The sequence below is a fragment of the Macaca mulatta genome, chromosome 17 (assembly GCF_049350105.2).
Source record: "Macaca mulatta isolate MMU2019108-1 chromosome 17, T2T-MMU8v2.0, whole genome shotgun sequence".
NCBI classification, from domain to species: domain Eukaryota; kingdom Metazoa; phylum Chordata; class Mammalia; order Primates; family Cercopithecidae; genus Macaca; species Macaca mulatta.
Genome location: NC_133422.1, coordinates 67,914,728 through 68,058,906, shown reverse-complemented (window position 1 = coordinate 68,058,906; position 144,179 = coordinate 67,914,728). Strand labels below are relative to the sequence as shown.

The 144,179-nt window shown below is 40.8% G+C and overlaps 1 long non-coding RNA gene and 2 other non-coding genes across 6 annotated transcripts; 1 reads left to right on the top strand and 2 right to left on the bottom strand.

Annotated features, from left to right (window-relative positions):
* Positions 1-40,269: 40,269 nt before the first annotated feature.
* Positions 40,270-106,386, bottom strand: LOC144336294 (uncharacterized). Of its 4 annotated transcripts, none has more exons than XR_013407924.1 (8): positions 106,300-106,386; positions 103,520-103,580; positions 81,837-81,941; positions 68,920-68,981; positions 60,162-60,268; positions 56,827-56,970; positions 45,464-56,710; positions 40,270-41,060 (listed from the first exon to the last, which is right to left on the bottom strand). It is a non-coding gene; the product is annotated as an uncharacterized LOC144336294 (long non-coding RNA). The 4 variants fall into 4 exon arrangements; XR_013407925.1 differs by lacking the exons at positions 103,520-103,580; positions 106,300-106,386 and adding an exon at positions 98,436-98,508 and having other exon boundaries at positions 45,464-54,448; positions 56,245-56,710; XR_013407923.1 differs by lacking the exons at positions 103,520-103,580; positions 106,300-106,386 and adding an exon at positions 98,436-98,508.
* On the bottom strand, positions 101,443-101,583 carry LOC114673648 (U4 spliceosomal RNA). Its single transcript, XR_003724410.2, has one exon. It is a non-coding gene; the product is annotated as a U4 spliceosomal RNA (small nuclear RNA).
* A 17,699-nt stretch (positions 106,387-124,085) lies between the features above and the next one.
* Positions 124,086-124,147, top strand: LOC114673605 (U7 small nuclear RNA). The gene has a single exon (XR_003724382.2). It is a non-coding gene; the product is annotated as a U7 small nuclear RNA (small nuclear RNA).
* The last annotated feature ends 20,032 nt before the right edge of the window (positions 124,148-144,179 follow it).

The window sequence follows — 144,179 nt, the reverse complement described above, 5'->3', positions numbered from 1 at the left end:
GCTTACACAATATTGAATTCAGTCTTCACGACAGCCCTCCATAGGTAAATACTACAACCTTATAGATATAGAAACTGAGACCCAATGCTTAAATCATTAACCCACAGTCACACAGCTTATAAATAGATCCAAGAGTTGAACTTGGTTACTTCTGCCTCAAAAGCCTTGGCTCAGCCTCCCTCCCTCACCACCACCACCACCTCCCCGTCTATCCTAGTTCTCCCACTTCTCCAGGGTCTTCCTGTCATGGGAGAAATAACAACAATTCATAGAACTTGTTAATGATTTAATGTGTTATCTGTCCAAGAATTGTACTGGAGAGAATAATATTTAAACTTGGGTCTCCAGTGGCAACATTTCAAAGCATCTGGAAAGGAAAGAATTTTTAAGACTGAGGTGAAACTTGGACACGCCTCTCAAGCCGCTGGGCCACTGTGTGGTACAACCTCAGGGTCAGGTGTATTGCAGTCTAAGAGAAGGGGGGCCTGTGTGATTATAGGGCACTGTGACATGGCTGTGTGGCCGTGGAAGACGAAACCTCAAGTAATCATCAATTGTTAACAATTAAAAAGGCCTTATCGATCATCTCAGTCCAGCGACTGTTTATTTCAAAGTAGAGAAAATTGAATCCGAAGAGGTTAAGTAACTGCCCTATTAATGACAGAGCTAGAATTGTAATTAACACCTTGGGTTGCAGAGAGATTAGAAATGGGGGAAACCAAGGCACACAGAGACAACTTTGTTGGACCTCCAAGTTTAGTCTAATAGTTGATGCTTTAAAAATAAAATAATCCCATTCCAACTAATTTGGCAACTCAGAAAGCTAAGGAATGACCTGATAAATCAAATGAAGTTTATCTCAAAGACGTGGAACAGAATCACAATCCAAGTACAAGCTTGTCTTCTCAGAAGAAGGTAACGGATATTTGAACACAAAACTTTCCAGCTCTAAAACCAGCCTTCCAAGCTTCGTGGGTCCAATTATTCCTCCAGAATAGGGAATGTTTGTAACTTTTAGAAGGAAAGTGAACCATTTGGGAAATTCTATTTAATCTCCTAATTGCTTTGCTGTAGTAGTTTTCAAACTGTGGTTGCTTCAGTTTCTGAGGAAGAGCTTCAGAAATTCTAGAAACCAATTGATTTACTGATTACCAGATTTCCCCATCTCAGGACAGAGAGAGTCCAGCTCCCAGGGGAGCTGCCAGGAGTGAAGGGAGGGGCTGCCTTTCCTACCTGCTTATCATCCATCAGCTTTTTGGGCTTCTCCACCCACACCATGAGCTAGTCCAGGGTTTTCCTTTAAACATATGGTTCCGGGGCTTGAGAAAGAAGTCCATTGAATATCAAGTTACACAAAGAGTTCCAGGGCCCTGAAAGCTACAGAAATCTCCCTGAAAGAAGTTTCCACACTGGGGATATTCATGATGAGCCGACTACTTAGGAAAGCAATCACAGTTATCATCACTCTGAATACCCAATCTAAAACTGCTGCGCAAAACATGGCCAACTGAGGCACAGATTTTCATCAAAACAATGTTATTTTGTTAAAAGAATGAAACAGATGCTAGTGTGAGCACTAATGCACGCTTAAGAGCTGAAGCTGAGGAACCTAGACTTATTAAGGATTTGAATTTTGTTTTTAAAGCATAATCACTTTTCTGGAAAGCCATTGGCTAAGATTCTTCCCTCTACAGCACAGAGTTGTTGAAAGTATACATTCCTCATCGGACTTTCGAACCACTTTTAATCCTCTTTGTTATGTTTCCTCTATAAAGGATGTCAACACCAACTGTCTTATTGAAAGAGAAAAGGCAAGAGTGAACAAGATTTTTTAAAACTATGACAGTGTTTTATCTCCAAATCTTAAAAGGTGGCATTTAGAAGCCGACGTGTTCTACTCGGGCATTTCTTAATAATGGGTCACAATTTCCTGGAGGTTGGAGGAAGGGTTCGGGAGTGTTTTTAAACTGAGGGGGTTTTCAGAAGCTGGTGCTGGGCACTGGCACTTCCTGGAGTAACAGTAAGAAGGGTGGGAAGACAGAGTGCCAGTGGGAAGTGTGTGCGCTTGACCAGGAAGAGGAAGTACAGGCGGGAGAAATGTCCCACCCTTCCACTCAGCTCCACACCTCATGCCACAAAACTACTGTGATCAGAAAAGACAGATGCCTGATTTCACCACAGCCTGACTTCAGCCTCGCCTTTTAGTCTGTCCTTATGGGGTGGACATAATGTTGACAGTAATCTGTGAAGTCAAAAATGTTTGTTTGGCCTGGAAAAAAATTTGAGGTAAACCTCATGAAACCTCCCTCTAGGACACTGTCCCAACACTAGAGATGAACAGGTATAGTTGTACTGAGGGCCACTCCACCCCAGACATTCCCACGAAATAAGACTCCATCTTAGAACATAGAAAGTGCCCATGTCATCTGTGACATCGCTCATCTCTTGAAAGAAGAAAATCTTCCAGAGGTGGTACAGCTTGTTGCTGAGTTGTTGGAAGATTTCAAATTCTTCACACAAGGCACACTGAGGACACCTGAAGCCCAACTTGAATGTAGTGCCCAGTGCTTATGCCATCTCTTCCTGTAACTTTGAAATTGAACTTATTCCACTTTTTACTTTTTACAGGAAAGATTTCTCTGGTTAATTTCTTTTTTTTCCATTCAACAGTCATTTATTGAGTTCCCATTGTGTGTCATGCAGAAGTGGTTCCTGCCATCTAAGGGAAACTAAAGTCGTAAACAAATACATGATAAAATGTGTGATAAGCACTATGAGAAAAGTAAACATAGGATGCTAGAGGTGAGGTGGGGACAGAACAACCGAGTAAATTTTTTAAACCAGTTTCCTAAGTAAAATTCCTCTCCTAAAAGAATTCTCTTTTAGCTGTTTGATACTGGTTACTAATGGAATTCCTGACTAGGATACTAATTTTTTACATAAGCCCCTTATTTAAACTTCCAGGTTTTAATTTAAGACTTCATTCAGTCATTCAACTGTTATTTTAGCACCTACCATGTGTACAAGTAACTCATCTTTTGCTTTTCTACATCATGAACCAATGATTTAATGAGCCTCAAGATACCCAGAAAATTTCAACCCCTGAGCAGAAATATCTGAGTCTTTTGCTTGTTATTCTTTGCTCAGCTCTCTGGAAAGAATTCTAAAAGAGTACGAGTGAGACATCTAAAATAAAAATAAAAACCACCTTACTGATCCAGGGAAATTTTACATCAGCATATCAAATTATATCCAAATAGCCAATATGAAAATTGCTATCCAGATTTCATAGCATAATCAAACAATAACAAGAAAAAAACAGTTCCTTCAAAATATGATTGAGGTAAGATAACCAACAATGTTTATCTTCCCCTGAGCTATTGTGATGATTAATAAGATAATGTTCACAAAAGACTTTGAAGGAGTAATGTAATGTACTTTGAAGCATTATCATTTTTTTATTAATGAGTTTTGATTCTGACAGCTGCCAATTGCGCTGCAGCCATGGTAAACCCTTAGTCGTCCCCACAGAAGAAGGGAAATAGGATACAAGGGAGCAGATAGTATGTAGTGGCAGATACACTTGCTCCAGGAGAAAGCCAGATCCTGCTAGGGACAGAAGCTATAAGTAAATCAACTAGAAAACAGTTGGGAGGGGCAGGTGTTATTAGGCTAGCCTGGGCTAGCATAGAAGGAAACACAGTCAAGATCCACAGAAAAAAATGTAAACAGAAACCCAGGGTTGGCTGGGCGTGGTGGCTCATGCCTGTAATCCCAGCACTTTGGGAGGCCAAGGCCAAGGCGGATCACCTGAGGTCAGGAGTTCGGGACCAGCCTGGTGAAACTCTGTCTCTACTAAAATTAGCTAGGCGTGGTGGCGGGCGCCTGTAATCCCCGCTACTTAGGAGGCTGAGGTAGGAGAATTGCTTGAACTTAGGAGATGGAGGTTGCAGTGAGCTGAGATCGTGCCACTGCACTCCAGCCTGGACGACAGAGCAAGACTCCATCTGAAAAAAAAAAAAAAAAAACAAAGAAAGAAAGAAACCCAGTGTTGCCTGAACCAACCCGAGTTCATTGTATTGCATTCATGCATTCACTCACGCACTCTTAGACTGATTATTAGGTGCCTCTCTGGACCAGGTAAAGTGCTAAATGTAAGGGTTATAAAAACAAACAAAACAGCGTCTGTGTTCCAGGGGATTACTTTTCAGTGAGGGGTAGGCAGGAAAAGGAGACAAAGAAACATGGAAACAAGCACTTAAGATTGGAGAGTTGGAAAGTAAGTAGATGAATGAAATAGGTAAAGGCAGAGAGTCCACGGAGAGGAAGAAGGGCTCCAATTTCAAGGAAGTAAAGTAGTTGGAGAAATTCAAGAAAAATTGCCTTTTAAAGGACAGGCAGGGAAGGAAATTTCAGGCAGAGAGAACATCTGTCACATAGACTGCCGGAGTGCATGGCGCCCCCTAGAGTTGTGCCAGTGACCACACCAGACACAGTAACCCTGGAGATGAGGAAAGGTTCAAATGGCCCACAGTGTAAGGTTAGGTTTGGTCAGACTTTAAGGACCAGTTCTAGAAATTAAGATTTGTCCTAAAGGCATTGAGACACCTCTTGATGTCTTTTTTTTTTTTTTTAAAGCCAGTAAGTAACACGATAGACTTCATGATTGAAGATTTTTCTTAGCATCTTCATGAAATTTGGATTGGGGCCGGGCGCGGTGGCTCAAGCCTGTAATCCCAGCACTTTGGGAGGCCGAGACGGGCGGATCACGAGGTCAGGAGATCGAGACCATCCTGGCTAACACGGTGAAACCCCGTCTCTACTAAAAAATACAAAAAAATTAGCCGGGCGTGGTGGTGGCGCCTGTAGTCCCAGCTACTCGGGAGGCTGAGGCAGGAGAATGGCGGGAACCCAGGAGGCGGAGCTTGCAGTGAGCCGAGATCGCGCCACTGCACTCCAGCCTGGGCGACAGAGCGAGACTCCGCCTCAAAAAAAAAAAAAAAAAAAAGGAAATTTGGATTGAAGAGAAGGTTGCTCTGGAAGGCCAGTGAAGATCCTGTTGTAATTGTCCTTGTGAATAACTCCAAGAGATAGAGAGGAAGGGACAAGAAAACACACGTGAAGCAGGTAACATCACACATCACATTTGGATACTGATGATACTGATGAGAGTGGGAATGGGGTCAACAGGGTGCTAGAAGCATCATGAAAGTGATTCTCAGGTTCATGATTTGGGTGGCAGGTAATTGCACAGCCAGTCACCAAGAGAGGCAAAGGGGAGATGGGAAAAAAGCCAGTGGGGCAGAAAATTCATGGTTTTCTTCTTATTTTGCTGACTGGCCTCACCATTCAACCTATCCCCAAGGAATCTGTGCACCTCCAACTACAGGAATGTGGTAGGAAGAAAAGAAATACCAGGCAGAGAAGCCAGGGCCCCAGAAATAATTCCCTCCCACTTCTCACTTGGGCCTATTGCTTGCTTATACTGTGCTAGAATATGCATTCAAAGGGTAAAGTTGTTTTAGAGACAAATTTCAAACAAAGCCTCTGTCATTACCCTTTCAGATACTTTATTAATAGTGTCTAAATGAAAATAAAGGTTCAAATTAAGTTCAGAAAACTTTAAAGCACTTTTTAATGGTGGAATTTTAACATTAAGTATTTATTTTTTACTTTCATTTGCTAAATCTTGAATTTTCTAAAACTTATAAGTTTTTAACAGGTAGTATTTATACTTGCCAATTAAAAACGTACCTACCGTAACAAATATCTCAAATATCTTCAAAATGATAAACATGTTTCCATGAGCATAGACTTTAGAATATGAATATACCAATAGTTCATAATTGTTTTTGTAATTATTTCGTAACTGTTAGTTAGCCTGCCATAATTATAAGAATATTCTTTTAAACAAATCAAATTTCCAAAAAATATTTAATTTTAAAATTAAAAATTTAGGGCATCTTTTTTTTTGAGGCAGAGTTTTTGTTTGTTTGTTTGTTTGTTTGTTTGAGGTGGAGTTTCGCTCTTGTTGCCCAGGCTGGAGTGCAATGGTGCGATCTTGGCTTACTGCAACCACTGTCTCCCGGGTTCAAACAATTCTCCTGTCTCAGCCTCCTGAGTAGCTGGGATTACAGGCATGCGCCACCACACCCTGCTAATTTTGTATTTTTAGTAGAGACAGGGTTTCTCCATGTTGGTCAGGCTGGTTCCAAACTCCTGACCTCAGGTGATCCGCCCGCCTTGGCCTCCCAAAGTGCTGGGATTACAGGCGTGAGCCACTGCGCCCGGCCCGGGGGCATCCTAACATAATGATTCATCATGCTTCTATTTTTTAAGAAATAGAATGTGTGGGGGAACTCATAATGTGATTTGTTAAAATTTGATTTCGTATTCTCTTAAGTAAAAAAGATGTGAGGAAATCATAGTAAGCTGTTAAAACTGCCAAGTTCTGTTGTGTTAAAATATGATTTAAAATGTTTAGGGAAATTTTTAATGTTCTGTAAGAAGTGAAGGCAAGTTGCAAAATGCTGAAAGAGGTTAGCCAGGAAACTCCAAATAAAATAAAGCACATAGCACAGATACCCTGTGAATACCCTGAATCCTTCATAAATGTAGATTTCTCACCTATACACAATGCACACATGTCCAGATGTTCAAATATGTTTACTAGTTAGGTGAAATAGGAGAGAGAAATCAAAGCCTTGTTGCCAAGGTAACCAAGAGTCTCAGGATAAGACCACCACTGACAACTAGAATGGCTGAAATTTCTCCTTAATTTTCCTTCAAGTACAGTTTTGCAATAAGAATAAAAGGACAACAAGGGTTTCAAGCCCATGAAAATAAAACTTTTCTCTCCTTGCAAACAGACACAGAAGAGACAGAGTTAAAGATATCCTCACTCAAGTAATACCAGGAGAGCTAAGGAAGCAATTAATGCCTTCTCTCTAATACACTCCATGCTGCTAATTAAAAATGCTTAACAATCAAAGCAAAAGCACAGTGCATTCCCTGAGCAAGAATAGTCTGACAACTTTCTGCTTTGGGAACAGGTTCAAGAAAATTGAAGAAAATTATCTACCTAGCCCAGGTAAGGAAGATGGCATTAAGTTATCATTGAAAATAGTACAGTACAGTGGCAAAGCTATCAATCCATACCAAACTTGGTATACTTGTATTTTGTATGCCCCCACATTTTTTGTTTGAGTTCCCCCACACATTCTATTTCTTAAAAAAATAGAAGCATGATGAATCATTATGTTAGGATGCCCCCGGGCCGGGCGCGGTGGCTTACACCTGTAATCCCAGCACTTTGGGACGCCAAGGCGGGCGGATCACCTGATGTCAGGAGTTTGGAACCAGCCTGACCAACATGGAGAAACCCTGTCTCTACTAAAAATACAAAATTAGCCCACCCAAATCTCATGTTGAAATGTAATCCCCAATGTTGGAGGTGGAGCCTGAGTGAGAGCAGGTGTTTGGGTCATGGAGGTGGATCCCTTATGGCTTGGTGCTGTTCTCAGGATAAGGAGTGAGTTCTTGTGAGATCTGGTTGTTGTAAAGTGTGGCACCTCCCCTCCCACTCTCTCTCTTGCTCCTGCTCCCCCCATGTGATGTGCCTGCTCCTGCTTCGTCTTGCATCATGAGTAAACGCTCCAAGGCCTCGCCAGAAGCCAAGCAGATGTTGGTGCCAAGCTCCCAGTAAAGCCTGCAGAGCCATGAGCCAATTAAACCTCTTTTCTTTATAAATTACCCAGTCTCGAGTATTTCTTTATAGTGATGCAAGAACGGTCTAATATAGTTTGTGTCTTATTGGTTTCATGAACAGTGTCAATTGTTAGGTGTATCTATGTAAAACCATTTTCCCCCTACTTTATTGAATGCTGGATTAGTTTCCCAGGGCATTGTTACAGCAGCCCTAGGAAAATGATACAGCATTTAATAAAGTAAGGTGGCTTAAAACAACAGAAATTTCTTCTCTTACACTTAAGGAGGCCAGAAGTTCAAAATCAAAGTATCTGCAGAGCTCCTTCTAAGACTATGGATAGAAACCTTCCTTGCCTCTTCCTAGCTTGTGGTGGTGACCATCAATCCTTGGCATTCCTTGGTTTTCAGTTCAATCACTCCAATCTCTGCCTCTGTCTTCACACACAGCATTCTCCCTGCATGTCTCTAGGTCCAACTTTTCCTCTTCTTACAAGGACCTCAGTCATAGTAGATTAGGGGTTGCCTTCATTCACTATGACTTCATTTTAACTTGATTGCATCTGCACAGACCTTATTTCCAAATCAACTAACATTCATAGTATTGGAGGCTGGGACTTCAATATACTGAGTAGCAGTTGCCTTCATGGTATCTCAGTCTAGTTCTACAGTTTTGCAGGCCCTCAGATTTATCAGTATAGTTCCGTTGAGGTTTTTATGACTCAGGTATAGCTGTTGTAACCATGTGTAATCCAAAGCTTGCATCTCTCACCCAGTCAGAGTCTATTCTGAAGTCTCCATGGTCTGTGGGTGAGGAGCATACTCCAGTTTGTCTCACACCCTCTCCTCTTCCCTGGAGCTTACCCTTCTGGTGTTGGGTTAAAATGCAGGAAGACGAAAATGCACATAGCTTCTTCATATGACTGCACACAATGAGACCACAGTGGTCTCCATAAATGGTCATGCCTGTGAATGGGCTTTTTCACAGGAGCAGACATAGACTCAAAGCGCATATGGAATGGCCATCCTCCTGGGCAGGGATGTCTCTTTTGAGATTCAGCTACATCTTCTGGGTCACTCTTGTCTGGCAGGAACACCCATGTTCCCTTAATGGCATGTATCCTTGCCTAGTGCTGTCACGGTCCTCAGCAAACCTGAAGTCCCACTCCCATTAGTCTTCTATAGCACCCCAGCTCTGGGGCAGCAAGCAAAGGAAAAATCCATTCTACATACATCTTGGAAATAAAGAACTTGAAGTGGATAAAGATTCTTCCCTCTGGCAGACAAGGTGACTTGTTTATGTTATACCTATTCCTCACTTCTTCGGTGCTAACAGAACCTCACTTTTCCTGTGATGTGACAATGTGGCCGGCTACATACTTTTCTCTCTAGCTTCTCCTGCAACTCAGGGTGGTTATTGGACATAGTTTTGGCCAGTGAGAAGAAGGCAGAAGGAGGTATGGAGATCACTTTTGATTTGCCGATAAAAGGAAGCACTTAGGGCTGGTGCTATCCTCTTCCGGTTTCCTGTCTCAGAAGCTATCAAGCTATCTGAAGTGTAGCCGCCATCTTGTGACCATGAAGTGTTGGCTTGAGGGAATGAGAAGCATCACAGAACTGCTAGCCCTGATGTCATCTATCCGTTGAATCATAGCCAGTAAGAGTTTACCTCCAGAAGTCTCATCTGTCATGTGAGAAAAGTAAACTTCTCTTTGCTTAGTCCACTATTAGTTGGGTTCTCTGTTACCAAAAGTTAAAGCATTCTTAACTTGATTCTACCAAGCCAAGTTTAGCAGATGTTTTTTCCCCACTGGAATAGCTCAGCCAGATCTGGAATTGCTGTGGCTAAGAACACATACAATAAGAAAATAAATTATCAGCCTTCCTCCTTGCAAGTTGAAAAGTTGTCACATATTTTAAACCAAGAACCTTTCTTGGTCCTGAATTTAATTGTTACATCCATAGACCTCGTCAGTCCATCTCTCAAAACCAACCTTCAACGTCCTGTCACCATATTAAGAAGGTTTATGACTGTTTTAGTTGGTTGTAGCTGTTTAATGATGATAATAATAATTCACGTCCCCTTACATCTTTATTATAGGGTCCTGATTCAGGGTCTTGATGAGTATCTCTTTGGCCTGTCTGAACAGGAAATGAGCTTGTATAGACAGTGTGATCACATCCATATAAACGCCAAAATTAAACAAGTAAACAAACAAAAAACCTTGGAAGAGTAATGTACCAAAACATTAAGTATAGTTATCTTTGGGAAATAGAAAGTTTTCTGTATTTCTTTAGCTACCTGTAGTAGTCATGCTTTTTTACAACAGATTTTTTAAAACACAAAATAAAATAGTATTTTAAATGATAATAATAAATCATTAAAATCTTAGGCAATTTCCTCACATCTCAACTGCAAAAATGAGTACAATTTGTACACTGGTGCCAGAAGTCTGGGAGAAACTGTTACACCCTGTGTCAGCAATTTGCCACCTAACAAAATGGGGCTCCTAGTGTTTCTGTGGGAGTGGGCTACAAAAGCTTCTACAAAATTCCCTCCTCTACCTACCAAAGGTATGTCTTTGGAGACTGCCCTAATAATGTTTCTTCCACCTCATTCCTAGCCACCTTAGCTTCTTCTGGAGATAAATCTTCCTACCCTCATCTTTCTTGCTAATATCAGAAGAAATCTCTCTACTTCAAACTTTGTGTTGAAAAACAGGGAAGGAAATCTTCCTATTTCCCATAATTTACTAAGCAGAAAGTGATGGTGCATCTTCTAAATTCTCACCACTCTTTTCAGTTTAGAAGTGGATTCCTTGAAAACCGTTCTTCAGATTTTGTTTCATAAAAACACTGTAGTGCTTCCATAAACATTTGATTTTAATTCACCTTTTGAAATACGTATTTATGAATATGAAGAAAATTCACAAAAATGTTTAAAAAAAAGTGTCTCTTCTGCCTCAGATCCCCCAACCCTCTTCCCACAAGGAAATTTTATCAATAGTTTGTTGTGAAATTTTTCGTACAGATGAACAATATTTTTATCCCTCACACAAGAAATAAGAATTTTATACACACAGTTTCCTACCTTGCTGTGTTCACCTCATAGAATGTGTTGAAAACCTTTCCAACTAGTGTATACAAACATATTCATTCTTTTAATCAGCTACGAACTGAAGTATATGCAGACTGCAAATTATTTAATTAATCCCATAGCTTTGGACACTTAGATGGCTTCTAATTCTTGTTAATATATACAGTGCTACAATAAAAAATCATTTTACAAATATACTTTTGTACATATGGGGAAAGTCCCATGACACATCACTGGTGGGAAAAAAGATATATGTATTTTAATTTTTTATGAAAACTGCCAAACGTTTCTACCAAATTTCTACGAATGTATGTTCCCATTAAAAAATACACGTTAATACTTACTTCCCCACATCCTTGCCAAACCTTGGATTATTTTTTCATTATCAACTTTTTTCATATTTGTCAATCTGAGAAGCTAGAAATGAGATTTCATTCTGAAATTGAATTTCTTTTAAATTTTTTCAAACTGTAATAAAAATCAATTCACTACTTTAAAATGCTAAATTTTGACACATTACATATCTCCAACCTGTTAACGTATCCTGCATAAGCTTGCAAAAAAGCTGTTCCTGACATTTTTCTAAATGTGTTTCAACTTGTACATGTATCATGGACTCCACTGTTCTTTTTTTACACTGCAGTCTTTCAGATTCCCATTAGTGTTGTGTTCCTGGATCAATCGTGCTAGACAGGTGTCACAGTTGTCACCCATCAGCCTCTGTGCTCATCTCTGTGTCATAGTGGTGCATAAACATCTTAATATAGAAAAGTTTAGCTTCTACGATTGAATGGTTTTAATTTATCTGACTTAGATTTATGATATGCTGACACACTACTTGCATTACCTGCTTTATGTGTAGGAGTTGTACATGGGATTTCTTTTTTATTGCATTTCTAGAGTTCATAATAGTAAAAATATGAAAACAATCAACATCCATTAAAAAGAACTAATTAAATTAATTTCATTTACCTACTAAGTGTATTATTTAGATGACATCAAAAATGATGAGATATATCCAAATATGAGATAAATATATCTCCAACACCTATTATTTAGTGAACAAACCGTATTATAGAACAGTTTTAGTGAATTTCCCCATTTGTGGTTTTTTTAAAAAGTTATATATCTCTGGAAGTATATAAAAGATTGTCAAAACAAAAATTAGTTCTGATGCAGAAGACATGAGGGCTGAGAAATAGAGATGAAATGGAGACTGACTTTTCACTGTATAGACTTTGTGTAGTTTTTTCCCCATATATCTATGATCTTATAGACCATGTAAAATTAAAGTGTGTTCTGCCTCCAAAAGAACATTTAAAGACCTCTATTAAAAAAAAAAAATGAAAACAAAAAGTAACATGTAAAAATCTCTTCTCTATAAAACAAAACAAAAACAAAAAGTAACAATAAAACTAAAACTCAAATTCAATCAGCTTAGAAATGGAAGAAGTAACCTTGCAAGATGCAGCTTCTACCACGGAGGAAGCGACATTACCGCCATCCAAACATGGTGGGCTTAACAACGTCCACTTAAAGTATGTATCTCAGGTAGCTCCAGCCCAGAAATGAAAGACTGAGGTGTCTGCGCAGTGACATGACCATTTTGAATTGGGAGTGTTATATTTGTTTAGGCCACATGTCAAGGTCTTCTTAAACAGGATGATGTGAATTTCCATGATTCAAAGCTAGTCCCCAGTTGTCTGACTACCTGGATGTCCTCCACTTTTCTAGAAAAGCGCAAAGGCTCAATAATATCCAGCTTAGTATGTCAAAGTCAAATATCTGGCAATCCCAATCCTCAGGAACATATTTCTGAAAAATAAGCAGAAAACTAGGCGTCTAAGATGCAAGCAGCTTTACACGAAGCCCATGGATATTCAGATGTTCACCCCAAACATTATTTATTAATTAAAACAGAGGATTAGAAAGTAGACTTACCTACAAGTTGGAGAAGTGGTTTACTAGATTAAAAAAAAAAAAAAAAACCACACGTACCTACAACATTCAGACATAAAAAGTAATAACTGACAGCACCAAAGAGAAACATAAATTATACATAAACACTAGAAGGTTGGTAAAAATATAATGGTTGGACTTTTTTAAAATTGTGACAAAAACGGTAACATAAATTTACCTTCATAAAAAATTTTAAGTGTACAGTACAGTATTGTTATAACTACATGCACATTGTTTTACAACAGATCTCTAGAACTTTTTCATCTTGCATTACTGAAACTCTACACTCATTGAACAACTTCCCATTTCCTGTTTTCCCTAACCCCTGACAATCACCATTCTACTTTCTATTCTTATGTGTTTGATTACTTTAGATACCTCATATAAGCAGAATCATGCAGTGTTTGTCTTTTTGCGATTTGTTTATTTCACTTACCGTAATATCCTCAAGAGTCAACTATGTTGTAGCATATGTCAGGATTTCCTTCTTCTTTAAGGATAAGTAATATTTCATTGTATGTATATGCCTATTTGCTTTATCCATTCATCTGTTGATGAATATTTAGGTTTCTTCCACATTTTTCCTATTGTGAATAATGCTGCAATAAACATGAGTGTGCAAATATCTCTTCAAGATACTGTTTTCAATTCTTTCAGATATATACCCAGAAGTATATATTGCTGGACCATGTGGTAGTCCTATTTTTAATTTTTTGAGGAACTGTCATACTGTTTTCTATAGAGGCTACACTGTTTTACAATCCTATCAGCAATGCGTAAGGATTCCAGTTTCTCCACGTCCTCACCAACATTTGTTATTTTCTGTTTCTTTGATAGTGGCTAGCCTAATAGGTGTGAAGTGATATCTCTTTGTAATTTTTATTTGCATTTCCCTGATAATTAGTTATGTTGAACATCTTTCCGTATGCTTATTGGCCATTTCTATACCTTCTTTGGAGAACGGTCTGTTCAAGTCCTTTGCCCATTTTTAATCAAGTATTATTTATCTGTTTTTGAATAGTGGTACTTTATAAATTCTACATATTGGATAACTAGAATTTATCCAATATGTGGCTTGCAAATGTTTTCTTCTGTTCCACAGATTGCCTTTTCACTCTGTTGATTGTTTCCTTTGTTGCACAGTTGATGTAGTTTCATTTGTCTATTTTTGCTTTTGTTGCCTGTGCATTTGGTGTTTTCTTCGAGGCATTATTGCCCATTCTAAAATCTTGAACATTTTCCCCTGTGTTTTCTTCTTAAGAGTTTTATAATTTCAGGTCTTATGTTTAGTTATTTAACCTATTTTGAGTTATTTTTTGCATATGATGTAAGATGAGGATCCATCTTTCTTCTTTTCTGTGCAGGTTTCCAGTTTCTTCGACACCATTTGTTGAAGAGAATATCATTTCTCCATTGAGTACATCTTGACATCTTTGTTGAAGATCATTTGGCCATATATGCAAGGATTTATTTCTAGGCTTTCTATTTTGTTCCATTGGTCTATATGCCTTTATGTCAGTACTGTACTATTTTGATTACTGTAGCTTGTGATATGTTTCAAAGTCAGGAAGTGTAAGACCTTCAGCTTAGTTCTTTCTGAAGATTGTTTTTGTGTTTGAAATCCTTGAGATTCCCTGTAAATTTTAGAATTTTTTTCTATTTCTGCAAAAAAAAAAAAAAAAAGTCATTGGGATTATGATAGGTGTTGCATTAAATCTGTATATTACTTTGGATAGTATGGATATTTTAATAATATTATGTCTTCCAGTCCATGAACATAGGATGTCTTTCCATTTATTTGGGTCTTTAATTTGTTGCACCAAAGTTTTGTAGTTTTCAATGTACAAATCTTTTGCCTCTATGTTAGTCCATTTTGCATTACTATAATGGAATTCCTTAAACTAATTTATGAATAAAAGAGGCTTATTTGGCACATGGTTCAGCAGGCTATAGAAACATGGCAACTGCATCTGCCTGGCTTCTGGAGACATTAGGAAGGTTTTACTCATGGTGGAAGGTGATGGGAGAACAGACGTGTTATATGGTGAGAGAGGGCACAAGGGGGTGGGGGAGGTGCCATACTCATTTAAATAACCAGACCTGGCATGAATTTGTTACCACTTATTACCAGGGGGAGGGCAACAAGCCATTCATGAGGGATCCACCCCCATGATCCAACACCTCCTACTAGGCCCCACCTCCAACACTGGGGGTCAACATGAGATTTGAAGGGGACAAACATCCAAACCATACTGGCCTCCTTGGTTAAGTTTATTACTAAGCACTTTGTTCTTTTTGATGCTGTTGTAAATTGGATTTTTTTTAATTTCCTTTTGCATTGTTCATTATTAGTATATAAAAACACATCTGACTTTGAGTGTTGATTTTGTATACTGCAACACTGCTAAATTTATTAGTTCTAATTTTTTGTGGAATCTTTAAGATTGTCTATATATAATATGATGTCATCTGTGAACAGAGACACTATTATTCCATCCTTTTGAATTGAGATGCCTTTTATTTCCCTTTCTTATCTAATCACCCTTGCTAGGACTCTAGTGGTATGTTTAGTACTAGTGGCAAGAGTGGGCATTCTTGTCTTGTTCCTGAGCTTAAAGGAAAAGCTTTCAGTTTTTCACCATTGAGTATAATGCTACCTGTGGACTTTTCCTATGTGACCTTTATTATGTTGAGGTAATTTCCTTCTATTCCTAATTTGTGGAGTGTTTTTATTATGATAGGGCATTGAGTTTTGTCAAATGCTTTTCTTCATCAACTTAGATGATCATGTGGTTTTTGTCCATTGTTCTGTTAATGTGGTGTATTCCATTGACAGATTTTGGTATGCTGAGCCATTCTTGCATCCCACGATAAATCCCAATTGGTTATGGTGTATAATCCTTTTAATGTGCTGTTGAATTCAGTTTCCTCATATTTTGCTTAGGATTTTTGCATCAATACTCATCAAAGATATTGTTTTATAGTTTTCTTTTCTTGTAGTATCTTTGTGTGGATCAGTTGAGTGATTTTTAATGTAAGAGAAAACACACTTTAGCCGTGGCAGTATCATGTTATAACAGTAACAAATTAAGTTTATAATGAGAACCCTGAATCTTCAAAGAGGTTAAACTATGTTTATTCTCCGCTTAAAGAAGGCAGGAAAATGCATTATTGCATCTAACAATAATGATTAACATTTTTAAGATTTAATATTAAAATAAATATCTGTCACCTACCTAAAAAAGTCCTCTTATTGTTAGATTAATAAGATATAACCACCTGGGCCTCTCAAGACCCTAGTGGTTCTTCCCTGAAACACAACTATTCTAGAAACCAAAAAATGCCACAGAAACCGGCTTTTAGCGGGTGGTTTTAAGCCTAATTCATGTAAGGTTAAGAAGCTGCAGATCATAACATATCATCTTTCACTGTAGAAACACTCACAGCTCTTAATACAGTGTAGAGTGGTGGCAAAACTGTCCAAGAAGGTCTACCTGTTTTGATCCCTGACCTTTTGGAGCTGAAAGTGATTTTTTGGTGCATGTGTTTATAAAGCATTAAATAGAAATCACCCATTAGTACTTCTGTCTAAAACTGCAAAATCAATTTTGAAACACAAAGAAAAGGAAATTGTTGGCTTCTGAAATGAATTCTTTTTTCTTGTCTTCATTTAATATTTGTTTTGCTAAATTCTTTTGTGTCTCTGTTGATGGTATTTGCTGTTCAGTTGCTAATGTAGTTTTTGGTTTTCAAAGCTTTTAACCTTTCATCTTCAGTAATTCAAGTGGGTTTAAGAAATCTCTTTCACTTTCTCTATGTCCAAAAATTGATCTTCCATCAAATTATCTTTCAAACAACTAAAACACTTTGTTACCTGTGATGTACTTAGAGTCAGAGAGGCCTTTCTGGGCCATCTGTTTAATAACCTTTTAAGAAGTGCTGGTTAGGGGGGATTTTTCTTCTTTTTCTTCTGGTTAGTGTTTTCTTTCCCTCCCTTCCTTCCTCAGTCCGTCCCTCCCTTCCTTCCTTCCTTCCTCCCTTCCTCCCTTCCTTCCTTTTCTCTCTTTTCCTTCTCCTTTTTGAGGGCATGTTAGGGTGATAGAGGAAGAGGAGGCTGTTGGATTTGGATGCCGAATTTGTTCATAGTCATAGAAGAACAGGTTCCAAGAAGTCATATTCCTCTTTTCCTTTCGTTGGTTTTTTGCTTTTTAACAAATTCCATAGTTCACATTTAATTTTGAAAGCTTGAGATGTCTGGTTTTTTCACATGGTTATTCACATGTCTGAATCACCAAAGTAATCTTTGCTACAAATTGTGGTGGATATTTTAACTGTGAAGTTATTTCCCTTCATGGCAAACAGCTTAATTGAGAGGCTCGATTATCCCGTCGGCCTTCAAAAAATTTCAGTGTACCAAGATTGAATCCAATTTAAATTCCTTTGTATGATAAATTCTTCAGTAATGTAATAATATAATCCTATTTCCAATGATATAGAAGTTATGGAAACATTTTTCTACCATGCCTTTCCTTTTTTTAAAAAAAAAAAATCGCTTTTCCAAAATTTCACAGCACATTTTCTCAAATATAGCATCCTTGGATGTTTCTTTTGGGTTTTAATTATATCAGTCTTTTTATAAAAGGATTTTGAGGTAGAGCCTAGCACATTCCATTCACGCACTGCAGTGATTAATTCCTATTGCTGCTCAGTCACTTGTTACTTTATTTTTAGGGGCAAATTTATAGCAACTCCTGGATCACATGTACACTGGTATTTGAAGTATCTGCAGCTGCTTACATAGCAGGAGTTCCAAGCTACATTCCTGTTGTGAATCATAGGTTTATAAGGACGGTACCACGAGTAGCAAGAAAAAGAATTAGTCTTATGGAAGTGTGCACGCACTTATACATACATGCAAAAATCTCCAGAAGATTCCAAATATACAAAATTGAGAACATCCTTTAAGTGTCTTATCAGGAAGATGTCACCTTAAAAGAATGCTGTTTATATCTAGTCAAGTATATTCTTGAATTAAGAATCTCTGATACTATTGAATACATATTTACATACACACATGCATGTATATCTACATGTCACATACATATACATATGTGTGTATGTATATATGTAATATAGATGGCCTAACAGATTCTCTCCAGTTTAAAAATTTTATGGTACATTATTGTCTATCGTATTTCATCATGACATTGCCATTGGGCAGTTTGTGTTGAAGTCATCCCACTGAGGTGCTGCTGCCTGTCATGTGGCAAAAGAGAATTTATCAAGGCCTTTCTAGTCCCATGATCAGAATCTGCTTTGCATTCATACGAACTCAACTCACACAGAAGTTCTGCACAAAACAGTGTTCATAATGAAAGTCAAGCCTCTAGATTCTGGAGTTAGATTGCTGGGCTTGAATCTTGGCTCTATTATTTCCTAACTGGGTGGCCTTGGGCAAGTGCCTTCATCTCTCTAAGCCTCAATTTTCCCTTCTGCCTACTTTACAGGACTGCTGTATGGATGAAATGAGATAATGCACATAAAAATGTTCAGGACATTTTGGGGCTCTTGATAAGCCCTTAGTATATACAAGCTATTTTTTGCTATTCAGAAGGAGCAGAGAAGGATAGTGCTTAGGCAGTGCTCTTGACTGAGTTGAGTGGAAAGGAAGGCCACCATAGGAACAGGTGCATTGTGGAAATGAACATGTGTCTTTTCAGTAGTATCCCACAGAACACTTAAAATTCCTTAGAGATGGTATGATCTTTGAGGATGAAGACCTCTTGAGCAAAGATGAACTCCATCTCAAGAAAAAAAGGATAATTGTCTCTGATGCAGGCTGGCTAAAATAGAGAAGAAAGAACTTACAGAGATTTACTAGGATTCAGTGCTTCCTGTATTCAGAAATTATGTAGGGAACAGTTTATGCTCCCAAACAAAAAAAAAATTATTATGTAGCGTAAAATACAAAGACACTTAAAATTACTATAAGATATTCTTATAACTTCACCTTAATAAATATTGCATAAATCAACTATAATATAAAACCTATGAAGGTAGGGAAATTTGTCAGTTTGTTCACAGGTATATTTCTAGGGTCTATTACATAGTATACACTCAATAAATTTTTGCTAAATGAACCAACTGTGTGTGAGCTCAGGACCTGCTAAGTTCAATCATGAGAGACATTCCATAGTGTCTGCTTTTTGAACCTTGGTGATGAGGATGAGGGTAATGTAAATGGAGATGTGGAAGAGACATTTTTCAGGAATAAGGAATAACACAAAATGAAAATGGATAACATTTCCCTTCATAAGAGGGATGAATTTTCTGTTGGGTTTGCACTATCCTATGTTAGTGCTATGAAAAGTTATCAGAGTAAACATTTTTTTGTTCTCACAAGGAAAGCAAGAAAGAAATCTAGACCCATAAACCAATTTATACTTTTTCTCTAAGTAGGCTTAGAATTCAATGAAAGTTTGACCCTTTTCTTCCTTTAAGAGATAACTTTAAAAATAAGCAATAAATTTTTTTTAGAAAGTTTCACCCTTGCTCATATAAAGGGACCAAAGGTGGCCTGGCACAGGTGGCTCATACGAGTAATCCCAGAGCTTTGGGAGGCTGAGACAGGAGGATTGCTTGAGGCCAGGAGTTTGAGACCAGTCTTGTCTATATAGTGCCTAAAGTCCTAACTACTCAGGAGGTTGAGGCAGGAGAATCACTTGGGCCCAGGAGTTCCAGGTTACAGTGAGTGAGCTATGATTGCACCACTGCACTCCAGCTTGGATGACAGAGTGAGATCCTGTCTCATATTTTTTTAAAAGGAAAACAAAAGAAAAAGACCAAAGTAATAGGAAAGGTGGGACTATCTAAAGCCTAAAGGAGGTATTTTGGGATGGCTTTCACTAGATAGGCTTGAGACAACAGAAAGTAATTGGGGCTCAGCAGAGCCCCCAAGTCAGCCAGCTAAGTCAATTCATGGCTGCATCTTAATTGTTATAATCACAAACCTCTACATAGGTACTTGATTAAACTTCATTATGCTTTGTGTGTGTTGGGTTTATTTATTTTCTTCTACTTTATTATTAAACACTCATTTGGAAACTCCCAAACTTATCACAGCTGAACTTAAAAAAAAAAAGGATGTGATATTTGAACCTCAGAATAGAAAATATGAGCATGCACACTAGTCCCTCTGGAAACCATAGGAGAGAATGGAGTCAAGATTTTAAATATGCAGATGACCCATTCAACAAAATAATGGATTTGCATGAAAACTTGTTTCTTTCAAGGCAAGAATTACCCAGTCCTGGACCATGGCACTGACTACAAATGTCACACCATTGTCAATGTGTTGACAGGTTTTTTTTCCCCAAAGGTATATTTACCCTTCACTTTTGCAGGCCTCTGTCAAGACCCTGGGAGGCACCCAGCAATGTGTTGACATGTTTTTGTGAAATTTCTGAATTATAAAATATAAAATATTTTTAATGCAATGAAGAAAGACTGCTGTCATCTTTCCACTGCAACTCTGCAATGTCATAGTGTCCTCTTGCTAAATCATGTTGGAGTGGCCACAGGCATTTTGAGGTATATGTCCAAGGTAGTGGTTCTCAATGGGGGGATAATTTCCCCCCAGGAGCCATGTGGCAATGTCTGGAGACCTTTTTCTTTGTCACCACCAAGGGCATGTTATTGACATCTAGGGATTAGAGACCAGGGATATTCTTAAACACCTTACTGTGCAGAAAACAGGCTCCCACTACAAAGAATTACCCGGTTCAAAATGTCAATAGTGTCACAGTTGAGACCCTGGACTCAGGGGAGGTTGAACAGAGGAGGATATATTTAGTTTGGATTTGGCAGGTACATTTACTTGGTTTGCAGCCATTACTCTCCTTATGTAGAAAGAATGCCCCTAACATCCACTGTGCTACTCATCATTCCATGTCATGCCACAAAGAGGCAAGACCAAAACTTGCTTTGCTCTACAGAGAATGTGTCCTAATCTGTTCCAACTTTGTGACTAGTGTGGAATAAGAAAGATTTTAAAAAGCTAAAACTAGTCTTTGAAATTTTTCTAGTGTTCAGACATGTGAAATTTTAAGTAGAGGATTTCATTCTAAACATCAAGTCAAGAGAGATGTCTTCTTTCAGGAATATGCTTTAATGAGAAACAAGTATAATAACCACTCACTATAGCTTTTTTTTTTCCTTATTGATAGGAATTGCACAAAAGAACTTACCAAACTTCCTGTATTTGTAAGTGTCATAGTCAGTTTAGGCTGCTATAACAGAACACCATAGATTGAGTGGCTTATAAACAATAGATTTTTATTTCTCATGATTCTGGAGGCTGGGAAGTCCCAAGATCAAGATGCTGGCAGATTTGGTGTCTGATATGGTCTGGTTCTGTGTCCCCACCCAAATCTCATCTTGAATTGTAATCCAAATTGTAATCCCCACTTGTTGGGGGAGGGACCTTGTGGGAGGTGATTAGATCATGGGGGAGGTCCCCCTGTGCTGTTCGCATGATAGTACATTCTCATGTGATCTGACGGTTTTATAAGGGGTTTTTCCCCCTTTCCTCTGTACTTCTCCTTCCTGCCACCGTGTGAAGAAGGACGTGTTTGCTTCCTCTTCCTCCATGATTGTAAGTTTCCTGAGGCCTCCCCAGCCATACAGAACTATGTGTCAATTAAACTTCTTTCCTTTATAAATTACCCAGTCTCAAGTACTTCTTCATAGCAGCATGAGGATGGACTAATACAGTGTCTGATAAGGGTCCTGAAACAACACAGGATTGGCCTTTGTCTTCAGCACCTGCCTTGGTATCTGCGCCAGAGCGCTGGTACATGGATGGCTGACTTCTCTCTGTGTCTTCACATGGCAGAAGGGACAAGACAGCTCTCTGGGACCTCTTTTATAAGGTCACTAATTCCATTCATGAGAGTTCCACTCCCATGACTTAATTGCTTTCCAAAAGCTCCATCTCCAAATACCGTCACACTGGGCATGAGGATTTAACATGTGAATTTGGGCAAGGGATGTAAATACTCAGTCTTAACAGTAAGGTATAACTCTGTAGCAGTAAGACTATGGTTTTTATGCATCCTATAAATAACAACAACAACAAAAAAATTTTGATTAACAATGCTAGAGGAAAGACTAAATTATCTTTTCAGTCTCTATATAGAAAATAATACTTTCAAATCTTGTTATAAAAAGTGATTTTCAAATGTGAAGCCAAAAAATGTCCTAAAAAGTGTTACGGAAGTATTTCAGGCAGTTAGTTAATAAAAATAATGTCATATTTTAAATCGTTATGGTGTTTGTGATATTTGCCAGGTTAAATGTTTTTCTCATTCATAATATTCATTTTTATAACAAATTTTATATTTTTAATTCATTTTTCTTATAAAGGGGTCCAAAATTGTGTAAGCTTTATAATCCCATAAAATCACTGTGGGCTTCATAGTTTGTGTTTCAAAGGAAGGAATTTCTGTTTGTAAGAAAATTGTGTGTGTGTGTGTGTGTGTGTGTGTGTGTGTTTATAAAATATATGAATCTAACCTTTTCTTTTCTTTTACACCAAGTTCATTCAGACTAGATCCTCCTCAACCCTTGGACTCTTATAGTCGCCTCTAGATTGGCCTTCCTGACCCCAGACACTGCTCCCATAAATTAGTCTCTCCTGCAATCTTGGCCCTTTGTAAAGTGCTACTGTGTACACATCACACACCCTTGAACAAAGAGGAAGAGCCCTGGACTAGCAAACAGGAATGCTCCCTTGGCAGCCTGCACATCCCTCCATACTGGCCTTATCACCACAGGGTCTTGTAATCGTCTTCCCTTCTATACCATACAGTCCTGAAACAACACAGGATTGCCCTTTGTCTTCAGCATCTGCCTTGGTACCTGTCCCAGAGCGCTGTCAATAATTTGGTGTAGCTACTTCATGGATTTTTGTAGACATGTAAAATCATAAATGCATACATACGTTTAAGCAATTGAATCTTGCTGTACAGTGTCCTGCAACTTCATAGCTGCAATTGAAGAGTCTGCTGCATTTCACAGTTGAGCCCATTATAGATACAGCTGGCTCAAGGTTGGTATCTGCTCAAAGAGAAAGGAAACACAGAGCCTCCTGATGGCTGGCCAGGCTGGCCATCTAGTCCATTGTTTCTCAGTCCCCAACAAGACATCCCTAAAGCAATTCTGTCCTCCCAAATAATGATGACTCCACCACTGCTCATCAGTAACAGCTGCTGGACCATTGGCTGTCATCCAGAGTCTGCCCTTGTGAAACCTGTAGAGCCATGCTAGGAAGAGAATGGCTCCTGTAGGGGCAGATGGGCAATGTAGGGAAATGTCTGGGTATTTAAGGTAGTATCAGGGAGAAGAGGAGGAAATGACTGAAAAGGAATAAGGAAAAAGGCTGTTCAAATATGGGTGGGAAATGATTGTGTCTATGCAAATATCCCATATAAAAGTAAAGCTGTTATAATTCTTTTTCAGAACTACTTAAATGGCTGAATTCCACATAGAAGACATATCTATACATGTTCACGTGCGCATGCACAGCTACATACACACACACACGCACACACACACGAATGTCTCTTTCTATTGCTAGGGGCCAAATTTGGTCTAACAGTCTAACAGTTGTAACACGAAAGGACAATTAGTATATTCATGATTTCTTATATTTATCTTTTCATTTCAGAGGCTGCTTATTTGTTTTGCTAATGGATTCAGGCCTTGATTACAGGTTATTGATGGGCATTAATAGATGTCTAGATTTACAGTTGTGTTTGAATTTCTCAAGTCTTGATTGTAGCTGAGGAAATTCAGGGCAGTCAACTTTCAAAGACAGATACTTCCAATAAAGGCCCAAGGCCTTACTTAACCAACAACAATTAGCAATAATAATTCAGAATAAATAAAAAGTGAATTCATTAATTCCTCAATTGTGCTAATCAACTACAGATATTAACTTTTCAAACATACTTCTAACAGATACCTTATTTTGCATGTTTGGAAATCATCAAACAAGGATCTGTGTGAATACTGAAAACCCAAGCACAGCATTTTTTTTCCAGAAAGAGCCAGCCCTTGACCTGACCAGTAAAATTGTCTTTTCAGTAATACATTTATTCCTAAGTTGATTGTCTTAAAATCTTCTTGAGTTTCTGAAACTTACAGCAATATGCATTTATTTTCCAGGATCAATGAGATCAATTAAAAAATTGCAATAGCTGGAGAGAATATGGTTTACTCTCTTTGAACTTTATTGTTGCTTTGTTGGACCCTCTTTCAATTTGACATTTTAACAACTTGAAGAAATATAGATTACAGAGGGTTGGCCAAAACAGCAAATGTTTTCTCAACTAATCCCCTGAGAATTAAGCTATTTAATTTTAGTGTATAGAAAAAATGATAAATTACTTGGGATTATACCTTAAAGGTGTAAACTCTGTGCAGATAGGTTGCAAAATGATTGTGAGAAAGTAAATCTGAACTGCAAAAATGAAAGATTCTTTGGGAATTGACCTCCCTTGTGGGTTAGGAAAGTCACTTATGCCTAAATGCTCATTTCAAACCTTTAGTTTGAGGTGGTGAATCAATTTGCTTCAAAGCAGCATGAAATCTGATTTTTTTAAAAATTAAATTATTCCAGTGATTTGGTCAAAGGTTACCAGTTAGATACGTTGAATAGCTATGTTAAATATTATTCATCTCATGACAGGGAACAACTTTAATCTCAGTTTATTATGTAGAAACTATTGTAGCCTAGGACCAAAGGTATAAAAATCCCAAGGCCAACAGCACTTTTAGTGAATGGGCAGGGTAAGCGATTTCTTTAATTGACTTGGTAGCCAAATATAATAAAATTCAAACATCCATTTGCACTCAGCTCACTTTATACAACTCTCAGGACCAGAAGGGACAGTCAATGGATAGAACAAATAACCAGTGTTTTGAAATCCTCGATGTAAAATGTACAGCATGCATTATTGCCTTTAGTAAATCCACTCCAAAGCCCAGGATTATATCACTTTATTACTTCAATATACAAACTTTAACAAAAGAAACTCACCCAATTTCAGCTGTGCTCAAGGCTGAGTTTGGATATAAGCTGCCTCTCCATGAGCTTCTACTTGTGGAAAGAGTTACGTCCCAAAGTCACATATCTTCTGTACTTCTCTAAGGCACATGTATTTCATCAACTCTGCTGTGATAGTGCCATACCATAACATTTGTTGTTTATTTCATATGTATGTATGTGTGTGTGTTTGTTTGTTTATTTATTTATTTATTTATTTAGAGATGGAGTCTCACTCTATTGCCCAGGCTAGACTGCAATGGTGTGATCTCAGCTCGCAGTAACCTCCACCTCCAGGTTCTAGCAATTCTCCTGCCTCAGCCTCCTAGGTAGCTGGGATTACAGGTGTGTGCCACCATGTCTGGATAATTTTTGTATTTTTAATAGAGAAGAGGTTTCACCATGTTGGCCAGACTGGTCTCGAATTCCTGACTTCCAGCAATTTGTCCACCTTGGCCTCCCAGAGTGATGGGATTACAGACGTGAGCCACCGTGTCCGGCTTGTTATTCTCATGAAATGTAAAATATAATTTACTTAAAGTTAATTATCTGCATAATCAAAATCATGTTGTAACTCTAAGGACACTAAGTCTCTGGTTTAAAAAATGCTGAGAAGTCTGATTGCAGGTTTAATGTTCACAGAAGGTAACATTAGGCTACAAACTCTCTTTTTTATCTTCCTCATAGTTCACAGTCTGATAAATTTTTGAATTCATTAAACTACTCTATTCCTTTCATTTTCCCACAATTAAGTTGTAAAATAATTGCCATAATCATTAAGCGTCCATATAATACTTTATACATTTGAAGTGTTTTGCAATCATCTATTTTACAAAGTACATTGTTCTGTAAATCCAGTTTTATCATGTCCTATGTTCGTCTAAGAACCATGTTCTTAGACTACATGATCAGATTCAGAGGTGGTATATCAAGCATAGAGGCAAAGGTTGATCTTTATTCAATATGCACACTCGTTATTTGACTTTATGCAGTCTAAAAATGTTGTCTTTATTTTATTAGGAGCCAGAAGAATCATGGAGTAGACTAAGAGAGATATATTTTCTTTTTTTTTTTTTTTTTTTTTTTTGAGACGGAGTCTCACTCTGTCGCCCGGGCTGGAGTACAGTGGCCGGATCTCAGCTCACTGCAAGCTCCGCCTCCCGGGTTTACGTCATTCTCCTGCCTCAGCCTCCCGAGTAGCTGGGACTATAGGCGCCCGCCACCTCGCCCGGCTAGTTTTTTGTATTTTTTTAGTAGAGACGGGGTTTCACTGTGTTAGCCAGGATGGTCTCGATCTCCTGGCCTCGTGATCCGCCCGTCTCGGCCTCCCAAAGTGCTGGGATTACAGGCTTGAGCCACCGCGCCCGGCCGAGAGATATATTTTCAAGATGCCATGCAGTCAGCTTTTGGAGCACCCTGAATAGGCTCTGAAATCTACTACCATTCAAGGTACTCAGTTTCAGTATTTGCCACCCTAGCACCTCTCTGCTAAAAACTGGCCAGTTATTATGAAAGCATGAAATAAATCCAAGTGACTATGGATGTGCAAGTGATCTACGGGGGAGATCCCGACATTTTCAGGTGACATATTTTGTATGTATGGAAAGGTCAAGGCCCCTTTTTTCAGTCCAGACGTAGAGCTTACTAACCCTTTCAGCAGAAAAGAGAGATTAATGAATTCACTCTTATTGTCTCTCATACCCAGAGTCTTTATAGTCATTGCTGCCACATAGGTCTCTCAATTTTCTGTTTAGAGCTGACACCCTTTTGCCATCAGATCCCCCAAAGAGAATAAAGCTCTCCCTTTTCCACACCTTGCTTCTCCAGGTAATGTTATAGCTACTGCAGTGTCAAGTCCATCTTGAAACTTTAGGATGCAGTGCGTGAGGAGCAAAAACAAGAATGCTGTCTAACATCATTATTTCTTATACCACAACAGAAGGCCCTATCTTTGCAACAAGAGTGCCCTCTAAAAATGTTCTCTTCCTCCTGGATGGTCTCTTTCCAGATTCCCTACCCCTACACCCAATTGTTTCTCATTCCTTAAGTCTCTGTCCTGAGCCCCCGACTCCAATCCTTCCCTTAGGAAATGCAACACTCTCCTTCTCCAACAGGAACAAAAGCTTCTGCACTGAAGTCCTTCCTGCATCTAGCAAAATCTAGCAGCACCTCCAGCCATGACTATAAAGTCAGATAGCTCTCTTTTGCTAAAGTAGGGAATTTGGGCCCTCAGATTGTGAGCAAGAATGAATGTGAAGACTCCAAATGTGGTTCAGTGTCCATACCAGAGATAGCTGCAACTGATTTCCTTTCTAGAAATGTCAACAAAGAAGAGATAAGCACACCTCAGCAATAGGAGCCATAATCTTGTTATCAGAAAAAGCTTGGTCTAAGATCACACTGAGGTAAGGATAACTCTCCTCTAAACCTGGCTTTTGTCTTACCCCTTTCAGTAAAATGAGGCTTCATTATTAAGCTAAGAAGTAGTAGGCACTTTCCTATCTCCCTCATCCCTCCCAAATAGTTTATTATGCCAGATAAATAAGCGGGTTAGTAAGTAGGTGGGCAGATAGTTAACAGATATATCTTCTTTTCTGCTTCTGTCTATGGGGAACCAGTCTTTCCCTTTCTTAATCCGTATGTTTTGTTGGATGGACCAAGTAGATTACCCATTTTGAACACAGTAATGGAGCCAATGGTTCTTGCTCTGTTTCAGTCTCTCCCCGTCTCTCTCTCTCTCTGTCTCTCCTCTACTAAGATTTTAGGCACAAGGGATCACGTAAGCCTGAACTGTCAGGGTCCATCTTTCCAGAATGAGCAGAAAGTCAATCTGGGAATGAAGCCAGAACAGATGAAAGCACAGATAAAAGGTGGAGAGAGAGAGAGAGTTGATCATTGTTCGACTTTCTAGATCCAGCCATTGGAAGCCACAAATTCTCTTTTCTGCTATGCCTAATCTGAGTTTGAGCCCTGACACTTGACAAACTTATTAGTGGAAAGGATTATATTCAAACGCTAACCATGCCAACTTTGAGGTCTGTGTTTTCTGCTTCATCTGTATTTTCTTTTTTTTTTTTTTTTACAATGATTATCTTTTACAGTCAAGTGCTGCATAATGATGATGCAATCACCAAGAAACACATATACGATGGTGTTTCCATAAGATTAAAATGGAGCTAAAAATGTTCTACCACCTAGTGATGTAGCCATCTTAACATCGCAATGCAACATGTTACTCACGTGTTTGTGATGATGCTGATGTGAACAAGCCTACTGTGCTGCCAGTCATATAAAAGAATAGCACAGGGGGGACGTGCCCAAGATGGCTGAATAGGAACAGCTCCAGCCTCCAGCTCCCAGCATGAGTGACACAGAAGATGGGTGATTTCTGCATTTTCAACTGAGGTACCGGGTTCATCTCACTGGGGAGTGCCGGACAATCAATACTGGTCAGCTGGTGCAGCCCGACCAGCGAGAGCTGAAGCAGGGTGAGGCATCACCTCCCCTGGGAAGCGCAAGGAGGAAGGGAATCCCTTTTCCTAGCCAAAGGAAACTGAGACACACAACACCTGGAAAATCAGGTAACTCCCACCCTAATACTGCACTTTACTAACGGTTTTAGCAAATGGCACACCAGGAGATTATATCCCACACCTGGCCTGGAGGGTCCCACACCCACGGAGCCTCCCTCATTGCTAGTACAGCAGTCTGAGATGTAACTGCAAGGTGGCAGTGAGGCTGGGGGAGAGGCATCTGCCATTGCTGAGGCTTAAGTGGGTAAACAAAGCCACTGGGAAGCTCGAATTGGGTGGAGTCCACCGCAGCTCAAGGAGGCCGGCCTGCCTCTGTAGACTCCTCCTCTGGGGACAGGGCATAGCTAAACAAAAAGCAGCAGAAACCTCGGCGAGGTAAATGCCCCTGTCTGATGGCTTTGAAGAGAGCAGTGGATCTCCCAGCACGGAGGTTGAGATCTGAGAACAGACAGACTGCTTGCTCAAGTGGGTCCCTGACCCCTGAGTAGCCTAACTGGAAGACATCCCCCACTAGGTTCAGACCGACACCTCACACCTCACACGGCAGGGTACACCCCTGAGACGAAGCTTCCAGAGCAAGAATCAGACAGCAACACTCGCTGTTCAGCAATATTCTATCTTCTGTAGCCTCCACTGCTGATACCCAGGCAAACAGGGTCTGGAGTTGACCTCAAGCAATCTCCAACAGACCTACAGCTAAGGGTCCTGACTGTTAGAAGGAAAACTAACAAACAGAAAGGACACCCACACCAAAACCCCATCATTTCATCACTGTCATCAAAGACCAAAGGCAGATAAAACCACAAAGATGGGGAAAAAGCAGGACCTAATAGACATCCACAGAACTCTCCACCCCAAATCAACAGAATATACATTCTTCTCAGCACCACATCACACTTATTCCAAAATTGACCACATAGCTGGAAGGAAAGCACTCCTCAGCAAATGTAAAAGAACAGAAATTATAACAAACTGTCTCTCAGACCACAGTGCAATCAAACTAGAACTCAGGACTAAGAAACTCAATCAAAACTGTTCAATTACATGGAAACTGAACAAGCTGCTCCTGAATGACTACTGGGTACATAACGAAATGAAGGCAGAAATAAAGATGTTCTTTGAAACAAATGAGAACAAAGATACAACATACCAGAATCTCTGGGACACATTTAAAGCAGTGTGTAGAGGGAAATTTATAGCACTAAATGCCCACAAGAGAAAGCAGGAGAGATCTAAAATTGACACCCTAACATCACAATTGAAAGAACTAGGGAAGCAAGAGCAAACACATTCAAAAGCTAGCAGAAGGCAAGAAATAACTAAGATCAGAGCAGAACTGAAGGAGATAGAGACACAAAAAACCCTCCAAAACATCAATGAATCCAGGAGTTGGTTTTTTGAAAGATCAACAAAATTTATAGACCTCTAGCAAGACTAATAAAGAAGAAAAGAGAGAAGAATCAAATAGATGCAATAAAAAATGATAAAGGGGATATCACCACCAACCCCATAGAAATACAACCTACCATCAGAGAATACTATAAACACCTCTACACAAATAAACTAGAAAACCTAGAAGAAATGGATAATTTCCTGGACACTTACACTATCCCAAGACTAAACCAGGAAGAAGTTGAATCCCTGAATAGACCAATAGCAGGCTCTGAAATTGAGGCAATAATTAATAGCCTACCAACCAAAAAAAGTCCAGGACCAGACGGATTCATAGCCAAATTCTACCAGAGGTACAAGGAGGAGTTGGTACCATTCCTTCTGAAACTATTCCAATCAATAGAAAAAGAGGGAATCCTCACTAACTCATTACACGAGGCCAACATCATCCTGATACCAAAGCCTGGCAGAGATACAACAAAAAAAGAGAATTTTAGACCAATATCCCTGATGAACATCGATGCAAAAATCCTCAATAAAATACTGGCAAACTGAATCCAGCAGCACATCAAGAAGCTTATCCACCATGATCAAGTGGGCTTCATCCCTGGGATGCAAGGCTGGTTCAACATACACAAATCAATAAACGTAATCCAGCATATAAACAGAACCAAAGACAAAAACCACATGATTATCTCAATAGATGCAGAGAAGGCCTTCGACAAAATTCAACAGCCCTTCATGCTAAAAACTCTCAATAAATTTGGTATTGATGGAATGTATCTCAAAATAATAAGAGCTATTTATGACAAACCCACAGCCAATATCATACTGAATGGGCAAAAACTGGAAACATTCCCTTTGAAAATTGGCACAAGACAGTGATGCCCTCTCTCACCACTCCTATTCAACATAGTGTTGGAAGTTCTGGCTAGGGCAATCAGGCAAGAGAAAGAAATCAGGGGTATTCAGTTAGGAAAAGAAGAAGTCAAATTGTCCCTGTTTGCAGATGACATGATTGTATATTTAGAAAATCCCATCATCTAAGAAATTCTAAGAAATGGAAGAAATTCTAAGAAATAGAAGTGAACTACTTCAGGCCAGCTATTGAAGCAGGCTTCATGAAACTGGTCATACCAGCTACTTCAGATCCCCTCTCTGAAGAGAAAGGAGGAGGGAAAAGAAGAAAACAGAAACAAAAGCTCCTGTTCAACATCTCAGAAGCCCACACCAAGTGACACTACTGGCCCAGGCTACCTTCTTTTCTTTTCTCCGTGTCCTTTTGTTTGGCTGCTGTAATTTTTAAGTATTTGAGTTTGAACAAATTAGCTCTGAAGGGAAGGGAGTTTCCACAGTGTGAAGGGGAAACAAGAAAATGTTAAATCCAGTGTGTTTTCCAGCTTCCCATCTTTACACCAAAATAAAGTACTGACACTCACGAAAAGTAATCATAATAAGCAAACTAGGAACCTCTGGAGCTCAAACAAAATGAGAAATCAAAAATAAAGATGCACTTTAAATAGTCCTAAACATCTCATTCCAAAACTATTTGAAAATTAGATTTCAAAAGCAAAGTTCCTTTTAAGTAAAGAAATACGATTTCATTGTCAAATGGGAGAATGTAATTCCCTTGTCAAAAATCCCTTTATTTTCACCAAGTGCCGTGGATTCAGAGAAGAAAAGGGGGAAAGCTTCCCCTTGGCCTCTGCATATGATGGATGGCTGGCAAAATCTCAGATGCCTTTAAAAACAAAAAAACAAAAAAACAAAAAACATTCATGCTAAGGTTAGAGTCCCTATTTGGAAGATTTCCAGAAAATTGCATATCCAAAAAACATTCACATTATGAACAGCCTCAGTTTTTTTTCAAGCCCTATGAGGGAGGCAGCCCTGCCATCTAATTTGCTCCTAAGTGCCCAGTCATCATAGCAGCAGAAACAGAGAGGCTGTGAGGCCACAGCCTCAGATAACGACTGGACCCTGTTCTGGTGAATAACCCCAAGCCCCGATCTGTCTTTCAGGTACTCAGAGACTCTCATGAAAGTACAAAATGCAAGAATCCTACTGTTCATTTATCACTGTCCATTGGATTCAAACATGGTTGACCGGGAAGTGGAGGAAGAGAAAGAATAAAAGAGAGAGAAGTCGAAGCTGATGTTTCTCATCATAGATGAGAGCTCTGGGCTCTGGACAGAATCCTGAGAGCTCAGCTGTTCACTTCCTCTGGCCACACGCAAGACCATATTTAAATCATTTCAAATTGATGAGGAGATTTTTTTAAGACCTCTAGAGGAGATAACATTCCCTCGGTAAATTATGCCCTGATTCAACAACCCTCAAGAAAATAGACCTTAATTCTACATGATTTATATGCCTGCCATTGCAGTTTCCAGTCCCTCTGTGCTTTCAACACACAGTCACTGCGTTCCTACTAAGTACAAGGCTTATCTTATGGGGACTCAAAGAAAAAAGAGGCAGGCTGCAGGCTCCAGATGATTATGGTTTAGTAGGGAACATTAATCCCGTGTACAAACAAGCACACTCTACGGTAGGAACTGCTAAGCGGAATAAGTTCATGGGCTTGGACAGTTCACAGGAGGAACCCTTTGTCCTCAGGGAGGCTGGAGAACAGCTGGCCTCCATCCCTTTGTTTGTCCTGGGTAATCTCTCTCTTCCTCACATTTTATTTGCTCTTTTCGTGGTTTCTTAAGGTTGTCAACATTTTGAGACATATGGAAGACAACGTGTGAGATGGGAACACATCCTATCTGATAGCAGAACATTCACAACCTCAGTGACTAAATGTCGCATTCACTGGGGATAAGTGTGGCTACTGAACACTGGCCAGCTGCCCCACCTGTTCCAGAACTTTCCTTTCTCACTGTTGCCAAATGTGTGTCCCATCTGCTATGTTAAAACTGAGATCAAAGATCAAAACAAGTATTAAACAGTGTATTTGGGGGCTCACTGCCTGAAAGTTAAATAACATCTCTCCTCTCCTTCTATCTTCTGTCATTCCATGACCTCATGGGAGTGCAACAGAGTGGTCATTGGTCACACAGGACACCAGCATTCTTACACTATTTGGTGTGCTTGACTTGCCTCCCTAGTCAGTGGGTAGTTGTTTATCGTTTTCTGTCTTCCTTGCTGACAAACTATGTGGCCCTTAGTAAAAACCTGTTTTGTCAGAAGAAATTAGAAATATGACTCTGAAAAATTAAGGGACTTATCCAAGTTCACACAACTTACGATGGAGTGGGAATTTGACCTCAGCTTTTCCGCTTCTTGGCTTCCTTCCACTGTGTGATGTTTCCTGTGTGCTCATCGGCTCTCCCCAACTATCTTGTGAGCTTCTAACTGTTCTGACATAAGTTCCTGGAGACGAGTCTTCACATTATTTTATTTACCCTACCATGTCTTTTGCAGAAAACAAAATCAACAGATATGGGAAGTGTTGGGGAGAAAAGCATAGAAAGGTAAATACAAGTGCCAGCTCAAGATACAAACCTAAAACTACTAGGTTTCCTAAACACATGAATGTCACTTCCTATTTCTCCTATAATCATCCAAGGGAAAACTAGAGTTTTGCTGTTTTACCAACAAACAGCACAGGTGATGGTGAATGTCAGCACACCAGCCACCTAGCGGAGGAGAAGCCCACTGGGTCTGCCTTCCACCCAGACCCGGACCAAGACCCTCTTGATCAGATGAGGCCTCCAGGCAAGGACGGACCACAGAAGTCAATAGAACACTTCCAAGACCTGTTCAAGTTTCAGACCCAGTGTCAACATTCATGAAGAGTAAGGAGGACCTGTCATCAGCCATAGTTTGTCATTTCTGAATCGAAGGCAGGGTTGGCCAACATAGAGGAAACTGGCTGCCCTGGCATGCATTTGTTGCCCAAGGCACACATAAAATTGAGGAGGTTTTTGTTTGTTTGTTTTGGGGTTTTTTTGGTTCTGTTTTGTTTTGTTTTTGATGGGGTCTCGCTCTGTCACCCAGGCTGGAATGCAGTGGCACTATCTCAGCTCACTGCAAGCTCCGGTTCCCTGCAAGCTCCGCCTCCCGGGTTCACGCCATTATCCTGCCTCAACCTCCTGAGTAACTGGGACTACAGGCACCCACCACCATGCCCAGCTAATTTTTTTGTATTTTTCATAGAGACGGGGTTTCACCATGTTAGCCAGGATGGTCTCGATCTCCTGGCCTCATGATCCACCCTCCTTGGCCTTCCAAAGTGCTGGGATTACAGGCATGAGACACAGACCTGGCCCTTGTTTTGCTTCTTAAATACAAAAATTCAAGAAAATAAAACGATACCCCCAAAAATAAAAGTAACGACCAATGGAGGTGGTAAACAATTGTTGACATTGAATTTATGAAACTTGATACACTTGTTTGAAAAGATGAGATGGCTTCTTGAAAGTGAAAGTTTATTATGGCCAGGTACAGTGGCTCACACCTGTAATCCCAGCATTTTGGGAGGCTGAGGTGGGCGGATCACCAGAGGTTGAGAGTTGGAGACCAGGCTGGCCAACATGGTGAAACGCCCTCTCTAAAAATACAGAAATTAGCCAGGCGTGATAGCACATGCCTGTAATCCCAGCTACTCGGGAGGCTGATGCACGAGAATCGCTTGAACCCAGGAGGGGGAGGTTACAGTGAGTCAAGAACGCGCCACTGAACTCCAGCCTGGGCAACAGAGAGACTGTTTCAATTAAAAAAAAAAAAGAAGAAGAAAAGAAAAAATGAAAGTGTGTTATGTAAAATAATACTAATCTGGAACTAAAATTTCAAATTGTTTCAACAATATCTGGAAATTGATGAGGATGTGTGTTAAATTTCTCATTTAGCTCAGGGAAAATTCATACTTTTTAATTCTTAATGTTGACTAAAAGCTAGGTTTACATATATATTTTAAGTTGACTGTAACTGTAAAAGATAGAAATGGAATGTATAACTTCAAATCACCAAAGGGGAAAAAAGGAACAAAGTCTGATGCAACAATGTGGCAAAACTTTTTGAAATAATACATGACAAACAATTTTTGTAAAAGCTGATCTGATATTTTGACTTTCATTTATATTCATTTGTATTATATTTGACAACATATATAGCTTTCATCATTTTTGTGGGATTTTTTTATGTAAGATAATACATAATATTAAAATATTTTCAAATGAAATGAGACAAGGCATTTAAAATAGTAAGACTATCAAAAGGTTTCTTCAAAGAGAGTATAGCTTCCTTGTGTTTAAATTCATGTAATTTGGAAGGAGAGATGAGAGGTGAGTTGACACAGAGGATTGACAACAGATGCTAGAGTTCTTCAAAGGAGGAAAAGGTGTCTTGATTGGGAATATACCTACATGAAACACTGGGTGTAAACTGAGGTCTTAAAATTATGCCTTGATGGAAGGCAGGACTTACCTAGAGAACTAAATTCTCAGCATAAGAAATAACAAGATTTGGCCAGGTGCAGTAGCTCACACCTGTAATCCCAGTACTTTGGGAAGCTGAGGCAGGTGGATCATTTGAGGTCAGGAGTTGGAGACCAGCCTGGCCAACCTGGTGAAACTCTGTCTCTACTAAAAAATTAGCTGGGCATTCTGGCACGCACGTGTAATCCTAGCTACTCAGTAGGTTGCATGAGAATCGCTTGAACCCAGAAGGCGGAGGTTGCAGTGAGCCAAGATCGCACCCCTGCACTCCACCCTGAGTAACAGAGCGAGACCCCCTTGAAGGGAAGAGAAGGGATTGGGACCAGAGAGAAAATGACAAAAAAAGGGGTGGGGATTGAGGAATGGAGAATAAAAGAGTATACAAACCAGGCAGCTTGCTGAAGAAAGTAGACAGTGAGAAAGAAGCTCTTAAGGACCAAAAATTTGTGAGAGCTACAATATTTTCTTCTTCTTCTTCTTCTTCTTCTTCTTCTTCTTCTTCTTCTTCTTCTTCTTCTTCTTCTTCTTCTTCTTCTTCTTCTTCCTCTTCCTCCTCCTCCTCCTCCTCCTCCTCCTCCTCCTCCTCTTCTTTTTTTTGAGACAGAGTCTCACTCTGCCACTCAGGCTGGAGTTCAGTGGCACTATCTCGGCTCACTGCAAGCTCCGCCTCCTGGGTTCAAGTGATTCTCATGCCTCAGCCTCCCGAGTAGTTGAGACTACAGGCGCCCCCCACCATATTACTACCAGGCTACTTTTTGTATTTTTAGTAGAGATGGGGTTTCTCCACATTGACCAGGCTGGTCTCAAACTCCCGACCTCAAGTGATCTGCCTGCCTCGGCCTCCCAAGGTGCTGGGACTACAGGTGTGAGCCACTGCACCTGGCCCAGCCATTATTTACTTTATTTTAATGATGCTATAATTTAAACTTCTTTTAGTTAAACAATTCCATTGCCGCAAACTTCCGTGAATATCTGCTATACACACAGCCTGCGAATGTGGCAGGAAGGACTTAGACGATGTTCTGTGCAGGGTGCACAGTGCATAAAAGAAACAGCACACAGATGTGAGTAAACCATGAACTGCACTAATCCACAGAAGCAGGACCCCAGGGCCAAAAGGAGCCAGGAGAAATGGAGGTGCCCTGTCCTCTCAATGACTTGAGACATTCAGAAAGACTGAGTCTCTCACTGCACATGGGACAAGGTATTTGAGCCAAATCTCAAAGGACCAGTTGGCCCTGAGTGACATTTTGGATACAGAATGTATATTCTCTCATCAAGACAACCGGAGGTCACACTTGGAAATCCAAAACTTGAATGTCAGAGGTATTCTATAACAATAGCAAAATTGACGTTACCAAATAAAATATAATGACTCAAAACACATAGTAAATGAAAAAAGAAATTAAAAAGTGTATATGAGTTTATATAACAAAATACATTCATAAAGAATAGTAAAGAATTATATATTTCTAAATAACTATAAAGTACCGAGTCCTCAACTCAGAAAAGCAAAAGGATATTAATGCTAAAAGGTTCAAGTTATGCTCAGGAATAAAAAGTCTTTCTAATTAAGAAATAAAATATCTCCTTTTCAAAATGGGCCTAAAACCAGCACTGTAAATCTAAAATACAGATGAGAACAACTTAAACATTAGACTAAAAGAAAAGAAAATCATGTACAGGTTATACTTGATAAAATAGTGGCTCATTTTAAATTTCCTGGTAAAGGAAATGAATGAGTCAAAAGAATAGAAATTTCTGGTTAATGAGAGATCAAAGCTGAATGTGATCCAACCAGCGAAAGAAGAAAAGAAAACATTGAGAAAGATCATGAATAATAGATTCTGAAATCAGAACAGGTCTTTTAGAAAGCCTTGAGCCACGATGTGATAAGGAGAAAACAGAAAAGGAAGAAGGAAGAGGGAATAATCCAGGGAATCCTTCCTGATGACTCAGGTAATGATCTGTAACCATCACAAGACTCCAAATCCTCATGAGCAGCAGGCTCTCTGGAATGGCTGAAGGGAGAAGATTTTCCCACGTCCACAAACCAAAAACTCTGGAGAATCTCCTTTTCCATGGGTGTGACAAATCCCTGATCATAGGCTCCACATGATGCCTGTATAACTCCATCTAGCCTGTGGGCCCCAGGAGGCTGGAGAGGAAAGCCATTCCTTTCTTGAGTGGCAAACTGTCACCCTCAGAGTGTGGTCATCCATGTTCTCCCTTGCTTCTAACACTGCTGACTGACTGTTTTATATGTGTCGAGTTTGTCTGTTGAGGAAATGTGTTCAAGTCCATGATTTTTCTATACCACTACATCAAATTCAGTATGAAACGTACCATGCATAGTCAATAAATACTAAGGGACAGCTTTTTAAAATGTTTGGAATATTTTTCCTAATTATTTCCTCCTACTTGGGATCAGAAAACTAAACAAAGTCATATGTTTTCTCTCGGTCATGTTTAGAGATGCCCACTCATCCCTCCACCTTTCTGGGCCTTCAGTCCTCACCTATATAATAAGGAAACTTGACTAGGGACCTCTAGTGTTATCCTCCAGTTCCAGCCTTCTGGGACTGCCTCAGCCTAAGCTTGCGATGGCATCTTTCCCAAGACATGTTCCTCCGACTCCCTCTTTCCATTCAGAAGCAAGAGAGGAGTGGGAGAGAGGCCTGGGTAGGTAAGACAGCAGAGAATTTGTACCTTGGAGAATCAGGAGTCAATAGAGTTCTGATCTTGGCCTCCCCTCCTTCTTTCTTTCCTCCTGCTTTGCTCACCTCTCTGATTTGGCATTTACACATTTGATCCTCTCTGGGTCCAGTTCCTTTTTATTTTTTGGTTCGTAGCTCCAATAGAGGCCCGCAATAAACCAAGGAAAGGCTTATTGAAAGAGAAACAGATTCCCTTAGATGTACCATGAGGGATGGCTACATTTGGGGCATTCCAACCCAACTAAATGACCCACTTGGAAAAGAAACACTTCCACACTTGACCCAGACACCCTCCCAAAATGTCTTTTTTTTTTTTTTTTTTTTTTTTTTTTTTAGGCAGACTTTTGCTCTTGTTGCCCAGACTGGAGCACAATGGCACGATCTCAGCTCACTGCAACCTCTGCCTCCCAGGTTCAGACTAGTCTCCTGCCTCAGCCTCCCAAGTATCTGGGAGTGCAGTCATGTGCCACCATGCCTGGCTAATTTTGTAGTTTTAGTAGAGATGGGGTTTCACCATGTTGGTCAGGCTGGTCTTGAACTCCTGATCTCAGGTGATCCACCTGCCTCGCCCTCCCAAAGTGCTGAGATGACAGGCGTGAGCCGCCGTGCCCAGTCCCAAAATGTCTTAAAGAGACAGTTCTGCCAGCTCACTGTTTACTGGTCAGTGTCCATGTGCATTTCCAACGGTCTGTCATTAAAGACACTGGATCAAAAATCCCTGTCCCCTACCACTGCCAGCTCAAGCCAGCCTACAATTACAATTTCCAGTAGCTGGCTGTGACTAAACTTCTGGTTAGAAGAAAGGCAAGATGTCACTTAAATGCAATTCTTGTGTTATCTGTGGAATCCGGTTTTTCACGCATACTCCTATCTTCCATCATCAAAGCATCCCTTAAAGGCCCGTTTGGTTCCAAATGGGTTCCAAGACCAACACTAAGATTTACCTAGAAAATTTTCAGGTTAGCTTTGAGACTCACACATTCAGAAGACCTGAGGCTTGAAAATGACAGGACTGTAGGTGATACTAGACATGAGACAGGTTTCAAGCCATTCAGGTCAATATCATACAATACTGTGGTGGTGACACCCTATTTAGTTGCAGTGAAGCCATTCCAAGAGGCCATTAATTGATCCCAATGGACACCGAATAGCCTCTTAAAATAGAAGACTGTACTTAAGTGGAGATAGGAACATGCTAATTACATAACTCTTTTATTCAAGGCAGTCTTTGGATTTGGCCTCTAATTCTGATTCCTTCCCTTCCATCTCCACTAGAAAGTTGTAAGAAGTGAATCTCCATTCCACATTATAAAGTGATTTTAGGTTGATACATGGGGACATTTTATCATTTATTTCAGGCATTGACATACATTTGGTGTTTTTGCTTTGTGAAGATGTAACAAAATAATTTCTAAAGACAAGAATGTCAGCACAATAGATAGGTTTGTTTCTAGGATATATCAGATGCTCTCTAAATGTGATCATTTCCTTTCAAAGTGAAGCACAATAATTGCCTCTAAGGAATGATAAAGCCAAATGTCATTTTTTCTTATGTCAGTCTGCTGCAATACCGCCCAGTCTAGTAACACTTGATCTCCAACGGGAGAGAATCTTAAGGTTGCTGTGACAGCTAAACAAAAAATCAAAACTACTGTGAGAACTCCAAAGAGCCTTCTTCAACAAAACTAATCAAACCACATTGTGTGCTTAATTATTTCTATTGTACCTTCAGACTAAAGAACTATAGGAGCATTTTGTTTTGTTTTCCCCAATTTGCATTAGGATTTTGATGTATGGTCTTCTGTTGCTTTTAATAAAATCATGCTACTCCATTTAAGAAATATTTGCCATGAAATAAGTGTTTCAGCATGTTTTTGTTTTTTCAAATCTGAAAGGTCTACTCCATGATTCCCATTGTTCATACTCCTGGAATAAATTACTACAATCAGACCACATAGGGAGAAAAGTTAGCTCCCGATTACAAAAGGCATCAGTCCAAGAGGTAAAGTATTAATCAAACCTACTTTCGAGCAATCCCATTCTCTCTGTTAGAATGTATGCTCCCATCAGGCCACGTTAAAACAGCATTTTCATCAGTCACTGGCTATTTTGTTTCTGCTGAAATCTGGGGTCCCCTACAGTTAAAGTGAGTGGCTAACCTTACTCCATTCTCCAGCGTCTCCCTGATAGCTTTATCTGGCTATTATAATTTGTCATTGTCAAACCATTTAGGCTTTTGGCTTTGGTCTTATTTTTCCTGCAGGTGTCAAAAATGCAAAACCACAATTTATAAAACACAAGATGACAGAATCCCATTTGCACTGGCTTCAAAATGCCAGAAGGTAACTTTATTTAAAATATCACAACCTCCTCTCCAAACTAGTTGCATGAGTTCCAGGGTGGTCTGAAGAGTTGATTCAAAAAATAAATGCCACTGCAGCAACTTACAATTCCTAAGGCCAAACATCCAGATGTGTCAATAATCTGTGTAAATTAGAAACAGATGTAAGCCCTTGTTGAAAAATAAATATAATAGAATTATTTCCTTTGCCTCCTTATGCTTTCACACACTTGAATTTATTTCTTTCACATTTTTTAGTTGGTTCAGTATTAAAAACAAAAATTATTTCTCTTTTCCACATAGGGTGTAGCTATGTATAAAGTTCTCCAGAAAAAGAAAAGCACAGTTAATTTTGTGCCTTATTTCATGCCCAGTGAAGCTAATCCAAGCACAGAGGCTTTCTGCAGTTAGTCGGTGATTACAATCCGACCAAATCTGGGTTATATTCTAGATCACTGTCGCCATGTAAAGTAATTCCATCATCAAACCCACTCTTTGTTCCCATAAGGTTGCCCCGGTTATAAGATAAAATAAACATTTCAAATATGGTAGAACTACATTTCTGACAACTTCTACTTACTTTCGTTTGATGTAACAATAGAGTTGTTGTTTAGAGTTAACAGGTTTTTTGGTTTGTTTTTTTAACGTCCTTTTTTAGAAGTGACCTTGTTTCTTAAATCCCATTTGTGTGTGATAGGTGGAGATGAGGGACATGTGCGTGTCACTGGAAGTTTTTGAGAAGAGATCAATGGTTGTCAGTAGACAAAGAGCTGCAAGATAGATATCAGAGGTTTACGTTTCCTTAAAGCATAAATACAACCACCAACTGCACAAAGTCATTTATTACCCATGGACATCAATTAGAAAAGTTCTAATGACTACAAGTTCTCAAATGCTGGGGCCCCTGGAGCCTTTTGTCCCTATCATAGTGGGATACAGGGAGGCAGACTCAGCTATTTAAGTGACCTCTGAAAAATTGCTGTAAAGAAAATAAGGCAGCTCCACATTCATCTCCTGACTCTCAAACACCAATCAAAATAGTAATAATGATAGTAACCTTCTTGCCAGAAGTATAGCCCTATAGAATTATGAGATCAGTCAGTATCAACATTTAATTCTTCAGTAATCTGAATTTTCTCTAATTGTTGCCTTGATAACCCAGCCATCCCTCAAAGCAGTGACATGTTGTAGTATTCATTATGTAGTGTCCAGAGCTAAATTATCTTAACAAAAAGGCAACATTTACATTTTGGCTTCTGAAAAATTTTGATCCTTGCAAAAATAATAAAATAAGCAAGTTTTGCCTTCAATACTGTTAATCTACTGCTTTCCTTCCTACTGCATTTATGATAAAGAGTTCTAAATCTTATCTGATTAGCATTACCCCTATTTCCTTACTAGCAGAACCACTGGGAGAGGGAGGCGGGTGCTCAGTCCAGAAAACTACCTTGCTTAGCCCTTCACAGACAGGCATGTGATGTGGTGGCATGTTAGGGGACGCTCTGTAAAGGAGACTGCCTTAATCAGCAGGTCTCCTTCGCTCATGCCCTTCTTCCTCTTTTTTCCTACTTGAGTCATGGTTGTGATTGCTGGAGCTGCAACAACCGTTTTGTAAGCCTGAGGATGAGAGCAGAGAGCCTGATTCCTGATGACATCAGGGAGCTGCCGTGTAACAGACCAGCTTGCCTACATCTGGTCTTAAATGAGATCAGTGTAAACCCTCATCTTGTGGAAGACACTATCTCACAGTCCCTATTAGCAGCTGCAGAATATAGCTTCGGATACATTCTCTGAGAAGTTTTTGCCCCAAGCCCTGCCTGAGCTCCCTGCTCCAGAACACTCACCTCTCAGTCCATCACCTACTTCTACCTCTCAGAAAATTACTATGTTTTCCCTCTGTGCCTCAGGCCTTCTCTCTGACAAACTCCACTCTAGTGAAAGAAAAATGTTTTCATCCTCTCAAAGATGGCTTTGGTACTTGAACTACTTGTATTTATCTTGTAATGTATTTATAGCCACCACCTTTTCAAAAAATTTACATAAGGCAGTTTATCATCTAGCTAATCTGATTGTTTAATATGCATTATTGGGGTAATAGAAGAGGTCGTGGTAGAAAATAAATGAGAAAGTAAAATATAGAGAAAGTTGTATTATACCCATGATAAAGAAATAGAAATGGAATTCTTTCCTACCCAAATACCCTTATGTAAACAAACAGGCAATCTTTTTAAGCTTTTAAAAAAAAACAGTTGGTGAAGATGATTTAACTAGAGTGAGATTAAATAACCACAGCAAATTAAAATATGGGTTATCATTAATTTTTTTTCAGGGGCCCAAATGCAGCAAATTAAACGAAGTTTAGAAACATTCTTCTCAAAAACATGGGCTTCTTCTTTCGAAAACTCATTCCTTGCTGAAGTGGCTACTTCATTTGTTCTGTTTATTGTCATTACACTATCAGCAAGTTGGACCAAAGGCACTTACAAACATGTGTGATTGTTTGGGTTAAACTGCAGCTGCTCGTGAGGCTGTTCGTACTGACCCCATCTGGAAGGCTGGCTACCGAAACAGCCCTCTCTCCCTGACTATTCTCCTTTCAAAGACTATTCTCCTTTCAAAGACAATGTACACTTACGTTTTGCACCTGAGCTTGCTGAGAAGGACATGGAGACGCTGCTTTTCTGCAACCTACCTCCTCGGAGCTGTTCCCACCTTATCCTTCTTGCCTGATTAAAGCTTAAAGCAAACTGAGAACTGGGCTCCAAATGTTGCTTTACTATTTCCCTTGCAACTCTGTAAACTGGGTTTCTGTCTTTAAAACCCGTAAGTTCCTCCCTTCTTCTGCCTCCACTAGGAACTGATAATCAGTAGGAAAAGGAGGAGAGACAGGAGTGAGGGACAAGATGGGGGAAACAAACTGTGCCTGAAAAACAAAGTTGTTACTCTTGAGTCAGAAGGATTGCATCCAAAAGCAGTGACTCACTGTGCTGAGGGACATTGTCTTGCCTAATAAGTAAAGGCATGTGGCCAAATACACACCTGCCCACAGGTTAGGAATTTAATTCTTCCCAGGACTGCAGATACCATGAGCTTTACATGCAAACATAGAGCTTTGCTTCTGCACATTTGCATGGCAGTGATTTCTAGATTTCCATTCCACTCCACCTCTCGGCTGTCATTTCACAAAACATGTGAGGAAATGGCCATGTGCTTAGGGAACTCAGAAGCTGATGGTTTAAGAAAATCAACTGCGCCACAGCCTCCTCTCTGGAAACTTACACTTTTTATTGGGAAATTCTGATCAACTTCGTTGATGTTGTATCTTTAGTTTCTCTTATAAAAAATAAAATGCCTGAAATATGTGTACTCTGATATTTTGAGGTGTTTTAATATATCAAAAGGGGCATTTGGTTATAGTTATCAAAGTTATTTCAGTTTTAATTTAAAGGACCTTATCACAACTTTATTAGTTATGTGCTATAAACACTATCTCCACCTCTGCCATTTAATGGAGAATGTTTGATTGACGACTCTCAGATCTCTATCTCCATCCCAGATCACTTTCCTGAGACTCATATGTTCCAACATGAGATGTGGTACAGTGATTAAATGAAAAATTTCGAGAGGCAGACTGCTTAGGAAGCCCAGCTCCTCCGTTTACTATGTGACTTTGAGTAAATTACTTAATCTCTCTGCCTCAGTTTCTACATCTATAAAATAGGAATAATATTATATTGTATTAATTCTAAGAGGAACATTGTAACATCTTTGAATCAAGATGTGTCTTACAATGGATGGTACCTCAGATTTGATGAAATAAACTAACAATAGCTGTTAGGGTGGTGTGGGGACTAAATTGATTAAAATATATACTTTATGACAATATTTGGTGTATACTGAGCTTTCAATAAATGTTAGCCAGTATTATTGCATTAATGGGCATATCATTTTCAATTTTCAGGCATCTCAAACTCATCTTTCCTTCAAAGATGATTCCCCTATATTCCTTATTTTGTCTAATGCTAGTCACACAAGTCAGAAACATAAAAACCATCCTTGGTCATTCCTCTCTTTAAGCCTCCACATTCAATCACTTAACAAGCTCTCTTAATTTTATAGTCTAAACATCTCCCATCTTTCCTTTTCTTGCCATGCCCACTGCCACTGTGGTCATCATCTCTGACCTGGAAAACGGCAGCCTGACGTCCAAACTCCACCTGGCCTTTAGAGTCATCTTCCTGACGTGGGAATCACATTCTAACTCTCCTTGTCTCCAGCTTTTCAGTGCCCCCAGCGCCACCAGGATGGAGTTCACTCCTTACTGGGGCACCAAAGTCTTGGGTTGTGAGGCTTCCAGACCTTGATTGACAAGCCTTCCTCACCTGATGCTCCATCCTCACATATCACTTGCCACTCCCTGAACACTCATGAGGGCTGATGTCTCTGGGCTCTTCCCTCTGCCTAGAGTGGTCATTACCCTTTGATCCACTTGTGTATATCCTTCAAGACTCAGAAGGCCATGATTATCTTTCTTCTTTCCCCTTCCTCTACTAGATAATTTTTTTTTTTTTTTTTTTTTTTTTTTTTTTTTTTTTTTTTTGAGACTGAGTCTCGCTCTGTCACTCCAGCTGGAATTCAGTAGCGTGATCTTGGCTCACTGCAACCTCTGCCTCCCAGGTTCAAGTGATTCTCCTGCCTCAGCCTCCCGAGTAGCTGGAACCACAGGCATGCACCACCATGCCTGGCTAATTAGTTGTATTTTTAGTAGAGACAGGGTTTCACCATGTTGGCCAGGGTGGTCTCAAACTCCTGACCTCAGGTGATCTGCCCGCTTCAGCCTCCCAAAGTGCTGGGATTACAGGCGTGAGCCACCATGCCTGGCTCCTCTCCTAGATACTTCTATAGGCCCTTCTAGGTGCTCCCATGTCACCTTGTTTTTATTTCCACTCCATTTTTCTAATTCCCAATCAATGTATATCCCTTACTTGACAGCAGATCCTTTAAGATCATATTTCTTTATCTTTAGCCGTTTCCTGTCACATAGCAACCAACACATGATTGTTAAATGAATGAAGGAATAAAAGTAACAATGCACATGGTATTGTATGACAATATATTGAGAAAAATATATTGAGAACAATCAAGAGAGAATAAGAAAAAAATACAATTAAACCTTTTTCGTTAGCTGCAGCAATCAGTTCTTTTTCTTGAAATATGCCTTCTTCTCATTGTCCTTTCCTAGAATGTGCCATCACTCTGGTAAACAATCCATGCTATAATGCCATCAGGCCAGGATACTGATGCTCTGTTTTTCAAATATTGACACCAACACACTATATGGGTACCTGGTACATGGTTATTGTTCTCAGTCGTACTGCAGGACAACATCCTTTAGTGCAAGGCCCTGTTTTTATTGAAAAGTTGACAAACTATCAAAATGCTGTTAGGAATAAAAATTGCACATGTGGTAATGATAGAACAATGGAAAATGTGGACAAACACTAAACCTCAAGCACATTCTCTGATGTAGATTGCTTCTTAAATGACTGTCACTGGGAAAGGCAATTGCATAAACACTCTTACAGACTTCAACAGCATGCCACCCCACCCCAACCCTGTAGATGCTCACAAGTTAAATCTGTAATAATGCAACAAAAACAGTGTGCTGGGAAAGTTCATTTATTAGTTACATGTAGAGATTATTTTGTGGTATGGAAGAAACACAAAGGGCACTAAGTATTTGACTCCTCATTACCCAGATGTCACAATGGTACATTTCAGTTAACAGATTGGCCCAAGGTTGTACCAACAACGTATTGGACCAAAGTCTCCTCACCAAGAACTTGCTTAGCACTTATTGGCCAAAGGCTGTTAGTGACATAACAGAAAGTGTCAACAGTTTCAAATTATTGACACTTTCCTTGCATAGACCCAGAGCCCATATGCAGTAGTAGAAAATCATGACAAGAAATCATATTCCGCATTTAAAAATCAACAACTATATAATATACTCTTTTTGATTTAAAGGGGAAAAAAGATTAGAGACTTAATGCACCTCATAGATGCGGTCTTATCAGACCTTCGCTTTGTGTGGACATTCTTTAGATTGAGCACAGGACAATGACAGATAGGGGGTGGAAGTGGTATCAAGATGGTTCTTAGGAAAAGAAAGGTAGATATTTCAGTCCCTGTAGTTCCTATCTAAAGTGCAACAATATTTGGCTGTAGTTGCCCTGATTACTTTTCAAACTGTGTATCTTAGCTCCCAGTCCCACACCAGGGGAGATAATTAAAGGAGAGCCTCCTTATGGTATCATCCTCTAGGTCCCTGCCTCAGAACTGCATTCTCAGCAAAGCAATATTGTAACCAAGTCCCTATGGCAATTCCAGCACTCAGCATCCCCACCCCCTGGAAAGAATCCAAGACAGAACCACCTCCTATAAGATCCCATTCTGCTGTAAGTACCATACTTTACAGCACTTTAAGTTGTACTAATCACATTAAAGATGTAAGATTCCATTTGTATTCAATGTAATTTTCATCAAGTTGGAGGAAAAGAAGTTTTGCCTGAAAAAAAAGATGTTGAACCGGTTCTTACAACCTCTATGTTACTTGCTAGAGCATTACAATGTTTCCTTGTTTTTTTTGTTGTTGTTGTTTTGTTTTGTTTTTTGAGACGGAATCTCGCTCTGTCACCAGACTAGAGTGCTGTGGCGTGATCTCGGCTGACTGCAACCTCTGACTCCCTGGTTCAAGCGATTCTCCTGCCCCAGCCCCTATTCTTTTACATATAGGAGAATGACTCTTCCCTACCTAGTGAAATTAAACATAGCTATTTGACTTGTGCTGGCCTATGAAGTGTGAAGTGAAAGTGACAGGTGTCATTTCTGAGCTGAGGCATCCAGAGTCCAGGTGAGGTTCTCTGTGCTGGTTCCCTTGCCACAGTGATGGTAAATCCAGATGCTGAGACACAGCTGCCCCAAGCTCACAGGGCCTGGAAGGTGGAGCCACCACATGGTGGGTCATCTAAATCTAAAATGGACTTGGACTGACATTTTGGGCCGATTAAAAAAAAAATACAAAAAAAAAATGGACGTGGTGTGACAAAGAAATTTTGTATTGTTACCATAGCATAAACTAATCTGTGAGGATAGTCCGGGAACTTTGGACCTTGGAAAATGGAATTTGCTTTCGTAGCCTCTATATTCGTCATCAATAAAATTCTAAAGGTTTCAAGGTTACATAACTCCCACAGAGAAGTTTATATCCTGTTTCACCGAATAAAAATCAGAACGTAGTATTTCCATTAAAATTGGGTTACTAGAATATAGCAAAATCCCTTGCCATAATTCATAATTTTCACTGTAATTAAAGTTCTATATGTTGTGACAAGAAAATTGAGCTGCTGCCTAGTGTGACTGCAATTATGAAGGAAGTTTAAAGTGATAATTAATTGAAATCACAGTGCTGACTTAAAATTACCAGTTTGGCCTCTGAATCATAAAAACCAAAATTGTAAGCATTTTATGAAAAAAATGCATTGGGCTAATTACTTAACAAATTATTTAATATCCATCATAATATCCCAAGAATATGGGGAAAATATTTTTGGTATACAAATACAAAAAGTGGTTATCTTAATAGCTATGTGCTTCCAGCCAGGCGTGGTGACTCACGCCTGTAATCCCAGCACTTTGGGAGGCCGAGGCGGGCGGATCATGAGGTCAGGAGATCAAGACCATCATGGCTAACATGGTCGGGTTTGGTAGTGGGCACCTGTAGTCCCAGCTACTTGGGAGGTTGAGGCAGGAGAATGGCGTGAACCCAGGAGGCGGAGTTTGCAGTGAGCAGAGATCATTGTGCCACTGCACTCCAGCCTGGGTGACAGAGCAAGATTCTGTCTCAAAATAAATAAATAAATAAATAAATAAACAAATAAAAACATAGTTGTGTGCTTCCACGGCCCTAAGCAAATTAAGTCATCTGAAAAAACATTGTAATCAATGTGGAAATTTTTTAGGCCTATGAAAATAAGTGATAAGGAGGTGATCCCCCATCCTTTGTGTAATCTAAAGGTTACATGAATAGAATCTTAAGGCGATTCATACGAAAAGTATTTATTGAGCACTTTCTGTGGTCTTCAGTTGTGCTTAACTCTGAAGACAGAATAATAAGAGATGTGGTCTCTGCCCGCCTCAGCCTTACAGTCTAGCAACCTCTGCTTCGGAATGTATGCACTGGTATTTCCTTCCCAGTTTTAAGTTGTGAAAATAGCATTATCAAATCTTAATCATAATACAGTAGAGCTTCATCTGTCTAGAAATCTCAGTTATCTGGAACACAGCTGAGAATCAGGAAGGCAGTAATAGGAATCTTTGAGAATTCAATCTTATTCCACACACACACGGCAAAAAGGTATGAGTATTTATTTTGTGTTATCATCCTGCTAAATACTTTATACTGAATACACTATCATCACAAAACCCTATGACAGAATATGAGGAGTGTCCCCATTTTACCGGTGAGGAAATTGAAGCTGAAAAAGGTATAACATCTGATGGATTCAGGATTTGAATCCAAATCTGTCTAACTCCAGAGCTCAATATCTTAACCACTACCCCACATAGCATTTTGCAAAGACTATAAACTAAAACTCTTGGTTTCTACTTCCAGAAGAATCCCTGGGGCCTTGTTCCAGTTACTGTCTAACCACTCTGGATTCTGCAGTTCAGGAATTTAGAAAGGGTGCTGCAGGGATATTTGTCACCATTCCATGATGTCTGTGGTCTCAGCTGGGAAGACTCAACAGCTGGAGGAGGGGTGTTCAGGACATGAAGGCTGGAATTATCTGGAGGTGTCTTCACGCATGTGCCTGGAGGTTGATGCCTGTCAGCCTGGTCCTCAGCTGGAGCTATTAACTGTACCATCTGCATGTGGCCTGGGCTTCCTCATAGCCCGGAAGTCTTAGTAGAGTCAGATGTCTTGCCTGATAGCTCAGAACTTCAAAAATAAGAGTGATAGAGGAGAACCTACATTGCCTCTTAACACCTAGAATTGGAAGACACATAGCATCCCTTCTGCCATAATTGTCACAAACCTACTTAGGCATAAGAGAATAGAATGTAGACTCCATCTCCCAGTGGGGGTCAAGGCCACAATTTAGAGGGTGATGTGGCCTGGAGGACTGTTGCAGCCATCTTTGGGAAGTGTCATGCCATAAGCCCTCCCCTAAAGTTTTGTTTTTTGTTTTTGTTCTTGTTTTTGTTTTTTTGAGACAGAGTCTCTCTCTGTCACCCAGGATGGAGTGGTATGGCACAATCTCGGCTCACTGCAGCCTCTGCCTACCAGGTTCAAGCGATTCTCCTGCCTCAGCCTCCCTAGTAGCTGGGATTACAGACTTGTGCCACCACACCTAGCTCATTTTAATTTTTTTGTTTTTTGTTTTTTGTTTTTTAGTAGAGACAGGGTTTCACCATGTTGGTAAGGCTGGTCTCAAACTCCTGACCTCAAGTTATCCATCCACCTCGGCCTCCCAAAGTGCTGGGATTAGAGGCGTGAGCCACCATGCCTGGCCACCTCCCCTAAAGTTAAATTGCTCCTCTCTCCTATCCAATCCACCTTGGGAATATTCAAACACATTCCAAGTAAAGAGAATAGGATAAAAAGCATTGTGTAAACATTGCCTATCTCCAGTAATGACCAACAATCTGTCAATTTAAACAATAAATGTCAAGAATGGCTAATAGGGCAGGAATTAAAAATAGGAATGTCGGTTTTACCATAAGACAGAAATAGAAAAATTATGGGCAGCAAATAAGAAAAACTCAATAACTATAGCCTGCAGGGCATTTAATCAGGGCCTACATCTCCACACAGCTCAATAACTCCATGGGCATCCTCTATTCTTGTATTGAAAAACACCAGTTTTCTAATAATGATTCTACCCATCCAGACAAGGTTAAATTCTATCTAGTGTACTCCATGAAAGAAGGCAGCAAAGTGTATGCTGTACTTTATAAAGATTTGCATTTGAAGGGGATGCTTTAGGGAGTAAGCACATTAATCTCACATGAACAACTCATCTCTCAGTGTTCAGTTCTGAATCATTACAGCTCAGGTAGAAAAGACACAGTCCTGTGATGCTTTTGTTCAGATGAGAAAAAAAGAAAATATTCTGCAGGTTGCATTTTCTAGAGCTAATGCCCAAATTCCACCCACAGTTATCAAGCTGGCACACACTGCACATTCAAGCAGCCATGTGCCAATGCATGCACACATTTGTAGACAAACACCTGCTATGGGTATTTAATTTTGATCCTTATCTCCTAAAACTATTTTTAAAGAGAAAAAGATTTCCTATGGCCTTGACTTCCAAAGTTAGCCAAAACTGATAGAATAATTGGAGACAGACCAATGTCCACAGACTATTCATCATAAGACCAGTAGTTATCCACATTGGATTTTCCCCCAGCAAATTTGCTTGCCTTATAAGAATTTGGTTTTGTTGTTGTTGTTGTTTGTTTGTTTGTTTGTTTGTTTGTTGGAGACAGAGTCTTACTCTATTGCCCAGGCTGGAAGGCAGTGGTGCTATCTCGGCTCACTGCAACCTCCACTTCCCGGGTTAAAGCGAGTCTCCTGCCTCAGTCTCCCAAGTAGCTGGGATTATAGGTGCGTGCCACCACACCAGGCTAAATTTTGTATTTTTAGTAGAGACAGGGTTTCATCATGTTGGTCAGACTGGTCTTGAACTCCTGACCTCAGGTGATCCCACCACTTTGGCCTCCCAAAGTGCTGGGATTACAGGCGTGAGCCGCTGTGCCTGACTAGAATCTGTTTAGATGTATATAAAATGTTAGTTTGCATTTCTTGAGCACACACTGGTCAACAGCTGAGAGGAGCCAACCAGAAGTAAAAAGTCTGAACAGATCATGTGAAGAACTGGAACCAGAGTTTATCAATAGAGGGCAATACCTTATTGTGGGATCGTTAATGGTAAAAGAGGTATTTGATAGTATTTTTAAGTTTCTACTGATCTTTGTTAACTTCTGAATACCATCAGGTATATGGAGAGTATCTAAAACGAAGTCTCTTCCTAGGGCTCCTGTGTACCCACAACTTCCATTTCAATTCTCACAGTGACTCCTAAAAAATGTTTCTCATTGAGCAACGGAAAATTGGAGTTATGTTGTAACATCACCCAACAGCTCTTGAATAAGTCACAGTGTAGAATTAGTTAGAACAGGGATACCTGATGGGATGTGAAAACCAGGTAAATATATGGGGAATCCAACAGCACAGGGAGACAGGGCAATACAAAAACAAACAAACAAAGCAAAACAAAACAAAAAAAGACAGTAATGATATTGGTCTCTCTGATTATTTAGGAAAGGTTCTGTGAACTTTAAAAATCTCACCCTCTCACCCTACACCTCCATACAAGTCTCTGAGCTTTATTTTTCTTTGTTTATTAAACATCTCTAATGTAAAAGCATAATTGTTTCTTTGTTTTAGTTGCTAGAGCCTGCGGGTTGTGAGTGGCTATAGACACCTGTGTTGCTACCTGCAAGAGGACCTGTAAGGCAGAAGTCAGGGAACGAAGAGAGGGCGCTCCATCTAGAATCTGTAGAAACCTGGAAGCCAGAAACACATCCAGACATGGTGGGAACGGTGCAAATAAGAAACAAATAAGAAAAGAGAGGAAACTTGTTATTAAATCCATTTGTGAGAAATAGTTATAGTGTTTTCATGACTTAACAAGCATATCGCAAGACAAAAACCATATAAAGGAAAGAGTTTAGGATTTCTTTCAGCCATCAGACAAATGATTTATATTTTGGCAGTGTCTGAAATTTGAAATCTACATACTTGTTGTTGTTGTTAAATTCACCACTGTGCCTTGGCTTCATGAACACAGTAGCATATTATACCTTATTAAAATATGAGGATCATGTCTTCTGAAATGAAAGAAAAATTTCCAATATTATTCCTAAAAGAACAGAAATAGAATGTGAAAAACAAGGCAAATTGTAAGAAACAAGTCAAAATACACTCCCAAATCACACTAAATACAAAAAATCTGAAATGTCCAATTGAAAGACAAAGGTTGTCTGATTTTTTGTTTCTTTTAAAGATATGCATTCTTAAGAAGAGACACATTTATAAAATATACATAAGAATGGCCAAAAGTAAAAACTATGTAGACAAATACTAACCAAAAGAAAAGAAAAGAGGGCTGGGCGCGGTGGCTCAAGCCTGTAATCTCAGCACTTTGGGAGGCCAAGACAGGCGGATCACGAGGTCAGGAGATCGAGACCATCCTGGCTAACACGGTGAAACCCCGTCTCTACTAAAAAAAAATACAAAAAACTAGCCGGGCGAGGTGGCGGGCGTCTGTTGTCCCAGCTACTCGGGAGGCTGAGGCAGGAGAATGGCGTAAACCTGGGAGGCAGAGCTTGCAGTGAGCTGAGATCCGGCCACTGCACGCCAGTTTGGGCGACAGAGCGAGACTCCGTCTCAAAAAAAAAAAAAAGAAAAAAAGAAAAGAAAAAGACCTAGGAGCATAAAATTAGCTTGACAAAATAGACTTTAAAGCAGAAAGCATTATTGAAGATAAAGAGTCTCTACTACATAATAATTTTTAAACATTCAACTTACCAGTATGATATAATAATTCTATATTTGTGCACATCTAATATAACTTGGAAATTTATAAAGCAAAAATTAACAAACTGCAAAAATTCACATATTCGTCATCATATAGTAAGAGCTTTCAACATACCTATCTCCTTGATTGAGAAATTAAGCAGAGAAAAATTTAAAAAATAGGTTTCGGCTGGGTGTGGTGGCTCATGCCTGTAATCCTAGCAGTTTAGGAGGCTGAGGAAGAGTTTGAGACCAGCCGGAGCAACATGGCAAACCCCGTAACTACAAAAAAACACAAAAATCAACCAGGCATGGTGGCCTGTGCCTGTAGTCCCAGCTACTCAGGAGGCTGAGGTGGGAAGATCCCCCTGTGCCAGGGAGGTTGGGCCTGCGGTGAGCCATGATCATGCGACTCCAGACTGGGCAACAAAGAAAGGCTCTGTCAAAAGAAAAAGAAAGAAAAGAAAAGAACAGAAAAGAAAAAAGAAAAGAAAAGAAAGAAGGAAGGAAGGAAGGAAGGAAGGAAGGAAGGAAGGAAGGAAGGAAGGAAGGAAGGAAATAGATATCAATGACAAAATCAATGAGCTTAAATAAATTGTCGACAAACATAGAACCCTGAACCAAATCATTAGAGAATAAATATTTTTCTGAAATACACATGAGAATTTTACAAAAATGAACCAAAAAACGATGTCCTAAACCCAGTTTTAACATATTTCAGGGAATCAGTACAGAGGGGCCATACTCTCAGATCACACTGTAATCAAGTTAGACATTAAACATAAAAATAAATAAGTTAAAAATCTAGGCCGGGTGTGGTGGCTCATGCCTGTAATCCCAGCACTTTGGGAGGCCAAGGCAGGCAGATGGCCTAAGCTCAGGAGTTCAAGACCACCCTGGGCAACACGGTGAAACCCCGTCTCTACTAAAATACAAAAAATTAGCCAGGCGTGGTGGTGGGCGCCTGTAGTCCCAGCTACTTGGGAGGCTGAGGCACAAGAATCGCTTGAGCCCCAGAGGCAGAGTTTGCAGTGAGCCAAGATTTTGCCACTGCACCCCGGCTTGGGCTACAGAGTGAGACTGTCTAAAAAAAAAAAAAAGAAAGAAAAGTCCGTACAATTGGAAATTCAGGAACATACTCCCAAATAACTCATGAGATGCAGAAAACCTATATGGAAATTTCTAAAACACTTAGAACTGAAGAAGAATAAAAACATTGTAATCAAAGCAAAAACTTAAGGAGATATACATATCCTTAAAATATTTTCAATATATAAGAAGAAAGGAAAAAATAAAAGAACTTTTCAAAGTTTTGTACCGATTTGATAGAACACCGACAGTTTTGTTCATGCCCCCAGCCTCCTTCCCCTGCCCTAGGCTTCCAGGAAGAACACTCCATCACCCAAGGAAACCCAGATCTAGCAACTGATGATGCACTACTATATCATTATGTGGCATCGAAACACTGCCTGGCCCCAAAGTCACACTCCAAAGGTTTCTTGGCTTGCACTCATTCTGGGAAAGAAGAGAGAAAAAAAGGAAAATTAGGAAGATTTGAAAAAAAAAACACACACACACACACAACAATATGAATGGATAGAGAACTGGGAAATGATTTTTCTTTGATCCTTAACTGAACCATCATCAATCTCTACCACAGTAAACCACGCATAACCACCCAGTTTCTAATTATGGAGCTGGTAAAAATGTGATGAATTGTATGCCACATCAGCCATAACTAGACTCCTCACATTGCCTGGATGACTGTGTCAGTTTAAGGTCCAGATTTGCTAAGCAGTGTGGCTTTAGAAAAATCTCTTAAATTATCTCAGTTTCCTCATTTAAATACCTCAGAAGTAAAATTACACTTCTCAAATATTTTATAGTGAGGATGAGATGATAAAAATAATATAGCACAGGGTCTTTTGGCTACTGCTGGCAGTTATTATTTCATATGTAGTATCTGCCTAAGAGAGGAACCTTATAAAGGAAGTTTTTAGAAAGCACTTGACCTCAGCCTGAATTGAAGGTATTTGGCATATCAGAAGGAGACATCAAATAAAACACTGGTCCGTCTTAAAGGGAAGAAAGAAGAATCATCAAGGCAAACATCAACAGTGCCCAGAGAGCACTGTCCAGGATTCATCCTGTCTGGTAGTAATAGCTACACCACTCTGTCATGGACTGGATGAAGCAGGCCAGCAAACCACAGGCCTCCGCATCTGGCTGGTATTTTTCATAGGCAATCAGAAGGTGCCACCCTCTCGTCTACATTTGCCACAGTGTGGGAAAATCTAACAACAACAATCACGACTTTCTACTGAGGCACCACGTCCAAGAAGACCCAGCTAAAATATAAATGCTATTTGTGAAATAAGTTCGAGGTAGATAGTTTTGTTGCTGCTAATCTGAAAGAATGGGAAATACCATCATTGAGTTTTAAGGTGAGACGTGAAGAATATCATACAGTGTATGAGTTTGGGCGTCAGACCTGGGTTCAAATTTCTACTTCTCATTCTAGTTGTGTGACCGTGGGCAAGTTACTTATGCATTTTGAGGCTATTATCTTATGTAAAAATTAGGAATAGGCTGGGCATGGTGGCTCACGCCTGTAATCCCAGCACTTTGGGAGGCAGAGGCGGGTGGATCACTTGAGGTCAGGAGTTCAAGACCAGCCTGGCCAACATGGTGAAACCCCGTCTCTGCAAAAAAAATACAAAAATTAGCTGGGCATGGTGGCATGCACCTGTACTTCCAGCTACTCGGGAGGTTGAAATGGGAGAATTGCTTGAACCCGGGAAGTGGAGGTTGCAATGAGCCAAGATTGTACCACTGCACTCCAGCCCATGTGGCAGAATGAGAGCCTGTCTCAAAAAAAATAAAAATTATGAACAGTGTGGAACCCACTATGCATTAGATGAATGGTAGTAATTATTAATGAAAAGAAAAACAATTGATCTGGAGCAGAACAGACTTGAATGAGGAGCCTCTGCAGGAGACATGGCATCCACTGAAAGCATCATAAGGGCTCAGGATATCTACTGAGGAGCAGATGAGAAAGCAGAGAATATGAAGAAAGGAGTGGGACACAGAGGATTTATTTCTCCTCCTTGCCAGTACAGTCTCAGACCAGCGGGGAGAGAATGTTCTCCATTCAGAGTGAAGGCAGTTCAGGCCCAAGAGGATCTAGCCATGTAGCATTGCTGGTTAAACCCTTGTTCAATGAGCCCAGGCCTGCCTTGAGTCTTGACTGCCAGTGAAAAGCAAATTACTTCCTATTACATCCCTCATATTTCCCAGACAGCACCTACCTACTGAACACTACACATAAATTCCGGATGAAAGCAGGGCATCGGTTTCCCAGCCATGTAACTTTCCCAAACACTGCACACAAAGATTTATAGTCATGTTGGGCAGCCATGCAAAAGGTTGCATTATGTTCAGTAGTATTGCTTCTCATTTCAGGAGGATTTTGGTGGGGGACCTTTGAAGTGGGAGCTTGAATCATGCATCTGTAAATTCCTCATTTTCCACAGTTATTAAAACACCCGCCAGTGCCAGGGTATCCCATTGTTCATTCACTCCTTTGGCACGCCAGCCTGGGGGTAGATGCCAACCACACAACAGCCACAGAGACACAGACAAATAGTAGGTGAGGCGGGCCGGCGTCGTGGAGATGAGCGATTGCCTGCCAAAGGGACGCATGCTTGTTACTGACCGAACTGTTGCTTCTTAGAAATCTTTTAACTCCTTGTATGTGTTGAAAACTCTTCAGAGCTATGCAAGAAAACAAAAACAAAAACAAAAACATGGAAAGGAGCCAAGTTTATCAAGGGATGGCTTTCTGAATCCCATAAAGTTTCCATTTTAAATAATAATAAAAGCACTCTTACATCCTAAGATTAGCAAACATTTTCTTATTGTTTCTCATGTACTCTCTTGGACCTGGCCACAATCCATGGGTCAGGAAGACGGTTTCTGGTAGGGTCTCCTCAGATCGTGGTGGGAAGACATATATATAGCTTAGGAGATCAAGCCTGGCCACAGAAATATAAGTTAGAACCAGAACAACGTGTTTGCTTTAGTTGCGTCTTTTCTTTGCAGTATAAAGCACCTTATATAAAGTACTTTGTTCCCATGTACCCCAGATATCCACTAATAATTATCATTGTAATGCTTTAATAGTCATTTTCCCACCCAGAGAATTCAAAACTTTTCACCTAAATGATGTCCTTTTTCTTTAAAATATCCTTATGAAATAGCGAGAGGAAAGTTATTACTATCTCATTCTAACACACAAATAAAATGAAGCCAAAACCTAGACATTTATAGAGGGCATAGCCAGAAACTAATAAAACTAATTTTTAGTTGTAGCTTGTGGAATCACTTTTATTAGGCCCATACCTGCTAACTCGCCCATTATCATCTTCTTTCAGTAACCTAACCAGGACAAACTGACCGCCCTGGCTTGAACTCGCCCATTATCATCTTCTTTCAGTAACCTAACCAGGACAAACTGACCTCCCTAGCTTGAACCACGGAAGTGACTACGCGGAGGCAGCATTCCTTCCAGGAAGGGTCAGCAGACATGTTATCTGTCACCAAAATGTAGTTCTTAACAGAAAGATGGAATCGTCTTTTAAAAAGCCAATCAAGACATGCCTGAATTGTCTGATACAGAGTTACCCAACATCAGCATTATTGACATTCTGGATGATTCTTTAGGGCGGTGACCATCCGGTGCACTTCAGGATGTTTAGCAGAATCCTTGGCTTCTACTCACCAGATAGGTGCCAGCAGCACCCTTCAGTAGGATGACAAAAAATGTCTCCAGACATTGCCAAACGTTCCCTGGAGAGGGAGGAGGAGGTGGGTAAAACCATCTCCTGTTGAGGACTACTGGCCTCATCAATCCAAACAAGTAACAGTTAAACACTATCCTCAGCCTGGTACTGGGACAGCCAGAGGCTAGAGGCTAATAAATAACATAGTGCTTGCCTTCATGAGACTGGAAGTGAAGGTGGAGTTTACATTCACAGAAAGAATTGGGAGGTTAGGAGTGAAGAGTCAAAATTTGCCTAGGAATTTCCGAGATGGGAAAATCACAGTGGATCAGAGCAGACCTCATGGAGGAGACGGGCTTTGAATTAGACCTTGAAAAACAGATAGACTTTGAAAACATTCAAATATGGGAAAATTTCTGAAGGGAAAACATGATGAACAAGGATCTGAATGGCAAAAGAAGAGCAGATGGTCTAAGCAGATGCTGGAGAGTGATCTCCTTCTGACGGATCAATGTCAACAGTTTGTTAGTTGCACTGTTAGAAGAGATAGAGGACAGGTTTTGGCCTGGCACGGTAGCTCACGCCTGTAATCTCAGGCACTTCGGGAGGCCAAGGCGAGCGGATTGCCTGAGCTCAGGAGTTCAAAACCAGCCTGGGCAATGTGGCAAAACCCTGTCTCTACTAAAAATACAAAATATTAGCCAGGCATGGTAGTGGGCGCCTGTAATCTCAGCCACTTGGGAGGCTGAGGCATGAGAATCGCTTGAACCCAGGAGGCAGAGGTTGCAGTGAGCTGAAATCGCACCATTGCACTCCAGCCTGGGCAACAGAACATGACTCTGTCTCAAAAAAAGAAGAAGATATAGAGAATGGGTTTTCATATTACTTGACGCAATGAAGCTAGCAGTAATAGTAAGTATGGTGGGTGGCAAAAATCAATCTCAAAAAAAATCTTAAGCACCTGGAGCAACGTATTGAATTTAATAAAATATTATTTCACTGAAACAAATGTTAAGGTCTGTGTTTGCATCCAAAAAACCCACCTGAAGAAACGGAGTACAGAGGTAACAAGGCATAGCAAAAGCAAATGTGAAAAAAAAAATTAGGGATTTCATCAATGGTATATTTAATGGAAGTATATAAGTATAAAATATACAGTTTTATATATAGTCCCTGACACCCTAAAATATGTGGAACTCTACATTCCATTAATAGAAATACAGTATCTAGACTGGCACAGTGGCTCACACGTGTAACCTCAGCACTTTAGGAGTCTGAAGCAGGAGGATCACTTGGGCTCAGGAGTTTGAGAGCAAGCAGGGCAACACAGCAAGACCCCATCTTTACAAAAAATTTGTTTAATTTGCCAGATGTGGTGGTGTGCACCTGTAGTCCTGTAGGTGGGAAGGCTAAGGCAGGAGGATGCTTGGACCAGGGAGTTTAAGGCTACAGTGAGCTATGATTGCACCACTGCACTTCTGCCTATATGACAGAGTGAGATTGTCAACTCTGTTGAAAGAAGGAAGGAAGGAAGGAAGGAAGGAAGGAAGGAAGGAAGGAAGGAAGGAAGGAAGGAAGGAAGAAAGGAAGGAAGGAAGGAAGGAGAGAGAGAAAAAAAGAAAGAGAGAGAGAAAGAAAAAAGAAAGAGGAAAGAGAGAGAGAGAGAGAAAGAAAGAAAGAAAGAAAGAAAGAAAGAAAGAAAGAAAGAAAGAAAGAAAGAAAGAAAGAAAGAAAGAAAGAAAGAAAAGAAAGAAAGAAAGAGAAAGAAAGAAAGAAAAAGAAAGAAGGAAAGAAAGAAAGAAAGAAAAAGAAAGAAAAAGAAAGAAGGAAAGAAAGAAAGAGAAAGAAAGAAAGAAAGAAAGAAAGAAAGAAAGAAAGAAAGAAAGAAAGAAAGAAAGAGAAAGAAAGAAGGAAAGAGGGAAAGGGGGAAGGGAGAGAGAGAGAAGGAGGGAGGGAAGGAAGGAAGGAAGGAAGGAAGGAAGGAAGGAAGGAAGGAAGGAAAAAAGAAAAGGAAGAAAGACATATAACATCTAGAGTGAGGGAAGTGACAGTCCTTCTAAACATTACAGTTAGTACCCACAAGTGGGTTACTGTATTCAGTTCTCTGTAGAGCTTACAGACAAACTGGAACATAACAAAAGAATGGCAACCCCAGTGAGGAAGAAGTTTGGAATCAGGCCATGTGAGGAACTTGAATTTTCAATCAAGAGACAAGGAAAACCTGTAAACATGATAACTATTTTTGCATATTTTAAGGACTTCAGTGGTAGGGATAGAATTAAGAACCAGTAACCAGGCTAGGTGTGGCAGCTCACACGTTTAACTCCATCATTTGGGGAGGCCCAGGCTCAAGGATTGCTTGAGCTCAGGGTTTCAAGACCAGCCTGGACAACATAAAGGGACTCCATCGTTACAAAAAGTTAAAAATTAGTGGTGGCACAGACCTGTAGTCCCAGCTACAGGCGGAAGGATTGCTTGAGCCTAGCAGGTCAAGGCTGCAGTGAGCAGAGATCGTGGCATTGTATTCCAGCCTGGGAAACAGAGTAAGACCCTGTCTCAAAAAAAAAAAAAATCAGTAAGCAGAAGGTATAGAAAATCAACTTTTGAATCATACATAAAAAATAACTTCCCTATGATTAAATTTGCCCCAAGATATTCCCCTCAAGAGGAAGTGGGTTACCACTAGAGAAGGTTCTTTAACATAAGCCAGATGGAGATGGCCACTGAACAAGAAACTTAATATCTCTGTAAGTGGGTATAGTGGTGTCTGCCTGTAGCTCCTGAGGCTCAGGAGGCTGAAGTGGGAGAAGTTTGAGACCAGACTGGTCAATATAGCAAGATCCCATCTCTAAAATAATTTTTTAAAATAAAATAAAAAGCAGCCGGGCACAGTGGCCCATGCCTGTAATCCCAGGACTTTGGGAGGCTGAGGTGTTTGGATCACTTGAGCCCAGGAACTCAATGCTGCAGTAAGCCCTGATTGCACCACTGAACTCCAGCTTGGACAACAGAGCAAGACCCTCTCTCAAAAAAAAAAAAATGCTTTAAATCTCTATATAAACTTCTATTTCTTCTATCTATAATTAAAAGTAAGAACAAAGAACTTTATGAGATAATGATGCATGGCAAGAGCTTAGCAACTAGAAGGTACCTCAGTAAATTGCATCTATTATTTTAATCTGTTTTCTATAACCTACTCCCTACCCCACTATCACAGAGCTGCAGATAGACCAACTGATGTCTGGAGTTTCCAGTAATCTTTCACTATTTTTGGAAGGAGAATCAGCATCTAGGACACATGGTGATGGGATAAGTCTAGAACTCCAACTTCATAGTTAGGGAGGTTAGGAAAGAGGTGTCATGACATTTACTGCTTTCATGATATTATAACCACACAGTATAACCCGCTTCCTGCTTTCCCAATTTACTTCTTTGAGTGAAGCCTTTTGCAACCACTCGTCTTCCGCTGACTTGTGAGAGCATGTGCATTGCAGGCCATACTAGGAGAATGAGGGGGACTTCCCACCATCCTCGTTTTGTGTGGCTTTTACAGCAGGTGTCAGCTATATTAACATCATAGCAAATGTCCTGAATCTTTCTTCACATCAAGATCTGATGTGGGTCTAATCATGAAAGACTAAAATACTACTCAGAATCTCAGAATAACCATGGCAAGAAAAAACATGGCAATTCATCTTTGATGTGTGGTCTATATGAAATTATCATGCTAGTTAACAGCAAAATCCTTCCTTTGGTGGGAAAATTGCCAAATTGCCATCTGGAACTGGCATAAGATGTTAGGCTTTCTTCTGGACATGTGTGGGAGCAGACTTCAGTATCTTTACTAGAAATTAGAAAAGACTGACATCCCAGCCTGGCTTGCCACCAGTCCCTTTAATATATCATGTATTCAAGTGCAGGACCAGGACTAGGGACAGGTTCAGTGAGGCATCTAGAGCATAATTCTGTGGAGGTGCTCATCCCAGGCTGGCAAGACCCTGGAACTGAGGATCTCAGGTACCCTGCACATCCCCTTTGCCTCGCCCTACTCCCAGCCCTGTCTAGTCAAATGGGTATAGACCTTGCATTTTTTTCAAATATTTGCCTTTAGTTGTCCTGGTTCTCCAATTTAAATGCCCTACTTCTCTCCTACTCATTCTTTAAAACTGAATTCAAATGCTACCTTCTTTTGAAAGCCCTCCATGGCTGTTGTAGCTGACTGCTACCTCACCCTCTGCAGAATTCCCACTTACACCTCCCTGGAGCTCCCTTGAGGCACATTAAACTCTTTACTTTGTTTCTTTTTATTTCATTTTCTTTTATTTATTTTATTTTATTTTATTATTTTTTGAGGCAGAGTCTCGCTCTGTTGCCCAGGCAGGAGTACAATGGCAGAAGTTGCAGTGAGCAACCCAAGTTCAAGCGATTCTCCTGCTTCAGCCTCCTGAGTAGCTGGGATTACAGGCACGTGCAACCACGCCCAGCTAATTTTTGTATTTTTAGTAAAGATGGGGTTTCACCATGTTGGCCAGGCTGGTCTCAAACTCCTGACCTCAAGTGATCTGCCCACTCAGCTTCCCAAAGCACTGGGATTATAGGCATGAGCCACCACGCTTGGCCTCTTTACCATGTTCCTTATTACTTACACATTTACCTGTGACAGGCTGTTAGTTTCCTGCTCTGCTGTATACCTTCCCTTTCACTTTGGTAACAAAACCTTGATAAATAGATGGATACATCTACTTAGCTAAAAGACTATATTTTAAGCCTCTCTTGAAGCTAGGAGTGGCCATATGATTAACTAAATCTTGGCCGTGCAGTTATAATGGAGTATAGATTTCCTCAAAAATCTCAGTGTAAGGTAAAGGGTATACCCTTCTCCTTCCCCTTTCTATTTCTTTGTGTATGGAAAGTGGATGTGATGGCTGGACTTCCAGCAGCCATCTTAAATCACAAGGTCAATGTCCTCACTAGGCAGGTGGAGAGGAAAGCTGGCAGATCCCGAAACACTGACGACACTGGGAGTCTTTACACAAGCTCTAGACTGCCTCCCTCCAAACTTCTTTTACAAGGAAGAAAAATAAACCAGCATCATTGAAACCACTGTTACTTTTTGCTTTCTGACACGTGCACCCAAACTTAATTCTAATTAATATAAAATTTGATACCAAAAGAGAGCTACTGCATTAGCTAAAATGTAGGATTCACTTAAAGGAGGTATCTGAGTGACATACAAAAGGTAAAACTATGATACTATGATTGAATCTGTAAATAATCACTACATTCTAGCCTGAGCAACATAGCAAGACATCATCTCTCGGAGGGGGAAAAAAAAAACTATTGCAGACTAGGGATCTGGTGATCCTAGTAAAAACATTGACTAGCAGAGCATTCAAAGGTGCCAACCAAGGCTGTGGCATTAGTGAAAATAGTAGGAAAGTTTTAGAAGGGTGGTGTGTTTTGGCTAGTTCTGATACTTTCAACAAAATCCTACACAAAAGAGATAAACCTAGGCTAGAGCTAGTAGTCTGCCAGCACAGTGGAAGGAAATGCAATTTTGCTAAGATGCCACAGCCAGCAGCTAGGTTAACAGGTCTAATGTGGAACATTTTCAGGCTGAAAAAACTGACTACATCCTTACTTCAAAGTGAAACTCTTGTGAGCCACAGCCAGTGGCAAGAGCACAAGCCACATTTATAAGATATAAGACCATGACCCCACACCTTGTCCAAGTCTTCCCTTCCAGAATTTTCTGTAAAACAAGGAAGCAGTAAATTTGCAAAGATCCCCATGCCTATTTTTCAAATCATCTCAAGTTAATTTGGGGGAGGAGAAGTTTTCAAAGCACAAATGCCGGTGTGAAATAAACTAGAGATTCTAGGCTCAAAAATTATATGAAAACAGGACCTCTTGTTCTGGTTATTCACATATAGGATAGAAAAACAGCAACTAGATTGGAAGCCCCTCAGGTTTTTAGGGAACTGTGTTGCCAATGAAATTCCAAGCCTGGCATCATGATGGTGCAATCCCTACAACAATCCAAGTCTCCAAATTTACACCAAAAAGAGGTGGGTATGAATGCAGACCCCAAGAAAAGTGTACTTTATAATGCTCACCTTGGAAAGACCATAGAGGAGAAGGGACCAGAAAGAGTGTCTGAGAAGGTAAAGCCAATGACCACCAAGGACAACAGCCATGATAATAACTCCACTGCCTAGACTAGAGTCTTCACTGTTCTGGCTTCTGGCTCAGCATCATTTAAAAGTTGCTATGGCCTTCAAATCTTTGATTTTTCTCCTTTTCTGCATGGATGCTGATATGGTTTGACTGTGTCCCCACCCAAATCTCATCTTGAATTATAGCTCCCACAATTCCCACATGTTGTGGGAGGGACCCAGTGGGAGATAATTGAATCATAGGGGTGGTTTCCCCTATACTGTTGTGAATAAGTCTCATGAGATCTGATGGTTTTATAAAGGGAAACCCCTTTTGCTTGGCTCTCATTCTCTCTCTTGCCTGCCACCATGTAAGACGTGCCTTTTGCCTACCACCTTCTACCACGATGTGAGGCCTCCCCAACCATGCGGAACTCTGAATCCATTAAAGCTCTTTTTCCTTATAAATTACTCAGTCTTGGGCATGTCTTTATCAGCAGCATGAGAACAGACTAATACAGATGCTATATTGCAGTCACTATGTTCCTACTGTACCATTGAATATTAGTGTGATGGGCAGATAATTTTTGACCAAACCATGATGATCCACACTGGGATCTGACGGAGCCAAATGCACAACATGCAGAGATCTTTAACCTTGAGCTGGAGATTCTAACTGAATTGCACTTCGGGGTGCCTGCATTGGGAAGGGTGCAGGGTCCTGTGTGAGAAGAAAGATGTAAGTGAGTATTTGGGGAATCAGTGGAGCAGGCTGGAGGAGACTGATAGATTCTGACTCACTCTTTCTTTTTGTAGCAGCTGAGGTTTTTTTTAGCTGGGTATGTTACCTATTGAACAAGCAGTGGAAAAACACTTGATTTTTTTTTAAGACTAGTTAAGTGCAGTAATGAGAAGTGGGGAAAGAATAGAACAAGGTCGATCTGTCACTGACTGGGAACAATCAAATGAGATAACTCACTACCTTATGAACAGCCACAGTTGAAAATTTTTATTAGAATAATGCTTTAGGAAGATTACTCTAGCAACATCAGATACTCTTCATTAAAGGAAGGAGAGACTAAAAGGACAGATTCTAGCTAGAAAGGTTGCAACATTCAAAGAAGAATGAATGAGACCTAAACAAAGCTGGACACAAAATGAAAAAGGGTCATGGGGACAGAGACTTGCAAAGGTTGATGCTGCTCGATTTGGTGCTGAGGAAAGGAAAATGCAAAATATGACTCCATGGTCCCACTTCAATGTCCAGTGAGTGGTCATGTCACAGAAACAGGGAAACAAAATGAACAGCAAGACCAAACCAAACAAAATAAGCTCTAGTGTGAATATACTAAGTGTGAGCTGCTGGCAAGACACCCAGGTTGGTTTCTGACACGTATTTAAGAGTCATTGAGGACAGAGAGGCGTAGACTGCAGACTGGAAAATTATCTGCCAAGGATAATAATTAGAGACGTCGAAAGGATCATCATGAGAAAGTTGTTAGAAAGAGTAGAAGGCCAAGAACTGCTTACCAAGATTGAGAAATGTATTTTCAGAAGATATTTCCTGTTTGACCAGTCAAGTCTGGAAGTGTGGTTCTCACAGTGTGGTCCCTAGATCTATAGCCTCACCATCATATGGTGTTACAGACTGAATTTTGTCCCCCTCAAAATTTATATGTTGAAGTCCTAGCCGCCAGTACTTCAGAATATGACCATATTTGGAGACAGGGCCTTCAAAGAAATGATTAAGTTAATATGAGGTCAGTAGAGTGGGCCCTAATCCAATATGACTGGTTTCCTCACAAGAAGAGGATATTTGAATACCCAGAAGAGACACCAGGGATGCATATGTGCCCAGACAGATGACTGTATGAAGAGACAGCCATCTGCAAGCCAGGGAGAGGGGCCTCCTGGAAACCAACACTGCTAGCACCTTGATCTAGGACTTTGAGCCTCTAGAACTATGAGATAATAAAGTTCTGCTGTTTGAGCCGCCCAGTGTACAGTATTTTGTTATGGCAGCCCTAGCCAACTAAAACATATGGGAACTTATAAGAAACTTGTGAAGAACTTGTAAACTCTCAGGGCTCATCCAGAATCAGAAACTACTGGGGATGAGGCCCAGCAATCTGTATTCTAACAAACCCCAAGAGTGATTCTAATGCACTGCTAAATTTGAGAACCACTGGTCAAGAATATTATGGCTCAAGAACAGAGGGAGTTAAAGTAAATAATATTTTTTTCTTTTACCCAGAGTTGTCATATTCTTTTTTAAAGAATTATTTGTGGCTCATTCCTGTAATCCCAGCACTTTGGAAGGCCAAGGCAAGAGGATTGCTTGAGCCCAGAAATTTGAGACCAGCCTGGGCAACATGGCAAGACCCTGTCTCTACAAAAATAAATAAAAATGAGCTGGGCATGGTGGTAAGCACCTGTAGTCCCAGCTACTCAGGAGGCTGAGGCAGGAGGATCACTTGAGCCTGGGAGGTGAAGGCTACAGTGAGCTGTGATTGTACCAGTGTGCTCCAGCCTGGGTGACAGAGACCCTGTCTCAAAAATAAAAAAATTAAAAAATAAAGGAAAAAGACATCTTTAAGCAGAAACAAGCAGTAAGAGTGTCTTAATCAGCTTCAGTTTTCATTAAAATTAATTGTAGTAATAACATCAGTATCAACAAAAGCATTCATTATGTATGTGGCTACTGGCTCCCATACTAGAGAGTTCCCAAATTTTAGGATGCCAAAGAAACGCTTTTTAAAAATGCAGTTTACAACCCTTCGAGTCTACTGGTCAGCATGGTGTCCAGGACTTAAACATCTTTAACAAATATCACATAACTCTGATGCAGATGTTAGTAAAACACAAATTGCTTTTATCTTATTCATTCAAGTAGTAGAAGGAATAGAACTGCTCTCTAGATAAGTTGAAGCAGTTATAGAGATCAAGTAAGGAAATCCGAATGGCTCAGAAAGAATCTTCAAAATGCTATTTCAATTAAGCCTTAGTCTTCTCAAACAACTTTTTCTCCAGTTACTCCAGGTGATGATAATTGCAGAGACTCTGTAAAGCCAGTCATTCATCCTGGGAATAGTGACTTCAGAGGCTGAAATTTTAGGTAGCAGGTTCTGACTCATGTTCCTCAAATTCTCTCACTACTTTCAGATGTCACAATTTTTGGTTCTAGTTGCATCTGAAGAAGCCACATCAAGGCAGGTCACTACTGGTAACATCAAACACATTTGATTTTTTTGGATTTCAATCCTAGGCCACTTCCTGTTCTCCAAATAAGGAGAGTCTGTCATCTTCCTCAGTACTCTACTGTAATAAGATACAGAATTTCACTCTTTTTTTTTTTTTTTTTTTTTTTTTTTTTTTTTTTTTTGAGACGGAGTCTTGCTCTGCCGCCCAGGTTGGGGTGCAGTGGCCGGATCTCAGCTCACTGCAAGCTCCACCTCCCAGGTTTACGCCATTCTCCTGCCTCAGCCTCCCGAGTAGCTGGGACTACAGGCGCCCGCCACCTCACCCGGCTACTTTTTTGTATTTTTTAGTAGAGACGGGGTTTCACCGTGTTAGCCAGGATGGTCTCGATCTCCTGACCTCGTGATCCGCCCGTCTCGGCCTCCCAAAGTGCTGGGATTACAGGCTTGAGCCACCGCGCCCGGCCAGAATTTCACTCTTTCACCCACTGCCATCATATCACATAACACTAGAGGAAATGCTCCATTTTACCACAAACCAAGTGTAAAGCTTATGCTCAAATATAGAATTAAGGCATGCGACATTTGGGGCTAAAAAATGTCACTTATATTGAAGATATTTGAAATATCACGTACTCTCCACATGGCTATAGGTAAATCAGTAAAAAATATTCATTAATAACTTAAATAAGCAGACCCAGATTGGGCATGGTGGTTCACGTCTGTAACCCAGCACTTTGGGAGGCTGAGGTGGGTGGATCACTTGCGGTCAGGAGTTCAAGACCAGCCCGGCCAACATGGTGAAACCCCGTCTCTACTAAAAATACAAAACTTGGCGGGGTTTGGTGGTGGATGCCTGTAATCCCAGCTACTCGGGAGGGCAAGGCAGAGGCTTCAGTGAGCTGAGATCGCACCACTGCACTCCATCCTGGGCGACAGAGCAAGACCCCATCTCAAAAAACAAAACAAACAAACAAAAAACAAGACGACCCAATCTTTTATCGGTAACAGTTCGATTCTATTTTGTCTCTCCTAAGCAGTGAATTCTAGTTACTTACTCAGTTTTTCAGATCTTATAGTCAAACCATTCTTGTTGAAACATTTAATCACTTTAAACTTGCTTTCTGTAACCACCCTCCCACAGATGAAGTTTCTATTCAAAACTTCCAATGTTATAAGGCAGAGCTACTAAGGCAGGAGAATCCTCCCTCATCTCCAGGGGAACGTGACCACAGGCCTTCCTTCCTGAGAAAAAGAGGCTTCCCATGGCCCAAATAGCCAGGTGCGGTGGTGATAGTGGTGCATTTTTTTGTGACCTATGTGAATCCAACGTGGAAACCTGAAATGAAATATTAAATATTAACAGAAACTAACTTGAAGATTTTAAGGAGTTTGGGTTCGTTTAGACAAGTAGATAAAAATGATGAAATCAGCTCAGAAACAAACAAGAGGATTAAAATTACAAAGGAGAAGAAAGGAGAAGCCAAGGAGGACTATGATTCACCCAGTTTACGGCTTTATTAAAAGTCTCTTTGTTGAAAACCAGAGCTGGCCCTTTTTGAAAACCACACAGGTTTCATCTTCGACCACGCTCTGCGGTTAAGGGAGAGTCACGTGAAACTGCGTTATGGGCACCCATGCTGGGTGGAGTCGTCGTGAAGCCAAGTCTCACAGCCGGTGGCTGGGCCTCATGTCATGAACTTGACCCCTAAGCCACACAAGGCTAACCTTTTTATCTCAATCTATCTGTGTCCCTCTGCAACTCTCCCTGTCAGCCCTCCCTGCCCCTTCTGAAGGACGTGCCACCTCTCCACAGTCCTGGTCCCATTTTGAGTAGCTGATTCTCTTACCTTGCCTGGGTGCCACTGGGCTTCCTACTGACTCTGTTCAGGGCAGCTTGCAGGTCCACATCCTGCAAAAGGAGGAGGCTTGTGGGTGCTTGAACACCTGTTCACCGGAACTGCTAAAGCTAAAGCCCCTTCCAATCTAGTTTCCATGAGGAATACTTATTCTTCCTATTATGATGACTTTGACTTTACTCCTTGAGAAATAATGACCCTAGCCTTATCTTGTCACAGTACACTCACCTTTTCCTGGCCTGGCTTCGTCGTGACAAAGGGTCTCACACTAAGAGACACCACCTCTGCCTGAGCCATCCCAGCGAGTGACACCATTGTCACTTACTACCTTCCTTCTGTCGTTTCTTCCTGGACTTTGGGAGTGAGAAGATATCTGTGAAACACCCAGAATTCCAGAGGGAGCCACTTCCCTTACCATTGAAAAGCCAGCCATCTATTATGAAATAGGAGTCCCGCAGCGGTAGACCTGGTGAAGGGCTTGACCTGATTGCTGGTGACAGGAGGACCACCGCTCCCAAGGCAGGGAGGAAGAGGTGAGGGTAGCATTGCCACCTCTTGGAGACTTAGGTGGCCCTGAGAAGTTCTCACATAGGAGATTGTGTTATCATAAAGTGGATGGAGAAAGACCGTTAGACCAGGCTGAAGAAGAAAAAGCATGATAAATCAGAAAATAATGATGCTAGGCCAGGCGCAGTGGCTCATGCCTGTAATCCCAGCACTTTGGGAGGCCAAGGCGGGTGGATCACCTGAGGTCAGGAGTTCGAGACCCACCTGGCCAACATGGTGAAACTCCATCTCTACTAAAAACACAAAAATTAGCCAGGTGTGATGGCACACACCTGTAATCCCAGCTACTCAGAGACAGGAAAATTGCTTGAATCTGGGAGGCAGAGGTTGCAATGAGCCGAGATTGTACCACTGCACTCCAGCAACCTGGGCGATAGAGTGAGACTCTGTCTCAAAAACAAAAAAACAAACAAAAAACAAACAAAAAAAAAAACAAAGAAAGAAAAGAATGATGCTAAAGGGAAAGTGGCAGAAAGAACAAGATTGATTGAATGGGTGTGACTAAAAAAGGTCTAGAGTGAACTAAATAAAAGGCAAATCTTTTCCGTAATTGTTTATTTTTTTGAAACAGAGTCTCACTCTGTCACCCATGCTGGACCAGTGGTGAAATCACGGTTCACTGCGGCCTCAACCTCCCTGGCTCAAACATTCCAGCACTTCCACGTCCATAGTAGCTGGAACTATGGGCATGTGCCACCACATCTGGCTATATATATACATATATATTTTTTAAGTAGTAAAGATCCTGGACACTCTATGTTGCCCAGGCTGGTCTCGAACCCCTGAGCTCAAGTGATCTTCCTGCCTCAGCATCCCAAAGTGCTAGAATTGAGCCACTGCACCCAGCTTAAAAGGCAAATCTATTGTGTGTTGCTTAAACAATCCTATTTAATTTATTCCATCAGTCAATCAATATGTATTAAGCACCGAGAATCAGTTCAGTGCTAGATGGTGAATCAGATAATCACAGTCCTGGCCCCCATAGGGATTATAGTGTTGTCAGAAAGAGACATTTAAAAATAATTATCCAAGTACTTATACAACATTAAGTAGGAAAAGTGCAAGGTGCTATGCGCATGTGTAGCTGCAGTCATGGCCTGGGGAGGGGGCAAGAAAGGTGTCCCTGAGGAAGTGACACTTCTAAATGGGAAGCAGAAGGAGGCACTTAGCAGGTGTGGAGGGCGCAGAGGAGGAGCCTGTGGGAGGCTCAAGAAGGAAGCAGGCTGGTGTGTTCCAGCAATTACAGCAAGGCCAGTGCTCTGTGGAGGAGTGAGCCAGAGAGACAGGGCCCTGCAGATGAGATGAGCAGGAGAGACAGATAACCCTGGCCTCCCTTGCAGGGCTCATGATGACTTAAAGCTTTACCCTAGGGATAATGGGATGCCCATCCAGATTCCAGCAGAGTGACTCCAGACTTGACCTCTAGTGCTGCTTTGTGGTCAAAAGGATTGCAAAGGGACACAGGTGGATGAAGGAAAACTCATTACATGTAATTCCAATGAGAGGTGAAGGTGGCTTGGGCAGGGAATATGACTCTGGACTGATTCAAGAAACACTAGGTGCAAATGCAATCCAGATCATGTGCTTCCTCGCTTTCAGAACCATTCAATCAGTGGCTTTCCATCACGCTGGAATAAACATTCAAACTCCTTATCACGAGCCACAGACCCTCAGATGATCTGGCCCCTGCATATGTCTCCAGCTTTACTGATACTGCTCACCACACTGTAGCAGTAGCCCATCGGTCGTTGTTTCATTTCTTGAATTCTCCAAGTACCTTCCCTGCTATCCTTGTGGGGATTATAGTATTAGGAGAAACAGCCATGTTTGTTTGTTTGTTTGTTTTGAGACAGAGTTTTGCTTTTTTTGCCCCAGGCTGGAGTGCAATGGTATGATCTCAGCTCACCGCAACCTCCGCCTTCTGTGTTCAAGCAATTCTCCTGCCTCAGCCTCACGAGTAACTGGGATTACAGGCACGCACCACCACACTCGGCTAATTTTGTATTTTTAGTAGAGATGAGGTTTCTCCATGTTGGTCGGGCTGGTCTCAAACTCCTGACCTCAGGTGATCTGCCAGCTTTGGCCTCCCAAAGTGCTGGGATTACAGGCATGAGTCACCGCGCCCGGCCAAGACAGACATTTAAAAATAATTATCCAAGTACCTACACCACACTAAGGAGGAAAACTGCAGGATGCTGTGAGCATGTGTAACTGCAGCCATGACCTGGGGAGGGGGCAAGGAAGGTGTCCCCAAGGAAGTGACGCTTCTACAAACTGGAAGCAGAAGGAGGCACTCCATGCATTTGTCTTCCATGTTATCTCAAGGATGCATCCTCACTATTGATGTCCTACAATCTCATGTCCTCAAGGAGGTCACCTCTGTCCTCCATGTACTTTAGACCCCTTATCCCCTCTGTTCTCTGTTTCATTTATTCATTCATTCTTACCTATTTATTAAGCACCTACTATGTATGAAGCACTGGAAGATACACAGGTGAAAATAACAGTCCCTTTATTCTGGGAATCCTTCCTTGCCTGTACCAGGTGAAAAAAATTTCTGCCCTTACAGGGTTTACATTCTAATGGAGGGGGATGGCAGATGGAGTGCACTTTAAAAACTGCAAACTTAAGGCCAGGTGAAGTAGCTCACACCTATAATCCAAGCACTTTGAGAGACTGAGATGGGAGGATTGCTTGAGTCCAGGAGTTTAAGACCAGCCTGGGCAACATAGCAAGACCCCATCTCCACCAAAAAAAATAATAATAATAATTAGCCAGGCATGGTGGTGCATACCTGCAGTCCCAGCTATTCAGGATGCTGAGGCAGGAGGATCGCTTGACCCCAGGAGTTCAAGGTTGCAGTGAGCTGTGATCACGCCGCTGCACTCCAGCCTAGGTGACAGAGCAAGAGCCTGTCTCACAAAACAAAACAAAACAAAACAAAAAAATGCAAACTTAATATGTAAATTATAAATAGACTATAGGGCACGTTAGAAGGTCAAAGGAGCTATGAAGAAAAGGGAGAAGGGGAAATGCGAGAGGTAGGATGGAGTGGGAGCTCTAATTTGAAACAGGAAAAATAGGGTAAGCTTCCTTGAAAAGAAGACACTGAGCAAAAACTTGATAGAAATGATAGTTACCCCCGAGTTGGCTTCCCTCACAGCATTTATTACAATTTCTAATGATCTATCGGTTTCTTTGTTTGGGTTTTGTCCACCTCCCTCCCCCTACCTCACACACAATGGAATGTAAGTTCCATCAGGGCAGGGGCTGTTGTGTGTCCTGTTCATTCTTGTATCCTCAGACCTTGGTGCAAACATTTTGGATTAGAATGAGTCAATACATGAAAGAAGCAGTGGTTAAAGTGTTCTCTCACTAGCTTCCATGCATTACTAAAAATACCAAGCAGGTGAAATCAAGGTGCCTGGTCAGAACCAATGCTGATGATTGATTGTCCCGGATGCCCAGTATTTCTTTGGCACAGAATCACGGTAGCGAAGGCTATTGTCTGCCTGCACATATCCTCCTTCTTCATTTTTCTGCTAACAAATTCTTCTTTGTTGTGGGAATCTTTCCTTACCTCCACCAGGTGAACATACTCCTCAGATTGGCCAAAGTTTTTCACCACTATGGCTACAAGAATGGACCCTAGCATGGGTATGTGACCCAAACAGGGCCAGTCAGTAACTCCAGAAGTTGCATGGGATTCGTAGGGGAGGCTCTCTTTTTTTCCCTGGGATTCCTCTATACAAGTAATGCAAGCCGCCTGCCCTTCATTCTCTGCCTGAGAATGAAGTCAATGCAGAAGACAACAGTGGCAAAAGAAGAACAACAGAGATGGATTTATAGTTGCATGATATGAACTCCTGAATCCATTCATTCCCAAAGCCAACTTCATGCTTTTTTTTTTTTTTTTTTGAGACAGAATCTTGCTCTGTTGCCCAGGCCGGAGTGTAGGGATGCGATCTCGGCTCACTGCAACCTCTGCCTTCCGGGTTCAAGTGATTCTCCTGCCTCAGCGTCCCGAGTAGCCAGGACTATAGGTATATGCCACCATGCCCAGCCTCTATTTTTAGTACAGATGGGGTTTTGCCATGTTGGCCAGGCTGGTCTCAAACTCCTGACCTCAAGTGATCTGCCTGCCTCGGCTTCCCAAAGTGCTGGGATTACAGGCGTGAGCCACTGCACCTGGCCCAAGTTCATGCTTTGAATTTCTCAGTTAGGTGGGAACTTAGAGTCTTTATTAAATAAATAAAGTTGCCACTTACAACTAGAATCTTTATTAAATATATCTATCCACCAAAAGTTTAAGAAGATATAATTAGGAAACTAGGAGGGTATTTTTTTTTCTTCTTTAAACTATTCATCTTCTAATGAAACAAGGCTGAGTTAATATCTGATGGCCTGGTTATAATGTGATCATAATGAATTCTATACAAAATAAAGATCTGTGCATTCAATGCATTCAATTGTCTACTGTTCCCCAGTGCTGTGTTAGGAGCTGGGCATAGAATGTGGTGTGACAAACAAATCTTTGTCCCTGTTTGGAGAATATAAACAGTAATAAATTTCATGTGAGATTATAGAAATGAAGCAGCTCTGGATGTACTGGAAACTGAAGCAGGGAGCCCAGCCTAGCCAGCAGGGATCAGAGAGGGTGCTCAGGGGACCCCTCAGGGGGAGGGATGGCCTAATACAAGATTTGACTGAACAATTACTAGGATTTTGTCAGAGGAAGGCAGAGGAAAGGGTGGAGGAAAGGGTTTTAGTTGGAGAGAAGGCATCTCAAAGACATAGAGCCAGGAGGATCTCAGGTCAGTGGTGTTCATCTGTGATGATAACTGCAGAGTCTTGGGGACATCACAGAACCACCTGTCAAGTGACCTTGTAAAGGTCACATATTCAAGCTGCAGCATCTACACTTGGTTACACTTCACCTTGTCAAATCACGCACCCACAATTTTATCCCACATTCTATCTTTTCCCATTTCTTTATTAAACATATGTAATTAGGATGGGTCACTAATGAATAATAGTATTTAGTAGTCTCATCACAGATTAATACAAATGAACACATTTCTATCAAAAGCTGTAAATGGCCAGGCGCAGTGACTCACAGCTGTAATCCCAGCTCTCTGGGAGGCCGAGGCGGGCAGGTCACTTGAGGTCAGGAGTTCGAGACCAGCCTGGCCAACATGGCGAAACCCCTTTGCTACTAAAAATACAAAAACTAGCCAGGCATGGTGGTGTGCGTCTGTAGTCCCAGCTACTCAGGAGGCTGAGGCAGGAGAATCGCTTTAACCTGGAAAGCGGAGGTTGCAGTGAACTGACATCATGCCACTGCACTCCAGCCTGGGTGACAGGGTGAGACCCTTTCTCAAAAGAAAAAAACAAAAATACAGATTCCTTGGTCCCATTCCTGACTTACTTAAAATCAGAATTTCTAGGGATGGGACTTTGGAATCTGTATTTTTTTAAAAATAAATAAATAAAGTTGTAATGTCCTAACATACAAGCTGTGTTTATAACTTTATTGAAATAATTCCTATATAATCTTTCTGAAGACAAGGCTTCAGCTGCATGGCATGTAATCTAAACTAGACAACAGTTATGCTTCCCACACTCTACAGAAACTTACAATCATATATTCCAATAATAAGGTTCTGTAGAGATGAAGTGGTTGTTTTGTATAACAAGATCGTATATCTTCCAGTTAGAATAAAATGAGATTTTGAAAACAAAGTTATTACATTGTTAAATGGGACACAGAAAAGACATTTTGCCTCCTAAGAATGTTTGTTATGAATTTAAACAGAAAATATTTTTATGGGAACAGCAGTAATAACTTATGAATAATTCTATTTTGAAAAGTTTTTTTAATGAATCAATGTGTTTGCTTGCAAAGGACATTCTTCCAACTTGATATGTTAATGTTCTATAATATATCTTTTAGTTGAAATATTGCATCACTCACTACTTCCATTTTGCCTAGCAAAGGACAAATCACGTTAATTTTGTGCAAACCACACATCTGTTTCATATGAGAGATCACTATTTCTCACTTGCTAAAAATATATACAAGAGCAAAACATCCTCCCAAAAACTACCCGGCTACACATTTAGCCCTACTACAAACATTCTGTGGTCCTTGAATTGAGCAAATCACCAACTAAATTGGCAAATGTTAATATTGCTGTCTGCTTTTCATAGAAAGAAGTGCTCTGTTTCTGTTGGACACGTTTTCAGGAAAGTGAGGTAATCCTCAATTTTCCCCTAGGAAAGTAAGCCTGGGGCATGCTCAGAAGTGGCTTGGTGAGGCCATTGTTTGAAGGTAAAAGGAGGTGGTTAGTGGTGTGATGAAACTGAGATAAGACTGAACGCAAAGGCAATCAGTATGAATGTTCAAAGTCATTGATGTCAATTAGACTTTTACCGAAGAAATGACTATAATATGTGGCCTCTGGATTAATAAATCATTATTGATCAAACAGCTCTTCCTTCCCCTTCTCACTACCTGGTCATTCAAATAAAAAGTACCTTCTTCCTTATGCCCCAAGTCCAAAAAAAAAAGAGAGAGAGAGGGGAGTGTTTTAAAATACTTCCAATCTTTTCCTATACTGGTTGTAAAACATGATCTGAATGTCTTTCAGTATCTACTTCTTGAAGGCAATCAAAAAATATATTAAGTGAATTGACGGGATGTCTTTGCCAATGCTCACATTTCATGTCATATGTTCGTGATCACAACAATTATGCCTAAGACCGATGCTCTCATTCCTTCCCTGAAGCTGTGGTTCTTCAAGTATGAAGGGAATGAATTACATTCCTTGTAGGTTCTAGCCATTTCCCGTTTCTCAATTCAGAAACTTGCAGGTTACTGGGCTGGGCGCAGTGGCTCACGTCTGTAATCCCAGCACTGTAGGAGGCCAAGGGAGGAGGATTGCTTGAGTCAATACTAGCCTGGGCAGTTCAAGACTAGCCGGGGCAGCGTAGTAAGACCTCATCTCTACAAAAAATAAAAAATTAACCAGGCATAGCGGCACACATCTGTGGTCCTAGCTACTCAGGAGGCTGAAGCAGGAGAACTGCTTGAGTCCAGGAGTTTGAGGCTGCAGTGAGCTTTGGTTGTGCCACTGTAGTCCAGCCTAGGCAACAGAGCAAGACCCTATCTCAAAAAAAAAAGAAAGAAAGGAAAGAAAGAAAGAAAGAAAGAAAGAAAGAAAGAAAGAAAGAAAGAAAGAAAGAAAGAAAGAAAGAAAGAAAGAAAGAAAGAAAGAAAAGAAAAAAGAAAAGAAAAGAAAGAGAAAGAAAGAAAGAAACAGCAATTACTAAAAGAAAGCCTGGGCTTCTGGAACTTCCTGATCTTTCCCCTAGTGCCTGACTGAGAAGGTGGCCCCCAAAGAGGTTAATTGAAAAGCAAGAAGAGTTGCGATCTTAGGAAAATCTTGGCTTAATGAAATCACTCCAGTGTGCCAGAGATACATTGGAAAATATTTTGTTCTCTTTATCACTTATTCAGCAGCTCATTTGTGAATTATTTTGTAATTACTAATTTGTTCGTCCTCTCCCAATTTCACTTCACTGTTCTGTGTTGACTCAGATGAGAAGATGCATTTTATCTACTTTACATTAGGTAAACTGAGAGCCACGAGATTTCACTCTGACACTGGGGATGGAAGTAGCCCTAACCCCAATTCTGGTCACGCTTTCTATGTGGAATCTCTCTGAATTCATAATGGTAATACCTCATATTTACATAGCATTTTCATAGTTACCAAATGCCTACAGTGGGTTTGTCTTATTTAATCTGAACAATAGCCCCCTGAAAAATACAGCAGACACTACTCATTCCCATATTTGGAGGAGAAAAATGAGACTTCAGAGAGTCTGTGTAAGAACCCAGATCTGGTTCTAGATCAAAAGACTTGAAGCTTTAGGTCTAAATAATGTCATGCCCTGAAAGAAAATTCAAATGAATCTACTTTTTGCCATAGCCATAGCCCAAATTATGGCCCAAATCATCATCATTTCGATTCTCACAGTTCTGACTCGTAATTACATCATCTCTTACATTGACTCTTTTTTTTTTTTTTTTTTTTTTTGAGACAGAGTCTCACCCTGTCGCCCAGGCTGGAATGCAGTAGTATGATCTCAGCTCACTGCAACCTCCGCCTCCCAGATTCAAGCAATTCTCCTGCCTCAGCCTCCCGAGTAGCTGGGATTACAGGCTTGCGCCACTACGCCCTGCTAATTTTTGTATTTTTAGTACAGATGGGGTTTCACTATGTTAGCCAGGCTGGTCTCGAACTCTTGACCTCATGATTCACCCATCTCGGCCTCCCAAAGTGCTGAGATTACAGGCATGAGCCACTGTGCCCAGCCATATCGACTCTTACATAGTCATCTTCAACTCTTACAGTTCTGCCATGATGCCCCTCCCTGTCTCCATTCTTCCCCTTAATGCATGCACTGCCAGCTGACCTTTTGATATTATTTACCAGATCATATTACTGCCTTGCTTGGAACCCTCCAACAAGTTCTTTCTCATTGCATGTAGAATTAATCTAAGCTCCTCACCATGGCCTAAAGGTCTTCCATGATCTATCTCCGGAGCACCTCTCCAATTTCAGGTGGTGCCAGCCACATGGGTCCTCTCTGCTCTTGAGCACACTAAACTCATTCCACTTGAGAGCCCGTGCACGTGCTCTTCTGTTTACCTAGAACATAAGTTCCTGGATCCCAGGACTCCTCACCATTCAGGCCAGTTCACATGTCATGTCTAGGCCTTCCTTGACTAAATCACTCTCCGTTACCCTATTACCTGGTAGGATTTCTTGATAGCATGGCTATCTGGAATTATCTTACTTGTTTATTTTCTCTTTTCCCTCTCCACACACATGTCCTATTCCCTAGTATCTTTTATTCCTAGCATCTTGACCCAGTATGTAATTGACATCCAATATAATCTTTTGAATGAATTTGTGAAAAACATATGGTAGGCATTTTTATATCTACGCTATAGATGTACCTAACTATTTAATTGTATGGACACAAATCATGCATCTTATTAATTCCTAGCTTATAGACAATTGGGCTGTTTGTAATTTTTGCTACTATAAGCCACATAGAAACAGACAGCTTTGTTTTTACAACTTAGTGCATTTGTGCAAGTCTTTCTGTAGGGTCAATAGGGACACAGGTTTTTAATCTTTTTTTTTTTTTGAGACAGAGTCTCACTCTGTCGCCCCAGGCTGGAATGCAGTGGCGTGATCTTGGCTCACTGCAAATTCTGCCTCCCTGGTTCAAGCAATTCTCTTGCTTCAGCCTCCCAAGTAGCTGGACTACAGATGTCTGCCACCACGCCCAGTTAATCTTTTGTATTTTTAGTAGAGATGGGTTTTCACCGTGTTAACCAGGATGATCTCGATCTCTTGACCTCATGATCCACCTGCTTCGGCCTTCCAAAGTGCTGGGATTACAGGCGTGAGCCACTGCACCAGGCCAAGGTTTTGAGTTTTGACAGCTACTACCAAATAAGTAATATCGTTTTTCTTTTCATCGTGAATTATTTCTTTCCTCTTCTAATATCGCCTATTAATACATACAAATAAGGCTTTCTTTGTCAATGAAAATGATATATCAACTTTCCATTTCATCATGTGGCCAAAATTCCACAGTGACAATTGATGATTTGTCACATAATTCCATGTCATTCTCAGGAGTAATACATACATACTAAAAACTTTGTAAAACTTAGCTTGTGAACTTTTTTGTGAGAAATCACTAAGCAAATTTACACACTTCCAATCACCTATTGAGGCTCTGATTCTTGCTGGTTTTATTATGCTGTGCCCAGTCATCTCTTAATAGTATTTAAATCATTTAGAAAGACTCTAGTCTGTAAATCTGGTTTTTATTGCTTTTATAATTACCCCCCAAAATGACAGAAAAAGAAAAGAAACTGTAATACTTGAAGAATTAACAAAATTGACTGCATTATCTTGCCCAATTAACTCTTGTTTCTGAAGCCTACTAGAACTCCTCAAGAGCTTTGTCAATCAGGTTTAAATCTCAGGTAAATCCAAATTCTCATTTAAAGTATTCAAAAGAAAATTAAGCATCAATATGGCCTCACACTTGCCCTGCTGGGAGAGCTGGCACTCTCCAATTTCAATTACTCAGTTTCTTTTCATGAAACGTGTTTTTAAATCTCAGGGGAATATAATCTTTTGTGGTTAGATTGATCTCACTTTTGAAGAAAGTTCTCTACAACTTTGCCGAGGTTGCTTGCTAGTGCCAAAATGACATTGCAACACCTTAACTCTTCTTCCCCTTAATGCAAGTCACCATTTATTTTTTTTGTTTGTTTTGTTTTGTTTTGAGACAGGGTATTTGCTCTGTTGCCCAGGGTGGAGTGCAGTGGTCCCATCACAGCTCACTGCAGCCTCACCTTCCTGAGTTCAAACAGTCCTCCCACCTTAGCCTCCCAAGTAGCTGGGACTACAGACATGCACACCAGGTCTGGCGAATTTTTTATTTTTTATAGAGCTGAGATCTCACTATGTTACCTAGGCTGGTCTCAAACTCCCGGGTTCAAGTGATTCTCTTACCTGGGCCTCCCAAAGTTCTCAGATTACAAGTGTGAGCCATCACACCCACAAACCACCTTTTGATCACATGTTCATCATGCAAATGGATAAACAGTGCAATATTGCACTGGTATTTGTGATACAAACATTGTTGCTCACACTGAAAATTTGGAGTTAACCAAAGTTCCAATCAACTAGTTGTTTGCTCCTCCTTGAAATAGGTAGAAAAAAAAATAAAGACCAAGGTTTCAGTGCTAAATAGTTGATTCCCATATGAGATATATTTTTGGTACTGAATTTTTTTTTAATTTCCTGAAAAAACAGTTTTAGTCACAAACACATAATTTTTCTGAGTGACAGTTAATAAAACACACATTCGTATTACTAATAAGTAACTTAATTATTTTTTAAGTCTTATTTTGGTAATTCAGGGCCAAAAATGTGGTTGGTTGGTTGATTTCTTTGTTGTTTTTTCTAAATGTGTATATTGTATACTAGAGGTACCCACCACATTCAAATGGTTCTAAATTGCTATGGCCTTTCCTAGTCATATGACTTGAACCTTAGTCTCTACTGTGGAGTGAAAACAAAAATGGAAGTAAATTACTTCAAAACTACCCCATGGGCTGGACGCAGTGGCTCACGCCTGTAATCTCAGCACTTTGGGAGGCCGAGGCAGGCGGATCACGAGGTCAGGATATCAAGACCATCCTGGCTAACATGGTGAAACCCCATCTCTACTAAAAATACAAAAAAGTAGCCAGGCATGGTGGCAGGCACCTGTAGTCCCAGCTACTTGGGAGGCTGAGGCAGGAGAATTGCTCAAACCCAGGAGGCGGAGGCTGCAGTGAGCCAAGATCACGCCACTGCACTCCAGCCTGGTGACAGAGGAAGACTCCATCTCAAAAAGGGAAAAACAAACAAACAAACAAACTGCCCCATGGCCAGGAGGGCTAACACTTGAGCAATCTCATTAGCCCAGGACCAACCAGTGTTTAGAGACTTCCCCATGGGATGTGGGGAACTTGCCACAGCTGGGAAAGATGTGAGCTGAATTTCTCACTGTGATTCAGAACTTACTGGTCATTCCAAGTTAGTATAAAGATTCAAAGGAACATGTCCTTTGAACATAAAAATCCCATCCTCCATTTGTGAAGAAAACCCAGAAATACGCCTTTTCTCTGCCGTTAAAGTTCTGACTGTACTTGGAAAATGATCTTTACTCGTGGTCTATAGAGTCCTAGTTAATTTTTTAGCAATATCCCTAAAACACAAACATTTTTGTCTCTCATTTTGAAACCTTCTAAGAACATCATTTTCATTCATTATGAAGGTGTTGGACTGGACACTTCTAAAGTTCTTTCTTGCTGTAGTCTCTGCTGTTCCTTTGCGCTCATCCAATAAGCACTTACTAGGCATTTATTGTGTGCCAACAACATACAAGATGCCTTGAGATATTTAAAAGGATAAAACCCTTGAGAGGCATACACTACCTGTTTTCACTCCAGTTTTATTCCTACACACACAATGCAAGTACGTGCCTCTTAAACTTCCCCAGCCTTATCAGCTGTCAGCCTTTCACCTAAAAGTTTTCAAACACATTTCCATTTTCCTGTGGCCAAGAACCCCTTATATCACTGAGTTCTAAGTCTTTATTTACTGCCAGAATTATATCAGAGAATCTTGACTCTTTCACTGTTGTTGCGAAACTTCACGTTGACTCTTGAGATAGGAAAATTACTGAGAACTTACCATTTGATCCTCACAATAGCATGGTGACCCTGAAGACACCAATCCAATGATTCAACACCACTGGGAGCTTTTTTCTGAACTTGCAGTGGTCACAGAGATCACAGTCTAATGAGAGAGACAGGCAGTTCAAATAAAATGGTAACAATAGGAACTTTAGGAGCCAGAGGAGGAATCTCTGCTTCATAGGGGATGCCACGATCAGGGGAGGCTTTTGGTGGAACAGGGCCCAAGCTGAGGTTGGAACAAGATGCATGTATTGATTGACTATAGGGAGAAAGGCAAGCAGAAAGAGTACAAGTGCATTCCAAACAAGGGAAGCAACAGTCATTCAACAAATATTTGTATTAGACACTACAGACCTAGTGGTGCCAATATAATCCATTAATTACATTTATGTTTGGGGTTACAAAGGCACAGACAGATTATAGCCTGGCTACCACACTTTCTGAACCCTACTCTGTTGCCAAGTGATGTTCTAAGCATTATATTTATAATTCCTCACAACTAATAAGGAAACAGGCACAGAGAGGCCAAGCTGCTTGCCTGTAGTTACACCGCTGGTAAAGCATAGAGCCAAATTCAAACCCAGACAGACTGACTCTTAACCATAAAGAACAGAAATCAGTAGTTGGAGAAGGAGTAGGATCCAGATAGATCAAGGAAAGTTTTGATAAAATGGTGAGGGAATAATTAGTAGGATTTAACCAGATAAGGAGATGGAAGAAGAATGCGCCAAAGGAAGTACAGCCCTGGAGGAATTACTTCTTTTCTGACCACTGGACCCCACCACCAAGTCTATTATAGACACACTGCCCCTGAGTTCTTAGAGCAACAAGGCTGCAGAGCTTTGGCGATTTTATTCTAAGAACAAAGAGCACGAGCACCCAGTGAAAAGCTTTAAGAAGAACAAGATTAAATTTGTACTTTTGAGATCACTGTCACTGTTGAATGGAGAACACATTGGATGGAGACAAGATTGGGGGCAGGAAAACTAGTCAGAACACTATTTTAGTTGAATTCAATTAAGATGTGGTGATGGCTTCCATCAGTGGTGGCACAAAAAGGTATTAGACAGATTTGGGAAGAAAAAAAAAAAATAGGAAGTAAAAAAAAAAAATTAGGAGGTGCGCTAAAAAGGAGACACAGGAGGAGAAAGAGGTTTGCAAGGAAGAGCACAACATGATCACATGGTTCCATATGACCCCAGTGAAGGGTGAGTATCAGTGTGGATGCGTTTCGGGGAGGTGAGACTAGAGACAGGCAGGCGCTAGACCATGAAAGGCCTTATGTGTTAAGCTAAGGACTATAAATTTCCTCCTGAAAGCTAAGATCTGTGATGACAAGTTTTCTTTTTCTGTGTAAATTGCATATATGTATATTTTTTTCTGAATAACCTCAGATTTACAGACAAGCTCTAAAAATGGTCTGGTCCAGAGAGTTCCTGTATACTTTTCACTGAGTTTTTCCTAGTGTTAAGATCTTTTTTTGTTTTGTTTCGAGACAGGGTCTCTCTCTATCACCCAAGCTGAAGTGCAATGGCACCACCACAGCTACTGCAGCCTCGACCTGCCAGGCTCAAGCGATCCTTCCATTTCAGCCTCCCGAGCAGCTGGGACTATAGGCAGGTGTCACCACTCTTGGCTAATTTTCTTACTTTTTGTAGAGACAGAATCTCACTATGTTGCCCAGGCTGGTGCCAAACTCCTGGGCTTAAGTGATCATCTTACCTCCGCCTCCCAAAGTTCTGGGATTACAAGTGCAAGCCACTGCATCTGGCCCCTTATGTTAAGATCTTACACAACCATGGGACATTTGTCAAAACAAAGAAACCAGCATTGATACCTTCTTACTAAGTTCCAGGTTTCACAGGTTTTTCAACCATGTTCTTTTCTGTTCCAGGATCCCAACCAGGATAGTTCATTGTGTTTTAGTCGGAATGTCTCCTTAGGTACCTCTTGGCCAAAACAATTTTTCAGTCTTTCTTTTTCCATGGCCTTGACAGTGTTGAGGAGTACTGATCAGATGTTTTGCAGACTGTCTCTGGATTTGGGTTTGCCTGATGTTTCTCTCATGATTAGATTGGAGTATTTAAGGCTTTCAAGTATGGAAATGACACTAATCAAGTTTTCATTAAAAAAGATCACTCTGGGCCGGGCGCAGTGGCTCAAGCCTGTAATCCCAGCACTTTGGGAGGCCGAGATGGGTGGATCACGAGGTCAGGAGATCGAGACCATCCTGGCTAACACGGTGAAACCCCATCTCTACTAAAAAATACAAAAAACTAGCCGGGCGAGGTGGTGGGCGCCTGTAGTCCCAGCTACTCGGGAGGCTGAGGCAGGAGAATGGCGGGAACCCGGAAGGCGGAGCTGCAGCGAGCTGAGATCCGGCCACTGCACTCCAGCTTGGGCGACAGAGCGAGACTCCGTCTGGGGCCAGGCGCAGTGACTCACACCTGTAATCACAGCACTTCGGGAGGCCAAGACGGGTGGATCACCTGAGGTCAGGAGTTCAAGATCAGCCTGGCCAACATAGTGGAATCCCATCTCTACTAAAAATACAAAAAGTAAACAGGAATGGTGGCAGGTGCCTGTAATCCCAGGCACTTGGGAGGCCGAGGCAGAATTGCTTGAACCTTGGAGGCAGAGGTTGCAGTGAGCCCGAGATCTCGCCACTGCACTCCAGTCTGGGCTACAGAGCAGGACTCCATCTCAAAATAATGAATGAATGAATGAATGAATGAATGAATGAATGAACGAACGAATGAATTAAGAGTATAAGTGCCTATATATTCATTAATCTAATGTGCAATATTTACCAAGTGCCTAAGATGCACAGTTTTAGCATTTGACACCCAGGATGCATCTAAATGAATATAAATTCACTAATTAATTGATGCTTTCAATAAACACTTTGTGAACAGCTACTACTCTATGCAAGGAACCTTCCTAAGCATTAAAGGGGCATCATACCTCCAGTAATACATAAAGTTTTAAAAGGAAGACTGACCTGAAGCCCCGCCAGTGTCTTTATCCAGCAGGTGTCATGGGATATCACACTGTGTTAAAAGGGTGGTGAAACAACATCTGTTCCGACCCTACTGTCTAATTGAGAATTTGTAATAGTTTTTTACAGTGGCCAGATTTATCTGATAATTATCATTATAATGGTCAGATTAATCATGATCTCATAGCAATTTATTGAATTCTACATTCTTAGTATTATTCTCAGTGAATGAAAAACCTCTATTTTCACTCAGCAAAGGTAATGTTTGGGCCATAACAATTTCCCAATTCTATCTAAATATTAATTTTAGTAGACAATCTTATAACTTAAATCTATTCCTTAGGAGAGGAACGATAAGCACTTCTTTTTAGACATGGTTTTTTATGAGTATTAAAAATAAGATAAAAGAATTTTTTCATCATTAGTTATAGAAACTATCTGTGAAATGGCACATTTTCATGAGTAGAGGTCCTTTGCCAAGATGTCTTAGTCTTGCAGGGTGGAGGAACAGAGAATGAGCCAGAGGCTTAGAAACTACTGAAGCACCGAAGTCAAAATTTGGTTCACTGGTACAATCTGGTGATATCAACTGGTAATTACATTTTTTGGAGAAATGTCAGAATAAACATATAGACAATTGTATGTTTCCTGATCTAGTTAAAGTGCAATGATCTAAAGAGCGCTCTTCCCAGTAAACATTCTCTTATTACAATTACAAAAAAATCCAAAAGAAAAATAAAAAGGGAGAGGGGAAAACAATATTCCCAGAATAGGAAGGAAGAGGACAAGATGCACAGCAGAGAGACCAGACTGGGGACTATTGCAGGAAAGAGTTCAGGGGAAAGATGCCGGTGGCCTGAATTTGGTAATAGGAGATGTAAGAAGAGATCCTTGTAGATGGAATCTACAGGCCATGGAAACTGACTAGATAGAGGGCTCAAGAGGAGAGAAGAGTTTCTGCCTTCTGTCTTAGCAGCTTGTGGGTGGTGGTGCCATTCACAGACCCAGGGAGCCCCAAAGGAACAGCAGGTTTGAGGAGAAAGGAATGAATTTAGCTGTGGACTCACAGGCAATGGGATATTGCCTCCGATAGCGCTGCTTCTCTTCAGTCCTTTCTAACCTTACAGTTTAGGTGATCTTCCTTATTTTTCCATAATTCTCTGACCACTTATTCAACATTCTTTTCTAAAATTCTTAGTTATGCCTCCTGTAGATCCTGTATTACTATGAAATAGTGAGTATTCAGAGTGCCGCCTTTGCTTCTAGCGTCATGACCATGACACATTTGTTAAAACGCAAAACCAAGATTGGTACACTACTATTAATTAAACTCAGTTTTAACCAATTTTTTTCACAAATGTTGGGTTTTTCCTGTTCCAGGATCCAGTCTAGGATAGGTTTCTCTACTTTTCATGGGAAAAGCAGAGTGCAAAATTCTCATCCCACCTTTGCCACTTCCCAGAAATATAAATTTAAAATTAAATAAAAAGCTCTGAAATGTATCTTCATTCACAAAATGAAAATACTACTAATACGACTTCTACTTTATTCAGCTCATTTTGTAAGAATCACAAATGTAGTATATGGGTGCCCTGAAACACTTTGAAATATTTAAAGCTGTACAAACATAGGGCTGAATTTTTGTGAGTTAATTCTGACTCTTTATCATTTGCTGCTAATAGGAGTAGAACTAGGATGTGGTTGAATAACACAACTAGATAATCAAAACATTATCTACGTTTGGCTTAGAAATGTACTTCTCAAAATCATTTATATTTAAATATAGGTTCCATTATACAGGATGAATAAGTTCTGGAGATGTAATGTATAGCCTGGTGACTATAGTCAATAATACTGTATCATGTACTTGAAATTTGCTAAGAGAATTGATCTTAAGTGTAAAATGAACTATGTGAGGTGATGGGCAAGTTAATCAGCCTGATTGTGCTAATTATTTAACAATGTATATATCTATCAAAACATCATGTTTACTGCTTTAAATATATACAATTGGTTGCACGTGGTGTCTCACACCTATCGTCCCAGCTACTCGGGAGGCTGAGACAGGAGGATCTCTTGAGCCTAGGAGTTCGAGGCAACAGTGAGCGATGATCATGCCACTACACTCCAACCTGGGTGACAGTAACACCCTGTCACTAAATAAATAAACAAATACAAGTTTTATTTGTTAAGTATACCTCAATAAAGCCAGGAGTAGGGGAAGAAAGAAAATAAATAAAATAAATAGGAGTGCATGTAGTATCTATATATAGATACATCCATATTTATATGCAAATCCTGGCAATTTAGTTCAAACAAAATATTTATATACATATATTCTTATTCTTATTCTTTTTTTTTTTTTTTTTTTTTTGAAGACTGAGTCTAGCTCTGTCACCCAGGCTGGAGTCGAGTGCAATGACCCAATCTCGACTCACTGCAACCTCTGCCCCCCGGGTTCAAATGATTCTCCTGCCTCAGCCTCCCAAGTAGCTGGTACTACAGGCACACACCACCAAATCTGGCTAATTTTGGTATTTTTTATAGAGATGGGGTTTCAGCTTCCCAAAGTGCTGGGATTACAGGCGTGAGTCACCATGCCCAGCCTCATATATTCTTTCTTTAGAATAGCTAAGACTACACCACCATGCCCAACTAATGTTTTTATTTTTTTGTAGAAGCAGGGTCTCCCTGTTTCCTAGGCTGGTCTCAAACTCCTGACCTTAAACAATCTCCTGCCTGTGCCTCCCAAAGATATTTAGAAACTCTGGCAATTTAGTTCAAAAAATATGAATGTCAAACTGAAGACACACCCAGAAGGTGCTAAGAGGCCCATTCTCTTCCTTCTGATCCCACTCAGCTCCTTTCTATGAACAATTTCATCCTGGGAAAGAACAAGCCAATGCCCACCTTCATTCCCCCAGCCAAGCACACCTGTCCTTTCTCCAAGGCTCCTTCAGATGGCTTCAGCATGTGAGTTTCAGAAAACCACTTAATGAGATGCAAAGAGAAGAACAGCATAGAAAGTTCATAAAATCTTTACCTACTTGAGCACGCCCCTGAAAAACAAATTAAGCCAACTCTTATATGAGCTATTAACAGATGTGACAGCAAGATGTGCTTGCAGCAATAAAGCAGAGGCCCATCAGAAGAAAACCATTTCATATCTATAACTAACTGCCACATCAGCCTCCTCACCTCCTTCCTTCCTCAGCCTTTGACCAGCTGGATAGCTCCTCTTAGATGACTATATCAAATGAAACAACAATATCTTCCATTTCAAGCTGAATTTATAGTCTGTGTCTACAAGAGTGTAAAATGTATGTCACTTCTTTCTGAGGCTTCTTATCTTCTTACTCTCATTTTTCCTTTGCTCTCATTTTTCTCAGCCCTAATTTTTACTTATTTTTGATCTTATGATATATGTACCTTCATAAACTATCCTTGTAAACCACTTTTTTATGGTAGGCAGACTATCATGAAACAATCTTTGTGAACTATCTTCACAAATCCTTTTAGGAACGAGACAAAGTAAAATGCATAAGTGAACAAGAACAAATAAATAGATAAATAATTGACACTGTGTTCACTTTTCTTCCCCTAAGTTTCAGCCATTTGCCTTTCCCAAGACATGAGCTCCACAGAGAGTTTCCAGCATCCGTCTCTGCCTGCCCCCACCCTCCCCACGAAAATACGTATTCACCTACCTCATGAAAAATATATATGTAACTTCGTGCCTATGTACTATGTATCATTCATCTTCACAAATGTCATCTTATTTAATCCTCCCCAGGCTCAGAAAAGTTAACATATTTAAGTATATTCAGATTAAGTGGAAGAACCCAAATTTGAACTCTGGTCTATCTTATGGTCTTTCCACCACTCCACCCAACTTTCTGATCTCAGAGGGTCTGACATCTACCAGGATTTGAAACACTACACTGCGAGCCTCTCATCCTTGTTTATTTCCAGTGCCACACTTGCTGGAGTCAACCTGGGGGACATTTCTGCAGCCTGTCTCCTTGTCTCCATAAATCCTCTGTCTCCAGCTTTCAACTTTGTCTTACTACAGGCAGAGAAAAACAGTTTGCCAAAAAAAAAAAATGTATCCATGCCATTCTGTGGAGTTTTCAATTCCTGTGCACAGGATCTTCTGTAATCTACCAATATCAGTTTGAATTTAAGAGATGACTTCATTTTTTTTTTTTTTTTTTTTTTTTTTTTACTCTAGACCTCAACTCTCAATTCTTCCTTGAATTTTCAGATCTCTGTGGAATATCTCTACTGGCTATTTTTACTATTACCCTAAATTTCAGATTGTATTCCCTATAATTAATCTCCCTTTATCTATTCTATCAGTGAGATAAGATCCCCATTCTCCCAGAATAAACATTTTAGATTATTTTGTGTGTGTGTGTAGACAAAATGGAACTGGTGAGTTTAATGGTCACTCAATGCATCAAAACATATTTTAGATTAGTCACTTTAGCACATGCCTCCACATTAGTCAAAAACAGACTTCCAGAATAATATTCAGCCATTAAAAAGAATTAAGTACTGATACATGCTACACAGTGAATGAATCTTGAGAACATTATGCCAAATGAAAGAAATCAGACACAAAAGGTCACAAGCTGTGTGATTCTATTTGTATGAAACATCCAGAATCCATGAATCCATAGAGACAGAACACAGATTGGTGGTTTCCAGAGCTGGAGAGAGAGAAGAACAGGGAGCAACTGCTTTTAATAGGTAAGGAGTTTGTGAATGTACTAAATACCACTGAATTGTTCACTTCAAAATGGTTCATTTTGGCCAGGCATGGTGGCTCATGCCTGTAATCCCAGCACTTTGGGAAGCTGAGGCAGGCAGATCGCTTGAACTCAGGAGCTCGAGACCAGTCTGAGAAACATAGTGAAACCTCATCTCATTAAAAAAAAATTTAATAAATAAATAAAATGGTTCATTTTATGTTGTGTACATTTCACCTCAATAAACTATTTTTTTAATAAACTTCCAGCAAGTCCACCAACCTCCAATAGCTTCCTATTTCATTTTATTCTATCCTCTGATGAGAAAGTCATAAATACCCCTACACGTCAACACTTACCTCCTCAACAAACTTCACAAGTGCCCACCTGGCCTTATCTCTCTGGCTAGGAGTCTCAATGTCCACCTAAAATTCTCCAATGTCCATCCTAAGCCTCCTTCAGCTTGTTCTTGCTTCTCTGTGCATCTCTCTTCCTGAACTCTTTCTGCATTCAAAAGAAGACATACATGCGGCCTGCCACCATATGAAAAAAAAGTTCGACATCATTGATCATTAGAGAAACACAAATCAAAACCTCAATGAGATACCATCTCACATGAGTCAGAATGGTAATTATTAAAAAGTCAAAACATAACAGGATCAGGCACAATGGTTCACACCTGTAATCCCAGCACTTCGGGAGGCCAAGGCAGGCAGATCACTTGTGGCCAGGAGTTCAAGACCAGCCTGGGCAATGTGACAAAACCCCTTCTCTACTAAAAATACCAAAATTAGCCAGGCATGGTGGTGCATGCCTGTAGTCCCAGCTACTCAGGAGTCTGAGGCATGAGAATCACTTGAACCCAGGAGGTAGAGGCTGTAGTAAGCCGACACCATGCCACTGCACTCCAGCCTGGGTGACAGAGCAAGGTCCTGTCTCAAAAAATATATAAAAACATAAAAAAACATGCTGGCAAGGTTGCAGAGAAAAGGCAACGCTTATACACTGTTGGTGGAAGTGTAAGTCAGTTCAGCCATTGTGGAATACAGTGCAGTGATTCCTCAAAGAACTAAAAACAGAAATACCATTCGACCCAACAATCCCATTACTGGGAATATACCCAAAGGAATATAAATATTTCTATCATAAAGATATGTGTCTGGTCATTGCAGCACTACTCACAATAGCAAAAGCATGGAGCCAACCTAAAGGCCTATGAATGGCAAGCTGCATAAAGAAAATGTGGCACAGATATACCATAGAATACTATGCAGCCATCAGAAAGAACAATATGGTGTTCTTTGCAGGGTCATGGATGGAGCTAACATAGGAACAGAAAACCAAATACAGCATGCTCTCACGTATAAGTAAGAGCTAAATAATGAGGACACATGGACACATAGAGTGGAACAACACACACTGGGGACCATCAGAGGGTGGAGAGGGGGAGAAGGGAGCGGATCAGGAAAAGTAACTAATGGGTACTAGGCTTAATATTTGGATGACAAAATAATCTGTACAGCAAACCCCCATGACACAAGTTTACCTATATAACAAACTTACACATGTACCCCTGAACTTAAAATAAAAGTTAAAGAAAAAAAAAAAAGCATGTAGTGTTTTAATTTGATACACATTATCTGTATTTCCTAACCAGATCATAAATTTCTTTTGAGGCAAAATACCATGTCAGGTATGTCATTGATTCTCACACTGCCTATTTTACTCTTGGGAATACAGTAAGGGCTTAATAAATGCTTCATTGATTACTCATTAACTACTACTCAGGAAAGTTAATCATCTATTTCACCCACTTCTCCTGCTAAGCTACAGTTTCCCCTTTGTTTGGTGCAATTCCCAACTCGCTCTTTTCACTCCCTTATTTAGTAAGAAATCATTTCTCTAGTTTACGAGAAATGGACTAACTACATGCCACTGAGAAAGAAACACCACTAATACACCCAGTCCCAGAATCTATGAGATGGGGTAAGAATGGTGATTTGCAGTAGCCATCTTTCCTTCATAGGGAATTTCTCAAACCGCATCCCTTGTATTTGTTGTGTTCTGTAGAAAGAACAGATAGTTACAAATGGAAAGACTAAAACAGATCTATGAAACTAAGCTTAGGAAATACACGTTAATATATGCCCCTCAATTAGAAAACGAACAAAACCAAAAATAAATCATTAATTAAAAACAATCATTTGTCCGACCAACTCCCTTTCACAACCTTCTTCACCCTCCCTTGTCCCATATATTTATTGCGTGGCATAAGGGGAAAACATTACTATGCTGAAGCGTATATATAAGTGGTTCTGCTTGAGTAAAAGGGGGACATATGGAAACCAGCTAACAGCAAGAGTTCAAAGAGAGAAGCTGGAGGAAGAGGAGACATGTTGACTCGGGATCTGGGACATCCCGATGTGTAAATGTTTATAAGCCTGATAAGAATAAAGACAACCCTAATACATCTTCCAGTTTTAAGTAGCTTTCTTTTTTGAGAAGCAAGAAGCGATCACGGCTGTTTGTGCTGGGTTCTATAGCAAAGGTTGAGAACGTGGGTAGGAACAAGATATAGACAATCACATGAAATAGACATAGATCCAAACACAGTGGGACTCTGATAATGATTAAAACCAGCATAATAAAGAAATCCTAATTATCTCTAACATCAGAGATTTGCCATTTTCATGGCATCATGATTGTGTCATTGTGTTTCTATAATACACGCTGGTAAAGTCCATAGCTTTGTTGTTTCATACATTATACATGTATTTTTTTCCAGGATCAAGCTGCTTCTTTTAAAAACGTATTTTTAATGTTATATTTCATGAGCAGCTCCAGTCTGGCTTCAGAGCAACATTTTTCCACCCACGTGGGAAAGTGTGCCAAACCTTCAAGGTTTTGCAATACTCTTTTGTAGTATTCCTTTTATCAGGAAATCAAGCAAATATTAATTTTTTTCAAAAGGGAGAAGTCTGCTTCCCCGCCAAACAGCCAGGTTACAGTGTGATATAATATGAGCTCTCAACACATTCTGTATGTTTTCCAAAGACTTCAATTGAGACACCACGGGAGTTGTTAGCTTCAGTGAAGGCTCACATGCCGAATTAAGGGCTCAATTTGTTCCAGAACCCCTTAAACCTTTTTTGGGGGGGACTGGGGGATGGAGTTTCGCTCATTGCCCAGGCTGGAGTGCAATGGCGCAATGTTGGCTCACCGCAATCTCCACCTCCCAGGCTCAAGCAATTCTCCTGCCTCAGCCTCCCGAGAAGCTAGGATTACAGGCACGTACCACCACGTCCGCCTAGTTTTATACTTTTAGTAGAGACGGGGTTTCTCCATGTTGGTCAGGCTGGTCTCAAACTCCCAACCTCAGGTGATCCACCTGCCTCAGCCACCCAAAGTGCTGGGATGATGGGCGTGAGCCACCGCACCTGGCAACCCTTAAATCTTTTCATGAACAAATAAATATATAGTTTAAGGCTCTTGGTATCTTTTTTCCTAACCATTCATAGAGTCAATAATTTCATTTTTTCACAACCCCCAGATTTCTAAAATGCAGTAGTTATTAGATATCCTGCAGTGGGCCAAGAACCCATCCTGCAGTGGAATCATTTTTTCAACACAGACTATCTATACCATTAAAAGAAAAAAATACAGGTTTGAAAGCAGAAATGACCTGGTCTCAATTCACAGACAGGACATTACCTCTAAGAACTACAAAGTGCCTTTATTTTTTGAGGTTTAAATACATTTTAAAGGCACCAGAGTGTTGGTCCAAAGAAGAAGAAAGAGAAGGAGATTATTAAAAGGACGTTGGGTGAAATAAGAAAAAAATCAGAAAAGAAGGATTGCCAAGAAATTTAGTCTCTAGAACACACTGGAGGCTTGAGATTAAGTTTTATTTCTCTCCAAAATTTCTGGATGGAATTGCATCTGTAGGAATCCTGGCTCCGAGGAGTCCTCTTGGAAAATCAATGTATCATAAAATCCAGAATTATTTAAGTTTTAAACACCATCAACATCAAACCAACACCAACTAAAAACTAAATAAGTGAACATGCAATTCATTGGAGACAACCACAACCAACACCATGTGCAACTCAACTTACAACTCGCTGAGGGAAGAATTATTCTCCCACAGTTTAGACTAACAAATCCACATTCTTAAAGTTTCTCAGACGTCTAATTAAAAGAAGCCCTCTTGGATGATAGAAATATGCCTATGCATATAATGACTCATCCTACGGCATATCATTTTAAGCCTGTAACTCATTATCAATTAAATAACATAGGGTCTGGAATGCAATGATAGATGTTAAGGCTGGCAAAGGAATGAGGCCTCACACTAGCAACTGTGTGTGTGCATGTGAATGTGTGCATGTGTGTGTGTGTTTGTCCCACCCATGAATATAGTAGTGTTGACAAATGAAGCCATTTGGAGCATTCGTTTTCTGAAGTTCCTTGTTTGATCAGGCCACAGTGGCTATTTGATTAAGCCATTATAGGCCTCCCTATTTGCCAATGAGGAAATCATGACGAATAATGAAGGCTCTTTCAAGACCACACATAGAAACATGTAACATCCCTCAGAAACTGAGCTCAACCTTGGAAAAAAGAAATCATCCAGCATTTGTCAGACCCATTTATCCATTCACTGCAAAATGCCTATTAAGCACACCCCAACAAGTTGTGTATTCAGCAAGCGTTGTGCAACCAGTCACTATGTAATCTGGCTCAACCTACTCAGAAGAAAACCATCCTGGGGGCTAAGAGGCAGAGCATCAATGCTTCTGATTGGTAGCTCCAGCTGTGAAATGCCTTGTAAAAGAAACAGTGGGCAAACCTGAGAGCAATGCAATTTCGTCCTTTCACAGCAAATAGTATGAATTACCACTTGATAGTCAATCATTTCCTTAGACTTACACAGTCTCCCAGGAGAAGACAAGGTAGTGATAATGAACAGGGGACAGACTGGCATCCTTCTCCATATGAAAATGGAGTCCAACCAGATGTTTTTTTTTTTTTTCTCTTTTCAGACAGGGTCTTGCTCTTTTGCCCAGGCTGGAATACAGTGGTATCATCACAGCTCACCATAACCTCAAACTCCTGAGCTCAAGTGATCCTCCGGCCTCAGCCTCCCAAGTAGCTGGGACTATAGGCATGCACCACCATACCTATTTTTTTTTTAATTTTTTTGTAGAGATGGGATCTTGCTGTCTTGCCCAGGCTGGTCTTGAATTCCTGGGCTCAAGTGATCCTCTCAACTCAGCCTCGCAAAGTGTTGGGATTATAGGCATGAACCACAGCATCCAGCCATCCAGCCATTTTTTTTTTTAGACAGAGTCTTGCTCTGTTACCAGGCTGGAATGCAGTGGCACGATCTCGGCTCACTGCAACCTCCACCTCCTGGGTTCAAGCGATTCTCCTGCCTCAGCCTCCTGAGTAGCTGGGACTACAGGCGTGTACTACCACACCCAGCTAATTTTTGTATTTTTAGTAGAGACGGGGTTTTACCATGCTGGCCAGGCTGATCTCGAACTCCTGACCTCATGATCCACCTGCCTCGGCCTCCCAAAGTGCTTTGATTACAGGCGTGAGCCACTGTGCCTGGCCTGGACCCAGCCTTATGTTATTTCATATGACTTGTTTGAACATCAGAAACTTATTTTCTTTAATCCTGAGTAGCCAATGAGTTCACAGTATCACACTCTGAGAGCCTGTAAGTTCTACTTGGCAGATGAAGAGAAAGAGAGAAGTGACTTGTCTTTGGTCATAGTATGAATTAACAGAAAACTCCATGCAAATAAAAAATACCCATAAGATTTTCATTCCACTCTTTTAGATGCAAAGGAAAAGTCTAAATCATAGTTGTAAGCTTGTAGATATTAAGGCTATGCATATGGCTGTAATAGTAGTTTCTATATGAGATCAATAAACTTTAAATGGGTAGATTGTATGATGTGTGAATTATATCTCACTGACTGAGAACCAAAGCTGAAGAACCAATACTTCCAGATTAAAAGGGCCCACCAAGTACCCAGTAAATACATTTAAAATGCCCTCCCCTAAACCATCTCATTGGAAAATTTCCAAACCCTAAGGATAAAAGGAAGATTTGAAAATCTTACAAAGGCTGGGTACAGGGACTCATGTCTGTAATCCCAGAATTTTGGGAGGCTGAGGTGGGCAGATCACCTGATGTCAGGAGTTGGAGACCAGCCTGGCCAACATGGTGAAACCCCGTCTCTACTAAAAATACAAAAATTAGCCGGGCATGTTGGCAGGCACCTGTAATCTCAGCTACTCGGGAGGCTGAGACGGGAGAATCGCTTGAACCTCGGAGATAGAGGTTGTACTGAGCCAAGATCATGCCACTGCACTCCAGCCTGGGCGACAGAGCAAGACTCTGTCTCAAAAAAAGAAAAAAAGAAAAAAAGAAAATCTTACAGAGATTCTCATCTACAAAAGAATGAGAATCGTGCTCATGTAGGATGGCTCATTGGCACTGGGCACCTGAAGACACTGGGACATAGTTCTCATTACTTTGAGGGAAAATGATTTTTGACATAGAATTCTTTATCCAACAGAACTATAAACCAAATATAAATCAAGGAGGATTAAAAACATTTTCCTCTAAGGCAATGTTTGTTAGAAGGTTTTGAAGGATTTACTACACAAAATGTGGATGAAAAAAAAAAAAAGCAAGAAAAGAAAAAGATACAAGATTTAGAAAACAGTCAATTCAACCTAGCAGAACAAAAGAGAGAAGTCCCAAATGCCAGCTGGGGAACTACCTTGGAGTGGGGTGGGGAGGACCAACCAGATTGCAGCCAAAGGACAAACGGCTCCTAGAAAGTTCCCAAGAACATTCCCTTTATTCCATGAACTGGCTGCAATCTTTCAGAAATAAAAGCAAATTACATATGGGATAAAGGTAGATAAAGATATAAGTTTTTTAAATCCTCATGTCTCATAACAGGCATTTCCAGTAATAGGAAGTCAGGCCAGGTGTGGTGACTCACACCTACAATCCCAGCACTTTGGGTAGCAGATGCAGAGGATCATTTGGGCTCAGGAGTTTGAGACCACACTGGGCAACAAGGTGAGACCCTCTGTCTCTACAAAAATATCAAAAAATTAGCCAAGTGTGGTGGCACATGCCACCACAGATAGACAAGGGAGGTTGAGGCAGGAGGATCACTTGTGCCCAGGAGGTCAAGGCTGCAGTGAGCCAAGATCACACCATTGCACTCCAGCCTGGGAAACCAAGTGAGAACCTGTCTCAAAAATAAATAAAGAAACCAAAGTAAAAATTAGAAAAAATAAAATAAGATGAGGAGCTTATAACCCAAACTTTGGGGTGTAACCAAAATATACACATCAACTATGGAACTTGGTAAACAAATAAACATTAAAAATGGTATCTCCAGGCTGAGCATGGTGGCTCATGCCTGTAATCCCAGCACTTTGGGAGGACAAGGCAGGTGGATCACGAGGTCAGGAGTTCGAGACCAGCCTGGCCAACATGGTGAAACCCTGTCTCTACTAAAAATACAAAAATTAGCCGGGTGTGGTGGCGGGCGCCTGTAATCCCAGCTACTCCGGAGGCTGAGGCAGGAGAATCGCTTAAACCAGAGAGGCAGAAGTTGCAAGTGAGCCAAGTTCGTGACATTGCACTCCAGCCCAGGCAACAAGAGCAAGACTCCATCTCAAAAAAAAAAAAAAAAAAAAAGATATGTCCCTTCCCCTGTGGTGGGTGATTAATTTGATTAATTCTATCTAAAAATAAAGCAAAGTTGTATAAAAGTGGTAACATTTGAGCTAAACCTAAATTATTAGTAGGATTTTGATGGAGAAAGGAAAAGCTGTATTCTAGCTTATCCTAAAATACATTCTACAAAAGGACAATTATGTGTAGGCATGCAAACCAAAAGCCAATTACACCTTCCAGAAAGGAACTATTATTTTTTAAAATACTCATCTGAAAAGAAGAAATATTCAGAATATTTTATGCTAAGCTCAGACTTACTTGTACCAGAAAATACTTTCTGAGCTTGTGAGTCACTTAGTTACTTAAAGAATAAAATTCTGAAAGAAACAAGATTGTATTGTGTGTCAGTGACCATGAAGGTTGAATTCATTTACCTAGAACAGTTTCTGTTGACTTAACTATGCTTTAAGTTTACTTCTCTAATTCTGCAATGAAAGTAGCAGAGCTGGTTACAGGGAAAATGTTCATATTGAATCACAGTTTGAGTGCTTTTGTTCTTTTTATTATTTTTTTCTTAGAGCATGCCTTGGTAATTTCTAACTCCAAGCTTATTTTATTGAAGTCTTTGATTTATAACTAAATCTGTTACTATGTCAACAAACTTGATCTACATATTTTATTTATTTATCATTGATTTTTTAAAAGAAATGAGATTTCTCTAACCAAAGTCAATTTGGAGTCAAAATAGATGATATACACTAAAATTTCATGAGGAGTTTTGCTATGAAGTCATTTGAGGAAACAAAAATCACAAGCACTTTTGAATTAAAACAAGTTTATTTTTGTTGCCAAATATTTTTGAAATAATAATTCTGCTTTTTAGCACCTGTGTGCTTTTTAGTTATACACACCAAAATGCTACCAGGTGGAGAGGAGCAATCTGAATGCTTTAAAAGCTTTAAAAAATAGATTTAGCAGGTAACTATGATTTTTTATACCATAAAATTTTATTAAAATCTCCTCTGTCTCTTGTTTATTCTTCCACTTTACATGTTTAATCTCAACTGCTTTCACATAACCTCATTTACTCAAGCAGAGATAAGACCAGTGGGAAAGAGAAAAACGTACCTTATTATTTCAAGTCGACAAATAGTTATTGAGTGCCTATCTTGTACACAGAACCATGCTAGGTGCTCTGGAGAATATGAAATTAGCATGATACCTGACCTTTGTCCTCAACCCTGTAGAGAGAGATCAAATCAATGGGGCATTGCAAAACAGTGCAATATGAGAATAAATGTTCATGGCATGGGAGGGGCACAGACAGTAACTTACAGACTCACATAAGGAAAGGCTCAGGCTGAGCTACAATGGAGGGAAATGATGGCCTCCAGAGAGCATCTCGGCCTTGGGGGATGAATTTAAAGGGTCAGATGGGTAGAGAGGATAAGCAAGCCCAGGCAATGACAGGAGCACAGAGGCAGAGACAGGAAGGGGTAGATTGTATTCGAAGTTCTAGTTTGGCCAAATTGAGATAAACTCACCATTAGGGAGAGTGGGATAAGGTTAGATTAGTTAGGAGCTACTTTGCAGGCAGTCTCAGAAGTATTATGCAGGCAATAGAAAACCATTCAAATATTGTGAGATGGAAGATGACCCAGCAAAACCAACTTTTGGGCACATCCCTACTGCAACTCTGTACAGAAGAATATTATAGAAGTGTAGGATAGAAGGGTATTTGACTTCCCAGATGTGAGGTGATGGGAATCTAAATTATTAAAAATACTTAACTAGGAGGCCATCAGGCTGAGATGGCTCCAGTGCCTCGGCTTCCTACATCAGCAAACCAAATCCCAATTCAATGTAAACAATAAAACAAAATCTAAGCGTAAGCAATTAGAAATCACCAAATAACCTTTAACTAGAAATCTGACCAATCAGAAACCACCAACTGACCTCTAGGGACTTTTCACATTGGCCAATCAAATGTATTTTCTCTGTCTTGCTTCCAAGAATACTTGATGTTTCCTCTCTCACACACTTCCCACGCCTCATGGAGAGCTGAACCACCTGAGGTCTGATGATGCCCATTTCAAGAATTGCTGAATGCTTAAATTCACTAAAAATTTTATATGACTAAATGTATCTTGTAACAGAATTATGGTTGGTGGTAGTAGAAAAAAAATAGAAAAGAAAAAATGGAAAAAAAAAAAAAAAGAAAGAAAGAAACAAGAAAAGAGGCCAGAAATGGTGGCTCCTGCCTATAATTCCAATTCTTTGGAAGGACAAGATGGGAGGATTTCTTGAAGCCAGGAGTTCGAGACCAGCCTGGGCAACATAGTGAGATCCCATCTCTACAAAAAATTTAAAAAATTAAAAATTAGCAAGGCATGGTGGCATGTGCCTGTAGTCCTAGTTACTCAGGAGTCTGAGGCAAAAGGATCACTTGAGCCTAGGAGTTCAACGCTGCAGTGAACTGTGATGGCACCACTGTACCCTAGCCTGGGCAACAGAGCAAGACCCTGTCTCTAAAAAACTAAAAGATACTAAAAAATTTTTAAAAAGGAAAGAATCAATTGGATTTGTGTATTGACTAATTTGAGACAGCTCTTAGATGTATTCATAAACATAACTATAAACTCCAATCTCAGTATGTCCAAAACTGAGCTCAGAATCTTCCTTCATCCAAACCTATTCTTCTTCTCGGTTCTTTATCTCAGTAAATGGTATCTTTATTCTTCCAGTTGCCCAAACCAGAAACTTAGATGGAGGATGATCCCTCATCACTCTTCCCTTCCCACAGCCCCATCTCTAATATAATATTATTGTAAGTTAAAATATTATATATTATACTTATGTATTATACGATTATACTTATAATATTATATCAGTTATATTCCTCTACTATTTCTCAAGTCCACCCACTCCTTTCCACCTTTTTGCTATTTCCCTCATCGAGGTCACTGTCAGTTCTTGTGTGAATTATCACAGGACTCCTAAGAGGTCTCCCTGCCATTCACTATTATTAAAAAGACAAAAAACAACGGATGCTGGTGAGGGCACTGAGAAAACGGAACTCTTACACACTGTTGATTGGAATGTAAGTTAATACAATCACTATGGAAAACAGCATGGGAATTTCTCAAAAAACTCAAAATAGAACTACCATACAATCCAACATTTCCACTACTGGGTCTCTACTCAAAGGAAAGGAAATCAGTTTATCAAAGGGATACCTGCGCGCACGTGTTTATCACAGCACTATTCATGATAGCAAAGATATGGAATCAACCTACATGTCCATCAATGGATGAGTGGATAAAGAAAATGTGGTACATATACACTAGGGAATACTATTTGGCCATGAAAAAGAATGACACTATGTCATTAGCAGCAACATGGATGGAACTGGAGGTCATTATGTTAAGTAATATAAGCCAGGATGTAAGGACAAATACCACATGCTCTCACTTATATACAAGAGCTAAAAAACTTGATCCCATGAACACAGAGAATAAAATGATAGATACCGGAGAGTGGGAAGGGGGCAGGGGTGAAGAAAGGTTGGTTATGGATACAAACATAGGGTTAGATAGAAAAATAAGTTATAATGTTTTATAGCAGCCTGGGATAACTATACTTAGCAACAATATTGTATATATGTCAAAGTAACCAGAAGAGAGGACTCAAAATGATATCAACACAAAAATGATAAACACTCAGGTTATAGATGCCCTGAATACCCTGAAAACACTCAGGTGACAGATACCCCAAATACCCTTACTTGATCATTACATATTCTATGCACGTATCAAACACTCATATGTATCCCATAGATATGTACATTATTACATATGAATAAAAGGAAAAAAAACTCCCTGCCATTCATCCCATTGTTCCCCAACTCATTTTCAAAACCATAGCCAGAATTATATTTCTAAATAATGTAAATCTGATATCAGCAACATTGCAATTTAGGCTACTCACATGTGCAAATAAAATGTAGCTGCTTTATTTTCTTTAATCATCATGGGTCCTCATCCAACAGAATAGTGGAAGAGAGTATAAAGCAGTTAAACCTGCCAATAGAGGGCACTTTCCTTTCCTCTATTATTTTTAATACTGAAATATTCAGTCTCCATAGAGACTGTCAAAAATTGCCAATGCCAACTATATTGCAAGTGGTCATGGCCAGGTATAGGGAAAAGCTTTCAATTAGCAATAATCGCTCCTTGGATAAACCTCATTGGCTACGATACTGTCACTGTATGAAGCTCATTTCTTCTATTTTTACGTCTTTTTGAAGTAGTTCTAACTTCCCTGGAATTTTGTTGTAACTCGCAGACTTCCTCTCTCTCATCCTTTCAACAACAATATCAATTCTACAGCCTCTGGGAATCTTTATTCCACACATTGAAAAGATGAGGTTCCCCCAGGTGATGATTTCTCAATAGTACTTCCCTCCTCAATCATCAATCCACTAAATATACTTCATTTTGTGTGTAAAACTTGGCTTACTTGTAAATACCCAAGTCAAGACTATTCCCTGTCCTGAAAGTTATGTATCTGATGCCTGGGTACTTTGTGACCTGGTGAACCCAGTAAATCAGCCCTTTAAAGATTCCAAAATCCTACCTGGGATAGCAGTGAGATGGCCTCCAAGAATTTTGAACAAGAACATTCAGATTATCCTGTGAATGTTAGGTATTTTTTGGTCTTGCAGATTTTTGCTTTTTTTCTAAAAAAAGTAATAAGCTTATTGTAAGATGAATCCTATATTTGAAAATCAAGATGAATGGAGGCATAGTAGCTATTAGTTTTGCCCATCTGCCACTCTTTCTCCGCTTTTCCTTCTGTGAACAGGCACCACCAACTTCACAACAGGGTTTTATGGGACTCGTCTTGGAGTCTCATCTCTTCCTGGACACAGCAGTTGGTTTAGGGATGGACACATGAACCAAAAAGAACTACTGGGAATCTTCCCAAAATGTCGCTGCCGGGCTGCCAAAAGAAGAAGAATCTCTTATTTCTCGAGTCACTAAATCAAGGGCTGCTGCCAGACATGTCACCCTCTCCCTCACCTCCTCCACGAGGGAGAGAGCCAGGCTACCATGGAAGAGAATGGAGCTGGCTTCAGAGGGAAGCAGAGACGAGACAGACAAATAGAGAGCCCAGACATCATTTAGGTTCTCACTTCCAGTTGTCACTAAAGCCAGTGAGACATTTTAATCTGGTTCCGTTTGTCAGCACATTTCCTTTTGTTGTTTAAGCTAAAGTGGGCTTCTATCACCACAACCAAGAGTCTTAACAATTCAGGATGAAAGTGAGGATACACAAAATCAGAATGCTAGCGTTTGTTTCTTTGGATAAACAAGCAAATGCTGCAAAAGAACTCTAGAATTTCTTCCCATTCATCACAAAATGTAAAGTAAAGAGATACTTTCACCTTCCTATGAAGTCTCTCATTCACTTGGCACTATCTGACACCCACACAATATCAAAGACTTGCAGTGTCTTTCTTACATTGTTCCTATTGTTACATATTCAAAAAAATCTTGTTTTAACTTTTCTTAGTACATTATCTTATCAGTACCTTTGCATTTAAAAAAACAAACTTTAAGAAATGATTAACAATTTCTAATGCAAGATACCAGTTTCTCTCATTCCCAAGAGAAGGATAAGATGAATGCCTTATAATAAGATTTAGAGAGAAAGAAAAAACAGCTTTCCTTAGGCTGTTTTGACACATTGACCTGAGAGATCGTGCCGCCTGATCTCAGCAGGGAAGAGCTTGAGGAAGGCAGGCGATGGGCTAGGAAACAAGGGAGACAGACCCCCAACAAGGTGCATTTGCAACGATCCCCACCCTGGGTTCTCCTTGCACAGTTTCTTCAGTTGATTTGGAATGCTATAAATTTCTGGAACACCAGACACACCCAGGTTCCAATGCAAGTACAAAAACATATCCCACGCCAAATCCAAATTATTTTTGTATCATCTACAATTTGAGATTATGCCCTGTTCTTCCCCTTTCCCTTGGAGCAGATAAGCAAGAATCAACTGTGTAGTTATTAACTAAGAAGAAGAAAATGGGATTAATGGGTTGACGGGAGATGCTGCGGGGTCACAATGGACGACTTAGTAGAAGACTGTTTGGTATCACATCCCCAGCTCAATCAGTGGCTTATGCAAGAGAGTGAGTAACTGCTTACCTCAATTTTACTGCTAGGTGAGAACAACATGTCCTTCCTCCTTCCTAGCATGCTGTGAAAACTAAAGAGATAACATCTTAAAATACCTAAATACTTGGAAAAAATGATTGCATACAAACATGATAACTACCACCGCACCCCAAGGTAACATATATTTTCTTCATACACAGTACAAAAATTTTCCATAACAGACCCCCCAAAATTTGAAAAGCCAAGGAATTTCTACTTGCTTTGTAAGTAAATCTCTTATCAAGAGCTTTAGAAAATGTAAAATGTAACCCTCTGCTATGTGCACTTACTTGATTTCAATAAATGTTACACATATTCAAGTGAGAAGAATATTTAGCCAAACACTTTAACCAAGGATTAAAACCAAGTCTTTATAAATTATATATGAATGTTCCCTGAGGTTTGGAGGAAATAAAAAAGTATAATTTCAGGCTATTTTTTTATTCTAACTTTATTTTGGAATTTCAAAGTCACTGATACCTTTAAAAGATATATATATTTTAAAACTTATCTAAAAGGCAAATATGACATGGTCCTTACTACATAAGATGAAGGACTTTACTGGCTTGTAGACTTATACATAAGAAATTGAAATTTTAACTTCTAAACTACAAGTTCAGATCTATTAATCACAATTGCAAAGTTCCAGGAAGAATTTTATGCAAAGTGCTGTAGATACCTAAATATGGATTAGGTCAGAATTAAATCTATTTCAAGTTAAGTGCCAACTCGAATCACTTGTTAGTCATTTCTGGAACCCTGTACTTAAAAAATTCTGAGGTCACATCTAGTCTTAGCAATACAGAATACTGTGATCAATTAACAATGTCTGCCACAGTCTCAGAAATGGGATATGGTGGACGTGGTGACATCAAAGCATTGTATGTGCCGTCTCTGGGGTATAAAGCAATTGTCCCTTAATATAGTAACACTTTCATTGTTAGTGATTACTGTCTAACTCAGAAGTTATTTGAATTAGTCACTGTTCTCCAAAAAAATAATAATAATAATAACAAATATATAGGATGGAAGGAGAGAGAGGGAGATAGAGAGAGAGAGCTTTATTTTAAGGAATTAGCTCACACAAGTCTGAGGGCTGGCAAGTCTGAAAATTTAGAGGGGGAGCCCAGCAGGCTGGAGACCCAGAGAAAAGCTGATGTTGTAGTTCAAGTCCAAAGGCAGTCGGAAGGCAAAATCCCTTCTCCCCCAGGGGAACCTCAGTCATTTCTCTTAAGGTCTTCAACTGATTGGATGAGGCCCCCCCACCTCATGGAGGGTAACCTGCCTTACTCAAAGTCCACTCATTTAGATGGTAATCACATCTTAAAAAAAATCTTCACAACAACATCCAGACTCCTGTTTGACACAAATCTGGTTACCATGGCCTACCCATGTTGACATAAAAACTTAAACATCACAGCATTAAGAGTTATTTCTTGGTTGGGCGCAGTGGCTCATGCCTGTAATCCAAGGACTTTGGGAGGCCAAGGTGGGCAGATCACCTGAGGTCAGGAGTTCGAGACCAGCCTGGCCAACATGGCAAAACCCCATTTCTACTAAAAATACAAAAATTAACCTGGCATGGTGGTGGGCACCTGTAATCCCAGCTACTCGAGGGGCTGAGGGTTCAAGATGACTTGAACCCAAGAGGTGGAGGTTACAGTGAGCTGAGATCATGCCATTGCACTCCAGCCTGGGCTACAAGGCAAAAACTCTCTCTCAAAAAGAAAAAAAAAAAAAATGTTATTTCTTGTTGACAATGTACTAAGTGCAGACCCCATGTTCTTGACATTGCCCAAACAGAATCATCTCACTATTTCTCACAATGATCCTCTGATGAGTGTATTATTATCCACTCTTCATAGATAAGCAAAGCAAGCCAAGATGTTAAGCAACTTTTCCAAGGCCAAGAACTAATCAGTTGAGAGAAGTCTTGCTAAAATAATGAGTTTCAATATTTCTCCAACCTCACTGTTTTAAATAGCACTTCTCTACATATCTACATAGCCTATATGCATATATATATATATATATATATATATATATATATATATTTAATTTTTTTTCTTTTTTTTTGAGACAGAGTCTCACTCTGTCACCCAGGCTGGAGTGCAGTGGTATGATCACAGCTCACTGAAGCCTTGTCCTCCTGGGTTCAGGCTATCCTCCCATCTCAGACTCCCAAGCAGCTGGGACCACAATACCCAGCTAATAATTTTTTAAATTATTTTTGGGAGAGAAGGAGTCCCACTATGTTGTCCAGGCTGGTCTTGAACTCCTGGGCTCAAATGATCCTCCCATCTAGGCGTCCCAAAGTGCTGGGGTTACAGGTGTGAGCCACTGTGCCCAACCTTCTACATAACCTCTCCAAAACCTCCCTAATTGCTTTACTCTCCCTCTGCATATGAATATACATAGGTCTATTCCATTTCATACTGTACTTAAACGACATGGGTGTTTCCCTACTAAAACCTTTCTGATTGCACGCAATTTCTTAAGCTCTGCCTCTCCTTCCCCATCTCTCACTCCCCTTCTGCCACAGGATTCAAAACTCAGGAGTGATGGCTGAAGGCAAAAGCTCCGATTCTCTCCTCAGTTGCATTTCTGGGCTCTCTCTTGGTACCAGTTGGCACTACGGACACCCCTTACCCCTTGAGACACTCTCTCTCCCCTCCATGACTGCCAGGGAAGTCCTGCGCACTCATTCTCTGTTTGTGACCATTATCTGTTTCCTTTAATGGAGCCATTCTTAATGTTGGCTTTCTACGCACCTGGAATGTCTCTGCATCCTCTGCTCCAGGGCTCAGCAAGCTTTCTGTAAAGGAACAAATGGTAAGCACTTTAGCCTTTGCAGGCCATAGGGTCTCTGCTACAAGTGCTCTCCTCTATTATATCTCAAATGTATCTGACCACAGACAATACTAAAAGGATGGGTGTGACTGTGTTTCAATAAAACTTTATTTATTGGCACTAAACTTGAATTTCATATAATTTTTAGGTGTCACAAAATATTATTTTAAAACAATTTCTCCATGATTTAAAGGCCATTCTTAGCTCACAGGCCATATTAAAACAGATAATGTACTGGGCAGTAGATTGCCAACACCTACATTATAAACCCTAAATCATCTTTAAAATCTAGGTCAAATTTGACCTCCTCCCTAGAGCCTTCTGTAAGTACTCTAGGGTAAAGTGATATCTTCTGCCTCTAAGTAAACACATCTGATAACTCTCATCATTACCTGTTTCATATTCTCTATTATTCCCTGACCCCTAAAACAAGGTTAGGTCGGGGCGCGCAGTGGCTCACACCTGTAATCCCAGCACTTTGGGAGGCCAAGGAAGGCAGATTGCTTGAGATCAGGCGTTCGAGACCAGCCTGGCCAATATGGTGAAACCCTGTCTCTGCTAAAAATACAAAAAAAAAAAATTAGCTGGGCATGGCGGCGGTCGTCTGTAATCCCAGCTACTCAGGAGGCTGAGGCAGGAGAATCGCTTGAACCCAGGAGGCGAAGGTTGCAGTGAGCTAGGATGGTGACACTGCACTCCAGCCCGGGTGACAGAACGAGACTCCTCTCAAAATAAAAATAAAATAAAATTAAAATTAAAAATAAAACAAGGTTAAATATTTTACTGATTTTACACTTTTCACACATACAAATCCTCTTTCTCTCATATTGCAAAAACCCTTAAGAACAGAAACAATGTCTTACATTTATATATCCTTCATGATGCCTTGCAGATTGTAAGTCTTCAATAAATTCTGGTTTGTAAAACAATGTTAATATGTTAATATTAAATGTTAATATTAAAAATACATATAAATATATATGTAAATACATATGTGTGTGTATATATATACATACATACAGATAGATAGATAGATAGATAGATAGATAGATAGATGATAGATTTTTTCTTTTTGAGACAGAGTCTCACTCTTGCCCAGGCTGGAGTGCAGTGGCACAGTCTCGGCTCACTGCAACGTCTATCTCCCGGGTTCAAGCAATTCTCATGCCTCAGTCTCACGAGTAGCTCAGATTACAGGTGTGTGCCTCTATACCAGCTAATTTTTGTATTTTTGGTAGAGACGGTGTTTCGCCATGTTGGCCAGGCTGGTCTCAAACTCCTGGCCTCAAGTGATCCTCCTGCCTCGGCCTCCCAAAGTGCTGGGATTATAGGCATGAACCCCTACACCAAAATACATATATTTTAAAAGACTATGTTGTCCAAATAAACTTCCTTCTTGCACAATACATTGAGTGAATGGAGGTCTAAATGCCAGCTCTATATCAGGTACTTATAAGCTTTTATATACGTTAATACATTATTTCAATTAACTGTCATGACAGTCCAGTAATGTAGGCAGCATTATCTCTAATTTACCAAAGAGGAAACTGAGGCTCCAAGGCAATTGAATTTCCCATGTCATCAAGATCTTCTAACTTTGAACTCCACACTTCTACATTTGCTTCAGTTCAGAAGAAAGAATTAAAAAGACTTTTTTCTGATAATCGTGGTTATTATCATCCCTTTAGGAAGCATATGGCCATGGACGAAGAGGATGAAAGCAAGTGTAAAGTTCAAAAATGCTCAAGGAGCTTATTTTACCCAGGCTCCTCTACCCAAAATCACGTCCATTCTTGACCTCACAATCCCATCTATCTCCAATTGCTGATTCCAGCTCAGTGCTGTCCCCTTCACTCTGCTCTGTTAAATACTAATCGGTCTTCCCATCTCAAGTCATGCCTCCTTCCCGTTCATTCTTCACTCTGTTATCAGAATGACCCTTCTAAAACACAAATTTGTTCATGTTACTTTGCTGCTTAAGCCCTGCAAAGATGTCCTTTTGCCCGTGGAAGGAGTCTACACCCCTTGAAACAGTACATAACGCTCTCCACGTCTGCTGGGTGCAGTGGCTCATGCCTGTAATCCCAGCACTTTGGGAGGCTGAGGCGGGAGGATTACCTGAGGTCAGGAGTTCGAGACCAGCCTGGTCAACATGGAGAAACCCTGCCTCTACTAAAAATACAAAAAATTAGCTGGGCGTGGTAGCGCATGCCTGTAATCCCAGCTACTCCGGAGACTGAGACAGGAGAATCACTTGAACCCTGGAGACAGAGGTTGCAGTGAGCCAAGATCACGCCACTGCACTCCAGCAAGGGTTACAGAGCAATACTCTGTCTCAAAAAAAAAAAAAGTTCTCCACATCTGGACCCTACCTGACCCCCACCTCACCTGACCCTTCATGTGCCTTCATGCTCAGTGTTCCAAGTTCTCACAGTTGCACCATCAGGCCATAGACACTGTACTCAACCACCGCCCTCATGTCTGTTCTCTTCAGTAAATGGGAAGACAAAGGGGGACCTGGATATGAGTGGCACCATGACAAAGGCACAGGGTCCCATGCCTTGGAGCCCTTGGCTTAGAATTCTCTTCTCCTTCTTCTTTACCTGGCTAATCCTCACTCTTCAAGGCTCATCTTTTTAATAAATTAATGAAGACTTCCTCTTTTCTTCTGACCGTAACACCATCCTCTGATAGACATTTCTGCCTTTATATTATTTTACCATCCACATCCATCTCTTTTACCTTGTTTTACAAAGAGATTTTCTGCCTCTACACATTTAGTCACCTGATTACTAATCTGTTCTCCCAATGTATATGCTGCTGCTGAAGGGGCTGTTAGTGTTACCTCCATCTGTCCACTGCTTATGCTCCAAGGTAACCAGATGGAGCACATCAAAAAGTTCTAGAAGAAAAATTCTGTATTAACCAGGTGGGGTTGCTCATACCTGTAATCCTAGCACTTTGGGAGATCAAGGCAGGTAGATCACTTGAGGCCAGGAGCTCAAGACCAGCCTAGCCAACATGGTGAAATCCCATCTCTACTGAAAAATACAAAAATTAGCCGGGTGTGGTGGTGCATGCCTCTAATCTCAGGTACCCAGGAGGCTGAGGTAGAAGAATGCTTGAACCCAGGAGGCAGAGGTTGCAGTGAGCCAAGAGCGTACCACTGTATTCTAGCCTGGCCAACAGAGCAAGACTCTGTAAAAAAACAAACAAACAAACAAACAAACAAACAAAAACCTCTCTGTATTTACATCTCCTACAGACAATATGACCCGTCTGCCTATCAAATGAGTATATTCTTTACTCAGAATACTCCCTTATGATTTCCCCACAACCCCCAACACCACCAACTCTTCAATATTCTTCCAGGACCTTAGGGGCCCAAGTCATCCAAGTGGACCACCATTTGTGGTAGACACAGCGGTACCACCGAATCTCCTTTCAAGGAAGGATTTGCTGCCCAGCTATAGGGGTGTTATCAGCAGAACAGGTATCAACTCCTCCTGGAGAGAACCCTTTTGACTGAGGTCAGGCCTTTCCCAAGGCAGCCCACATGTGCTGACTAAGAAAGGTAGGGATGTAAAGCCTCAGTCATTTGGGCCGAACATGGGACAACTCTGGTGGGCAGTGCTCACTCCAGAGCTCCCTGCTGGGTTGGCCAAGGCTTAATGGGGTCTATATTGCAAAGTCATGCATCGCTTAAAGACAGGGATACATCCTGAGAAATACATCAAGTCGTCAGGCTATTTCATTGTTATGCAAACATCATAGAGCAGGAGTCCCCAACCTCAGGGGCCATGGATCAGTATCAGTTCGTGGCCTGTTAGGAACCAGGCCACATGGCAAGAGGTGAGCAGCAGGCAGGTGAGCATTACGGCCGGAGCTCCACCTCCTGTCAGACCAGCAGCAGCATTAGACTCTCGTAGGAGCAGGAACCCTGTTGTGAACTGCGCATGCGAGGGATCTAGGTTGCATGTTCCTTATGAGAATCTCACTAATGCCTGATGATCTAAGGTGGAACAGTTTCATCCCACTACCATCTTCCCCACCATCTGTGGAAAATTGTCTTCTATAAAACAGGCCCCTGATGCCAAAAAGGTTGGGTTCCACTGTCATAGAGTGTACTTACACAAACCTAGATGGTCTAGCCTATTTCTCCTAGGCTACAAACCTGTACAGCATGTTACTGTACTGAATACTGTAGGCAGTTATAAGACAATGGTAAGTATGTGTGTATCTAAACATAAAAGAAGTACAGACTGGGTACAGTGGCTCACACCTGTAATCCCAACACTTTGGGAGGCTGAGACAGAAGGATTGCTTGAGCACAGGAGTCTGAGACCAGCCTGAGACCTGTCTCTACTTTAAAAAAAAAAAGAAAAGAAAAGAAAAGGTACAGTAAAAATATAGTATAAAAAAGATAAAAATTAGTACACCTGTATAGGGCACTTACCATGAATGGAACTTGCAGGACTAGAAGTTGCTCTGGTTGAATCAGTGAGTGGTAAGTGAATGTGAAGGCCTAGGACTTTGTACAGTAAAGTCCTGTAGATTTTATAAACACTAGACACTCAGGCTGCACTAATATATATATTTTTTTGAGACGGGGTCTCCCTGTCACTCAGGCTGGAGTGCAGTGGCGTGATCTCAGCTCACTGCAACCTCCACCTCCCTGGTTCAAGCAATTCTCTGCCTCAGCCTCCCAAGTAGCTGGGATTACAGGCACCCACCACCACGCCTGGCTAATTTTTTGTATTTTTAGTAGAGATGGGGTTTCACCATCTTGGCCAGGCTGGTCTTGAACTCCTGACCTCATGATCCACCCCCCACCCCTAGGCCTCCCAAAGTGCTGGGATTACAGGTGTGAGCCACCATGCCCAGCTTACACTAAATTTATTTTAAAATACTTTCTTTCTTCAATAATAAATTAACCTTAGCTTACCATAACTTTTTCACTTTATAAACTTTTTAACTTTCTGACTCTTTTGTAATAACACTTCGCTTAAAACACAAACACATTGCATAGCTGTAAAAAATATTTTTTCTTTATAGCTTTACTCTATAACCTTTTTTCTATTTAAAACGTTTTTTTCTTTTTACTTTTTAAATTTTTTGTTTAAAACTAAGACACCGGTCATGCATGGTGGCTCATGCCTGTAATCCCAGCACTTCGGGAGGCTGAGGCAGGTAGATCACTTGAGGCCAGGAGTTCAAGGGAAATCCTATCTCTACTAAAAAATACAAAAAATTAGCTGGGTATGGTGGTACACGCCTGTAATCCCAGCTACTTGGGAGGCTAAGGCGCGAGAATCGCTTGAATCCTGGAGGCAGAGGTTGCAGTGAACAGAGATCACACTGCTATACTTCAGCCTGAGCAACTGAGTTCCTCTCAAAAATTAAAAAATAAGACACAAACACACACATTAGCCTAGGCCTACATAGGGCCAGGATCATCAGTATCACTGTCTTCCACCTCCACATCTTGTCCCACTGGAAGATCTTCAGGGCAATAACACCAACGAAGCTATCATCTCCTATAATGACAATGCCTTCTTCTGGAATACCTCCTGAAAGACCAGTCAGAGGTTGCTTTATAGTTAACTTTTTTTTTAATAAGTAGAAGGAGTACACTCTAAAATAATAATAAAAAACACAATATAGTAAAATGTAAACCAGTAACATAGTCATTTATTTATGATTATCAAGTATTATGTACTGTACATAATTTTGTGTGCTATGCTTACGTGCCTGGCAGAGCAGTAGGTTTGTTTATATCAGCATCAGCACAAACACATGAGTAACGTGCTACTCTCTGACATTGGAATGGCTACAGCGTTACTAGGTAATAGGACTTTTTCAGCTTCATTATAACCTTACGAGACCACCATTGCATATGCAGTTCAATGTTAACCAAAATGTCATTATGCAAGGCAAAACTGTAGTTTGACCTCTTCCTCTGCCCATTTCTGTTTTTTTCCACTTTTCTTCCCCAAGTGTGAATTCCTGATAACCATCTTGCCCATCTCAGTGGCTGTTTCCAGAAACCCTGAGCTGCAATAGCACTTCATCAAAAGGCAGCATGATAAGCATGGCAACTGGTTCTAAAGTCCCAGGAAAAAAAAACAAAAAACAAAAAACAAAAATCAACCCGCATCTGAGTGGAAGAGACCATTTGGCTCTCTTTCTAATATATACACCACTCATCCCTGCCAAAAGTGAGAAGATCTCTTCAGATTACAGAGATCAATAGCCAGTAAGCCTTCTTTCTTTAATCAATCAATCCACTGCACAATGCCTTGTTATCACTCCCAACTACACCTCTGTGGCCAAGACTTCTGCGACAATTCCCCACTCCCACCCTCTGCAAGTATGCCCATAACATCATATGCAGAAATGGTCCCCTGGGAGAGTGACGAGACAGAACAGGGATCAGTAATCTTCCTCCCCATTCAGAAGGTTTGTACAAGTGTGTTAAGCGGATCCATCTTGCAAACTCAGAGAAAATAAAAATAAAATTCTCATTAGTTTGCATGTCAGGATTCATGCTGACAGTTTCCCATTTTCCTGTTCTGACCCACAGCTCCTCACACCTCGGGGACGTGATACTTGCATCCATTTCCTAGGGCTGCCATAACAAAGGAGCACAGAGACCTGGCACTATGGCTCATGCCTGTAATCCCAGCACGTTGGGAGGCCAAGGTGGGCTGATGGCTTGAGCCCAGGAGTTCAAGACCAGTCTGGGTAACATAGTGAGACCCCATCTCTACAAAAAAATTAAAAGAAGAAATTAGCCAGACATGGTGGCATGTACTGGTAGTCCCAGCTACTCAGGAGGCTGAAGCAGGAGGATCAAGCCTGGGAGGTCAACAGTGCAGTGAGCCATGATTGCACCACTGCACACCAGCCTGGGAGACAGAGTAAGACCCTGTTTCAAAAAAATAATAATTATAAGCAGCACAAACTAGGTCACTTTAAACAACAGACATGTATTCTTTCACAGTTCTGGAGGCCAGACAGCCACAGGTGCGGCGTCTGCAGGATCATGCTTTCCTTGAAGGCTCTAGGGGAGAACCTTCTTTGGCCTCTTCCTGATTTCTGTTGGTTACCAGCAAACCCTGGTATTCCTTGGCTTACAGTAGTAGCATCATCAGTTATCAAGTGGCTGCCTCCTGTGTGTGTGTGTGTGTGGGTGGAGGGGAGGGGGGCGGGGGCAGAGGTGGAGGCATACACCTCATCGCACGATATTCTCTCTATCTCTGTCTAAGGTCTCTTTTCCTCAAAAGGACACAAGTCATACTGGATTTAGGGCCGACTCTACTCCAATATGATCTCTGGGATTTTTTTTTTCTTTCATATTTTTCAGGGACAGGTTCTCACTATATTGTCCAGACTAGTCTTGAAATCCTGAGCTTAAGCAATCCTCCCACCTCAGCCTCACAAAGTGCCAGGATTACAGGTGTGAGCCACTGTGCCTGGCCTCCAATATGATCTCATCTTAATTTGATTACATTTTCACAGTCTTATTTCCAAATAAGGTCACAGTCACAGGTACCAGAAGTTAAAAATTAAATATACTTTTTCCACCTGTCTGGAAACTGCCAATAAACATACCTTTTTGAGGGACACAAATTCAACCCACAGCAATACTACATTAGTACAACCATGAAATTCTTTATTGGATGCAATTCTCATATCCCCTATTTCTTGATACCATTTATAGAAGACTTCAGGAACTACACACATACATATGTGCATGCACAAACACACACATACACACACACACACACACTTTGGCCTCCACCCAAAGACTGACCACTTAGGCCTAGAATGAGGAAGGGGCTGATTTTAGAACAATGCTAACCTTAGTTTGCCAATACTAATAGCCTTGTATCCTGAAATGGTAGAGTACCTGAAGTTTAAGAATCACACCCATGACATTTTGTTGAAATTTATCATGCTTGTAGTTAGAACCCATTAAATCTACTTATCTGACCTTGATAAAACTAAGCCAAGGCCAAGCGCGGTGGCTCACGCCTGTAATCCCAGCACTTTGGGAGGCCAAGGCGGGCTGATCACAAGGTCAAGAGATCGAGACCATCCTAGCCAATTTGGTGAAACTCCATCTCTACTAAAAATACAAAAATTAGCCAGGCATGGTGCTGGATGCCTGTAATCCCAGCTACTCGGGTGACTAAGGCAGGAGAATCGCTTGAACCGGGAGGCAGAGGTTGCAGTGAGCCGAGATCGCACCACTGCACTCCAGCCTGGCAACAGAGCAAGACTCCGTCTCAAAAAAAAAGAAAGAAAGAAAGAAAAAAGAAAAGATTTTATTCATCATTAAAGCTGTATTTGATTTGTTTTTCTAGTAGAGAGATGGATTTCCACTGATCATATTCATTTTCCTGGTTGGCCTGGCTCAGGGGTGTGGTATCAGACCATAGAATAGAGTTGACTGGCCCGTATGTGACCTCACCTGCTCCATCCTCTTACTGACTGAGCTATTTGGTCATGAATTAAGTTGTGTTCTCCTTAAGGTTACATGCAAAACTGACTTTCATTTGAAAGCACTTTCGGTGTATAACACAAGTGATATATTTCCTTTAAAGGACATCACTGTGAACATTATTAACAAGAGTTGTTCTTTTGAAGCATTCCCCAGTGGTCTGTCAGGTCACTGAGTTTTCACATGCTGGTCTAAAATTCAATCAAGCCATGACATGTTTCATTTTACGGGAGAAACTAGCCAGGATGGGTGGAGTGGTTCACGCCTGTAAACCCAGCACTTTCGAAGGTCAAGGCAGGAGAATCACTTGAGCCGAGGAGTTCAAGACCAGCCTAGGCAATAACTACTTCTTTCTATGAAATTTACTTCAGAGAGTTTGCTCTCCTCTGTAAAAAACAACCATCACAGGTAGATATTTAAAATATATCTATCTAGCTAGTGCGTTAAATATAAACATCACAGGTACAAGAAATCAATACAATGGAAACGATAAGGCTGAAGGCAGGAACATTAGAAAAACACGAACAATGTTAACATACGCACATAAAAAACTAAGAAAGGGGCCATTTTTTAAAAGCCTTATTTCAACCTCATTGCCATTTATCATGTGTTTATGTTCAGTATGTGTCTTAGTACCACATAATGTTAAGGACCACTGAGACAATAACAGATGATTCTGAGCTTCAGTCTTATTCACAGATTAAAAATGTAATGAATACCATGTCAGTCTGATTTCTGATACAATTTTTTTATTATTTTTTAAGGCAGAATCTCACTCTGTTGCCCAGGCTGGAGTGCAGTGGCTATTCACAGACATAATCGCTACACAGTACAGATTCTGACTCCTGGGCTCAAGCAAACCTCCTGCTTCAGCCTTCCAAGTAGCTGGGACTACAGGCATGAGCCACGTACCTGGCTGTCTTTCTGATACAATCTTGATAGGTACATAATAAAATGCAAGCAAATCCATACATGGATTTTTTTATATGAATCTTTTGACAAACCCCTAAACATAGATACCTTATTTTATTTTATTTTGTTTTATTTTTGAGACAGAGTCTTGCTCTGTCGCCCAGGCTGGAATGCAGTGGCACAATCTCTGCTCACTGCAGCCTCTGTGGCCTCCCCAGTTCAAGCAATTCTTGTGCCTCCGCCTCCCGAGGTTGTGGGACTACAGGCACGTACCACCATGATCACCTAATATTTGTATTTTTAGTAGAACTGGAGTTTCACAATGTTAGCCAGCTGGTCTCAAACTTCTGACCTCAAGTGATCCGCCTGCCTCAGCCTCCCAAAGCGCTGGTATTATAGGTGTGAGCCACCACACCCAGCCCATAGATACCTAATTTTAAAAAGGGAGAAGCGTGGCACTTAGAAGTCAAAACTTGGCCAGGCGCGGTGGCTCATGCCTGTAATCCCAGCACTTTGGGAGGCTGAGGCAGGCAGATCACTAGGTCAGGAGATCGAGACCATCCTCGCTAACACGGTGAAACCCCCGTCTCTACTAAAAATACAAAAAATTAGCCGGGCATTGTGGCGCACGCCTGTGATCTCAGCTACTCGGAAGACTGAGGCAGGAGAATCGCTTGAACCCAGGAGGCGAAGATTGCAGTGAGCCAAGATCGTGCCACTGCACTCCAGCATGGGTGACAAGAGGGAAACTCCATCTCAAAATAAGAGAAGTAAGTCAAAACTTAAACAGATTGTCAAATTAGCACATGGAAATATATTCATTCATTCATTCATTCAGTGGATGTGTTTATTAGCAAAGATGTTTCTTTTGCCTTCTACTCTGTTCCAGCCACTGAGCTAAATACAGTGGGAGAGGGGAGGCATGTCAAATAGAACACATTCTTTATCCTTAAAGTGCCAGATGCTTTTCTAAGTTCTAAAATGTATTATCTTTTTCATTCTCATACTAATTCTCATAGTAAATCAGGGGCAGGTCAGGTTTTGTGAAGCATGAAACTCATACAATTTGAGGAATACACTTCAAGGAAAAGAACAGCATTAACCACTGCAATGCAATGCATTCTGTTTATCATTTTTCCCACGGGGCTTACAGTCTGGGCAGGAAGACAGACTGAGTAAATAGCTAATACGTGCTTGGAAAGATACATTGGTTCAACCTCAAATATTTATGCACACACACTATGTACAAGACATTCTTTTAGGCACTTGGGATAAACAAAGATCCCTGCCCTTGTGAAGTTTCCATTCTAGCGTGAGAGATTTTTTTAATGTAGTGAATAAATAAATGATATAGTATTAGAGGTTAATAAGCGCAATTTTTTTTAAAGTGCTAAAGGATAAGAGGGAGATATGGAAAACAGATTGTAGTTTTAAGTAGCATAATCAGGGGAGATCTCATTGCGAGGTGATATTTCAGCAAAGATTTGAAAGAGCCAAATGTAACCACATGGATATCTGGGGGAAGAAGTTTCCAGGCACAGGAATAGGCATGTGCTTAAGATACAGCAAGAAGGAGGTGAGCTGCTGAAGAAGTGATGAAGAGCGTGGCAGGAGATAAGTGTGAAAGTTAATGGAGTCAGGGGGTTGTTGTAAAACCATGTGAAGGATTTGTTTTTTACTATGAGATAAGGAGATATTGGAGGCAAAAGAGTAACAAGATCTGACCTACAATTTCAAAATGTCATCCTGGCTACTGTGTTGAATTTCTGGTAGCTCAGACCAGAATGGCAACAATGCAGATGGTGAGAAATGCTAAGATCCTAGATACGCTTTGAAAGTCAAGCCAAGAAGATTTGTTGGGGAGGGATAATGGGGTGTGAGACAAAGGGAGGAGTCAAGAATGACTCCCAGGGTTTTGACCTGAGCCACTGGAAGGATGGAATTGCTTTAAACAGGCAGGTTTTGAGAAGAAGCAGGAAATCATTCATCTTGGGATATGTTGTGTTTGAGATGTCTCCAAAATATCCAAATAGAAATATCAACTAGGCGCTTGAGTACATGAGTCTGGAATACAGGAGATACTGATTTGACGGAGTATCATGGAAGAGATGAAAAGGTGTGCCTGCCCTGGCCCACTCTGGAGGAATCGGTAAAAGCTGCTGCCTTGGAGGATACTCAATCAAAGGCCTTTGGTATAAAGGTCTTCCAAAGAGACGTTCCCTCAAATCCTCACCCTGAAAGTTTTAAGACTAGTGGTTAGTCATGAAGAATATGGTGAATACAAAGTGTTACTCAAAAACGAAAGACATAAAGGAAAAGGGAAATAAAAGAGTCCTGAGGGGAGGAAAACTGAGCTGGCTGTTTTCATCCTTTACTTTGTCATCACTTGGTCAGATAGAGGTTAGATGTTTGTGTCTTTGCCACACCAAACTCACCTCCCATCCTGGACTCACCACTGTCTCCCCTTACTCCTCACTAGCCACGTCTTTCTAACGAAGCAAAAGTTCCGCAATTCAGGACTTAGCAATGCTGACCTCCTCCCCGGGAAGGAAGATACATAAACCCCTGGTTAAGACAAGATGCAAAGTTCAAGGGCAAGAGAGGTTGTCCAGTGAATAATTTCCACAGATGAGGACTACAAATCATCTTCAGTATAAGGACGGTTCTCGTCCTATTCCTTCTATGCACTCTCTCTTCAAAACCCTACACTCTCTGGCAATAAACCTGAAAAACAGGCCTTGTGACATTTGTTGCTCTATTCTTTTCCCCGTATGTTTGCTGCATGTGATCATCCTGGTATCCTTGGTTACTTCTGCAATATTCAAGAGGCTCTCAAATAGAACACAATAAGCCAAGAAGTGGGTATAGCTACAAATAAATAGCTGTTGTCCCTATGATTTTTTTCTCTGAGCATAGGAGACAGACACAGGGGGCTCTAAGCAAACATCCCATTTATTCAACAAACATGTATCAACCATTTCCTACGTTTGAGGGACTGTGCTAGGCCCTAGGGAGAGGATTCAAAGATGAGCAGACATATTTCTGACCCTGAGGTCCTTTCAGGGCAGAGACACCATCCTTTTTCAAGCTCCACACCTGCTGTGGTTGCCTTTTCTCAGGTCATAAATCTTCACCCTGGCCCAGCACGTTTCCAGGCATAAAGAAACCATGCATGTTACTAGGTCATGCTATCTACTATAAAGTGGCAGGTCTCAACTGGAGATGATTTTGTCCCCCATGGGGCACTCAGCAATCAATGTCTGGAGACATTTTTGGTTTTCCCAACTCGGGGTACTGGTAGGATTGGAGGGTGGTGTTGCTACTATCTGGTTATCTAGTGGGTACTCAGTCAGGGTGATGCTAAACATCCTACAATGCACAGAACAGTTTCCATTCCCCACAACAAAAAATATCCAGCCCAAAATGTCAACAGTGTTGAGACCGGGGCTGCTCTATAGGGTCTTCATTTTAGCTATTTTGTCCTTATAACATGTGCCACTTTATTCAGCTACTTATTATCTCAGCAACAGCAGTGCTAAGAAAGGCTCATGCCTGGCATTAAGATGTGGAAAGCAGGAAAAAATGAAGGAAGTGTATCCTCCTCCCATATCTTGCTAGTTGCCAGCTAGAGGTCTTCCCAGGATTTATTTTGTCCTCTTTAACCAGGTCTAGAAAACTGCAGGAGACCAGGTACAGTGTCTCATGCCTGTAATCCCAGCATTTTGGGAGGCTGAGACAGGTGGATCACTTGGGGTCAGGAGTTCGAGACCAGCCTGGACAACATGGTGAAACCTGTGGTGCACACTCGTAATCTCAGCTACTTAGAAGTCTAAGGCAGGAGAATCGCTTGAACCCGGGAGACAGAGGTTGCAGTGAGCCGAGATTGTCCCAATGTACTCCAGCCTGGGTGACAGAGTGAGACTCCGTCTAAAAAAAAAAAAAAAAAAGAATCCTTTTTCCTTAGGCAAGGCTGAAGGAGAAAAGAAATATTCCTGCCTCTAGGCTGGTAGGTAAAGGAGTTTGGAAGTTTTATTTAAAATATAGGCACTTTAACTGATTTGTTTAAAAGTAGGAGTGGGTTGTATGAAAAACAATAGCTTTTTCTGCACAGAAAAAGAAAGGATCATCTCTAACTTTAATAAAAGGAATGACTCACCATTGCTCAGATTTAGAGAAAAACAAGCTGTCTGTATGTCACATATTATTTCCTGTCTATCCAGATGAGAACAGAAGCTCTTCAGTGCAGCTGAGCCAACCAAGAACATGTCAATTCCCAGCCTTATTACCAGCCCTTCTTTATCTTATCTTTGAAAAGTCAGGCCAAATCCAAAAAGATGCATCTGTTCTTCTACCCTTGCAACAATAAAGTCATGGGAGCAGGGATGTAGGAAGCCACCGCAAAGAGGGCTCCATCCAGTAGGTGGCCCGGGATGAAGGCTGTGTTGGGGCTAAACCACACTCTGGAATGCTATGTCAGTGAATTCTTCGCTGTGTGAGCTTGAGAAAGCCATTCACGTTTCTTAAGCCATTTTCTTGATATTTCATACAGACTCACCAAGTATTCAACGAGAACATGTAAGTGAAATCCTTCACAAAATGCCTGGTAAATAATACATGCTTAGAAAACGGTAGAGAGAGAAAAGAGCAGCCTCTTGCTTTTAATGCACTTGTTTTTGCCCTCAAATCTAGATGCCATTCCTATAATTTGATAACTTTTCCTCAGACTTCCCAGAAGTAGGATTCCTTCCAGTTTGTTAACAACATCCTCTGTCTCTTATACTAAGGACACATTTGGCTTCCTTTTGATTGCATACATATTTCTTAAAAGGCACCTTGGGAGAGATGACATGTTTAAAATGCAGTGGAGTAACCTGCTCATAAACTCTGAGGCCCTGAACAAGGTGAGAACATGACGAATGAACAGGAATTATGTGCTGCATCGCACGAGAGTTCCGAAACAGGAAAATTGACTCTAATGGGTGCGGCTCTACAGTCATATAATATGGTTTACAGTTTAAAATATCGACTATAAAACGCCAACTCAGAGCGAGTTTTGGGGTTGGTCATAACCACTACAAAAAAAAAAAAGAAAATCCCATTCACACTGAGAGCGACCTTTATACCTGTTTGGGTTTCTTAGTAACTTATTTTAACAGATTGTCTATACAAGATGGAGTTTTATGACTGCTATCAGTTCAAAGGTGGAGAAAATGTGAACCAAGTGTGTTTAGCTATATTTTCCAGTGCATTTAGTTCTCATGAAATGTAACAACAGATGGACTCCTGGAGTATGGAATTTCCTTTCTTTTCAAAAGGAATAACTACCCAACAAGCAGAAACTATAAAATGAATGTCACTGTTCTTCCAATTGTCCCAATGGGGAACACACTGTTTAAAAAGCATTCACTCCAGTTAGGGAACAGAAAATAACAACCTGTACCAAGCCATTTTCTTTCCCCCAAGCCCATTGTCTCTGGCTGCTCATCTTTGGCCTTCAAGCCCTTTTCATAGGTGCAGAAGCATAAAATGCAGAAGCGAAGTCTAGGACCGTAGACTGCCAACCAGTCAACAAGAGAGATGTGAGAAATTAGATTCTGTCATAGAAACAAATAACCACATTGGGAGACTGGAAACAATGATTATTTCTTTGCTAATCATCCTCCTTAAAAAGATACCTATAAATTAATATGCATTTGATATGGATTATTTTTGACCCGTACGCCTTTCAGGAAATAAAAAGCGGATTCAGAAAGGCCTGTGAGACCCAGTGCGGTGGCTCACACCTGTAATCCCAGCACTTTGGGAGGCCAAGGTGGGTAGATCACCTGAGTTCAGGAGTTTGAGACCAGCCTGGCCAACATGGTGAAACCCCGTCTGGACTAAAAATACAAAAATTAGCCGAGCGTGGTGGTGGGCACCTATAGTCCCAGATACTCGGGAGGCTGAGGCAGGAGAATCACTTGAACCTGGGAGGCGAAGGTTGCAGTGAGCCGGGATCATGCCACTGCACTCTAGGCTGCGCAACAGAGCGAGACTCTGTCTGAAAAAAAAAAAAAAACAAAAAAGAAAGAAAAGGCTGTGAGTTGAGGGGAAGGGGTAGTAAATAAGGCTATTCTCAAAAGCTGTCACGGGTCCTCTGCTACATGCTAGTCAAAAGCAACCCAAGATTGAGAGGAGAAATACCGTAACTCCTCCAAAGAGCTGCTTCTCCCCACTAGCACCTTCGTGGTGGGGAGGGAGGGCGTTAAGTCAGCTCAGCTGGTGTCTTGCTCGGTTTTGCGTTTGCATGCATCTGTATCCTCTTTTGTTTCCCCTGAAGTGGAAGTTTAAGTATCACAAGAATGCTGGGTCTCACAATGTTCCTATCTGCCCTGTTCAAGGAAGTAAGCAAAATAGTACACCGGTCCCTGTTCTTGGAAAATTTGCAGCACAAAGAAAAGAAAGAAAGAAAAAAAAAAAAAAAAAAAAAAAACAGAAAAGATGAGATAAACCCTGATTAAGCAGACAAGCTTTATAATGTTTATCCAAATTAAATCTCTTCACACTGGTGTTTACCCATTATTAATTCTTACGTAATCACATCAGAGGAAAAACGCCTTGCATTAGTGGATGCTGATATTGGCCTTATGAAAGTGAGTTACCTTTTCCTATAGCAAATCTGTAGCAAGCCAATACAGAGGCTTAAGTCAGTTTATCAAAAGTTATCGGTCAAATGGAGCCAGAGGACAGTTCTAACAGAGAATCAAGGATGAAAGAAGAAAATCTGAAAAGAATCACTTTGAAAAGCTTGAGAGCCATTAGAATTGTGAGACCCAGAGCTAGGAAGACAGCAAAAGCTGGGAAAACCTGTGATTGATTTATCTTTGTTTTGTTTTTGTTTTTGTTTTGCTGGAGGACATTTCTTTTTCCTGCCTTTTGTCAGTGAAAACGACACTTTTGGCTAACAGCTCCAGAACTGCAGGAAGAGTGATACATGCAGATGGTTTGCTTCTCGTCCCATCTCTCTCTCATGCTTCAGTTCGGCAAAGCAACCCAAGTTTCGGCCTGAAAATAAGGCAACCTAGCCTCCCACTTTGCTTGGATGATTTCCATATCCAGTAGGACAAGTTCTCCTGGGACAGGCCTGCAATCACGAGCACATGTCTCACCCTGTTGAGACGCAACAGCAGGTAAAGCAACCTGAAGTCCTCACGGTAGAATCGGGTACACAGACTCACACCCACGCGCAAAAGTGAGGGAAGGCAACGTGGACAAAACTTTCCGTCATTTTGCTTCCAAAGCAGATATTCCTCAGGGGGAAGGGTGCGGGGAGGGCAGCTCCACGGACAGGGACGTGCCCAGACCTTTCCACTTGCTTTGTTGTTCTACCTCTGAGCATTCGAGCAGGAATCTGAACCAGATGTGGGGTTAAAAGCATCACTTTGGAAGTTTCTGGGAATGAAAAATGACCTCCTCTCAAAAGAATTTTTTTTTTCTACTCTGCTCTTTGTTTAGGTTTGCCTTTTATGGTACTTTCTTTTCTCCCCTCTTTCTCTTAAACCCACTGCCCTCTTCCCATTTGGAGCTATCCATTGACACGGGTCATCCCTCAATCTCTTGTTACCCACACTGAAAGTTTCTCTTCTCCTACTGGTGAATAAAACTGGTTCATTCTAGGACATCGCCATTGTCCAGTTCTGTTTGTCACATTTTAACTCTTCACTGAGTCATGGGGCCTGGGTAGGACAGGGGACCTTGGTTAACCACGCTGTCACTAATTCAGGCAACAAACATAGAGTGTAGTAATAAACAACATGGGCTTGGGACAAAGAACAGAAATGGTTTTGGATTTCAGGTCCAACACTTCACTAGCTGTGTGACCATGGTCATGTCCATGAATATCTTTAAGCCTCAGTTTCCTCACAACATATGGACATAATATATTTTTTGTTACTTTCCACCTGGCTATTTATGAGAATTAAATAAGGTAATGTATGCAAAGCAGTTAGCATAGTGCCTGGCATACAGGAAGTTGAGTAATAGAGGCCATTATCAGCATCGTCACAACCATCATTGTTACTAAGCTACACACAGTGCCATGCCAGACAATGGGAAACATGAATAAGGTTCTGCTGCCAAGAAACTCATAGCCTACTCTTAGAAGCACACATGCTCTAATCTCAGCACTTTGGGAGGCTCAGACAGGAGGATTGCTTGAGGCCAAGAGTTCAAGACCAGCCTAAGCAACATAGTGAGACCCTGTCTCTACAGAAAAAAAAGAAAAAATGGTTTTTAAAGAAACAAACACATATGTGTTACAGGTCTTTTAAAATTTGTCTAGCAGGTTTTCCAATATTTATTGGAAACCCTCCCCAACCCACCACACACACACACACACAAAGACACAGACATGTAAACAAATAATAATATAACAAACCAAATCTGACTTTCTGCCCCAATTTTTCTGAATTCCTTATATTCAAAAAGATACAGAGCCATGCCTTTGGATCAATGAACTGAAGCTAATTTTTTTTTAACTCATCACACTCCCCAAACCTCTATGAACTGAATCTATGAGTGAAGCTTCATCACTCATTTTTATTCTTAATTCCCCTAAACTACCTGTTATTATTTTATTTTTCTCATGAATAGGAACCACCCATTAAAAAATATGCTACAGTGGAAATCATAAGAAGTTCATTCTCTGGGTTCAAATAAAACCACTAAAAATCAGAACAGCAAATTTAGAACCTCCTACCGCCACCCCAGTTCAAACGAACATACCCACAGTTCCATTAAACCTAGGCAGCTTCCAAAAATCTGGTATTAGTGGCTAACATGGCTGGCTCTCAGAATTATTAATCATGTTAGTAAATGAATCATTCACTAAAGAGATCAGGGCTGGTATTCTGACACTAATTCCCAAAATGCAGAATACAAAACTGAATCATATCTGCCATTTTTAGGTGATTCTGGCCATGGGCTTAGATTACCAAGCTTTGACAAAATACTGAATTTTTTCTATGTCGTGCCTTAAGCTTTTTGTCACAATAACAAGGTATGCTTTTGTTGCAATGTAGCTGGAAAAAAAAACAAAAAAAAATCTTAAAAATTTTTCCACATCTACATGCTCCAAATTTTTGTAGAAGTCTTTATGACTGTTACTTTGATGTATATGCCAAACAGGATAAACCCATGAAAGGCAACACTGCTAATGAACACAAGGAACTTTATGTAATTGTAATAGCCAGTTTGGCTAGTTTTATGGGTGTGTGTACATTTAATTTTGAGTTGAGCAATATCCAATTTGGCAATGAGATAGAATAATATAAGACTTTCTGCTTGTTTGTTTTAATTACTAACAACCAGAGAAAAACTATTCACAGCAGCCAAAAGAATTCAAATCAGAAATGAACTTTGCTACTTGCAGACTGCCATTAATATGCCCACAATGGATGTCATTTATTTGGGAATTGCAAAAGTCATGAAGGGTAAATGTGGAGATGTGATAAATGAGGAAAACATGTATAGGTAGATAATATGTTTTTTGAATAATGAAACTGCTTTCTCTCTAAGTTGTAAAGGAAGCCCCAGTAATAATCATCATTCACTCAGGAATACCTGTCGTGTGCTATTGTCCGGGAGTGTTCTAGGTGCTCCAGGAGTGTTCTAGGTGCTGGAGATAGCACAATGAACAAATAGGCAAAATACTCCCTTTACAGAACTTACATTTTAATGAGCAATACACAAAATAAACAAGACACCAGACTGGGCAACACAGCAAAATCCCTTCTCTACAAAAAAAAAAAAAAAAAAAAAACTAGTTAGGCATGGCAGCATGTGCCTGTAGTTCCAGCTACTCAGGAGGCTGAGGTGGGAGGATCATTGGAACCCAGGAGGTTGAGGTTACAGTGAGCCGCGATCGCACCACTGCACTCCAGCTTGGGCAATAGAGCAAGACTCCGTCTCAAAAAGAAAGCAAAAAGCAAATAAATCATTAAAGTTTAATTTCAGGTAGTCAAGTGCCGTCAAGACAGCTAGTTGGAGGGTGGCTCTGGAACAGCTGACATTTGAGTAGAGATCTGAGTGGCACTGGGTGGGGGAGGGCACAGCCATGTTGGAATCTGGGAGGAGAACATTTCAAGTAGAGGAAACAGCAAGAGTAAAGGTCCAGGGGCAGGACCCCACTGAGTGTTCAAGGAACATCCAGGAGTCAGTGAGAATGGAGCACTGTGAACCGAGGAGAGAGGTAAGAGGTAAGATCAGAGGTCTTGACAGGGATGGGAACACACAGGACATTGTGGGGGTGCAGAGACATTTGGATTTTAATCTAAGTGTAATGGAAGCCATGGAAGGGTTTTATGAAGATGAGGGATGAGATCAGATTTCTGCTCTCATGACATTGTTCTGGCTTCTGTGTATGGATAGTCTCAAGAATAAAAGCCATGAGCCCAGTTAAGAGGTTATGAAAAGTGTTAGGCAACAGATAATGATGGCTCAGACCAGGGGCTTTATAAGGAGCACTATAAAGGCATCAAATCCAAAAAGTTAAACACTGAGGCAATAAGAGATGTAATAGAAGTTGAGTGCAGTGACACGCACTTATAATCCGAGCTACTTGGGAGGCTGAGAAAGGAGACTCACTGGAACCCAGGAGTTTGAAGCTGCAGTGAGCTATAATCACGCCACTGCACTCCAGCCTGGGCAACAGACTGAGACCCTGTATCTAAAAATAAGGCTAGGAGCGGTGGCTCATGCCTGTAATCCCAGCACTTTGGGAGGCCAAGGCAGGTGGATCACTTGAGGTCGAGATCAGCCTGGCTAACATGGCGAAACCCGATCTCTCCTAAAAATACAAAAATTAGCCGGGCCTGGTGGTACATGCCTGCAGCCCCAACTACTTAGGAGGCTGAGGCAGGAGAATCGCTTGAAACCTGGAGGCGAAGGCTGTAGTGAGCCATGATTTTGCCAATGTACTCCAGCCTGGGTGACAGAGTGAGACTCTATCTCAAAAAATAAAATAAAATAAAAGTTTTCCTCCCCTGCAGGGCTCCAATTTTTGCTTAGATTTTATTTAATAGGCTCCTCATTGCCTACTGAGTAAAATTCATACTCATGGACCTGGTATTTAAAGTTTTCCATGTTCTATATACCCACCCCTCTTACTTCCAAAACTTTCACTTCAAACGCCTTACATTCCAGTCAAATTGAATTGCTCATTGTTGATGCCCTGTAAGTTTCTTTTCTGCTTCCATATCTTCCCCAATGCTGGGGATTTCCTCCTCCACCGTTTTCCACTTATCCTTCACAAGATCTGGTTCAATCTTCATAACTTTTTCCTCAGCAATATCCCCTCACTTCAAATCTTTCCATCAAGATTGAACTTCTAAAAATTGACACCCTACAAACTGGAGGGGAGATCCACCCATTTGCCAGTCACCTTGTCGTGTGTGTGCTTTTAGGATAAAGAGGAGCCTTGCACAAGTCATTGGCTAACACGTGTCAGGAAAAGCCCAGACATGGGTTCGACTTCTTTTCCTGTCTCTATCATAGAAGGAAGAGTGTGGTTCCACGCTGCATTAACCTCCACTTCTAGATGCAAAAGTTGGACTGAAACAAGCTAAGAACAACCACAGACCAATTTTTCTAGCCTATCTGAACTCACAGGCCGTAGCATACGTCAAGAGGCACAAGTTTAGACCTAGCCACATCTCCTTTCCAACACAACAGGCATCTTTATGAATTTGTAAGTTTCTTGACCTTAGTTACCTCATCCGTAAAAATCGGGAGAATCATTCCACACCTCACAAGGCTTGTTTTGCTAATTAATTTAGTTAACATAAGTAACAGTGTCTAGCATACGTGTTTGATGTTGCCATTCACATAAGGTCTTTTCTGGAGGGACAGAAGTCATATAGCTGACTACTCACAATTGTTGATATAGATGAATACCATCTTGTTGGTGGTCAGATGTTGTCTAGCCCTAGAGGAGGGTCAAAACTACTTAAATTTTGCATCTTTACCAGACCTTAAATTCCAGCCACTGATGGACGTGAACTCATACAGGCCTGTGAACCACACTACATGCCGGTCAGTCCAAATACCCACCCTATCTAAAGCTACTGCTATATAAATGGGCACTGCAAATGGGCATCCCCAGTAACTCATAGAAAACACACAAACACAATCAAAGCAGGTCACAGAAGATCAAAGGGAGAAGCTAATGCTCTATGGCTTCTGTAGGCAATTGTTCTCAGAGACCTGTGGGACTCCTAGCAGGAGACACATGACCAGAAGAATCCCACCCCACTCCTTGGAGCCCCATTGCCAGAAATTCTCTCCTCCACCATCAATAGCCATACTGTGGTGTCCTATACTGTATGCCACCTTCTAGGAGGTAAGTTTAAGCCTTTAAGTAAGAGATATACCCCCTGCATGTGAGTCACTCATACTCTGGTAATAGGAAGTCCTTTCAGGAAAGACAGCTCACTCTCACTGTGGAGAATATACATTGCCTGGTTCATTGTCTTGCTTTTCCACATAATCTACTCTCATACCTCAGGCTCTGGTATTTATTTATGCTGTACATCAATTCCTAATGCCTATGCTTCAAACACCTCCTGTTTTGATGATGACCATAACAATGACAGGGATGATGATGATGATGGTGATGATGATGATGGTGGTGATGGTGATGATATTGAACACTTACTATGACCCAGAGACTATGCTCAGAGACTCATAAATATAACTCCTCACAGCAACCTAATGAATAAGGTATTACTATTCTCACTTAACTCATGAAGAAACTGGGGCTTAGAGAAGTTATATAACTTGACGAAGTCAGTTAGGAAGTGACAGAGCCAGAACTTAAGTTTAGAACAATCTGGTCCACAGCCCGTAACCTTAACCACTTTGGTTTCCTTTCTCCTTTTTTTTTTAAATCTATAGGTTTTTTCGTTTTTTTTGTTTTTGTTGTTGTTCGTTTGTTGTTTGTTTTTTGAGACGGAGTCTTCCTTTTGTTGCCCAGGCAACAAGATTGCTCAATGGCACAATCTCAGTTCACTGCAACTTCTGTCTCCCGGGTTCAAGCAATTATCCTGCCTCAGCCTCTGGAGTAGCTGGGATTACAGGTGCCCACCACCACGCCCGGCTAATTTTTGTATTTTTAGTAGAGGCAGGGTTTCGCCACTTCGGCCAGGCTAGTTTCAAACTCCTGACCTCGCGATCCGCCTGCCTCGGCCTCCAAAAGTGCTCGGATTACAGGTGTGAGCCACTGTACCCAGCTTTTTTTCTTTTCTTTTTTTTTTCTTTTTTTTTTTTTGAGACGGAGTCTTGCTTTGTTGCCAGGCTGGAGTGCAGTGGCACCATCCCCACTCACGGCAACCTCCGTCTCCCGGATTCAAGTAATTCTCGTGCCTCAGCCTCCTGGGTAGCTGGGATTACAGACATGCGCCACTACCGCCTGGCTAATTTTTGTATTTTTTGTACATGAGCCACCGCACCCGGTTTTCTTTTTTTTTTTTTTTTTCTTTGAGATGGAGTCTTGCTCTGTCACCCAGGCTAGAGTGCAGTGGCACGATCTTGGCTCACTACAACCTCTGCCTCCCGGGTTCAAGCGATTCTCTTGCCTCAGCCTTCCGAGTAGTTGGAATTACCGGCGTCAGCCACCACGCCTGGCTAATTTTTTTGTATTTTTTGTAGAGACGGGGTTTCACCATGTTGGCCAGGCTGGTCTCGAACTCCTGACCTTAAGTGATCTGGCTGCCTCGGCCTCCTAAAGTGCTGTGAGCCACTGTACCCAGCCCTTTCTCCATTTTAGATGATCCATTTTCACCCACACCTTGATCCCAGCCTGCCTACTGACACGTCCCTCAGTTTGGACACATTTGCCACAGGCCAGTCAATGTCTTGGGTCTAACCAGAGAGAGAAGCCTACCTCTGACTTCCCTATCAGGGAATATGGACAGGGCAATGAAACAGAATTACATCGTTCTTGTATAGGCTTATTCCTGGGAAACCTTATATTGGAGTGTAGCTAACTCAATATTTACGGCCAGCATACTTCTCTTGCTGACATCTAATATAGAGGTAGAAAAGCTATGTAACTCTTTCCAGCCCCCTTTAAGACAAGAATACCCATGTGACACACATCTAACCAATGAGAAACAAGTGGAAGTCTAAAGGGAGGGAACAAGCTTCTAAAAAAATATTTATCGTCTTCATAAAAAGGGAACAAGGTCAGGGCGAGGCATGGTGGCTCACTCCTGTAATCCCAGCACTTTGGGAGGCCAAGGTGGGCAGACTACTTGAGGTCAGAAGTTTAAGATCAGCCTGGTCAACATGGTGAAACCTCATCTCTAAAAAAATACAAAATTAGCTGGGCGTGGTGGCATGCACCTGTAATCCCAGCTACTCAGGAGGCTGAGGCAGGAGAATGATTTGAACCTGGGAGGCAGAGATTGCAGTGAACCGAGATCATGCCACTGCGCTCTAGCCTGAGCAACAGAGGGAGACTCTATCTCAAAAAAAAAAAAAAAAAGGGAGGGGAACAGGGTCACTAGTTCTGACCTGTTGCCCTTGTTGTTGCCTTGAATACAGATGTGATACCCAGGAACAAAGCAACCATCTTTTTTTTTCTTTTTTCTTTGACTTTTATTTCAGGTTCAGGGGTACATGTGTAGGTTTATTATATAGGTAAATTGTGTGTTGCAAAATAATCTGTATTATCAAAATAATCTGTATTATCAAAATCTGTATTACTATGATTATTATCCCTGGTACACTGGTAATATTAGCATAGTACTCGATAGGTAGTTGTTTTGATCCTCTCCCTCTGCCCTCACATAGCCCCAGAGATGTTCTTCCTTTCTTTATGTCCGTATGTACTGAAAGTTAAGCTCTCACTTATAAGTGAGAACATGCAGTATTTGGTTTTCTGTCCCTGTATTAGTTTGTGTAGGTTAATGGCCTCCAGTTCCATCCATGTTGCTTCAAAGGACATGATCTTATTCTTTTTTGTGTGGCTTCATAGTATTCCATGGTGTATATGTACCACATTTTTTTATCCAGTCTACCACTAATGGGCATTTAGGTTGATCCCATGTCTTCACTATTAGGAATAATGCTGCAATGAACATATGCGTGCATGTATCTTTGTAGTAGAATGATTTATATTCCTTTGGGTATATACCCAGTAATGGGATTGCTGGGTTGAATGGTAATTCTATTTTAAGTTCTTTGAGATATAGCCAAACTTCTTTCCACAATGGCTGAACTAATTTATATTCCTACCAGCAGTGTATAAGCATTCCCTTTTCTTCACAACCTTGCCAACATTGTTATTTTTTGACGTTTTAATAATAGCCATTCTGACTGGTGTGAGATGGTATCTCATTGTGGTTTTGATTTGCATTTCTCTAATGATTAGTGATGTTGAAAATTTTTTCATATGCTTATTGGCCACATGTATGTCTTCTTTTGAAAAGTGTCTGTTTATGTCCTTTGCCCACTTTTTACTGGGGTTCTTTGGGTTTTGCTAGTAAATTTGTTTACGTTCCTTATAGATTCGGATACTAGACCATTGTCAGATGCATAGTTTGCAGATATTTTCTCCCATTCCATAGGTTGTCGATTTACTCTGTTTGTAGTTTCTTTTGCTGTGCAGAAGCTCTTTAATTTAATTAGGGCCCATTCGTCAAGTTTTGTTTTTGTTGCAATTGCTTTTGGCATCCTCAGCATGAAATCTTTGCCAGGTCCAATGTCCAGAATGGTATTTCCTAGGTTATTCTCCAGGGTTTTATAGTTTTAGGTTTTATATTCAAGTCTTTAATACTTTTTGGGCTGACTTTTACATATGATATGAGGAAGGGGTCCAGTTTCAATCTTCTGCATATGACCAGCCATTCCCCTGGCACCGTTGATTGAATAGGAAGTCCATTCCCCATTGCTTGTTTTGCCAGCATTGTCAAAGATCATGGTTGTAGGTGTGCAGCCTTATTTCTGGGCTCTCTATTCTTTCCAGAATAGAGTTTGTGTATTAACCTACACAAACTAACACAGGGACAGAAAACCAAATTCTATGTGTCTGTTTTTGTACTTGGTACCATGCTATTTTGGTTACCATAGCCCCCTACAGTACAGTTTGAAGTTGGGTAACGTGATGTCTCCAACTTTGTTCTTTTTGGTTAGAACTTAGGCTCTTTTCTGGTTCCAAATTAATCTTAAAATAGTTTTTTCTAGTTCTGTGAAAAATGACATTGGTAGTTTGATAGAAATAGCATTGAATCTGTAAATTGCTTTGGGCAGTATGGCCATTTTAACAATATTGAGTCTTCCTATCCATGAACATAGAATGTTTTTCCAATTTTTTGTGTCATCTCTGATTTCTTTGAGCAATATTTTGTAATTCTCATTGCAGAGATCTTTTACCTCCTCCTTTAGCTGTATTTCTAGTTATTTCATTTTTCTTGTGGCTACCGTGAATGGGGTTGTGTTCTTGATTTGGCTCTCAGCATGGATGTTGTTAGTGTATAGAAATGCTACGGATTTTTGTACGTTGATTTTGTATCCTGAAACTTTGCTAAAGTTGTTTATCAGATCAAGGAGCTTTCACGCAGAGGCTATGGGGTTTTCTAGGTACAGAATCATATCATCTACAAACAGAGAGTTTGACTTCCTCTCTTCCTGTTTAGATGCCTTTTATTTCTTTCTCTTGCCTGATTGCTCCAGCTAGGACTTCCAGTACTATGTAGAATAGGAGTGGTGAGATGCGGCATTCTTCTCTTGTTCCAGTTTTCAAGGGAAACGCTTCCAGCTTTTGCCCATTCAGTATAATGTTGGTTGTGGCAACCATCTTGAGACAATGAGTCAGCATGCCAATACACTGAGGATGGTGGAGCAGAAATTTACAAAGAATCTTAGACTTTGGCCAGGCATGGTAGCTCATGCCTGCAATCCCAACACTTTGAGGAGCTGAGGCAGGAGGATCACTTGAGCCTAAGAGTTCAAGACTAGCCTCACTAGCAAAGATAGACCTCATTTCTACCAAAAAAAAAAAAATTTCTTAATTAGCCAGGCAAAGTGTGATCATGCCACTGCACTCCAGTCTCAGTGACAGAATGATATCCTGTCTCAAAAAACCAAACCCAGGCTGGGTGCGGTGGTTCAAGCCTGTAATCCCAGCACTTTGGGAGGCCAAGACGGGCGGGTCACGAGGTCAGGAGATCGAGACCATCCTGGCTAACACAGTGAAACCTCATCTCTACTAAAAAAAAATACAAAAAACTAGCCGAGCTACTCGGGAGGCTGAGGCAGGAGAATGGCGTAAACCTGGGAAGCGGAGCTTGCAGTAAGCTGAGATCCAGCCACTGCACTCCAGCCTGGGCAACAGAGCAAGACTCCATCTCAAAAAAAAAAAAACCAAACCCAAAAAACGAAATGAAATAATCTTGGACGTTGAAGACATTGTTGCACTTCTGCTCACCTATTTGTTCTTTTGTCTTGTTTTATTCAGACAGAGTCTCACTTTGTCGCCCAACTTGGAGTGCAATGGCGCAATCTCGGCTCACTATAACCTCTATCTTCCAGGTTCAAGTGATTTCTGCCTCAGCCTCCTGGGTAGCTGGAACTACAGGTATACACTACTACACCCGGCTACTTTTTGTATTTTTAGTAGAGACAGGGTTTCACCATATTGGCCAGGCTGGTCTCAAACTCCTGACCTCAAGTGATCCACCCACCTCAGCCTCCCAAAGTGCTGGGATTACAGACATGAGACACCGTGCCCAGCCCTGCTCACCTATTTGTAAGTAAGATAATTAAACGTCTTTATTACTTAAACCAGTTAGGTTTGCATACTTGCAACATAAAGCATCCCTTACTGATAGAGAGTAAAAATAAATGGTTTGTATTATACATTAACAAGTCATTCTAAGAAATCCTTTGCTAGCTTCTAAATGTACTAAGTTAAAACTTCTAGCGGAGGCCATATGGATTCTGGGCTAAAAGGAGCCTAATACCCTTACTACAATGACTCCAGTGCAATCTCAGTAAAGTTCAATTGTATCAAGCCAGGTACTGTGGCTCGCACCTGTAACCCTAGCACTTTGGGATGCCGAGGCGGGCGGATCATTTGAGGCCAGAAGTTTGAGACCAGTCTGGTCAGCATGGTAAAACCTTGTCTCTACTAAAAATACAAAAATTAGCAGGGGGCCGGGCATGCAGTGGCTCACGCCTGGTATCCCAGTACTCTAGGAATCCGAGGTGGGCAGATCACTTGAGGTCAGGAGTTCTAGACTAGCCTGGGCAACATGGTGAAACCCCGTCTCCACCAAAAAATACAAAAATTAGCTGAGCATGGTGGTGCGTGCCTGTAGTCCCAGCTGCTCAGGATGCTGAGGCAGGAGAATCACTTGAACCCAGGAGGTGGAGGTTGCAGTGAGCCAAGATCTTGTCACTGCACTTCAGCCTGAGTGACAGAACAAAACCCTGTCAAAAAAAAAAAAAAAAAAAGCTCAATTGTATCAAATTATATATGGTACAATGATACAATGAATGAAGGGAAATATAAGTTCAAACAAACATAGCCACCTCTATGAAGTTAAGCTGGACAATACCACAGGGGGAAAAAATAGCAAGTAATATCCAGGACTCAGAGCCAGAAACCTGGGCTCTGATCCCTGTCTTGATGTCTTAGGCATATCGTTTAAGCCTCTAGGCCTCTGAATCCTCATTTGTGAAATGAGACGGGGAACCAGAAAACTTCTTGAGGCAGAGGCAGATCTAGAACACTTCTGTTCTTTGAGTCTATGTATTTTCCCACTCTAAGATAAAAACACATGACTTTGAGGTCAGTAAACTTTCCTTTACCCTACCAAGAGCATGAAAATACAACCTTATACCTCTACTTTGTGGATACATTGAGTGCAAAGGTAAATATTCCTCAGCAAATTACATGGTAAAATTGCAGCAGAAGGATCTGCTGACAGCGTACATCATTATCCAAAGTCTGACCAAATCATAAGACAGAATCAGTGTTTACTTCTTGAAAGTTCTTGGTGACATAAGGCAGCCAGGGACCTCATCTACTCCCTATCAAGAGACTCACAGAGAGGACCTGTCTGAGTGAGGGGTTGCATAACTGGAATCGAAGCTGCCCCACGGTCAACTAATAGAGCAAATTTTTCCTCTGCCACCTTTGCCATACACCTGTCATCTTCCATTCTAAATCTACCTAGCCATCCCCTGCCCCAAACAAAATTAATTTCATCTCATTTCCCCTTCTAGGTCACTGTTCTCTGCTTCCAAGTTGATATAACTAGATTACCAAATAAACTAATCCCATGCCATTACATCAAAAGAAGAATTCTGGCCCCACAGAGAATGTTAAACCAAGAAAAACAAAACAAAACAAAAAGTGTAAGATTTATCTGAGTGATAAATGCAAGAAAATCAAAAATCGTAAAATCCTGTCACTCAATTCTTCCATATTATTTCTTTATATAAAAAACATGATTGAGTTTCGTAAGTAGTTGTTGAAGCCTTTCTATATTGAAAGTTGTTTCTAGACACTTTAGGAGCTTTGGGATAGATAGGCATCTATCTAGATGAATAACATATGTTCTCTAACATCGAGGAAATTAAACTTTATTATCAGCATAATTACACAAATAGCTCTAATATATGACAATTCAGAAAACAATATGGAAATATCAGGAGGAAGGAATTAATTTCCACTAAAGACATTTTAAAAGGCTTCAAAGAAGAATTAGAACCTATGGTGAGATAGTGCATGCTGGAAGTCCCAGCTATTCAGGACTCTGAGACAGGAGGATCACTTGAGCCCAGGAGTTCGAGGCCAGTCTGGGTGACATAACAAGACCCCCATCTTGGGAAAAAAAAAAAAAAAATTAATTAACTTAAAAAAATAAAACCTAGACGAATGTAGTCAATGGTTCATGTTTATGTTGTTTTCTGAAATATGTTTTCTAGCTTCTCAAAAGTCCCAAACTGCCCAGAACAAAACTTAGATCAACAAGAAACTAAATTGGTATTTTGAATGAGTTCACTAGGATCTCAGTGGCATAACAAGATTTAACTCTTAAGAAAAGGCTTTGTTGCCTACCCATCACATATGACAAAGGTAAGCAAGGAAAGAGAATGTTGAACCGAAAGCCTTTCCCTAATCCTACCAGCAAGAAAGGCCTCCCAGAAGATGAGGTCCCAAAGACCTCGACTCAACAGTCATTTCTTTCATTCCCAGACTTCTTCCTCCCTCAACTCACACTTCCTATCACCTCCTTCATACCCTTCCTAGAGAATATTCTGGCCTTTGCTTTTATTTATTTTTTTTTTTTTCCTTGAGATGGAGTCTCACTCTGTCACCCAGGCTGGAGTGCAGTGGCATGATCTCGGCTCACTGCAACCTCCACCTCCCAGGTTCAAGCGATTCTCATGCCTCACCCTCCCAAGTAGCTGGGATTACAGACATGCACCACCACGCCGGCTAATTTTTGTATTTTTAGTAGAGATGGGGTTTCACCATGTTGGCCAGGCTGGTCTCAAACTCCCCACCTCAGGTGATCCACCTGCCTCAGCCTCCCAAAGTGCTGGGATTACAGACCTGAGCCACTGCACCCAGCCTGGCCTTTGCTTCTGATATGCTTCTTCCCAATGCTTCCATGTGTCATGTTGATTAAAAAACAAAAAAAAATCATGTTATAAATGTGCTGTCCTTTATAGGAAACAAGCATGAGAAGCCAATAATCAAAATTAAAAAAAAAAAAAAAAAGAAAAAAGAAATGGTTCTGTCTAATGCTAAAGTAGTGAGCGGCCAAGGAGCTATAAAGATCTGTTTAAAATCATGACCACTTAGCAGGAGTAAGGCCACTAGGACTTTATGACCATTAATTAGTTTATCCTCTCTGAGTCCCTCTAAGGCATCTCTTATTATCTCCATTTGACAAATAGAGCAAAACTAAAATGCAGAGAAATTGACTAATTGACTGAGTTGCAATAAGGGGAGGAAGATAGAGGAAGACTATTAAAAAGCAAGTCCTATAATGAAACTTGAAGATTCTGAATCCATGCTGGGATTTCTGCAACATATTAGCATCTAAGCTTTTTTGAAGCTAGGAGATACTTGGAGAGTCTCTCATTTACTTACCTCCATTTTCCGAACCAGAAAATTAAGGCCTGCAGAGATGGATTAGCTGAAAGTCACACTGTGACTTAGAAGACTCCAATCCAGGCATCGTGGCCCCAGACACAGTTCTCTTTCCTCCACAACGAGGAAAGCCAGGGCTGGAGACATGAAGTCACACAAGTTGCTGATGGCAGAGCTATACGAGAGCCCCAGAAGAGACACAGCAACAGATGTACACTTTCCACACTGTACAAAGATGCCTGACTAAGGACACCAGCTATGCCTAAAATCCAACCCACATGCTCTTGGTCAAGCTATATTCTCTGGAATAGGAATCCACCCATCTGGGATATATCCACCTGTCTGCCCACAGGGCTGCCACCAAGAGAGAAGGTACCTTCTAATATGCACTAAGGCTCTGTAAAGACTAGCAGCAGCTCTGAGCCCAAGTCTCTTGTCTCTTTTTCTAGTGCTAAATAAGAAAATAAGTTGTCTTCAGAATGTGAAAAAAGGAAAACTAAGAATGGTAGGTAGCTTCTAACTTCTACGGCACTACCATATACCAAGAAGAAAGCAATGCTACTAAATTGCCTGGCTTAAAAACTTGCATTCTTTTTTTTTTTTTTTTTTTTTTTTTTTGAGATGGAGTCTCGCTCTGTCGCCCAGGCTAGAGTGGAGTGCAGTGGCGTGATATCAGCTCACTGCAACCTCCACCTCCCGGGTTCAAGTGATTCTCCTGCCTCAGCCTCCTGAGTAGCTGGGATTACAGGTGCCTGCCACTACGCCCGGCTAATTTTTGTATTTTTAGTACAGACAGGGTTTCACCATGTTGGTCAGGCTGGTCTCAAACTCCTGACCTCGTGATCTGCCTGCCTCGGCCTCCCAAAGTGCTGGGATTACAGGCGTGAGCCACTGAGCCCGGCCCAGGATACTTCATTCTTGTTATAACATACTCTAAATGTAGTACAATTGAATCAACTCTATATAATTAAATCTGTCTGGGATGTTTTTAAACACTTTTTGGAAAGTGTGTGCAATTGGTCTCAATTTTACAGAAAGAAAGATGTCAGAATAACTCTTAAAAAATTGTAAGTGGGTGCAGCCTCCTCTGCACCTACCCTGCTTGATTGCAACTGATCCTTGATCTAACTAAGACCAAAGGTGGGACGAAAGGAGAGAAACCTATACCCATTTGCTCTGGAGGCACAACTGACAGAAGAGATTTTTCTACCTTGACTACAGGCCTGGTTACTCCCTCTTTTCTAGCACAGGCTGACCGTGCCACACTCCCGTGGCTACAGCCCCTATTACGGTTGTCTTGGATCTCCTGACATCCAGGCCCAACCCACTCCGGTGCAACCAGGCCAGTAAATGAACAGTATGAGAGTTTCAACACAAGTCAAAACAAATCTGAGATTTCTAACTTAAGCAAATGGGTATGGGGCAATGCCAATAACAAAAATGGAGGAAAGAGGAAGAGGAGAGTTTTGAAATGAAAGAAAATGAATTCTGCTTTGGGAAAATTCATATCCAACTGGAAATGAAAGTCTGAAGCTCAGAAAGATGCAGGAGTTACCTTGCCCCCCGAGCACAGGGGCCATGAGGGTGCGTTCCCTCTATCTTTACATTGTCCACAGGGCCCACTATCTCAGAATATTTGTTGAAAGAGAAGGAGGGAGGGAGGGAGGGAAGTAGGAAGACCACTCTCAATTGCTTCAATTATCTGTGATTATATCACAAGCAATCCTCAAACTGAGTTAATTGAAACAACAACGTATTATTTCTCATGATTTTAAGGGCTAGAGGAGGGGTTCTGTTTCTCGTTGTGATGACCAGAGCACTAGAATAGCTGGAACATCCAAAATGACCTCATTCACATGCCTGGCAAAGGGTACAGATGCCAGCTGGGGGCCCAATGGGCCTGTCAGCCGGGAGACTACAGTTCTCCCCCATGGGCCTTTCTGTGTGGCAGCTTGGGCATCTTCACATCTGGTAGCACAGTTCTAAGAAATAGTCTCCCAGCCAGGACAACATAGCAAGATCCCTTGTCTCCATAAAAAAAAATTTTTTTAATTAGCAAGGCGTACTGGCACATACCTGTAGTCCCAGCTATTCGGGAGGCTGAGGAAGGAGAATCACTTGGGCCCAGCAATTCAAGGCTGCAGTGAGCTATGATCACACCACTGCACCCCAACCTGGGTGACACAGTGAGACCCCATCTCAAAATAAATAAATAAAAGTCTTCTAAGGGAATAAATCCAAAAGTGTAAGTGCTTACTGTGCTTCCTCTAGCGTTGTCTGCTAATGTACTACTGTTCAAGCTAGTTAAATGGCCAGGCTGCAATTGGAAGGAAGTACACAAGGGCATGGACACCAGGAAGCACGGTTCACTGGCAGCCACCAGAGGAATTAGGAGCTCTCCTCTGCCCATTAATAGCACATCTAGTCTTTTTTTAAAAGGGCCTCAGGCTGGATGCAATGGCTCATGCCTGTAATCCCAGCATTTTGGGAGACCAAGGCGGGAGGATCACTTGAAGTTGGGAGTTTGAGACCAGCCTGTCCAACATGGTGAAACTCCGTCTCTACTAAAAATACAAAAATTAGTCAGACTTGGTAGTGCATGCCTGTAATCCTAGCTACTCAGGAGGCTGAAGTAGGTGAATCGCCTGAACCCGAGAGGTGGTGGTTGCAGTGAGCTGAGATCATGACACTGCATTTCAGCCTGGGTGACAGAGTGAGACCCCATCTCATAAATAAATAAATAAATAAATAGGGGTTCAAAGTCTGATCCAACCTCATCACTCACTTTCCCACATGAGCTGTCAGCTCTGGAAGGACTAGCCTTCTTAGAATACTGGACTCTGTGACTGGAAAGAATCCCTAAATTTTCCCTGTGCATTCACACACAGGCCAGTCTCAGTCCCACCTTTGCTACTTTTCTCAGATCTTTCCCTTTGCTACTTTTCTCAGATCCTTCTTCTTAAGCCTTTAAGACCCAGCTTTTTGTTTCTTTGTATCGTCCTCTGAGATCAAAACCTTTAACTACCTTGCTCTTTAAAGAGGCTTATCATGACTTCACACAAAATGTATTTTGTACTTAAGGAATAAATAAAAGAAAGTAAGAGTTACTGAAAGGCAAGTTGTTATGTAGTGGGCTCTGGAAACAGACAGACCTAGGATTGAGTCCTGGCTCTGCCACTTAACCAGCCACGTGACTTTGCACTAACGTTGTGTTCTTGTCATTTTCCTGAGCCTCAGTTTCCTCATGTGTAAAACGAGGGTTATAAGAGTAGTTACTTCGAGGCTGGGTCCAGTGGCTCAAGCCTGTAATTCCTACTTTGGGAGGCCAAGTGGAGAGGATAGTTTGAGCTCAGAAGTTTAAGACCAGTCTGGACAATATAGTAAAACCCCATCTCTACAAAAAACATATACAAAAACTAACTAGGCGTGGGGGCACACACTTGTAGTCCTAGCTACTCAGGAGGCTGGGGTGGGAGGATGGTTTGAGCCCCAGGGGTCAAAGCTGCAGTAAGCCTTGATCACACCACATGCTCCAGCCTGGGCAACAGAGTGAGACCCTGTGTCAAAACAAAAACAAAAGAGTAGATACTTCAAGCGATTATTGAAAGGACTAACTGTGATAACAAATGTCAAGTCTTTATCATGATGTCTGACATAGGCAAGCACTGAATACACATTAGCTCTTAATATCCAAAGGAAATATGCACTGTGGAGTCAATCGCCTATGAACAAAGAGTTCACAATGGGACTGTCTCACTAAGAGACCAAATTCTCAATGTAAACACACTTAAAAATAAGAAGTGTGTATGTATGCGTGTGTATGTGTGTGTGTGTGTGTGTGTGTGTCCACTTGGAGGACCAGGTTAGGATTGAATGGTTCAACAAATAGAAAGTTCAGGTGCAGAACAGGCTGAAATAGTGCTCAAATGACCTCACCAAAACTTGGGTTTTGTTGGTTTGTGTTTGTGTTTATTGTTTTCTGTTGTTTCTGTCTTTCGGCTCTGCTCTGCTTTGCCTGTGGGTGGTCCCCCAGGAGGCTCCCCATAGCAGCAAGCCAGTCTTAGTAGTATTGTTTTTATGCCCCCTTATTTGTTTTTGTTATTTGTTTGTTTGTCTTTTGAGATGGACTCTCACTCTATTGCCCAGGCTGGAGTGCAGTGGCATGATCTCGGCTCACTGCAACTTCCACCTCCCGGGTTCAAGCAATTCTCCTACCTCAGCCTCCCAAGTAGCTGAGACTACAGGTGCCTGCCACCACATCCGGCTAATTTTTGTACTCTTAGTAAAGATGGGGTTTCACTATGTTGGCCAGGCTGGTCTCAAACTCCCAACCTCAGGTGATCCACCTGCCTTGGCCTCCCAAAGTGCTAGTATTATAGACATGAGCCACCACACCCAGCCAATGCCCCTTTATTTGTAAATCCTTTGAGGAAAGAGTGTGAGTTTCTCAGAAGTCTCAGTCAGAGAATTATTGCATGCAGATGGCTATGTTTGGAACACAGACCCATCACTGAGCCAGTCACTGTGGCCAGGGAAGTTTTCTGATGAGGCCTGCGTGGAACAGCACCTGAGCCCTGTTCCGATCACACGAGATGAGAACGAGAGAATGTGATGGCCTGGAAAGAATCAGGTGACTACTACCAGAAGAATAATGCTTGAGTGGAGGTGAAATAACATGCTCCCTAACACTGTCTACACTGTTTTCTAAGTAATTTCTTTTTTCTGTGAGTAATTCCTAAGTTTTCACTACTAGAAATAGTACTAATTATTTCTATAATTCATTTACTCTTTTGTGTAAAATGAATTATGCACGAAGGAGTAATAATGCAAACGATTATATAAGTAACACTATTATTATTTCTAATAGTGACAACTTCAATATTCCTCACAAAAGAGTAAAATGAATTATAGAATATGAATGTAATGCAAAAAGAGTAATTCTAAATAAAAATTTGAATTATGTGGGAAAACTAACACTACGTTAAGAGAAAGAAGTCAGAATATTAACACAAACACACACACACGTGCGCGCGCACACACACACTACAATCCTAAAATGCTGACAGTGAACAGAAACTATTGTGAGAGTACCAGAAACTAGCCTGGTTGAACTAGAGAAGAGAGGAAAAGAAGAAAGCTATGAGGAAAAACATAAGAACTCTATTAATTACACCAGAAAAAACACAGAGGCTGTTTAAAGGGAAGTACGTTTTCTTTTGCCCATTTTTTTAATTTTATTTTATCTTCTTTTTTTAAAGAGACGGAGTCTAACTTCAAGACCAGGCTGGTCTTGAACTCCTGACCTCAAACAATACTCCCTTCCTGGCTCAGCCTCCTGAGTGGCTAGGATTACAGGCGGGAGTCACCACGGCCAGCTTGCCCATCTATTAATATATTTTTAATGTTGTCATAGTCAAAGAAGACATGCCCTAAGCCATGTGTCTGCTTCTTTTTTCCTCATCTTCCAATAGGAAATGCATGGAAGACATCAAATTTCTGTCTCAGAAATAGCCTTCAGGTTGTTTTTTGTTTTTTTTTTTTTAATTTCTTTTAGTTTTAAATTTATGTGTACATGTGGTGAGGACACAAGATCTACTCTCAGCAAATTTCAAGTATATAATATATTATTATTAACTATAGTCACCATGTTGTACATTAGATCTCCAGGATTCGGGGGTTTTTTGTAGGGTTTTTTGAGACAGAGTCTTGCTGTGTCACCCAGGCTGGGATGCAGTGGTGCCATCACAGCCCACTGCATCCTGCACCTCCTGTGCTCAAGCGATCCTCCTGCCTCAGCCTCCCAAAATGTGAGATTACAGGCACAAGCTACTACACCCAACCTGAATTCAGGGATTATTTTAAAGAGAAAATTGTTATATCCAAACATCAAGTTGCACACCTTAACTATACCATTTTTTAAATCAGAAGTGTCTCCATTTGAAGATTGCAAAATTATTAATTAGAAATGCTAAGAAAAACACACCAAAGTTCTTATATTTAATAACTGAGTTTAACAATGTTATAGGACAATGGTCGGGTGCGGTGGCTCATGCCTGTAATCCCAGCACTTTGGGAGGCCAAGGCAGGCAGATCACGAGGTCAGGAGTTTGAGACCAGCCTGGCCAATATGGTGAAACCCCATCTCTACTAAAAACACAAAAATTAGCTGGGCATGTTGGAGTGCACCTGTACTCCCAGCTACTTGGGAGGCTGAGGCAGAAGAATTGCTTGAACCCAGGAGGCGGGGTTGCAGTGAGCCAAGACTCTGCCCCTGCACTCCAGCCTGGGCGACAGAGCGAGACTCCGTCTCAAAAAAAAAAAAAAAAAAAAAAAAAACCGAAAAACAAGGTTACAGGATAATACATCAAATATCAGTTTTAATTGTATTTACCAGCAGTAAGCAATGAAAGAAATTTAAAAATTATAATAACGTCAAAAACATGAAATACATAAGATTTTTTTTTAGTAACTTCACCTTTTGTTTTCAATTCAAGGGGTACATGTTCAGGTTTGTTACCTGGGCATATTGTGTGATGTTGAGGTTTGGGGAATGAATGATCCTGTCACCCAGGGAGTGAGCAGAGTACCCAAGTGAGTTTTTCAGCCTTTCTCCACCTCCTTCCCTTCCCCCTCTAGTAGTCCCTAGTGTCTATTGTTGCCATCTTTATGTCCATGAGTGACCAGTGTTTAGCTCCCACTTATAAATGAGAACATGCAGTATTGGGTTTTCTGTTCCTGCATTAATTTGCTTAGACTAATGGCCTCCAGCTGCATCCATGTTGCTGCAAAGGACATGATTTTGTTCTTTTTTATGATTGCATATATACAATTTTTACTTGTCATTTGTACCTCCAAATGCTGGGAAAAGGGCAGAGTATATGCCATTTCTACAGGAAGTTCAACACTATACATTGACCTGTGAAGCAATGAAGACATAAGAAGGTTAATAAAGAATTAAGGATGCCCCCTAGACCTGTGTTCACCACGCTTGCCCTTCTGAAACATTTAAGGACTCTTCCTCACACTCATGCACTAATTATCTTTTTCTTGTTTTTGAGACCAGTTTTTGCTCTATTGCCCAGGCTGGAGCGCAGTAGTGCTGTCACAGCACAGCTCATGGCAACTTTGAAGTCCTGGGCTTAAGGAAACCTCCTGCCTCAGCCCCCTGAGTAACTGGGACTACAGGCACATGCCACCATGCTGGGCTTATTTATTTATTTATTTATTTATTTATTGAG